We start from the raw sequence: 142,176 nt of genomic DNA, 5'->3' as shown, positions 1-142,176 counted from the left end.
GCCCACCCATCCTGACCAACCACCCTTCTTAAGTAACCATCTGTCTTATGTAACCATACCAAATGTAACCTATCATACTAAATGGTGTGTCTCGAATTTACGTACAGAATATTATGAAATGCTCTGAGACCAGGTTGGTGCTTGGATCTGTCTGTAGTGTGGTCTGGACAGTCAACTGTGATGACCAGAGTCTATGTTTACATGGTGGATGAGTTCCAGTGCTAGGATTGATGGGATTATGAGCGGGGTGGTGACGGCCGGTAGTGACTAGCAGCCGCTGTTCCGCCGTGCGTAGGCCGCTCCGCCGATATGGTACTCCATCTCCTGGAAGGTGAGGTTGGGCACGGTGATGGCAGAAGGCCCCTTTTCCTTGAAGCCTGCCTTCTGGTAGAAGGGCACCAGGAACTCCTCGCAGACCAGCAGGGCCCTCCGGAGGCCTGGCACACATCGCAGGTACTGCAGGTAGCGCCACAGCAGGATGGAACCTTTACCCTGCTGGCGAGCGTGGCGGTGCACAGACAGCACATGGATGTGCACTGCCGAGGTTTCTGGGACATGCTGGGTCATGGCCTCCTGGGAAAGGCAAAGGTAGGGTTAATGACCAGGTATGATCAGAGTAAAAAACATGTATTTTATTGATGGTTACCTTTCAGATTATGAAATAAATATTGATGTTTTTTGGGGGGCAAAACAATTCCAAATATGCAATGGAGGTAGCTCTGTAAATTGTGGTGTCTGTCTCACCTGCTCCAGTCTCTCTTTGCCCCAGCCTGAGCCGATGATGAACGCCACCAGCTGGCCCTCTTCAAACCAGCCCAGGGAGAGCTCCGGACACTGACTTAGGAAGTTCAGCACCTCGTCAAGAGTGAGTGGACACTCGCCAGACACAGAGACGAATGCTGGTGGGAGGAAAGACGAGACACACGGTCAGTCAGTCAGTCAGTCAGTGAGCAGATGAAGCATCTTGGAAGATTAGCAAACAAACCAGGGATTACAGGCTGCTTCCTCTCTTATCACAGTTTATTGATGTCATTCACAATCCATTTTTTGGGACAAAAATCTGTGATTAACACACATTTGGTGGTATTAAGGCATTGTTTAGTTTCCTGAGTTATTTATATTGTGGAGACTGACAGCTATTGTCATTATGTGTTAGAAATGATAAGATAAATGTGCATTTTGTTAAGACCCAAAAGCCTCTCTAGTCCAACAAATCCTTTACAATCCACATGTTCTGAGTAACCAGTAGAATCTGGAGATACTCTTACCTTCTCTCTCGATCTCGAACACGCTGATGGCGTCCTGTGGGGTCAGGTTTCTGAACTCGCTGGCGGGGAGCGTGTGGCGTCTCTGGGTTCGCGGAATGACCCCACCAACCGGGGTCTTCGTGTAGAAGGGCTTGAGGAACGGAGAGCGGCTGACCTGATGTGTCATGATGGTCAGTTACTGGGCTGATGAATAAAAACGATGAAATACTCTCTGTGCTGTCTTTACAAGTATAGCAGCTCTCTTTCCAGTCTTCTGTTGTAGATAATACTGTAGATATTTTCTTGGTTAGATGTTGGTTTCCTCTTGACCGGTTTTTTGTTCCAGAGTGGTTTGATGATGATAATAGTCTTTGAATCCAACACTAAAAACACATCTGAGGTTAACTTGCTCTGTGCTTTCTATCTGCCTGTCTGTCTCTGTCAACTGACTAGTCTTTCTCCTCACCAGTAGAATAGTACCTGTCCTTTTGTCTCAACACATCCACTGCAAGCTCTTACCCTCCCTGATCTCCTTCTCTTGCTATCTCTCTCTTTCATTATCCCTCTTTCATGCACTCTCTCTCTTATTGGCCCATCCCCTGATCTGTCAAAGTGGTCATTCCAAAGAGGGGATCACTGTCTGGGCACGTAAGGTGGACAATTCACCAAATCTGGTGACAAGCATGTTTATGCATAGCAGTGTCTGGGAGGAAACCATTGAACTCTGTGATATACATTATGTTAGTGATTGATTGATTCATTCTCTTCAGTCTTCATTTTGTTCAGGGTTTTCTTAGAAAACTCAATTGAAGGCCAGTTTTTAATATATTCTCCCTTTCATTGTATTGTTATTAAATCCATTCACAAAGAAATCCATCAAGTTCACAGTTCACACTTTCAAGCCCCATACTGTATGTAAGGGCTCCTTATATCACCATTATATGATATACTAAAACATGATTAGTGAAACGTCTGTGTAGGCTTAAAGAGTTCTGAAGCCTTCATTTAGCTTTAGAAGTTAAAGCTCAAAGTGTGACCAAGATCACCAAGGTTTTTTTTCTCTCACATCGATGATGTCATTTTGGCACGCTAACGTCAGCGCCCACGTCGCCTTTTCTGGACGGCTCTCATGTGCCGGCCTCGTGCTACGTTTGTATGTCGTGGATCTGGTCCAGGGTATGTGCACGTAGCAAAGCTAGCCGATATACTGTAGCTCACATTGTGTTGACACGTGGGGCCCTTGGGGATGTGTTTTGGAGACGGTGGTGGAAAGGGCTGTAGCGTGGCTTCTGGCTTACTGGCGTGATAGGCATGTGTGTGCAGTTCCAAGGGCATGTGGGCTTTCACTGTAACAAACCCAGAGAGAAAGAGAGAGGGAGATTTGGGTGGATTGCTGTAAGGCTGATTTCATGGCTTAGAGGTTTACCTGCTAATTAATGAGAATGAAAGCAGCCTGTTTGCTGGGCTGCCTGGAGGAGAGTAAACCTGTTTATATCTACTGGGCCTGGAGGAACGGGGTAGGATGAGTAGGTTACAGAACGACTACTCTTGATGTCACCAGACAAAATAACAGATTTGTAGTCAAATAAAGTAATATGATCATATATGATCATGTCATTTATGTAGCACTATGCTAGTTATTTCTGGTGATCATTTATGTAGCACTATGCTAGTTATTTCTGGTGATCATTTATGTAGCACTATGCTAGTTATTTCTGGTGATCATTTATGTAGCACTATGCTAGTTATTTCTGGTGATCATTTATGTAGCACTATGCTAGTTATTTCTGGTGATCATTTATGTAGCACTATGCTAGTTATTTCTGGTGATCATTTATGTAGCACTATGCTAGTTATTTCTGGTGATCATTTATGGAGCACTATGCTAGTTATTTATGGTGATCATTTATGTAGCACTATGCTAATTATTTATGGTGATCATTTATGTAGCACTATGCTAATTATTTATGGTGATCATTTACAGTTGAAGTCGGAAGTTTACATACACTTAGGTTGGAGTCATTAAAACTTGTTTTTCAAGCACTCACACTCACACATACATTTCTTGTTAACAAAATATAGTTTTGGCAAGTCGATTAGGACATCTATTTTGTGCATGACACAAGTACTTTTTCCAGAGGCGAAAGAAACGCACACCTATTTAGGCGAGGTGCTGGCTAGCGGAGTGGAACAAAAAAACTAAGGTGCTCAGATGTCCAACGTTTTGACAGACAAGCTGTCTTCATCAGAGTACAAGTCATTTTTCCAACAATTGTTTACAGATGGATTATTTCACTTATAATTCACTGTATCACAATTCCAGTTGGTCAGAAGTTTACAAACACTAAGTTGACTGTGCCTTTAAACAGCTTGGAAAATTCCAGAAAATTATGTCATGGCTTTAGAAGCTTCTGATAGGCTAATTGACTTTGTTTGAGTCAATTGGAGGTGTACCTGTGGATGTATTTCAAGGCCTACCTTCAAACGCAGTGCCTCTATGCTTGACATCATGGGAAAATCTAAAGAAATCAGCCAAGACCTCAGAAAAAACATTGTAGACCACCACAAGTCTGGTTCATCCTTGGGAGCAATTTCCAAATGCCTGAAGGTACCACGTTCATCTGTACAAACAATAGTATGCAAGTATAAACACCATGGGACCACGCAGCCGTCATACCGCTCAGGAAGGAGACGCGTTCTGTCTACTAGAGATGAATGTACTTTGGTGTGAAAAGTGCAAATCAATCACAGAACAACATCAAAGGAACTTGTGAAGATGCTGGAGGAAACAGGTACAAAAGTATTTATATCCACAGTAAAACGAGTCCTATATCGACATAACCTGAAAGAGGCTCCAAGACGCTTGCAAGCCGAAGAACACCTTCCCAACCGCAAAGCAAGGGGGTGGCAGCATCATGTTGTGGGGGTGCTTTGCTGCAGGAGGGACTGGTGCGCTTCACAAAATAGATGGCATCATGAGGTAGGAAAATTATGTGGATATATTGAAGCAACATCTCAAGACATCAGTCAGGAAGTTAAAGCTTGTTCACAATTGGGTCTTCCAAATGGACAATGACCCCAAGCATACTTCCAAAGTTGTGGCAAAATGGCCTAAGGACAACAAAGTCAAGGTTTTGGAGTGGCTGTCACAAAGCCCTGACCTCAATCCTATAGAAAATTTGTGAGCAGAACTGAAAAAGTGTGTGCGAGCAAGGAGGCCTACAAACTTGACACCGTTACACCAGCTCTGTCAGGAGGAATGGGCCAAAATTCACCCAACTTATTGTGGGAAGCTTGTGGAAGGCTACCCGAAACGTTTGACCCAAGTTAAACAACTTAAAGGCTACCAAATACTAATTGAGTGTATGTAAACTTCTGACCCACTGGGAATGTGATGAAAGAAATAAAAGCTGAAATACATCATTCTCTCTCATTCTTAAAATAAAGTGGCGATCCTAACTGACCTAAGACAGGGAATTTGTACTCGGATTAAATGTCAGGAATTGTGAAAAACTGAGTTTAAATGTATTTGACTAAGGTGCATGTAAACTTCCGACTTCAACTGTTTGTAGCACTATGCTAGTTATTTATGGTGATCATTTATGTGATATATATTTTGTGCTGTATCCAGCTAATCCACATGTAGAATATTATATTTTCTTTTTATGGAGTAATTGATAATTTTACTGTTACATTTCTACCAGGGCCATCTGTAAGGTGCATCATTGTCCGTTGGTTTCTAAATATTGAGGCTGCCAGATGAATTGTTAGATGGCAGCATTTCTTCACATAGTGACTGAAATGGACATTAATCCCCAAAACAATCTTCCTTGAGTAGTTTACAGCCAATAAGATTATGAGAAAGCTAAATAATGTCATGCCGCCCATTCCTTATCAGTTATTAGTATAGCCTTTCATTACTTGTCATAATGTTTACATTAAGATGAGATTGTAGACAACAAGACAACTTTGCCCACGTCAACATTACTTAAAAAAAAAAAAGATAACCAACCCCCCCGCCATAGCCTTATCCACACAGGCTTAGCAAAGCCATAATAGCTTTAACACCACTGAATGTGGAGTAACTCGTCTCTGTAGACCACTGTTCTACCAAAAAGCGTTGTCTGTAGGATTACTTTAGAAACGGATGGTGAAATCTCTATTTCCAGCCAACAGCTGCGTCTTTCCAAGACAATCACAATGAGAAAATCCCCACTTGTTGGGCTTACTGAATATTAGGCCTAAAGCGTATGCACGGATTCTGTTTTTTTATGATGGCGTGATTTTTTTGGGATCCACCTAAAGCTCTTGTCTTCCTAATCTCACTAGTTTGCTTGAAAAGGAAAAAGGAGAGGAGAGTAGGGTCTCACTGTTGTTGTCAGGAAGGTAATTATCTCAAGGAGCACTCAAACCTCTGAGCTGCAGCTTCTAGCCACTCTAAATGAGAGTTGAGGAGGAAATTATGCTGTGGTGACGTGCAATGGTGGTTTGGGAGGGCATATCAGGTTCTCACCTCCTATATGTTTTCCATGTAGCATCATGTCCTTGTTTGTTAGTGTTCAATGTTTTGAATTACACTCAGATTGAGTTGGTTGAGTTTATTTTATTTTTACAGGGACAGTGCACATTAATCAACGTTTCAGTAAAAGTGCCGGTTTTAGCCAGCCGGCTAATTTTCAACCGCAGTCCCTGGGCAGATATAAGACTCCATCTTACAAAGTTGTTGACGAATATCATTATATTCCTAAATACTTTGATAACCTAAAATCATGGATCACTGGATCAGGATGTGACAATACTTTCAAGAAGTAATGACAGAATAATAAGAACACTGTAATGTAGTGTCACAGAATGTTCTGTGTGTTTGTGTGTGTGTATGTGTGTGTGAATTTGTGTGTGTACACTACCGTTCAAAAGTTTGGGGTCACTTAGAAATGTTTTTGAAATAACATCAAATTGATCAGAAATACAGTGTAAACGTTGTAAATGACTATTGAGGCTGGAAACGGCAGATTTTTCATGGAATATCTACATAGGCGTACAGAAGTCCATTATCAGCAACCATCACTCCTGTGTTCCAATGGCACGTTGTGTTAGCTAATCCAAGTTTAGCATTTTAAAAGGCTAATTGATCATTGGAAAACCCTTTTGCAATTATGTTAGCACAGCTGAAAACGGTTGTGCTGATTTAAAGAAGCAATAAAACGTGCCTTCTTTAGACTAGTTGAGTATCTGGAGCATCAGCATTTGTGGGTTCAATTGCAGGCTCAAAATGGCCAGAAACAAAGACCTTCTGAAACTTGTCAGTATTTTCTTTTTCTGAGAAATGAAGGCTATTCCATGCGAGGAATTTCCAAGAAACTGAAGATCTGGTACAATGCTGTGTACTACTCCCTTCACAGAACAGCGCAAACTGGCTCTAACCAGAATAGAAAGAGGACTGGGAGGCCCCGGTGCACAACTGAGCAAGAGGACAAGTACATTAAAGTGTCTAGTTTGAGAAACAGACACCAGTCTCAACGTCAAAAGTGAAGAAGCGACTCCGGGATGCCGACCTTCTAGGCAGAGTTCCTCTGTCCAGTGTCTGTGTTCTTTTGCCCATCTTAATCTTTTCTTTTTATTGGCCAGTCTGAGATATGGCTTTTTCTTTGCAGCTCTGCCTAGGCCAGCATCACGGAGTCGCCTATTCACTGTTGACGTTGAGACTGATGTTTTGCGGGTACTATTGAAGTTGCCAGTTGAGGACTTGTGCAGCGTCTTTTTCTCAAACTAGACACTCTAATGTACTTGTCCTCTTGCTCAGTTGTGATCAATTAGCCTTTTAAAATGATCAACTTGGATAAGCTAACACAACGTGCCATTGGAACACAGGAGTGATGGTTGCTGATAATGGTCCTCTGCACGCCTATGTAGATATTCCATAAAAAATCAGCCGTTTCCAGCCTCAATAGTTATTTACAACATTAACAATGTCTGCACTGTATTTCTGATCAATTTGATGTTATTTTAAAGGACAACATTTTTTCTTTTCTTTCAAGAACAAGGACATTTCTAAGTGACCCCAAACTTTTGAACGGTGGTGTATGTGTGCACATGCATGCATGCATGTGTATCAGTGTGTCTGCAAATGGAATTGGTTCTTGAGCTGTACTGGCAGTCAGCTTAATGAGGTTAGTGGGTGAGGTTGGCACAGTGTGCCAGACTGTTTTAATCTGTACCGACCTGCTGCCTGCTCAGGCACATCCAGAGGATCACCCATCCTCTGACAGCGTAGTCTCATAACACTTTTACCCTTCTGTGCTGGGAGATTACGCTAGCTGGTTATGAGGCTAGTAGCTCTACTTGGCCTAACAAATGACACAGAGACTGGGCTACAGGTCAACACCAATGGGAAAAGGAAGGATGGATGGCTGAAATCCAGGGGTAAATATGGTCTGAGTCCTCCTAAATGAGTTCGGCTTAGGGTTGAGCCAGGGTGTGGACATGAAGCTAGGGTTAAGGAATCCGCATACATAATATAGGTTTGGTTTGCTCCTAGCAGAACTTGGCAAGGCGAAACGACCGTCTGTGCTCTCATACTCCCTAAAGACCATCGCTTGAAAAACAAGAAAAAAGCATTTGTCCATCCTGAGTCACCGTAGCAACAACATAGCCAGAAATACTTCCTCAAAATAGTCAGAATTAATCTAAAATAACTCAAGAAATCTGTCATTAATTTTGACGTTTTTGGTGAGGTGATCTTAGTCACGCAATTTTACATTTAACTAAGATGTTTGGTGCAGTATTTCTCAAGTGAAAAAATGCATGAAACCTGGTCGTCTCTCGTTGAATGAGAACAAACTCTTCATGTTCCCACTCCTACTAGGAGTAGTACTGTTGACCAATCACAGACTAAGGGGCATAGACATCGGCTACCGAACTTCGACTTGCCTCAATAATATTTTTGGCTAAAGACCAAAACTAACAAAAAATATATAATATATGCACAAACTGTTTTGACTGGGAAGCACAAACTGTTTTGACTGGGAAGCACAAACTGTTTTGACTGGGAAGCACAAACTGTTTTGACTGGGATACACAAACTGTTTTGACTGGGAAGCACAAACTGTTTTGACTGGGAAGCACAAACTGTTTTGACTGGGAAGCACAAACTGTTTTGACTGGGAAGCACAAACTGTTTTGACTGGGAAGCACAAACTGTTTTGACTGGGAAGAACAAACTGTTTTGACTGGGAAGCACAAACTGTTTTGACTGGGATACACAAACTGTTTTGACTGGGAAGCACAAACTGTTTTGACTGGGATACACAAACTGTTTTGACTGGGAAGCACAAACTGTTTTGACTGGGAAGCTCAAACTGTTTTGACTGGGATACACAAACTGTTTTGACTGGGATACACAAACTGTTTTGACTGGGAAGCATACGGTAAGCTTTAGGGTTAGGGTTGAAACGGAGTGTGGACATGAAGATAGAGTTAGGGTTGAGGTTAGGGTTAGTTGATTGTCTTGGGGAGGGACCTGGCCTTGCACTTGCTGACTGACTGACCTTGTAACTTGACGTAGTCCATAGCCAATCCCGGCAAGTGTCCAGTGAGAGACACTCTCCTCTTTGTGCTTAGAGACAGTTATCCAGTATCCAGTTTGATGCATAACAGAAACCACACAATGTCATACTTGGACTAATGAAGGGAGGGAGTATGAGGGCTTGAAAATACGTAATATACAGTGAGTGTAAAAAACATTAAGAACACCTGCTCTTTCCATGACATAGACTGACCAGGTGAATCCAGGCTATGATTCCTTATTGATGTCACAAAATCCACTTCAATCAGGGTAGATGAAGGGGAGGAGACAGGTTAAAGAAGGATTTTTAAGCCTTGAGACAATTGAGACGTGGATTGTGTATGTGTGCCATTCAGAGGGTGAATCGGCAAGACAAAAGATGTGTCTTTGAACGGGGTATGGTAGTAGGTGCCAGGCCCACCGGTTTGAGTCTGTCTAGAACTGTAATGCTGATGGGTTTTTCATGCTCAACAGTGTCCCGTGTGTATCAAGAATGGTCCACCACCCAAAGGACATCCAGCCAATTTGACACAACTGTGGGAAGCATTAGAGTCAACATGGGCCAACATCCCTGTGGAACACCTTTCAACGCCATGTAGAGTCCATGCCCCCGCAAACTGTTCTGAGGGCAAAGGGTGCAACTCAGTATTAGGAAGGTGTTCTTAATGTTTTGTACACTCAGTGTATACAGGATATTATGAGTAAGGACTCCGCTCCTCATACTGGCCTGAGCTACACTTAGAGGATGCAGAGGTGAATCATAGCTGAACATGGATCTTACTCTGAGATTGGAGAAATTGTGCCAACTGGACACAGACTTCAGTTCAATGTCTAGTTTTACATTTGGTTGAGTTTTTAACTAACGTGAATTCAACGTGAAATCAGCCAAAAAGAACACCTTTTCATTGGATTTTGGTTGAAAAGTTGGGTGGAAAAACCAGCCCAGAAATCTCCTTACGTTGATAACTTTTTTTCAAATCCAATCAATTTTCCACTTTGATTCAATGTCATCGCATTGAATTTTGGGTTGAAATGACGTGGAAACAACGTTGATTCAACCAGTTTTCGCCCAGTGGGTAGATACTCCAAAAAATCACATAATGTCGATAAAGATCTGTATCACCCCTTGCACACCTGATATGGGCAAAATAATACCTAACGTGACCAATCCATTGACTCAAGAACAATTGCAGCGTATTATTATTACAGGTGTTTCACTAGTTCCTGTTTGGAATGTATGTGCCTGAACTGTCTAATCAGTAATCAACACTCAGTCAGAGCATGTACGGGCTTGCTGTGGTAGCAGGTGTGCTTCAGAAGTATAGGTCATTCACATCAACACATAATGGACAGTGAGACAAGTAGTTATTAGTCCTTATCCATGGTGCACAATTATGCGTCTCAGCGGGTTCTTGCCTAACATACTGGTCTACTCAAACATGACGCCTGTTTTTGGAAGCCGGCTGCAGTTCTGATGTGCATCATCGGTTCTCAGTAAATGTGTCCGTATGTTATTTATTGACAGCCCGTCGTTTACAATGCATTTTGTTCCGGTTTTTAATGCAAGGACCATATTTACTCATCTGCCGTTGGTTATACTGCAGTTTCCCCACTAGAGGTCGCCTCGGGGGTTATAGAATTAAAGTGTTTAGAATGATCTGTACAGGGCTATTCTAGAAATGATACATGCTATATTCACAATATTTAGGAATAATAAAAGGAACTGTCAAGGTTGTTCATGATCCAATCTTCTATTATCAGTTGAAAGGCCACCAGTGTTGACCCAGGGCCGCCTCCACCTCAAGCCCAGACTTGCAACATTGGCGAACAGTGTCCCTTGTCCAAGTAACTATACGTTCCAGACCTATCATATTACCCCTCTGGTTATTTTTGGTATATTGTCATACAAGACCGCACCAAACATTTCACAGTATCCACGTCAGTCCTGGCCTGTCTCTTCTTCCAACAGACACATATTCTGGTGTAAACTATCAAATGAATTTGTACCGTGCAGTATTTCTATAACAACATTAGTATTATGAAGACCTATTTCTTAAACATGCTGTAAGGGTTGCTCCTCTTCTTCTTTCACATATGTATTACATGTTGACTATAAAAGCGTCATAGTCTAAAATGAAGGACCGGACATTAGACATCAAGTTAAGGACATACAGGGTCATTTTGTAGACGATAGTGACCTTGACCAGACAGGGAGGAGAGGAGGGCTATATAGGGACACTCCTGTTGTCATGGTAAAATGGCTCTCAGGAAACTGGACAGCAATAAAGAGATAGTCAAATGGAGATGAGAGGAAGCGTATAACAGAGAGACCACACTTTGTGAATTCTATTAGCATATTTCAGGTTTATAGGTTTATAGGTTTATTGTGTGGTTGATGTGTAGAAGACGAAGTATAATCGAAGTAAACACACACAGGCTTATGTCACCTACTTGCAACCATGAGTACCAGAAGGCCAGTTTTATGGAGACCATCAGCAGGAGGCACTGTGAAACCTGCATGACCCGGCAATGTCTCAATCAGTCCCTCTAGTACATTATTAGTCTAACGCAGGTGCATAACAAATAGCTTCAGTTACTCTAGGTCCAATATAACTTTGGAGCAGAAAAGCAAGATCTTATTGACAGTACGGTTCATTGATTATGATCTGACATGGGGTTCAACATTCTTGTTACAGTGTTCACCTTTTTGTCCATTCCAATTCTGTACACAGATTCAGTCATATCCAAGTAAACACGTTACAGATGGGATGGACCATCTGAGCTGTTAACTTGAGCTTGCGGTTGACCAATGGGAGGTTAGCATGGTCCTTTTGGAGTGCCAACACCTGCTGAGAGAGAGAGAGAGAGAGAGAGAGAGAGCGAGAGAGAGCGAGAGAGAGAGAGAGAGAGAGAGAGAGAGAGAGAGAGAGAGAGAGAGAGAGAGAGAGAGAGAGAGAGAGAGAGAGAGAGAGAGAGAATAGTTGGTGCTGTGACATAAGAAAGGGGGGGCATCTTAAGTGCAGACAGGTTGATTGTGTAGTGTAATATATGTCCTTGTGACTGAAATCTGTTTGTGCTCTCTGGAAGACAGTATCAAAATGTCAAAAATGAAAGTCTGTTGGAATAAGGCATTCATACTAGGCTTTACACATACTTTCACCAAGCACTACTACTTCAAAATGACTTTTCCAGTCTGTGGTGATGAGGGAGATCTTGGCTGATGTAAATGTGCTTGTTACATTTTTTTATTTCACCTTTATTTAACCAGGTAGGCCAGTTGAGAACAAGTTCTCATTTACAACTGCGACCTGGCCAAGATAAAGCAAAGCAGTGTACACAAACAACAACACAGAGTTACACATGGAATAAACAAACGTACAAGAAAGAAAAAAGTATATGTACAGTGTGTGCAAATGGCGTAAACATCACCAATACTTGCACACAATGTTCTTCACCCTGTCTATTTAGGTCAGAATGGTCTCCAGGTATCTCTCTCCCTCTCTTTCCCATTGCTACCACCTAGTGCAGCATTAAGGAGAGCATAGCCACAAGTTATCCCATCTCTCCCTCAGCTCTCTCATTAAGCAGCTGCCTAATGAGCTCTGGCCCCTAGGGACTCCCAGCGTCCCCCGGTCCCTGATACCCCTTCCTGAGATACCAGCCATGCTCCTACCCACAGTGTAGCTTCTTCTCTCTGAGGTCTCACGCCGTCGTCTGGTTTTAGATGAAAAAGAGCCTTCTGACTCTAATATTTGACAGTGCAGTAATTCGTCAAGAGTGATCAACGATAGCTTTTTATAACATTGCTGTCCAACAGGATAAGGTGTATATCTGTTTTTCTGTGAAAATGTACATTTGTCTGATTAATGCACTTTAACACTTGCAATATGCCTGCTTTCATCAGGTGTTAAGTATGATGACGGCTTACTGTGTGTGCTCTGCGTGTGTACATGTGCGAGATAACGGCCCATAATGGGTCTGCCACCATAGACCTATGCCTCCCAAAGCAGGGAAGGAGAAAACCCAGGAGAAGGATTGTGTTCCACTGTTGATCCAGCATGAATATTTAAAGTAGCGCTGATGGAGAGGAGAGGGTACCCTTCTCTCTCCTGGAGGAACTGAGGCTTCTGGGAGCTGCACACACAGCACGCACTTCCCTGCTGGGCCTCATGGCCAATCACAATAGGCAGGCAGACGTACTGCATGTTAGATCAACAGTCTGCCGGGGACAGGTGGAGTCCCAGCTACAGTAATTACATCGCTTTTAATGAATCCCACTGATCTATTCTGCAAGAGAGGCCACCGTTGGCCGTATCTTGATCATTGGTGTTACGGACTGGTGTGTGGCTTTTTACATCTTTTGTTTGCCTCTATCATTTCTGCAATGTATTAAAATCTGCGTGATTGTACATTTAGAATGTTGTTGTTATTGGTTGAGAAGTGTTCCACAATATGAGCTTTGTTATTCAGTATATATACAGTATAGTCCGGTTAAAAATGTTTTGTGAATGCCAGTTACATAAAACATTTTCAAAAGCAGAATAGTCCTTCCAGGAAGTAATTCTAATCTTTAAACAGGTCTGCTTTTACTGGCTGATTCATGTTAGGCACTTGTTCTTTTGATTGGTCAGTATTGACTACTGATTGTTAGTCTGATTAGTAAAAGAGAGAGATTATTGTGTTGAGTATGATGATGTCCTAAGAAGAAAGCAGGTGAGAGAGATTCTGCTCCCATCACATCTACCTCCAGCATACATACACACATCCATCCATCCAGACAGCTGATTAGGGGAGCTCCCAGTGCGGTCATCTGGCCCCAGGCCTTGGGAAGGGAGGAAGGTGTAGTGTTACCCTGTATTAACCAGTTAGCTGGCCCAGGGAGCCAGATGCCAGGCTTCATGAAACAAGGAGCAGCTAATCAAGTAAGACTCTCTTCAAGACCCAGACAATCCCTGCAATGTAAACCCACCTTCTTATTCATCAGGAGAGCTGTGAGGTGAGGGAAATAGAAAAGAGGACTGAGCATCTGCGCTTACACACACACAGCACACAACTCAAATTAACACATTAATTTATTGGTGACTACAATGACGTGGCAGAAAATACTTTCTTATAATGAACGAGAGATTTGCGAGAGCTAATTCCTGAGTGGCGCAGTGGTCTAAGGCACTGCATCTCAGTGCTAGAGGCGTCACTACAGACGTTGAATCCAGGCTGTATCACAACCGGCTGTGATTGGGAGTCCCATAGGGCGGCGCACAATTGGCCCAGCGTCATCCGGGTTTGGCCGGTGTAGGCCGTCATAGTAAATTAGAATTTGTTCTTAACTGACTTGCCTAGTTAAATAAAGGATAAAGAATAATAATTCAACATGCTGTGTTCAGGGGATGCAAGTTATTGAAGGACCCACCTCTCCACCACTCATTCCCTTCTTTCTTCGGTCTGGTCTGGAGTGGAGGCTGTTGTTTGGTATTCATTATTGATGATAATCCACATTCCCCATAGGGATAGAGCAGACTCACAGCAGGTGGAGGTGGGGCACTTAACCCTAATTGCTCCTGTAAGTCACTCTGGATAAGAGCATCTGCTAAATGACTAAAATGTAACATAAATGATGATGACTAAGGATCACCTGACCAGAGGTTCTCAAACAGACGTAAAGATGATGTTTCACCCCCAGCCTGTCACCTCACCTTGGGCTGCAAGATTCTCTGACATAATGCTGCTCTAATTGGACCCCTCTTTTGTTTTGACATCAATGGTCAGATATCCTGCTGATGCACTGAGATTGGGAGATGTTCAAACTGGACTATCTATAGGGCCAAGGATGAGACCAAATCTAGTCAGACCAAATCTAAAGGACACAATCCTTTCACCCCCTTTCTCAGAGGGGCCCAAGTTAATTACAGCCTCAACAGGAGAACTATCTGACAGATCTGGGACCTCTGACCTTTACCTTGCTGCCCATCAAAGCCAGAGTGCACACTGCATGACCCCAGCTTTGTGTTGGTGTATACACAGAGAGATCTAGAACATAGTTATATTAAAAATGGCATTAAGCCCATGCTGTGGTTTTATTTTATGTCCGGAGTCCTCAGGGGTGAGACATGCTCCCGCTACCGTTTCATAAAAATAATCAACTGCTTTCTGAACTTGTGAACCACCACTGCAGGACACCACAGAGGCACTTCCACGTTCCTGGGTGAATAATAGAACAGGAATGCCACTACTTTACCACAACAGATTGGGCCTATTTAGTTCCCTTCACAATAAAGAGATGCTGTTTGGGAATTAAGTGGTTTATTCATGGGGGTTATCATTCCAGCATTCCAAGTTCATTCCTTGTATTGTTCCTTTCACACACATGCATCCTTCTACCTTCTCCTTAAATGTACTTGAAAAGTTGAAACCTGCCTCTGTTCTCATTACACTCACGATTTGAGTGGAGAAAAAACAAGTTACTGTAGTACATACTACAGTTTTCTTTTTACTACCGTATTTATACTATAGTTAACTGTAAATACCACAGAATTCACTGTAGTGTTTTTGCACAAAACACTACAGTGAATACTACAGTAAAGTCGACAAAATACTTCGGTGAATACTATAGTATTTATACCATAATATAGACAAAGACAGAACAGAATGTTTAGAAACTATGTGGTATAGATACAGTAAAGAGGTCAATGGAACTCGACCAAAACAATGGAAATGCCATGTAAACGCGTAGCGGAAAGATGCCATGGAGGAAAAAGCCTGAATCTCCTCATTGCCCCCCAGCAAAATGTGCCTACATTTTAGTCTATTGTTTATACATGTATGTGTATTTCACACTATATTGTGGTATAAATTGGAGTATAATGTTTGTATGGACGTCAACCCCAATATATGTTCATCTTATTGTCATCAATCAACTGCATTACAGTTAAAAACAACTTTGACTACCAGCATCGATGTCTGTATGCTAGCTATGCTACCAGCTTATACTTATGGGAGTTAGCATTTAGCAGTCACTTCTTCTAAACCTGAACAGGGACAATTTCTAAATGTAATGCAGTGAAAACAGCCAAATATATCCAAATCGGACTTTAGTAACCACATCAAATTGTATTGGTCACATACATATACAGTTGAAGTCGGAAGTTTACATACACTTAGGTTGGAGTCATTAAATCTTGTTTTTCAACCACTCCACAAATGTCTTGTTGCCAAACTATAGTTTTGGCAAGTCGGTTAGGACATCTACTTTGTGCATGACACAAGTAATTTTTCCAGCAATTGTTTACAGACAGATTATTTCACTTATAATTCCAGTGGGTCAGAAGTTTTCTGTGCCTTTAAACAGGTTGGAAAATTACATAAAATGATGTCATGGCTTTAGAAGCTTCGGATAGGCTAATTGACATAATTTGAGTCAATTGGAGGTGTATCTGTGGATGTATTTCAAGGCCTACCTTCAAACTCAGTGCCTTTTTTCAAATTCAGTGCCTCTTTGCTTGACATCATGGGAAAATCAAAAAAAATCTGCCAAGACCTCAGAAAACAAATTGTAGACCTCCACAAGTCTGGTTCATCCTTGGGAGCAATTTCAAAAGCCTGAAGGTACCACGTTCATCTATACAAACAATAGTACGCAATAAACACCATGGGACCACACAGCCATTATACCACTCAGGAAGGAGACGCGTTCTGTCTCCTAGAGATGAACGTACTTTGGTGCGAAAAGTGCAAATCAATCCCAGAACAGCAAAGGACCTTGTGAAGATGCTGGAGGAAACGGGTACAAAAGTATCTATATCCACAGTAAAACGAGTCCAATATCGACATAACCTGAAAGGCTGCTCAGCAAGGAAGAAGCCACTGCTCCAAAACCGCCTTAAAAAAGCCAGACTACGGTTTGCAACTGCACACGGGGACAAAGATCGTACTTTTTGGAGAAATGTCCTCTGGTCTGATGAAACAAAAATAGAACTGTTTGGCCATAATGACCATTGTTATGTTCGGAGGAAAAAGGGGGAGGCTTGATAGCCGAAGAACACCATCCCAACCGTGAAGCACGGGGTGGCAGCATCATGTTGTGGGGGTGCTTTGCTGCAGGAGGGACTGGTGCACTTCACAAAATAGATGGCATCATGAGGGAGGAAAATCATGTGGATATATTGAAGCAACATCTCAAGACATCAGTCAGGAAGTTAAAGCTTGGTCGCAAATGGGTCTTCCAAATGGACAATGACCCCAAGCATACTTCCAAAGTTGTGGCAAAAGGACTTAAGGACAACAAAGTCAAGGTTTTGGAGTGGCCAGCCCTGACCTCAATCCCATAGAACATTTGTGGGCAGAACTGAAAAAGCGTGTGTGAGCAAGGAGGCCAACAAACCTGACTCAGTTACACCAGCTATATCTGGAGGAATGGGCCAAAATTCACCCAACTTATTGTGGGAAGCTTGTGGAAGGCTACCCGAAACGTTTGACCCAAGGTAAACAATTTAAAAGCAATGCTACCAAGTATTAATTGAGTGTATGTAAACTTCTGACCCACTGGGAATGTGATGAAAGAAATACAAGTTGAAATAAACCATTTTCTCTACTATTATTCTGACATTTCACATTCTTAAAATAAAGTGCTGATCCTAACTGACCTAAGACATGGAATTTTTACTCGGATTAAATGTCAGGAATTGTGAAAAACTGAGTTCAAATGTATTTGGCTAAGGTGTTGTCACGACTTCCGCCGAAGTCGGTTACTCTCCTTGTTCGGGCGGCGTTCGGCGTCACCGGTCTTCTAGCCATCGCCGATCCACCTTTCATTTTCCATTTGTTTTGTCTTGTGTTCCCACACACCTAGTTTACATTTCCTTCATTACGTGTCGTGTATTTAACCCTCTGTTCCCCCCATGTCTGTGTGTGAAATTGTTTGTTGTCAAGGTTAGCACACTTCTGGCTGGTTTGCGCTGGGGTTGTTTTATTCCCCGTGCTTTGTGGCAGCCGGTACTTTGTACTTGGTTTTTGTACTTTGTGCTGCCTCACTTGTTCGTTTGGCATTTGTTTTGTGACGCGGTTGCGTTCTGTGCAAATGGTTGCCTTAGTAAAGTGCTTTGTCCACTCATCTCTGCTCTCCTGCGCCTGACTTCCATGCACCAGCTACACTCACCCTTTGACAGGTGTATGTAAACTTCCGACTTCAACTGTATTTGTCAGATGTTATTGTGGGTGTAGCGAAATGCTTCTAGGTCTCTTACAATACATCAATCATGACGGATTTGATGAATATCCACTTTTTAAAATAAAATGTGTTTAATTTGCCCCAATCCAGCTTCCTTCTATCCCTCACAGTCTGCGTTCCATTGACCTCCTAACACCATCTATACTACAGTATTTTTTTATGTGGGAGACCACATACCTTCATAGAGGAAGTTAATGAAAGACCATTGGATATTAAACCATTATTCCCAGCCATGCTTTGTCTTTGAGAGAAAAAATTATATTTTCTTGAGTTCCTGTGAAGATTCCAGTCACAAACAGTAGGCAACAACATCATGGTAAAAACAAATCATATATTTTTCTATGTTTAGATTGTCTTTCTTTCTGGAGGATGTCATTGATCAGTCAGCCCAAGTCAGAATTGGGAATGGACCGTGGAAATGAAATGACAATGGGAGAAAATTAGATTAGTCTGTTTTAACCCCTAATGTGACAGATACGAGACAGTCATCCCACTTGATTGAAACGGATCTCTTTTGTGTGTCTGAATATCAACCATGACATTTGGTCTCCCAAAAGATTTTTAAGTAAAGCCGAGAATGTAAAAGTTGGAACTTGTCAGGTTTCTCCTATCATAATGTATACAACAGTGATAATTAAAGACATATCTATAACCATGCTCAAGAGTATAGAAATATATTTAGAATGTTGTTTTAAACTCAGCAGAGCTGTGCATTAAGACAGATGTTTACTTGACTAATGCAAGGCACTATGCAGTCAGATGCAGCTCCTCATCCCCTTCTCTGCTCTGGCTTCACACACATCTGAAGGAGATGGATCCCCAGCCATCTCTCCACCACACAAAGACTTCCACTTGGTTTGGATGAAGATGCAGGGAACAATGAGAAGCAATCATTCTCAGAGTGAATGGACTCTGGGGATTGGGGACCACTTGTTTAATAGTATGTATGTCAGGTCGGGACTCTTTGCACAGACGTAATCGAAACATACACAGAACAAGCCATAGAGCTTTCAGGCCGTACCCACTGTGTGTTGTGCTTTCTAATGTATATCACTGGAAAGACTAATTAAAACCTAACTGATTTGTTTTGTTCATGTATTGTATACGTGAGTGAACCCATCAGTATCAGTTCACCCTTTGTTTCAGCTCCTCCTTGGCTGTCCTGTGCCCCCCAGCAGTCAGCTCCTGTAATCAGCAGTACCAGGAGGACATAAAGCAGCCAGGGTCAGGGTGCATTGACTGCCCTGCTTGTTCACCCTGACAGATCTGCATGTTGGGCCGACAGTGTGCCACAGCCCCTTGTTTGAATAGAGCCCCATGGTTCAGCCTGCAGGGAGATAAGTCTATCAGGGCAGTTCAGGAGGGGTGGCTTCGACACCAGACAAGACGTTTGTCCAGGGGGGAATCTTAGATTTGAACTCACCACCCAGCTGTACCTTCCATTAGATTGTCTAGAAAGTAAACTGTCGTAAGGTCCACAAGCTGTGGTGTGGTTCAGTTTGAGTGATGTGCAGATTGGCCATGGACCTCAGGATGACCCAACCTACCTACACATCCAACTGGTTTATGTTTACTCAGAACTGCATAATAACACAATGGCCCCTGCATGCCCAGACCTGCTCCACTACCTCCACCTGACCTGACACTCTTCCTTAACACCTGCCTCTGGGCTGCTCATGTTCAGGGTGACGATTACATAAACATTACACTTACACAGACAGACCAAGTTGCACCATGGTTATTAGTCCAGTGGGTCTGGCCATTTTAGGAAGCTTCGACAAGCTCAGACTTGCCTGAGGGAAATATGTACTTTTTTCTGTTGTGAAAGACAAAGAGGTTATCTTCATTATAACATGGGGCAAGAGAAGGAGGGAAGTGTTCAGAACGGGTCACACACACACACACATCACCAAATTATTATTTTTATCCTGGAAGAACTTCTCCACCATGAGTGGAATTGAATGGGCACTGCTACAATACCTCATCACGCTCTATTGCTAATGGATCCTCCTCTGTAAATGGAATTTGGATTTGTTGGGGGAAAAACTCCTTAAGGGAACTGAAAGCAACGTTTCATCTTGCAGAGATGGAAGTGTGTTCTTCTGCCCTGCTGGGTGAAGTGCTTTGTTTTGTACCATCCATTTCAGAATGAAATGAGTGACCGGGGCTTAGGCATGCTGGTCCTCATAAGACGAAGGTTCAGTGGTGTATGGTGAGAGGGTGTAGGTAGGGGATAGAGATCGGACAGTTCATTCCTGGTAGAGTAGAAGAGTATTTGTCTGTCTACATACATTAACAATAGATAATACAGTATAGTTAAGCAATAAGGCACGAGGGTGTGTGGTATATGGCCAATATACCACGGCTAAGGGCTGTTCTTAGGCACGACGCATCGCAGAGTGCCTGGACACAGCCCTTAACCGTAGTATACTGGCCATATACCACAAATCCCTGAGGTGCCTTATTGCTATTATACGTGGTATACGGTCTGATATTTTTTATTTATTTATATTTTTTATTTCACCTTTATTTAACCAGGTAGGCAAGTTGAGAACAAGTTCTCATTTACAATTGCGACCTGGCCAAGATAAAGCAAAGCAGTTCGACACATACAACAACACAGAGTTACACATGGAGTAAAACAAACATACAGTCAATAATACAGTAGAAAAACAAGTCTTTATACAATGTGAGCAAATGAGGTGAGATAAGGGAGGTAAAGGCAAAAAAAGGCCATGGTGGCGAAGTACATAAAATATAGCACGTAAAACACTGGAATGGTAGATTTGCAGTGGAAGAATGTGCAAAGTAGAAATAGAAATAATGGGGTGCAAAGGAGCAAAATAAATAAATACAGTAGGGGAAGAGGTAGTTGTTTGGGCTAAATTATAGATGGGCTATGTACAGGTGCAGTAATCTGTGAGCTGCTCTGACAGCTGGTGCTTAAAGCTAGTGAGGGAGATAAGTGTTTCCAGTTTCAGAGATTTTTGTAGTTCGTTCCAGTCATTGGCAGCAGAGAACTGGAAGGAGAGGCGGCCAAAGGAGGAATTGGCTTTGGGGGTGACCAGAGAGATATACCTGCTGGAGCGCGTGCTACAGGTGGGTGCTGCTATGGTGACCAGCGAGCTGAGATAAGGGGGGACTTTACCTAGCAGGGTCTTGTAGATGACCTGGAGCCAGTGGGTTTGGCGACGAGTATGAAGCGAGGGCCAGCCAACGAGAGCGTACAGGTCGCAGTGGTGGGTAGTATATGGGGCTTTGGTGACAAAATGGATGGCACTGTGATAGACTGCATCCAATTTATTGAGTAGGGTATTGGAGGCTATTTTGTAAATGACATCGCCGAAGTCGAGGATCGGTAGGATGATCAGTTTTACGAGGGGATGTTTGGCAGCGTGAGTGAAGGATGCTTTGTTGCGAAATAGGAAGCCAATTCTAGATTTAACTTTGGATTGGAGATGTTTGATGTGAGTCTGGAAGGAGAGTTTACAGTCTAACCAGACACCTAGGTACTTGTAGTTGTCCACATATTCTAAGTCAGAACCGTCCAGAGTAGTGATGCTGGACGGGCGGGCAGGTGCAGGCAGCAATCGGTTGAAGAGCATGCATTTAGTTTTACTTGTATTTAAGAGCAGTTGGAGGCCACGGAAGGAGAGTTGTATGGCATTGAAGCTCGTCTGGAGGGTTGTTAACACAGTGTACAAAGAAGGGCCAGAAGTATACAGAATGGTGTCGTCTGCGTAGAGGTGGATCAGAGACTCACCAGCAACAAGAGCGACATCATTGATGTATACAGAGAAGAGAGTCGGCCCAAGAATTGAACCTTGTGGCACCCCCATAGAGACTGCCAGAGGCCCGGACAACAGGCCCTCCGATTTGACACACTGAACTCTATCAGAGAAGTAGTTGGTGAAGCAGGCGAGGCAATCATTTGAGAAACCAAGGCTATCGAGTCTGCCGATGAGGATGTGGTGATTGACAGAGTCGAAAGCCTTGGCCAGGTCAATGAATACGGCTGCACAGTATTGTTTCTTATCGATGGCGGTTAAGATATCGTTTAGGACCTTGAGCGTGGCTGAGGTGCACCCATGACCAGCTCTGAAACCAGATTGCATAGCGGAGAAGGTGCGGTGGGATTCGAAATGGTCGGTAATCTGTTTGTTGACTTGGCTATCGAAGACCTTAGAAAGGCAGGGTAGGATAGATATAGGTCTGTAGCAGTTTGGGTCAAGTGTCCCCCCCTTTGAAGAGGGGGATGACCGCAGCTGCTTTCCAATCTTTGGAAATCAAAGACGACACGAAAGAGAGGTTGAACAGGCTAGTAATAGGGGTTGCAACAATTTCGGCAGATAATTTTAGAAAGAAAGGGTTCAGATATACTAGCGCTGTCAGCCAATCAGCATTCAGGGCTCGAACCACCCAGTTTATAATGAGATTTATACAACGGCTGGGTCTAATCCTGAATGCTGATTGGTTAAAACCTATTCCAGCCAGTGTCTATTCCACAAGTTAACACCTATTTACTCTGTCCCATCTTTTTCCTATCCTTAGGAAGATCCTAGAAACTACATCACGAAATCATTTATTTTTAAGTCCACTGTATTTATTTAATTAATGCATTATTTACAGCCTTTTAATTAATAATTCAATAATTCATCACCCCATTCATCACATGTACGTTTAGATAAACTTACTGCCAAAGAAATGACCATCTATGCAGAAAAAGTTATTCAGTATTTTCATATTTTAACTGTATTACCTGAATCATACATAAAACATCCTTTACATAACATACCCTTACAACCATGGCTATACTAATGTTAGGTAATCCTGAGCCTTTTTAGAATATCTACTAATGGAAAGAATATAAAAAATCATCATAAAGTTTTACAGTTGAAGACTTTCAGAGCATAATGTAGCCGGCTAGACAGCCAGCAAACTGTCACGGCACAACTCTCTCTAGCATTATGTCTGATCTGATTGCCCACACAATACTGATTATGAAATTAGATTAGATTAGTATGTGAAGAGTTCGAAAACGCTATTTACACACATTTTTCACATTTGTTTTTTCATCAGAAATTATTTCTTATCCTTCATGTGTGTAAAATATCAAATTGACACTCGTCTAATGTCCATTGCTCGTGTTTCTTGGCCCAAGCAAGCCTCTTCTTCTTATTGGTGTCCTTTAGTAGTGGTTTATTTGCAGCAATTCGTGCATGAAGGCTGATTCACACAGTCTCCTCTGAACAGTTGGTGCTGAGATGTGTCTGTTACTTGAACTCTGTGAAGCATTTATTTGGGCTGCAATTTCTGAGGCTGGTAACTCTAATGAACTTATCCTCTGCAGCAGAGGTAACTCTGGGTCTTCCATTCCTGTGGTGGTCCTCATGAGAACCAGTTTCATCATAGAGCTTGATGGTTTTTGCGACTGCACTTGAAGAAACTTTCAAAGTTCTTGACATTTTCCAGATTGACTGATCTTCATGTCTTAAATTTTTGATGGACTGTCGTTTCTCTTTGCTTATTTGAGCTGTTCTTGCCATAATATGGACTTGGTCTTTTACCAAATAGAGCTATCTTCTGTTTACCACCCCTACCTTGTCACAACACAACTGATTGGCTCAAACGCATTAAAAAGGAAAGAAATTCCACAAATTAACTTTTACAAAGGCACACCTGTTAATTGAAATGCATTCCAAATGACTACCTCATGAAGCTGGTTGAGAGAATGCCAAGAGTGTGCAAATCTGTCATCAAGGCAAAGGGTGGCTATTTGAAGAATATAAAATATAACATATATTTAGATTTGTTTAACACTTTTTTGGTTACTACATGATTCCATATGTGTTATTTCATACTTTTGATGTCTTCACTATTATTCTAAAATGTAGAAAATAGTAAAAAATTAAGAAAAACCCTTGAATGAGTAGGTGTTATAAAACTTTTGACCGGTAGTGTATAGAATTTTGGAATGACACCCTTCATGTAGAACTAAGTGGTTGCTAATTAGGATAGATTTGTTTTGTTCTATAACAGACATTCAATACTACAATAAAAACAGCATGTTTGTTTCATAGATGCAAACAATCAAAAAGCAAATAGAAAATGCACATTAAAAAACACAGTAAATGTGACTCAGATGTTTCTCTGAATGAATCCATAATGCTAATGTAGCAAAACAGTAGTCTATAGGTCCTCTGGCCTCCTGCTGGAGTGCTTGTTCAGTATTGGGGCTGGTGCTGGGTGAGGGTGTCACATATAAGACTCTGCTGTCCCCCATGGCTGCATCTCAGTGAAGAAGCCTTCACAGAAGCTGAGACTATGGTCCAGGGTGATAGGCACTGCCTGCACCTCCTCTTTCAGCTCCTCCCAGGGGTGCCTCTGCTGCTCATCAGGGAACAGTGTCAGCTCCTCAAAGTGCTGTGGGTGTACCGCCAAAGGGAGCGGCTGCTGCAGCCTTGAGGTGCTGAGGTTGAGGTGCTGCTGGATCTCCTCCATGCTGTAGCAGCCCATGGTGGTCACCTCCATGTACCTGCAGGCCTGCTGGTGGTCCCGGTCAGCCCCTCCGCTGCACCACTTCTCCAGGTGCCAGCCCCGGCCTTGATCCTGCTGGGAGAGCTCCACCTTACAGCCCAGGGAGTTCAGAGCTAGGTTAATGTCTAGATCCTCAAAGTTATCGCTGCTCCCATTCAGAACATCGTCAAACACCATGGCCCAGTCTAGTTCACCCTTCAGTGCCTCTGGTTCCACGAGATCCGGTGTCAACAGTGGTGACTTATGGACTGTCTCCCACTTTGTGCCACCAAGTTTGCATCTGTTCCCAGCACCTGCCCCTCTGTGGGACACTGTGTAGTGGGCCTGGGGGAAATTCTGGTGGTACTCCTGGGTTTTTCGGTTACGGGATGATCTTTGGGTTTTGCTGTGTCTCTGGGTGTTGAAATGGATGTCTGGCATCCGCCTGCGCTTGAAGACTCCATTGACAAACATGTCTGCGTACTGAGGGTCAATCTGCCAGAATCCCCCTTTTCCTGGTTCGTTCTTCTGCCTGGGAACCTTCATGAAGCACTTGTTGAGTGACAGGTTATGACGGATAGAGTTCTGAGGAGAGAATAGAATGTAGTTCATGAAAAGATGAGCTAACTGACAGCAGCCTCGTTAAACATTCTGTCATTTGTTGCTGGATCGTCATAATGTTATAACTAATGATGTGTATGTATAAATCATTGGTTATAACATGTCAAATGTGCATCGTCAGGACAAGGTAATAACAATTTAAGTTCAGTGTACTCCTGAATCATATAGTCCCCATCACAGAGATTCCAAGAAAATCAAACAACATTTAACTTGTCTAACAAAAATACACATTTTGAATGGTGAGCGAGCGTTGCGTCTTTTCCTGTCCAATGATGTCTACCCATTTTTAGGTTGCACCTCTACTCACGTTGGTTGCGCACCTTCTACTTATTTCCCCCCCAAAATCAAACAACAATTAACCCACGATTACATATATGATAAACAAATATAATCATGATAGGCCTCGAACCTATTTTCCATACAGCATCAAAATAAATACTGTATCTCTGAGGGATGAGTTGCATGCAATCGCCCACACATCTCTCTCCCCCCGTGTTGTGTACCTCTCTCAGGTTTGATCAATAATGTAGAAGACAGACTGAGTCACTAACCTGCCAGCTGGTCTCAGCATGTCTGTAGTAGCAGAAGTTCTCTGTGATCCAGTTATAGATAGCAGACAGTGTGATCTTGTTCTTCTTGCCGGCCTGCATGGCCATGCAGATCAGTGTGGCGTAGGAGTAGGGAGGCTTCACCTCGTGGTTGGTCTTGAAGTCTACCTCCTCCAGGGACTTGGCTGGCACAGTGATCTGGTGGTGGTTGTTGGTCACTGTCGGGTGAAGGGAGTAGTAACTAGTCCTGTTGGCTGAGGCACTGGAGGTGATGGGGCTGCCTGCACTCTGAGGCATGCCGGAGGCTGCAGTGTCCCCAGCAGGTGGACTGGAGGGGGAGTCGGAGCCCTGAGGGTGCAGGTGGCTGGGCTGAGGCAGCTGGTACGGCTGGCAAGTGGAGCCCGGTAGGCTTTCTAGACTCACACTGACTATGGTGAAGTCCTGGAGCCATTGGAGGCTGGTGAGACTGTCATCAAGGTGCACTGCACCATTCACATTGTCTTGGTCTTCTGGGTGAAGCTTCATCCATTTCTCCTTGAATCTGGTGGCAATCTCTTGACTTGGTAGTACTGGCATTGTAAAGTGTCCCTGTTAATAAATTCCCACAAAAGATTGGTGTGATCTCACTCAGCTCTTTAAATTTACAATACGAAAAACTGCACTATAATCTCATAAAAATAAAAGAACAGTGGCCATTCATTCATAAAGAAGTATTAGCAAAAGCAGTACATTTACCTTGGTCTTGGTGTACTCCGCAGTACAGCTTGAACGATCAGCTCCACTGTTCTCATATGGTACCCAAACCTCTTACACGTTATTGCGATGTCTGTACAGATGGCTTGGAGAGGAACTGCTATCTAAACATGTAAAGCCACGACTTAATTTGCAAAAGTAGTCTTTATGTTTCCACATTCATTCAGATCCTGTCGATGTGTGATAATAATCCCATAACGGCGAGGGGCAGATCAGAACATACTGAGGGAAAGACAGAAAAGACCGCCTTGAGTTTTAATAGCCCTAAACAAATAGCAGGTCGCTGATTGGCTCCGTGGTTTTCAGGTTTCGCCTTTGTTTCTACCGCTCGCTGTATGTGTGCGTGCATATACAGGAAAATTTGGTGAAATCAGCGAAAACAAACAGAATGTAATTACACAGAATATTCTATGTAACATTTTTTACCTAATTAATCAGAAACAAAGTGGCTTCTGACTGTCATGAATACGTTGTGTATTCATGAATTGTAAGAAGGATGAGTTTTGATTTAAAAACTGAAGTGCAGTTTTGTTACTAAGGGTCTTCTGTAGGCTATTGGACAGTTAATGATACATAATATTTAAAATGTATCCTGAATAATTGTAGATAATGAATACATCCTTAGTCATTGTAAAACAGCCACCTTTGGAGTTAAATGTTTTACAACTGTGATGTGACTTTACCTACACATGGTCGATATTTGAATTGACTTTTGATTAATTCTTCGTTTTATAGACATTGAAGACATAAATGTTACAGTTAATGACAATGTGTGTAGTTGAAATTGCGAACATATTGGCTCTGGGATGAAATTGGGTAATTCTGGCTGTGACATGATGTATTAGCGACATCTACTGGTTATTGTCGATGTTAGGTTCTCGAATTTGCTGTACCCGTTTTTTAATCAGTAGGTATACCCAGCTGACAGGGAAACTATGATTCCGTTAAAATGAATATGATCATTGTAGAAAACTCCATCACAGTCACGCTTTCTCTGGTCTTGGGAGTCTGGGACACAGGCTCACAAACTCTGTCTTTCTAACTCAGGGTGTCAAACTCATTTTGCCTCGCGGACCGCATTCGCGCACTCGGTCTTCGACGACGCACTAAAATGTGTTATATTTCATCGCCATCAAAATTGGCCCAAAAATAGTTCTCTCCATCATTTTTTGAATTGGATATACTCCCTGGCTGTCTATCTTTCATTTCGATGATTATTAACGAGTTGGACAGTCAAGAAACTGTATGAAGGTACTGTAGGTCCATTAACGTTTCTACACGGTCTCTATATGGTTTTAGTCATACATACACTACATGACCAAAAGTATGTGAACACCTGCTCGTCAAACATCTCATTCCAAAATCAAGGACATTACTATGGAGTTGGTCACCCTTTGCTGATATAACAGCCTCCACTCTTCTGGGAAGGCTTTCCACTAGATGTTGGAACATTGCTGCCGGGACTTGATTCCATTCAGCCACAAGAGCATTAGTGAGGTCGGGCACTGATATTAGGAGATTAGGCCTGGCTTGCAGTAGGTGTTCCAATTCATCCCAAAGGTGTTCGATGGGTTTGAGGTCAGGGCTCTGTGTAGGCCAGTCAAGTTCTTCCACACCGATCTCAACAAACTATTTCTGTATCAACCTCGCTTTGTGGACAGGGGCATTGTCATTCTGAAACAGAAAAGGGCCTTCCTCAAACTGTTGCCACAAAGTTGGAAGCACAGAATTGTCTAGAATATCATTGTATGCTGTATCATTAATATTTACCTTCACTGGAACTAAGGGGCCTAGCCCAAACCATGAAAAACAGCCCCAGACCATTATTCCTCTTCCACCAAACTTTACAGTTGGCACTATGCATTGGGGCAGGTAGCATTCTCCTGGCATCCGCCAAACCCAGATTCATGCGTCAGACTACCAGATGATGAAGAGTGATTCGTCACTCCAGAGAACGCGTTTCCACTGCTCCAGAGTCCAATGGTGACGAGCTTTACACGAACAGTTCTTGTGCTGATGTTGCTTCCAGAGACCGTTTGGAACTTGGTAGTGAGTGTTGCAACCTTGGGCAGACGATTTTTACGAGCTACACTCTTCAGCACTTGGCATTCCCGTTCTGTGAGCTTGTGTGACCTACCACTTCACGGCTGAGCCATTGTTGCTCCTAGATGTTTCCATTTTACAATAACAGCACCTAGAGTTGACCGGAGCAGCTTTAGCAGGGCAGAAATTTGACTAACTGACTTGTTGGAAAGGTGGAATCTTATGACGGTGGCACGTTGAAAGTCACTGAGTTGATCAGTATGGCCATTCTATTGCCAATGTTTTGTATAGAGATTGCATGGCTGTGTGCTCGATTTTATACACCTGTCAGCAAGGAGTATGGCTGAAATAGCCAAATCCACTAATTTTAAGGGTTGTTCAGATACTTTTGTATATACAGTACCAGTCAAAAGTTTGGACACACCTACTCATTCAAGGGTTTTTCTTTATTTTTACTAGTGTCTACATTGTAGAATAATAGTGAAGACATCAAAACTAAGAAATAACACATATGGAATCATGTAGCAACCCAAAAAGTTTTAAACAAATCAAAATATATTTAATATTTGAGATTCTTCAAAGTAGCCACCTTTTGCCTTGATGACAGCTTTGCACACGCTTGGTATTCTCTCAACCAGCTTCACGAGGTAGTCACCTGGAATGCATTTCAATTAACAAGTGTGCCTTCTTAAAAGTTAATTTGTGGAATTTCTTTCCTTTTTAATGCGTTTGAGCTAATCAGTTGTGTTGTGACAAGGTAGGGTTGGTATATAGAATATAGCCCTATTTGGTAAAATACCAAGTCCATATTAAGGCAAGAACAGCTAAAATAAGCAAAGAGAAACAACAGTCCATCATTACTCTAAGACATGAAAGTCAGTCCATGCAGAAAATGTCAAGAACTTTCAAAGTTTCTTCAAGTGCAGTCGCAAAAACCATCAAGCGCTATGATGAAAATGGCTCTCATGAGGACCACCACAGAAATTCCAGAGTTACCACTGCTGCAGAGGATAAGTTCATTAGAGTTACCAGCCTTAGAAATTGCAGCCCAAATTAATGCTTTTTAAATTTAACTAGGCAAGTCAGTATATAACAAATTCTTATTTACAATGACAGCCTACAGGGGAACAGTGGGTTAACTGCCTTGTTCAGCGGCAGAGCGACAGATTTTTACCTTGTCAGCTCAGGGATTCAATCCAGCAACCTTTCAGTTACTGGCCCAACACTCTAACCACTAAGCTACCTGCTGCTTCACAGAGTTCAAGTAACAGACACATCTCAACATCAACTGTTCAGAGGAGACTGCGTGAATCAGGCTTTCATGGTTTAATACCTGCAAAGCGCAAAGAAGCCACAACTAAAGCACACCAATAAGAAGAAGAGACTTGCTTGGACCAAGAAACACGAGCCATGGACATTAGACTGGTTGAAATCTGTCCTTTGGTCTCATGAGTCCAAATTTGAGATTTTTGGTTCCAACCGTCATGTCTTTGGCAGATCGCACCATGAAGCATGGAAGAGGAGGTGTGATGGTGCTTTGCTGGTGACACTGTCTGTGCTTTATTTAGAATTCAAGGCACACTTAACCAGCATGGCTACCACAGCATTCTGCAGTGATACGCCACCACATCTGGTTTCACTTAGTGGGACTAACATTTGTTTTTCAACAGGACAATGACTCAACACACCTCCAGGCTGTGTAAGGACTATTTGACCAAGAAGGAGAGTGATGGAGTGCTGCATTAGATGACCTGGCCTCCACAATCACCCGACCTCAACCTAATTGAGATGGTTTGGGATGAGTTGGACCGCAGAATGACAGAAAAGCAGCCAACAAGTGCTCAGCATATGTGGGAACTCCTTCAAGACTGTTGGAAAAGCATTCCTGGTGAAGCTGGTTGAGAGAATGTCACAAGTGTGCAAAGCTGTCATCAAGGCAAAGGGTGGCTACTTTGAAGAATCTAAAATCTATTTAGAATTTAACACTTTTTTGGTTACTACATTATTCCATATGTGTAATTTCATAGTTTTGATGTCTCACTATTATTCTACTATGTAGAAAATAATAAAATAAATAAAAACCCTTGAATGAGTAGGTGTGTCCAAACTTTTGACTGGTACTGTATATATAATATATACACATTTCATTTCAACTTGTAGGACTATGCATAGGGTGAATTCGGGAAAGAGTGGGACATGATATAAACTGGGACAGATTAATCCTGATTCCTTTATTTCTTGGTCTGACAAAAGAACATATGGTCATGTCTCCTGTGAATATGAAATCAAGTCGTTTTTTTGTGTAATTACGAAACATCTGTAGGATTTCATAAATGTATCATGTGTTGGGCTAATATGTTGGATAGATGTCAAAAGAGGTTACAGAAGATGGAAATGCAAAGTGTCCCACTTTTTCCGAATTCACCCTAAATGGTCATCACAGATCAATGGAAGTCAAGCATGAGACATGCAGTTAAAAACAGAAGTGTTCAACATTACATTTATTTAATTGTTATTCACATATAGGCTACACATGTAGGATCTTAATTTGAGCCAGTTCGCTACAGCAGGAAAATAATCCTGCAGCAACAGGAAATTTGAATTATGTGGATTATAATGAATGGGACATTTTTGTAGGGGTTGATACATTTTTCATTAGTGCAAATCTAGTCTGATATTTTAAAGTAGAAATTACAAACGTTAGAAGCCTTTTTAAACCTTGAATACACTACAAGTTTGCATTTCCTGCAGTGCAGGAAAATTCTCAGTAACAGAAGATTGATCAAATGAAGATCCTACATCTGTACACAGGGACAGACAGAAATTGATAGAGTTATGAATCACTAAATGTGGTGTTATCCTGGATACCAGGTCAATAATAGTGAGAAACAGGAACAAGGCACAAGTGTATCATCAAAGTTAACATGACACATCGTTAGTCAAAGACACATGACATGAACAGTATTAATCCAAAGCAGATTGGATCGTTTTTACACCCCTTTACAACAAAACTCACAAGCGAAAGATAACCTAATGTTAAAGATGCAATGTCAAGATATTGCATAAGTAAAATGGTCGAGAAGCATTTAGTTTATTCCTCCTGGGGGAAAAAATGAGAACACACACACAATACAGACCAAATAACAACCAAGTCTACTCATAATGTAGTTCATTTTTAGATTAAATGTATCAATATATGGACTTAACATAATTGTAATTGCTGAACAGTTGGTTTTAATTACAATTAGGTTTCTTTAAAAATATTTAACGAACCATTGAGAATGCAAAGAAATGTCATACTTTTACAGCTCTGTATATCAGCCAATGGGAATAAAAACCTCCTAGACTACGCGCTCATACAGCTGCATATCCTGAAACAGTTTCATCACAAGAACACCAAAAATGCAACTAGCAGCAGCCATATCTGTTTAGTTGAAGGCACATAGACCTATATGTATGGTGCTACATCTATAGGGAAGTCAGATACTGCAAGTCATGGAACTTGAGCAAGACAATGACTATGCCAGGATGACAAGCCACAATATAACTACAGAAATATGCCACGTCTACAAATAACACAGTTTGTGCTATACAGTCAGCATAGCGTATTGGCTTGTTGCAGGCTCTATCTTTGTGTTCAGCTGTTAGGGTGTAAAGCTGGACTCTGTCACTAAAAATCGATCAGCTATATGTGAGATACTGTGCATGTAGCTGTATCTACTAATCTCCTTATTTGAATCCACAGATTTTCTTCTATAATACACAAATATACAATTTTGCAAATTAATCTACACAATTTTCTAGTACAGGTACAATATATAAGATATCACATAATTCAGTATAAAAACAAACAAATGCAGATATTTACCGTTGAAGACAACTTGAAATGAAATGCCTCAATTTGACTTGCTATGACAGGGGAATTCACCATTTCAAAGTAAAATGAATGAATCCTCAAAACCTTTAAAAATGACACCATTCAATTATGTCATGTTTAATCATGTCAAATGTCCACTGAAATGTTTCAAAGTTTGTTTTCAAAAACGTTTCATATCATACAAGCACCAAGAAATAACAGTTAAAAAAAGTTATTAGTTTAGACGAATACAACATGAATGGTATTAATGCTCTTTAAAACAATTAGTGTCAAGCAGTAATTTGAGTAGAGTAAACTGAAAGTGAGTGTGCTTCTAGTACCACCATATGATGGTAGTCATACTCAACCACTGGAATCATGCAATGTCCCCATCCAGAATGGATAAACAATTACACACTCCTAAATGTATGTATGCAAAGCAATCTAATTAAGGACTTGTTGTTTTTTTGTTAAGGTATAGTATGGTTTTAGTAAATCCTTGCAATGACCACCACAAACACATTTTGAATCAATGCCAGTTATGGCATGAATCAGTGACCAAAGTAGGAGAGAGGTCTTCTACAAGGCCCAAGGGGACTGGATCATGGGGGAGGGATGGGTTTGGGAGGAGACCATGGCTAAGTCCCAATTATTCATATTTTAGGCTAAATGTGCACTTTCACACTCCCCGTCATGGATTTAAAAGCATTGGATTGGTGTAATTATTGACTGGAGGGAGTTTCCACCATTGTTAAATCCATGCGAGAAAGTGAATTGGGACTCAGCCAGAGAGGGAGAAGCGTTGGGCCCAGAGGTTAGGGGTCAAGTTGCTCATCCTCCATGTGAAGGCTGCTGGGGGGACACAGGAGGGGCTGGCTGGAGCAGTTGGTACTCTGACTCTTCAGGCTCTCTGATGACCCTGTGGACACAAGGAGCATGATCCAATTAAACAAGAGGATCTCTTACTCCGGTGAAATCAAATCTAAACAATTGGATACTTATCAATACAATCTTGCTGTCAATTTACATGATAAACAGAGTTATAACCTGCAGCAGATTTTTAACCAACTGTCCTGAATCTGACAGATAGCGAGGAATCGGTTTCTCTGAAGCAACGAGACAGGTAAAGACAGGACAGAGAAGTCCTACATACCACATTTATTCCTCCACACCAATAGAGCAGGCATCAGGACCTAGAGCTGGCCATAGCAAGGCCAGGTAAAGGGACAGGGCAGGGAGTAAGGAAACAGAGAAGAACAAACAGCACACAGGTTAGATGCAAAGCTGGGGGACTGAACGCATGGGGGAATAAAGAGAAAAAGAGCCAAAAGGTGTTATACGTGCAATGAAAAATGTATGTTAACAATTGGTTTGAGCATTAAAGACATGCTCTGGTACTTCGCCAACTAGTAAGTATTTTTCAAGGTTCCCGTTTTTTGTGTTAATGTGTAGTTCATGCATAATCTATGAGCAGAACTAGCCAAGAAATCCCTAGTTTGACTGTTTTCTGGAAGCTGTGCAGCGCCATTTTCCCTACATTTACCCCCACATGGGCCAGCCCCCTAGCAATTAAAGTTTCAGCCAATGATCTTCAGCTTGCTAAGGGAGTGACAGCTAGCAACACGCATACAGTAGACCGAGAGAGAGAGACATGATGCACATATCTGTACATATATGTGACAGAGTACGCAATTTTCTGGGGCCACTTTTGGCTCGTGGGCGCTACTTTCAGAACTACTGGCTAAAAAGTATACAAAAGAACCAGAGAATATCTTTAATATCCAGACAAACATACACAATCATGCACACGCGCACAGATACGCACGGGCCTGGGCCTTGTGTTATTATTAGCTTACCTGGCAGAGACAGGTCCCCTGGCGGGTCACTCTCTGTTTTGGTCAGGCTGCTGTGTTCACTGCTGTAGTCCTGAAGGATCTCTCTCTCTCCTCCAGAGTGCAGCCTGTCCTCTGGACCACCCACGACAGGAGGGAGAGACAAGGTCACAACAAGACCTAAATGTCCTTACACTGGTTTGCAATGTACCCTGGTAGGTATTTCAAGTAATTATTTGGAGGGGTCACCTACCCGAACTTGATGTAGACTGGACCGCTAACTACGTGCATTCAGAGCATGACAGAACTCACCATCATCTGGGGAGATGGACTCCGGTACATCCTCGGCTGCAGTGGCCTCGGTGGGAGCTGGGCTGCTGGAGAGCAGTGTGTGAGGCTGGGCGTCCGACATCTCAGACAGCTTCTCCTCATCCTCCTCCTGGATGGGTGATGAGGGCGACCTCAGGGTGCTGTGGGGGTCAAACACTTACAATGAGGCGACATTGATAAACAAAAAAACAGTTTTACAACCAACGTGAAGCTTTATAATAAACAGACTGCACTCTGTACTGTTGTCCTAGTAAGTTTATTTTCTGCAGGTTGGCAAGGCTCAGCAATGTCAACTGGATGGATTGCCAAGGACACGCCGTCTAATCAGTTTGTAGCATGGTGCTGGATACAGGAGAAGACCTCTAGCAGCAGCTCACCACAACATACGGACACTCTTTATTCTGACCCTGGGCCAGCTGTTACACAAACTGATGAGCAATCAATCCAGAGTCAAACCCAATGTCAACAAGCAAATCCATCCGGGCAGTTAATCTGTCAGGGCTATTAACTCCATACTAAAACTAAATAATTCAAAATTGCATATGCTCCAAGTTAGAGACTGTTCAAATCAACTGGTAATGGTGTGAAAAATTACAGTAGCAGGCAGCTGGACTGTAGAGAGCAGCACTGGGAGACTTTAGCCCACTTCAGTATCTCCCCCTTCTTCCTAAAGTGTGCCCTGGTTCACCCTACCTCAAAAGATTTCAAAGCATTGGATTGGTTTAAATATTCGCTGGAGGGAGGTTCCACCAACTTCCCTTACACCTGTCCATTTTAAATCAATGAGGGGGAGTGTAGGGTACGAGTGCACAGTTCAAGGAGATGGTCCATCTCAGATGGAGGAGAAAGTGAACTGGGCTTGTTACTACCCTTGTGTCCCAGGATTACCTGTCAGGTGACTTGCTGACTTTGCCCTTCTGCAGGCCCCCGTCCCCGGAATGTTCTGGGGAGCCCAGCGGCCGGCCCTCCCCTACCAGGCTCCCAGAGAAGTTAATATCATCGTAGAGGGGGGCGGGGGGGATGGAGGGGGACACAGAGTGCAGGCCGTTCAGAGCCTCCAGCAGAGAGATGGGCTCAAAACCTGGAGGAACCGAGTCTGAGCTCTGGAGAGATGCACACAGAAAGACTGCTCATATCTTCACTAGTCATTCACAGCCATTTATTAAAGGCTTTGTAATTGCATCGTGATGGAGTTGAGTTTTGTTAAATAAAAGTAGAAAAAGAAACAATCCTTGACACAAATGATGCCATGTGTGTATTAACAACAAATGCCTGGGTCGTTTGCGCCGTACCGAGTGCTCATCATGGTCCATGGTCTGAGCCAGTACAGGGCTGAACGACACAGGGGACAGCGGCCCAGGCTTCTTCCTCACAGCTCTGATCTGCAGCAAGGCTCGGAAGGCTGGGGAGAGAGACAGACCAAACACTGATTACACTACACACTGTCAAATGTGACTGCATCTTCACTAAAATGTCAACTTTACAGCATTTTCCTTAAATCAGCTCAGTCCACACAGGGCATTCATCTCCACGTCCATTAGGTGTCTCTCTCGCTGAGCTCTGAAACATGGCAGCCTGGCAGGTCTATTTCCTATTAGCTAAGGCATGAAATCCCAGTTGGAAGCCTATTGGAAACAAACTAGCATCGCTCCTTACGCAGTCTGCAGATAGGACAGTTGTTGGCCTGGTAACGCAGGGTGTCAGCACAGGAGTTGCAGAGACACAGGTGTCTGCAGGGCAGAATGATGGTGTCTCGGAGGTCTGACAGACAAACAACACACTCATTGCTGTTGTCACTGTTCTCATCCTCCGATGGCTGCAGAGAACCAAAAAACATTTGTGAAGAGTGATGAACATGTAGAAAAAAATTGACTACGCAAACCAACGGTCTGAAAACCTACAGCAAAATGAGCCACATTCCTGAAAGATTCAGGTGTGGTTACACCTCTATAATGTAAAAATGTGTTGCTTTCCAACAGCCTTTGTAAATTCATGTTAAATAAATCTACTGTATGCATCTACAAAAGGTGTTCCTGGTGAGTTCTGGAATAACAACCTTGGTCTCTTGGTTGTTTTTGTTTTCAATTCCATAGATCTCCTGCAGCAGGTAGCTCACACGATCCACCTATAACAACACGTGGCCAAGGACAGAGAATGATGGGAGGAACACATTGTAGCCTTATGTCCCATAGGGGATAAAGAGGAGGAAGTAATCACACATGCTAACAAATGTATGTGTTGTAAATTAACATGTTTTTGTTATTCAGGCATTTTGTATTTTAAATAATCTACTAATATAATAGAGAAGACATGGATTAACTTGTATTAACTTACAATTTGCTTCTGCTTCAGAGGCTTGACGGAGAAACTGCCATCCACATGCTTGAAAGGAAGAAATGGTGTTTACTTCACATATTTGTGTGTGAAAACAGAACTTCATGACATCAGACGCGGGATGCAAATTTGAGTCAAATTCAAACACTGTCCTCTTCCACTCAATCGACACAATGAGTTACTTACTCGCTCAAAGGCTGCCAGCAGCACATGTGCATGTCCAAAGCAATCTGGAAAAGGACAAACACTAATTCATAAGGGATTACTGTACTCTGTGCATACAGAATGTCTAATCTAGCACCTGCTATTGTGGTACAGCGGAGAGACAGTTGCCAACTAAGTTTGTTATTAAGTCAGCCTTGAAGTGATATATGGAGCGAAGAACATTAACATCAGCGTCAACCGTTTGGACCACCTACCATCCCCTTCATCCACCACAGCTTGGATCACCATGGGGAAAACACCCCGGTCCAGCTCAAAGTTCAGCTGTAAAGATAAAATAAATGGTGACAACAGATGAGCTAATCAACAGTCAGCTGGTGACATCACTCCACAGGATTGAGTGCTCCTGCCCAGATATACTCACATCCTCCTCCTTCCAGTCGGTGAAATCGATTTTGAAAGAAGGCAGGGAGAAATGTTGGCTCACACCCCTCTTATAGTGTACAGTCTCAGAAACCAGGGCTGGGCCCTTTGGGTTGTACCTACACAGGACAGAAACAGTGAATACAATATCTTATCAATACAAAAACTATCAAAGTTAATTTAGTATCCCGGAAATATAAGATGTTCTTTTTCAGATCTCTTGTTGAAAGCTCTTTCTTCGACCACAAATAATGAAAAACAGCATTAGGCCTAAATAAAATCAATTTCCGAATTTTCCCTCTTAAATTTGTCAATGGAAAAGCTCAATAAAAAAGCATGCAAAAAAAAAGGCAGAAACACATCCATCCACTCACATAATGACCTCAGCATAAACTATTATATTAATTCCCTCTTCAGATGACATGCGTATCCATGGAGACAGGCGGTTGCTAAGGACCCATTGTATCTCTCCCAGTCTGCTTTTTGGAGACTGGCGTTCTATGCTGTATATTGGCCACTATCATAAGATGTTCTTATACAACGTGTCTTTAAAGTGAATAAAACAATTTCACTGCACATCTTCAGAAACAGATAAAAGGCATGGATTTCATTTCAAATGAGAAATGTCAAATGCTGGATTGCATTTAGTTAGATATTTGGGAGCAAGAGACAGTGGAAGAAAATATGTATTTCTAATTAGTGAATGACTTAGAAATAGCATATTGATGCTAAACATAGTCTATTATGTAAATTAAAAGGTTTCTGAATCAGACTCGTACATACATTGCCATCCCATTGGTGAATTCCTCAAAAGCTTGGCAATACAGGGTGATAGCCACACGAGCATCAGCGTCAAATGTGAACTCCACACCATACAGAACCTTTGGCTTCCCTCCTTCCTCTACTGGAGCATCAGTGTCATCTTTGTACCTAGTAGTCAAGCAGACGAACAAAACAATGTTAGGCTAGCTTTTTCAAGTGGCCAATTTCAAAATGACAACTTTGAAACTGAAGCTATGATTAAGTTAACAACAACAAAAAAATCCCTCATGCACCACACTTATGAAGGCATGTCAATATCAAATGAAACGTAGGCCTAAACAAGTACAGTGAATAGATGTTAAGCGAAGCTCAATCAGCCAGGATTCTTGACCTGAATCACTTGACAATGAAAACCACGTAGAAAAACAAATGAGGTTAAGGTTAGTCTGAAGACTACTTGCTGTAGAATATGATGGTGTTTTTCCTCACCTGACCAAGCGCAGGGAGTCCTTTCTGATATTGACCAGACTTCTCAGGGTCTTCACAGGCTCATGGTGTGCCGGGGTCACGTACGGAAACTAAGCAAAGGTGAGACACGACAACTAGTCTAAGAAAAGAACAGCCCAATGCAGATAAACTTCAAATGCTTTAGCGTAACCAATAGCATGGGGGATGTGAATCAAGGACTACTCCTGAACTTCCACTTCAACTAATATGCTGTACATGTTACTTATCTGTCAGCAGCTTGCAAGATGAAAAACTTAACAACATAACTAAGAACCTTTGCCATTGTATAGCGAACTTGTTTGTCCTTACTTGTACAGGCCTATTTCCAAGGAAGTTCAGATCCATGTTTTCTCCAAATAGGTAACCCTCTGGATGGGGAGTGTCAAATTTCTCCCCTCCCATGAAAAAATGGCTGGCAAAGTAATTCCCTTAAAAGAAAATAGAAGTATGTGACTAGATTAGAACCAGGATAAAATCAGGATGGAAGGCCTATCTTTAATCAGGACAAGATCAGGGCACCGATGTACAACTCATCCCTGCCTCATCAAATAAACATCTCACCACGACTGAATATCATACAATTAACCATTTATAGCGTTCACATGTAACGTTAGGCCTATAATGTTGGGAGCTGATGATGTCAGTTTAACTGACGTTAGCAGCGTTAGCTATAGTTCGAGTTTTAGCGTTTCAATCCAAATGAATAGCTATATTTACCCGATTTCGGTGGAAATCTGTACGCAGAATTCGCCTGGATATCAATATCCTCAACGCCAGCGATTCTCCGGCTAAGAATCGACCCCATCTTTCCTTGTTGTTGCTAGCTAGCTAATTAGCTAAATACTTGGCTAACTACTAAAGTTACTAGCACCTACGCTAGTGTATTTATCGTCCAAGGGACAGTTTTGTAACAAGTTTTAGACTTTCTTCGGTATTACACAGCCACGTATATATCCAACTGTGTACCTGTCAAGAATAACGATAGAACCAAGGATAACTGGGTGTCCGCTAAAGAAAATAAACACAAGTTTCTAGCCAAAAGCCTTCTGATGTGTGAAACGTCAAACTACATGGTGTTAGGAACTTGTAGTTCTTTCTGTCACCGACCTACTGATCGCCCCTCCCCATCGCTCTGATTTGCGCTCTCGTGCTGCGGATCAGAGGGGTGCTCAGGACACTGAACATAGTTCATAGAGTAAATATTTGAGTTTTCACTGCTGACTGTGCTGTCTCCATGGTCGATGAGAGGAAAGGCTAATGCAAGGGAGAATAACCTCAAGGACTGAGCACCAAACCAAGGGGAAAGGTTTAGAATAGCCCTCTTCTGCAAATATGGATGATCTAAAGCACCAAGTTATGATAAATCAGTTCGTCCTGACTGCTGGATGCGCGGCAGACCAAGCGAAACAGCTTCTACAAGCGGCACATTGGCAGTTCGAGGTATGGGAACCTTTTCTTCTTGATAATGGTCTGAGTTTGGTGCATGGAAGATAGATCAGTTACAGAAATCAGTCTGTGTCTGTTTCTCAGAGTCATTGATTAAAAACATCTAATTAATACAGTAATGCCAATCATTTGTAAAATAATCTGGTTATCTTTACAACATCCCAGTGGGCTAATGCTATTATGCAATGAAAATGTAGCTAACTATGGTATTCAGCAGCCTAATGGCACAATGTAACATTTTCACAGCAGATAGTATAATATCAATTTAGGTTGTATCTGTCTTCAATAGGCTATCATATGTGTAATGCACACTGGACTGTTGCTTATTGACACATACATTTTATTTTTCAATAGACTGCATTAAGTGCCTTTTTTCAAGAAACCAATATTCCATACAGTCACCATCATCAAATGGTAAGTATAGAAAACCTACACTATTATTGTTAACAATGAATGATTGATGTATTATTATTATTATTATTACATTATGATAATGATTATTGCAACATCTATGATTATATTTATATTCATGCACTTGTCGTCCGTGTCCGCCGTGTTGTACCGAAACACAAGCCTGACAAAAATAAACACACATTGGCCACGTTGTTCATAGTGCCTTGTCATGTACTGTAGCTAATTACTTACTGTGTTATTTCACATGAACGGTGATATGATAGGCTGCTATGTTTCTAATACTTATAGTCGGCTAATGAAGTCATGTGAGTTATGAATTATCTGTACTGCTACTATTCTTTTTCTTCAATTGAAGCCTTGAAAATGTGTCGAGTGGGAGAGGGTGGTTCCAGGAAAAGTGAACATTGTTTTAGTAAAAAAAAATAAAGTAAAAAATTAAATAATATGATTTCAGTGCTACAGCACTTATGATACATACTATACAAAACATACAGTTGAAGTCAGAAGTTTACATACACCTTAGCCAAATACATTTAAACTTAGTTTTTTCACAATTCCTGACATTTAATCCGAGTAAAAATTCCCTGTTTTAGGTCAGTTAGGATCACCACTTTATTTTAAGAATGTGAAATATCAGAATAATAGTAGAGAGAATAATATATTTCAGTTTTTATTTCTTTCATCACATTCCCAGTGGGTCAGTAGTTTACATACACTCAATTAGTATTTGGTACCGTTGCCTTTAAATTGTTTAACTTGGGTCAAACATTTCGGGTAGCCTTCCACAAGCTTCCTACAATAAGTTGGGTGAATTTTGGCCCATTCCTCCTGACAGAGCTGGTGTAACTGAGTCAGGTTTGTAGACCTCCTTGCTCGCACACGCTTTTTCAGTTCTGCCCACAAATTGTCTATAGGATTGAGGTATGGTTTTGTGATGGCCACTCCAATACCTTGACTTTGTTGCCTTTAAGCCATTTTGCCACAACTTTGGAAGTATGCTTGGGGTCATTGTCCATTTGGAAGACCCATTTGCGAGAAAGCTTTAACTTCCTGACTGATGTCTTGAGATGTTGCTTCAATATATCCACATAATTTTCCTCCGTCATGATGCCATCTATTTTGTGAAGTGCACTAGTCCCTCCTGCAGCAAAGCACCCCCACAACACGATGCTGCCACCCCCGTGCTTCACGGTTGGGATGGTGTTCTTCGGCTTGCAAGACTCCCCCTTTTTCCTCCAAACATAACAATGGCCATTATGGCCAAACAGTTCTATTTTTATTTCATCAGACCAGAGGACATTTCTCCAAAAAGTACGATCTTTGTCTCCATGTGCAGTTGCAAACCGTAGTCTGGCTTTTCTATGGCGTTTTGGAGCAGTGGCTTCTTCCTTGCTGAGCGGTCTTTCAGGTTATGTCGATATTGGACTCGTTTTACTGTGGATATAGATACTTTTGTACCTGTTTCCTCCAGCATCTTCACAAGGTCCTTTGCTGTTGTTCTGGGATTGATTTGCACTTTTCACACCAAAGTACGTTCATCTCTAGGAGACAGAACGCGTCTCCTTCCTGAGCGGTATGACGGCTGCGTGGTCCCATGGTGTTTATACTTGCGTACTATTGTTTGTACAGATGAACGTGGTACCTTCAGGCGTTTGGATATTGCTCCCAAGGATGAACCAGACTTGTGAAGGTCTACAATTTTCTTTCTGAGGTCTTGGCTGATTTCTTTTGATTTCCCCATGATGTCAAGCAAAGATGCACTGAGTTTGAAGGTAGGCCTTGAAATACATCCACAGATACACCTCCAATTGACTCAAATGTTGTCAATTAGCCTATCAGAAGCTTCTAAAGCCACGACATCATTTTCTGGAATTTTCCAAGCTGTTTAAAGGCACAGTCAACTTAGTGTATGTAAACTTCTGACCCACTGGAATTGTGATACAGTGAATTATAAGTTAAATAATCTGTCTGTAAACATTGTTGGAACAATTACTTGTGTCATGCACAAAGTAGATGTCCTAATCGACTTGCCAAAACTATAGTTTGTTAACAAGAAATTTGTGGAGTGGTTGAAAAACAAGTTTTAATGACTCAAACCTAAGTGTATGTAAACTTCCGACTTCAACTGTACATACATTGTCTTTTAATGACAGTGTTCAAATGTTGACACATGTATAACAGGACATTACCACAGTTTATTCTAGGCCATTTGTCATGTAGATTTTCCATTTGGCCTGTATATTTCCTCCTTCGAAACAACATCTGGCTTCATGAGCAATAAGATATCAGCTTATTTAGGTCTAGAACCTTACCTCTCATAACCTACCACTGGGTCTGCCATTTCCCAATGATCTCATTCTGCTTCTATTTTCATTTTTTCATTTTCAAACTGATGAAAATAAACAGGATGTGGGCAGACATTAGATTTGATAAGAAGCAGTGACATTGGCAATACATCTGGCGTGGTCTGTTTACATTAGGGGTTGGCTGTCAGGCGTGGCATAAGGTTAAGTTGAGCCCCTTTCATTGACAATTGGTTGACAGGTTAACTACGGTGCAGTATGTGCCCACTGTGTCCTTAAACAGACCAGCGCAGAAAGGCCAAGCGTAGGAGAGGCCCGATGCACATGTAACATGATGTGGAGACATTTCAAGCTGGGGAGTGAGGTTACGAAATGAACTCTGTTACACCCAAGGCTATTAAAGGTCATGTTTTTGAAAGTGCTGTAGGGTATTGTTTCTGTTGTCAGTAGTGGTTGTATTGTTATGAAGAGCACCGTGACCTTGGTTTAAAATGACACTTGTACAACTTGAACAAGTTGACATGACAAAGCAGCATCTGTATATTAATCTATCCCTGGCTGTATAACAACAACAAGGGACTGTGTTGGGTTAATTATTGACTCACTCTGTGGTCGCTCATTGACCTGTTTGTGTTGGAGGTTGGTGAGATTGATTTGTTGATACAGGACACAGTAATGTAAGCTGTGTATCACGTGACGCGTGATGTCTGAATTTCCTTTCTTTCGTCTCGTTGGACAGTTGACCACATACATGGAAACAGACATTGTGTAGGGTGACTGTGAGTTAGTGAAACAGCTCTGAAAAAGGTGCAGCCTCACGAAAGACAGATTACCCATGATGCCCTCAACACTTTTATCTTGTAGATCACACGATGGAGGTCAGTGTTGAAACTCAACGTGCTTATGGGATGTTACATCCACAGATGATTACGTCCCTCATGATTGAAATGCACATAGGGGGTTTAACTACAGCAGGCTAATAAGGCATAGGCTGGTGGCAATATTGTAGACGTGTGGCTTATCACAATGTCCCAGTCAATGTTTAGGATGCCAGGAGGTCTGTGGCAGTCATGAATCGAGTCAGTTAAAGAGTCTTCATAACATCGTCCAAAAGAAACAGCTTTTGTAAACTGTTCTACTACCCTTGTTATTACTATTTGGGATGCTATTAGACGTTTAGTGTCTACAGTTAGATGTGCTCTGATGCGGGATATCATTTTGAAAAGAAAATGTGTCTGTTTACAAGCCCTTTGAACAATGGTAGAGTAGACTGCCTGGTGTACAATAGCACATTTGTTTAAAATGGACAATGCTGGTTGGTAGGATGCAGGGCTTTAGTACAGGGTACAGTTTGCCATTGTTTATTCTGAGCCACAAATATGGCAAACTGACAATAAACAATAGGAAAAGGGATGAGAAAGACCACACTCTCTAAAACAAGCTCTCTTGTACTGTTTCCCTGGCTGCAGCTGCTATTACAGGATCCATCCCTATCAAACAGGACTGTTTCTATAGCAACTTTGCAGCTCCAGATGAGAAAATACACGGTCGGTCTCCTGTGTGTTTATGTGTACAGAGCCAGCTGATCTGACTGAGCAGCTGCCACACACTGAGGCCCACACCCTGTGTGTCCACATAGCCAACCCCTTCAACACCCTTCTCCCTATACACTGCTGACCTCTTTCAATGTAAAGCAGTGGAAACTCCCACACATACCAGGCTGTCTTGTTATTGTGGTCAGATAACGGAGAAGGCTTTTGTATTACATGTGTTTTTCAGCTGTACAGTTTTAACCGTTTTGTAAACAGATATAGTATAAAGAAATATAATTCTAAATCATATCTTAGTGTCACGACTTCTGCCGAAGTCGGTCCCTCTCCTTGTTCGGGCGGTGTTCGGCGGTCGACGTCACCGACCTTCTAGCCATCACTGATCCATTTTTCATTTTCCATTGGTTTTGTCTTGTCTTCCTTCACACCTGGTTCCAATCCCATCAATTACATGTTGTGTATTTAACCCTCTGTTTCCCCTCATGTCTTTGTCGGAGATTGTTTTATTGTAAGTTATGTGCAAGTCATGTGTCGGTGTGCGACGAGTTTTGTACCCACTTATATCATTTTTTTTGTATATTTTGGTTTTTGGAGTTTTATGAGCACTTATTAAACGACTCCGTTTATACCAAGTTCGTTTTCCTGCGCCTGACTTCCCTGCCACCGACACGCACCCATTACACTTAGATCATTGTTTTATTGCCGCCATGTGTGTCAGTTGACAGGAAGTCTGTTATGATCACTTACAATTTATTGCTGCAATGTTATTGACTGAAGCAAATGTAGGCTACCAGTGATCTGCAAAATGGCATTTCTGAAGCAGCCAGCCTTATGCTAGTATGGCTGCTGCTGACCCGTTTTTTGTACAAAGACATGCTTGTCCTGAACTGAGCAATGCACATACTAGCTTTATGGTTCACTGTGTTGATGAATCGTTACTGGAGAAATGAGGCCAAGTTGAGACATTGGACGAGGTGGATAGGGTATAGTAAAGGCAGTTTATTCAAAGGTAAAGATATCTGGCAAAGCATGCTACACGGCCCCGTTCGTCTAGCTCGTATGGAACCGTCGGAAGAGAGGGCCGAAACATATTGTGCAGTTCATTTATACAGTATATGACGTAGGTTGAATCTGGTAGTCTGTTCGTCGGATTGGTCGATCTGGGTCGTGGGTAGTCCTGTTCGGGCCTGGTGTCGACGTTCCATTGGCTCTTAACATGGTTCTTTGTCTTTGAGTCCCAACCTTGAAAAGGATGTATGTGCGTGTTGTTTTAGCAGGGGCCTGATCTGGGTGTGGGTGTCTGTGGTTGTTATCTGATGAGAGCAGAATGTGTCTGAGAGAAAAGCGGGGGGTGGGTGCATGTTGTGCAAAGTATAGCTTATGTTGAGAAGTTGTTATAACAAGTTTCCAGTATCTATTACAATTTCTTACAACTGCGCATCATAAATGATTACGTTGAATAAAGGCATGTCTCGTTCCTATTGAAGCAGCTCAACGCTAATGCCTGTGGGAAATCCAATGTTTGTTCATTCATTAACTCATTCATTCTTACTGCACCATAGAAACCTTAGAAATCCATATGTGTGGGATACTCCACTAATGTTCTTATCAAGTAATAAGAATTTCTTAATTAGCCTGTGGACATCTTTTTCTTCTTGTACATATTTCAGCTCTCATTAACAAAATGTAGTTAAATTGTCTGACAATCCTCCTACAGAAATATGTTTACCGCAGTCAAAACCTATTCTGAAGGCAAGCATGTGACTTGGGGGGGAGGGTATCGGTTTCCTCTAGTTCCACTACAAACCACATGACTGTTTGAGATATTGCATAATCTATTATGTGGTGGATATCCTGTCCACACAATGAGAAAACAGACAGTCTGGTAGCCTTCAGATGGTTGGGGTGAATCCTAACACTGGTTGCTTTGACCTTTTACGTCCTGGAAGGTACGATTCCTTTGGACCCTCTTAGGTTCTTACTCATGGAATGGTGTTTGTTTTGGCTGACTGGTCCTGTGTTTGGCAGCCACAGAGCAGTCTCCTAGGGCCTGCTCTCTGTAGTGTCAGCTGAGAGGGCAGACACAGGGCAGGATGTAGAATTTGGTGGAAAGACAAGGGGTCAGTCTGAGGAAGTTGGGCTAAAATATTTTTCCCTTTTCGCTTCCACAACTATTATGATGTAGGCACTTCTAAGGATCAGTTGAGGGAGGACATAAGTGTCAAGATGGTAAATCAAACCAAGCATGTCAATTAGAACTGGAGACAATGCGCCAGTAATTACAAAAGTCAGTAGTGAAATATGCAATCAGAAATGCTTACAGATCGATGTTCTCTTATTAATGGTTCTCTCCTTTCTCCACAGATGCACACTCCAGCCAACACACCAGCAACACCTCCCAACTTCCCAGACGCACTGGCCATGTTCTCCCGCCTCAAGGCCTCAGAGAGCTTCAATGCCAGCAGTCCCGTAGCCTCCATGGCGACCTCTCCTCCTCAGGTCAACTGGGCCATGGGCCCTTCTGCCCCAGGTCAGACGCAGCAGGGCCTGTGGACTTCTGGGCAGCTGCCCTCTCGGGTGCCTCCCCCTGGGTGGCCCCAAGCCGTCACTCAGCAGGCCTCCAGTGAACAGGCCAGCGTTACCATGGAGGCAGAGAGATGAGAGCACTGCAGGGGCCTCGCGATAACAAGAGGAACCAATATCGGGCAGTCCTCTTTGACAAAGTGAGAAATGAATTGGCTGCAAGGGAAAGCAGAAAACCAAGCGATGTTGTGGACATGCACTGAGAACAGAAAGGAGGAATTATGAGCATACAGCTGATGAACATTCATGTGACCCCACATTGTAAAATCTGCAGACAATTTTAGTTAGGCATATGTTTCATTTTTTTTCATTGATCTGAAACCAGAGACTAAGATGGACTTGTATAACTAGTGCCGAAGAAGGATCTTCTTGTTGTACACACTGATGTGTATGACAGTGTCATCATCTTTCCTTTGTCTTTCTGGAGTGGTGTCAATGGACTGGATGCCTTATATACTGGGGGTGCACTGCATAAATAACATCATTCTTCTATATTTTTTAACCAGTGTAAGTGTGCGAATATCATGTGTTCTAGTATTCTAATGTGCTTAGAAACCAACTTGGATCTGCTTTTTCAAACATTGGGTAATGACTTTGACTGTCCCACTCACACAATCAAGGAACACCAGCTATCCAACTATGTTTAATAAGCAACTTTACAAACTGCTCCTCTTTATATACAGTGTTTCTGTCTGCGTTGAATGCTAAATGATGTTATACTGCAATCATGGTTCAGTGTTTTTTGTATGATTCTGTTTTCAGCCTTTAGTGTTCAGAGGAAAAGTGAGATTAAGGTTTCTGTCAGAGTGAGACATCTTGCTTGATATTCCATCTCTAAGTAGCAGACAGATAGTTTTTGATACAGTGTTGTTGTTGCTTAAGATGGAAATCAGCATATTAGGGGAAAATAATAAAGAGGGAAAATATATTTAAAAAAAGATAGTTTTAAAAAAGATAAAGAAAAATTAAAAATAATAAGAAAGAAACAGCATATTTGGTGATGCTGTCTCAGGAACTCTCGGCTCAAAAATGTTTTGTCTAGGCACCTGATCATCTTTTTATTTTGTAAAATGGAATGAATATTGCAATTGAAAGGAACTGATAAATTCAGGGAAGGCCCCATCCAAACGTTTTCTATTCTACGATCTGTTAATCTGATAATCACACTAGTTTTGCTTTGCACATCAGTTAATCTGAACACACGCCTGTTCCTCAATGTTTTCCATGAGACAGCTACCACAACAATTTTGTGGATTACCAGACAATTAACTTAATTATTTTGTGTTTCTGAATAAATATCGTATGTATTACACTGCATTAGATCTTGGAGTCTGACTCTATGTATCAAATGGACATGGGGCTCTAATGGAACTATAACCCACAACATCCTGTGCTCTTTTAGTATTTTCCAGATGGCAGTTTATTTCTCAGCGGATGTTGAGTCCAGTGAGTTGGTATGACGCAATCTTCAGTCACACACATCACATCAGGGAGAGATACACTGTTTAAAAACCAGGGGAAATGTGAAATGGTCTAAACAGATGAATGTTTGGCCTTCTCTCTCCATCCTTGGATTGATGAAAAACCTCAGAGCAGACTGAGGAGGAGATGTTGAGTCAGAGACTGTTTATCCCACACTACAAGGACAGGGACAAGCAGAGACCAAACAGTGCTCTGTTATGGCCACTTCCTTGTCTATGTGGTACAGATTTGTTTGTGTATGACAAATCTTTTCACCCCACTGTTCTTTCCCCCCATCTGCTTAGGAAATCAGCTCTCCCCATTTGATAGACGTTGTCTTCATTCATGTCATCCCCTGTGTATGCTATTCAACTTCTCTCTATTTTGACTTGAGTGTTGAAGATCGTCATCAGTTCTGTGAGCGTGGTTAATGTTCCAACAGTCATAACACATAGCGACATGGATTCAAACATTAACCAGAGCCTAGTTGGACTGTGCACCTATCAACCTCAAACAATTATTGTTCTTCTGCTCACATGGTGAACCTCCCTGTATTCTGTAGCTGGACAGGCCTTACACATTGTATAATGTCATGCTGACATCAGACTGATCGATCTGATCTGTCTGTACTGAGTTGACAATGAAAGGTGAGTGGCCCCCGAGCAGTCCACCCATCCTCATAACTCCTCAAAACTCATGGGATTGGTGAGTTGTGTTGGTATTTGTTTACACTGCAAATTGCTGCACTGTAAAACTGTAACCAGGCTAGCACAAGATTTCCCTGCTGCGCAGAGCCTTAGAGTACTGTAAGCACAAGCTAGTTTGAGCCAAACTAAGACATGATGGTTTGGGTATACAAACTGGAGATTTACTTTTAGCCTGAAATAGCATAGAGGAAATGGTGAGAGCATGCGCCAGGGCTGTCAGCAATGTGACCTGCTTTTGCCCCAAAATGTGGAGAACACTCAGGCTTGCAAACATAAACAACGGCTGCTCTCACAATGCACAACCCCCTCCTGTTCTTTCTTTCTTTCTCTCCCTCTTTTTCTATTTCTACCCCCCCCCCCCCCTCTCTCTCTCTCTGTCCTCCCACATAACCAGCAGTAATGAGAGGTGGGTGGTGTGTCTCTTCTGACTATGACTAATCTTGTTTCACCTCCACTTCCCTGGCAGCAGCAGTGCATAAAATACTTTTGAGTCTTCTTTAGACCCATCCTGCTGGACCCAGTCCCCCTCCCTATCCCCATCACCTCGCTGGCTGTGTGTGTTTCTGTGTTTGCAGGGCGTGACATGAATACCAGGCAGCTGCCAGGTTGGCCAGGATGATAGTGGAGCTGCCAGGAACACAAGACGAGATGGAGGAGCAGAGCTACATGGCTGAAATTCCTACAATACACTGCCCCACTCTCTGCTACTCCGTACTGCTCATATTCCAACCCACCACATCCATGACCATTAGGCTGACATCATAGTTCTTTACATGGATTTCATGCAATGTTTATGAAGCTTATGCGTTGTAGGTGTGTTAAAGACATACCACAATAGAAGTGCTCCAGCTATTGTACTGATGGGAAATGGTTCAAATATACAGAAATTATACACTCCATCTCCCGAACATTGTGGGTTAGCCTATACAATAACAAGATAGCTATTGTTTATGTGAGAGTCATTGTTTGGATATGCTGTCGCAGTATGCAATCTCAGATAAGACATGTTTCTGGACAACTTGTGAGAAGCTGACGTGATTGCTGAGATAAAAACCTACTCGAGAGTAAGCCTGGAGTGAACCCTCAAAAGCAGAAAGTGGGTGAAAGGTGATGGGGACAAGTGGACACAGCAGCACATGATAGAAGAAAGGGAGAGGGAGGTAGAGATTACAGCAACGAGGAGGAAGAAAAGAGCTATGTTTATCACGCGTAAGCCCCTCTGCTACTATGGCATTAACATGTCGCATTCAGCCTACTGCCTAAAGGGAATGATCACACACACACACACACACACACACACACACACACACACACACACACACACACACACACACACACACACACACACACACACACACACACACACACACCATGAGCATCTATCGTATCTGCTGTGGGACTGCTGATTACATCTCACATTTGCTCGTGCAAATGGGAAGAATAGGACTGTTCAACTCTCAAAGGATGGGGAGGAGACACTTTTCTTTCCACCATGACTCCCACCCTCTCCCTCCCTCTGTCCCTTCCTCTCTCTCTCTCTGTCTCTTGCTCTCCCTCCCTCTCCCCTTCCCCCAGCTCATTGTTACATAAGAGCACTGCAGTGTGCCCCGTCTCTCATCACACAGACTGATCTGGGAACAGAAACGTAGTGTTCCAGTGAAACGAAACAGACAGGAACACAGGTAGAGAGAAATGTCCTTTCATAACGCTCTGGTGGGACAGACAACACTCCCTTTCATTCATTCCATTCATGCATCTGACTGAACCCTCACCCCCTTGTCTGCTGAAACAATCTCACTCTGAACACCAGTCATGCTTCAGTGTAGTAGTTGTAGTAATTGTAGCACCGGCATGCGGGTTTGGGAGAGTCCGACAGGGAGGGTACTTTACAGCTGGTTTTGCTGGTTCAACATGTTACAGCAGCCTCTTCCTATTAGTACTAAAACATGAATTAGTAGTCTACTGTAGTCTATGTAACAAGTTATTTCTGGACAGTGTGTCAATATGTATCCTACTGCAAAACCAAACATAGTAACAACCTTCTTAATATAGCAACATCAAATCTATCTGGCAATAAACACATGGAAACTGCGATCAAGTTCACCAATCACAGGGAGTGATAGAAAAGGAGAGATTGGGTTGGTTGGCCTCTAAACTTGGCTCAGACTATGGGATGTAAAAACTTGTCAGAGAACAAGGGAGTGTCTACTCTGCCAACAGCAGTACTTTGTTGTTATAACTTGTGTGCCTGGAACTTCACTATTGTTTAAGTTTGAATGCATGGGAAAACTTACAGTAGGCCTAATGACTAAAATGTAACAGGTGAAACAGAAACATACAGAATGCTCTAAAAACAAATATCTCATTAGAGGTAAAACAGCATAAAATTGTACATATTATCTGCACCTAAGATGCAGGGGAAATAGTTGCATTTGAGTGCAGTGGTAGACTAAATGTGTCTTCTGAGGAGGAGACTTCTGGCTATAGTTATGCATTGTGGACAGTGCTCTCTAGTGGACATTTTAGGCATGGAGTCATTGCTTTGCAACATTATACAAATTCAGGCTATATAAATAATCGCAAACCTCCACCGAGACACCTATTTCAACCGTTTTCTTTCACATTGTCTGTGTGTTGAAGTGCATGTTTTTGTTGTTTTGACCCCTAGCATGATGTATATAATTATTGTATCTTCAACAGAGGGCGGAATTAAGTTAAGGTTATTCTCTCTCAGGAAACAGTGGGAGTCTGGGAAATCCTAGGGCCAACGGCAACAATAGCATAATCCTCTCTTTACATAGTGGGTTACTGTTTTCTCTAATTTGTTACTTTTACATGCACAAGTCTCCAATGAATGTTTTACAAACAGAGATCCAAGCTTTAAAATAACATGGCACTGTTCTGGTACAGGGTTGTGGGCTCAGCTGCTCTCAAGTGTCTACTGAGTATTCTAACAGTAGCTGTCTGAGAAAGACTGTGCGAGGCCATCTGGGGGTAGTGAAACTGAGAGTGCTCTGAGCAAGAGAGAAGACTCAGTGGATAGTCTGCTTCAGAGCTGCACTGTATCAGGAGGTTTTCTTTGGCTCGCACCCACCCACTAATTCCTCTCATGCTGTGCAAGGAAATGGAGCTGGTGGTTCATAACTGTCTGTTCCGTAGGACTGAAAATATGCCTACATCTCCCAAAGAACAGGAAGGACATCTCTGACTCGCTTATTATTGAAGCAAAATGGAACATTATAAGAAAGATATGAGGCTACATATCACTTTTTCAGTTCTGTACAAACAATAATTATCATGTTACTTTCGATGACAGTGAAGGTCTCAGGGTAATCAATAATAAAGAAAGATCAAGATGGCTTTCAGAGTATTAGATGTTTTATTGACAAAGACATGCAGAGACATACATGCCAGGGCCCCTGGGAGAAAACTCTAGAACAGGTCTCAAGTACATTTTCTCAAAGCCTTACTTTCTTGTTCATCTCTGTTTATACCTGGTTTTGCATCATAATGTGCCTTGCAATAATTGCTTACAATAATCAAATTCAACATATCACAACAGCTTGAGTGTAGAGTTTCAATAAACCGGTAGGTAGACCATATTTGGCTAAGCTTCCAGATGACGAGCTGACGAGCTTCCAGATGACGAGCTTAATCATCAGTTAAATAAAAATATATAAAATAAATAAAACAGACTTGAACTTAAAATGAGGGACAAACATACATGAATCATTAATCACATTAAATAAATAACAGCCTTCAGAAATATCTGTCGACGCATCAAAATAACTAGGGCTTTACAATGATGGTGGAAACTTTGGAAAATGTGGGGATTAAGTGGGTTAAAATTGTCCTAGAACTCAGTAAAACATGCCATGGGACATGTCAAAATGCAGATTTCTGGTACTTTAGCCAGTTTTATATATATATATATATATATATATATATATATATATATAAATCAAATTTATTAAATGTTCTATGTGGTTTATATAAAAGGGCATGTCATTTAATATCACAGGCTTTAATAATTGAATATTGGTGTACAATTTCTACTTAATTGTGGGGCTCTCTGTGATTGTGAGTTCCATAGGGTGCACAAACCCAGCGTGTAGGCTGTCATTGTAAATAAGAATTAGTTCTTAACTGACTTGCCTAGTTAAATAATATCAAAGTGATGCAAAAAGGCACTCTATTCATGGAAAGAACCAGGCAGTCATTGGTATAACTCAAATACCATTTCTCTTGTGTGTATTTAGTTTCAGGCTGATTGTGTTTGTATCATTGCCACAGCGCAGGGGCCTATGTCAAGTTTCAGTGTGTTTGTATGGGAGAAAAGCCCAGGGATGAAATACATTCAAAAATCAGCAATGATAAAGATCATCAGAAATATGCATGGAACACGCATACAATGATCACCCTCAGAAGATCAAGTTCCACATGCTGATTTTCATATCAGAGAACAGCCTGTGTTGCGAGTGCCCACAGGGAGAAGGGGAGAAACAGAATTGGGCAAGGACCTAGATCTCCAAGTGGTTTTCAAATGCCAGCCAGCAGGAGGCATCCCTACATGCTCTGGCTAGTGGGTAGGCCTGTATCAAATGAGTATCAACATCTTGTACGATGTCTTCTCTGTTTGATACTCCAAACTCCCCAGAACATAAGGTTTGAAGAGGATAGGCCTACATGCTAACTTGGTGAATGTGAGACATGTAACGTGAATATTTTGCCATAGTGTTTAAGTGCGAACTATCACTAAATGATGCAATGTGATATTGGAGTGAGAGGAGTGGAAAAGGCAGAAAAAAACAGGGAAATTATGCATACATTCTTTATGAAACACAATTTTCCACCATGGTGTCAACATTGATCCTCAATTACTTTGTTGCTCACTAATTGGATGTCAAGGTAAAGTTATAGCAACTGTTTGTGATCTAATCAAACTCATCCAGACATAATAGCCTAATTGTTCTGTACTCTGATTCTAAATCTGTTCTAATCATGCATGAGGCCTAAATGCATGTTCTGTTAGATTAAACTGTAAAGTGCAAACTCATGACCTCATCTAGGTTGCCTTGGGCTAAATACAGATAACTTAGCCTAGCTCTTATAGAACTGTGCCATACATTCAGATGCCATGCATTTGTATATTCTTATTTTGTCCTACCCTTGACAGTCCTGTAATTTCCCCAGCCTAATCAGTGTTCACATCACACTCACTATCTGATTTTATTTTTTGGCAATTTAGGATGTTGCACAACGCATTCAGCCACCGGTGTCAGAACATATTTGTGTGTTTTTTCCAGCATTCTTGTCAATGTAGCTAGTTAAGGAGGAAAATGATGCCTTTACAGCCTGAATGGAGGATGCTTCATGTACAGTACCAGCCAGTCCACGAGGGACATGAGTGTATTACGGGGAATGCACAGCAAGCCTAGAAGATAGCCTCTGCACTACATTTACAGATTACTTAACAGTCAAGGGCAGGCAGAGGTCAGTAATCCAGAAAGGTGGGGCAAAGGTACAGGACGGCATGCAGAATGGTCAACACCAGGAAAACTAGGAAAGTGGAACAATCGAGAGACCGGAGCAGAGGGGAAAACCACTGGTAGGCTTGACGAAACTAAAACAAACTGGAAACAGAGAACACAGGGATAAATACACAGGGGATCATGGGGAAGATGGGTGACACCTGGAGGGGGGTGGAGACAATCACAAAGACAGGTGAAACACCTACAGAAGAGTCCCCTCAGCCAGCTGGTTCTGTTCACAAACAGACCCCACAGGAAGAGCAACACAATTCGACCCAAACAAATGATGAGAAAGCAAAAAGATAATTGCTTGACACACTGGAAAGAATCAACCCCAATTTTTTTGCAAATTGGAACGCTATCTGTCCCTAAACAGAGAGTACACAGTGGCAGAATATCTTATCACGGTGACTGACCAAAAATTAAGAAAAACCTTGACTATGTACGTTACAGACTCAGTGAGCATAGCCTTGCTACTGAGAGAGGCTGCCATAGTCAGACTTGGATCTTGAGAGAAGACAGACTGTGTGCCCACAAAAATAATGGTGGAAACTGAGCTGCACTTCCTAACCTCCTGCCAAATGTATGACCACATTAGATACATATTTCACACAGAACCACAAAGATTTTGAAAACAAATCAAACATTGATAAACTCCCATATCTGTTAGGCGAAATACAGCAGTGTGCAATCAAAGCAGCGAGATTTGTGGCCGTTGCCATGTGAAAAGGACAACCTTTGGAGCACAAACAACACTGTAAATACTATTTCACTTGCTTTGGCAATGTAAACATGTTTCCCATGCCAATAAAGCCCATCTGAATTTAACTGATTTCTTTCCGAGTTTTGAACGCTGCATCTTTCTAGAGCTCCGACTTTCCGACCTGAAGCTCACCGTCGTCGTGCTTTGACCTCGTTTTTTTCGCTGAGTTCCCAGTTGTCGTGAAAGCACCACAAGAGGCGGATGTTGAGTAGATTCATGATAAACAGACTAGCTAACGGTTGCCATCATTTGACTTCCCTACGAACAGGCTTGTGATATAGCTATCGTCATCACCCAATTCCAATTGTGTGGAAGAGACAACACATCAGGTAAATCCCGTGTAGAGATAACTAGGAAACAATATTTGAGAGGCTATCAGCTAGCTAACGTAACTAGCTAACGTTAATCTCCGTTTAGTTTTAAACTGATGTTACTCAATGTGAGCTAGCTAACGTTACATTACTGTTCTTTTGAAATGTTCCATTTTCACTGATGACAATAATATCTAACTAGATACCTAACTAGCTACAGTAGCAACTATACTAACTAGGCAGACCGTTGTATAACGTTAGCTAGCTGATGTAAACGTCCAGTCAAATCAAGGCTTCTCTCACGTCAACAAGTCCTAAATGCAGTAACGACGAGCTAGCAATTTATGTTTGATATAAACTGTGTCGATGTCTAGATAGCTAGCTACAAAACGTAAAGAGTGTTTGGTGGGTTGAGCGGATCATCTATGTAAATAACGTTACTATATCAAGAGGATTGAGGAAAAGGATGGATGAAGCTTTCTAGAAAGTTGCCTCACTAGAGAGAACAATGCTGGTTTTGTTGTATGTCACCCCCCCGATTCAGTTCCATATGACAAAATAGTGTAGTTTATCTTTTTTTTTTAAGGTAAATTATTGAAAATGATGATGGCTCATTCATATTCTACTTAAACATAAATTGGCAATGGCAGTTTTTTTGTAACATCACCATCATTGGTCCTCAATTACTTTGTTGGAATTCAGTGTTATGTTATAACAAATGAAGGCCTGTTTTAACTGTTTGTGATCAAATCAAACTCATCCAGACATAATGAAGTGCATGACTGAAGCGTCTCTGGATGTCCCTTAAACCTAAGTGTTCTGTACTCTGATTCTGAATTTCTGATGCTGTTCTAATGTACGACGCTTAAATGCTTACTTTACAAACAGCGCAAGTGCAAATTCCTGGCCTCATCTAGGTTGCCTTGGGTACAATACGGGTATTAACTTAGCCTAGCTCTTAAATAATTGTGGCGTACATTCAGATGCCATGCATTTGTACATTTTTATTTCTATCATACCCTGGACATTCCTGTAATTTCCCCAGCTTAATCAGTCTTCACATCACACTCACTAACTGGTTGGATAGCTCTCCTCTGCCGTATCACTGCCTTAGATTACCAAGTCATTTGACAGGCTTATTTTTATTGCACTGTCTGGCATTCTGACTGTTTGTTTTGGAGCAGGCGGGCCAGCCTCTTAATCATTTTATGTTCACATTAGAGACGCCCTGACATGCATAGTGATCTCTCACAGGCCTGGTCAGCTGACCTGGGAAAGTGAAGCCTAGTAGGCTGAAGTATGGATGGCAGGACTGGACAGCTGGTGGCATAGCAGTGTCCTGCTCCCAAGGCTAGGCTGTGTTTGTTTTCAGACACGTGTAGTAGTCAGGTGAGGTTTACGTTGTTGTAGAGTCTGTTAGGGAAAGTGTTGGGCTAATCTGTAGCCAAGTTAATTGCGCTGCATTGCTGAGATGACATGAGTCTGTAATACCAACATGTTTCAAGCAGACCACCATAGTCCCTGTGCCCAAGAACACTAAGGTAACCTGCCTAAATGACTACCGACCCGTAGCACTCACATCTGTAGCCATGAAATGCTTTGAAAGGCTGGTCATGGCTCACATCAACACCATTATCCAAGAAGCCCTAGACCCACTCCAATTTGCATACCGCCCCAACAGATCCACAGATGATGCAATCTCTATTGCACATCACACTGCCCTTTCACACCTGAACAAAAGGAACACCTATGTGAGAATGCTATTCATTAACTACAGCTCAGCGTTCAACACCATAGTGCCCTCAGCTCATCACTAAGCTAAGGACCCTGGGACTAAACACTTCCCTCTGCAACTGGATCCTGGACTTCCTGATGGGCCGCCCCCAGGTGGTAAGGGTAGGTAACAACACATCCGCCACGCTGATCCTCAACACGGGGGCCCCTCAGTGGTGCGTGCTCAGTCCCCTCCTGTACTCCCTGTTCACTCATGACTGCACGGCCAGGCACTACTCCAACACCATCATTTAAGTTTGCTGATGACACAACAGTGGTAGGCATGATCACCGACAACGATAAGACAGCCTATAGGGAGGAGGTCAGAGACCTGGCTGTGTGGTGCAAGGACAACAACCTCTTCCTCAACATGATCAAGACAAAGGAGATGATTGTGGACTACAGGAAAAGGAGGACCGAGCACGCACCCATTCTCATCGATGGGGCTGTAGTGGAGCAGATTGAGAGCTTCAAGTTCCTTGGGGTCCACATCACCAACAAACTAACACGGTCCAAGCACACCAAGACAGTCAGTCGTGAAGAGGGCAAAACCTATTCCCCCTCAGGAGAATGAAAAGATTTGTCATGGGTCCTCAGATCCTCAAAAGGTTTTACAGATGCACCATCGAGAGCATCCTGACGGGTTGCATCACTGCCTGGTATGGCAACTGCTTGACCTCCAACCGCAAGGCACTACAGAGGGTAGTGCGTACGGCCCAGTACATCACCAGGACCAAACTTCCTGCCATCCAGGACCTCTATACCAGGAGGTGTCAGAGGAAGGTGATAAAAATTGTCAAATACTCCAGCCACCCTAGTCCTAGACTGTTCTCTCTTCTACCGCATGGCAAGCGGTACCGGAGCGCCAAGTCTAGGTCCAAGAGGCTTCTAAATAGCTTCTACCCCCAAGCCATAAAACTCCTGAACAGCTAATCAAATGGCTACCCAGACTATTTGCATTGCCTCCACATTGACTCTGTACCGGTACTCCCTGTATATAGCCTCCACATTGACTCTGTACCGGTACCCCCTGTATATAGCCTCCACATTGACTCTGTACCGGTACCCCCTGTATATAGCCTCCACATTGACTCTGTACCGGTACCCCCTGTATATAGCCTTCACATTGACTCTGTACCGGTACCCCCTGTATATAGCCTCCACATTGACTCTGTACCGGTACCCCCTGTATATAGCCTCCACATTGACTCTGTACCGGTACCCCCTGTATATAGCCTCCACATTGACTCTGTACCGGTACCCCCTGTATATAGCCTCCACATTGACTCTGTACCGGTACCCCCTGTATATAGCCTCCACATTGACTCTGTACCGGTACCCCCTGTATATAGCCTCCACATTGACTCTGTACCGGTACCCCCTGTATATAGTCTTCACATTGACTCTGTACTGGTACCCCCTGTATATAGCCTTCACATTGACTCTGTACCGGTACCCCCTGTATATAGCCTTCACATTGACTCTGTACCGTAATACCCTGTATATAGCCTCCACATTGACTCTGTACTGGTACCCCCTGTATATAGCCTTCACATTGACTCTGTACTGGTACCCCCTGTATATAGCCTTCACATTGACTCTGTACCGGTACCCCCTGTATATAGCCTTCACATTGACTCTGTACCGGTACCCCCTGTATATAGCCTCCACATTGACTCTGTACCGGTAACCCCTGTATATAGCCTCCACATTGACTCTGTACCGGTACCCCCTGTATATAGCCTCCACATTGACTCTGTACCGGTACCCCCTGTATATAGCCTTCACATTGACTCTGTACCGGTACCCCCTGTATATAGCCTCCACATTGACTCTGTACCGGTACCCCCTGTATATAGCCTTCACATTGACTCTGTACCGGTACCCCCTGTATATAGCCTTCACATTGACTCTGTACCGGTACCCCCTGTATATAGCCTCCACATTGACTCTGTACCGGTACCCCCTGTATATAGCCTTCACATTGACTCTGTACCGGTACCCCCTGTATATAGCCTCCACATTGACTCTGTACCGGTACCCCCTGTATATAGCCTTCACATTGACTCTGTACCGGTACCCCCTGTATATAGCCTTCACATTGACTCTGTACCGGTACCCCCTGTATATAGCCTTCACATTGACTCTGTACCGGTACCCCCTGTATATAGCCTTCACATTGACTCTGTACCGTAATACCCTGTATATAGCCTCCACATTGACTCTGTACCGGTACCCCCTGTATATAGCCTGCACATTGACTCTGTACCGGTACCCCCTGTATATAGCCTTCACATTGACTCTGTACCGGTACCCCCTGTATATAGCCTGCACATTGACTCTGTACCGGTACCCCCTGTATATAGCCTTCACATTGACTCTGTACCGGTACCCCCTGTATATAGCCTGCACATTGACTCTGTACCGGTACCCCCTGTATATAGCCTTCACATTGACTCTGTACCGGTACCCCCTGTATATAGCCTTCACATTGACTCTGTACCGGTACCCCCTGTATATAGCCTCCACATTGACTCTGTACCGGTACCCCCTGTATATAGCCTCCACATTGACTCTGTACCGGTACCCCCTGTATATAGCCTCCACATTGACTCTGTACCGGTACCCCCTGTATATAGCCTTCACATTGACTCTGTACCGGTACCCCCTGTATATAGCCTTCACATTGACTCTGTACCGGTACCCCCTGTATATAGCCTCCACATTGACTCTGTACCGGTACCCCCTGTATATAGCCTCCACATTGACTCTGTACCGGTACCCCCTGTATATAGCCTCCACATTGACTCTGTACCGGTACCCCCTGTATATAGCCTCCACATTGACTCTGTACCGGTACCCCCTGTATATAGCCTTCACATTGACTCTGTACCGGTACCCCCTGTATATAGCCTCCACATTGACTCTGTACCGGTACCCCCTGTATATAGCCTCCACATTGACTCTGTACCGGTACCCCCTGTATATAGCCTCCACATTGACTCTGTACCGGTACCCCCTGTATATAGCCTCCACATTGACTCTGTACCGGTACCCCCTGTATATAGCCTTCACATTGACTCTGTACCGGTACCCCCTGTATATAGCCTTCACATTGACTCTGTACCGGTACCCCCTGTATATAGCCTCCACATTGACTCTGTACCGGTACCCCCTGTATATAGCCTCCACATTGACTCTGTACCGGTACCCCCTGTATATAGCCTTCACATTGACTCTGTACCGGTACCCCCTGTATATAGCCTCCACATTGACTCTGTACCGGTACCCCCTGTATATAGCCTCCACATTGACTCTGTACCGGTACCCCCTGTATATAGCCTCCACATGGACTCTGTACCGGTACCCCCTGTATATAGCCTCCACATTGACTCTGTACCGGTACCCCCTGTATATAGCCTCCACATGGACTCTGTACCGGTACCCCCTGTATATAGCCTCCACATTGACTCTGTGCCGGTACCCCCTGTATATAGCCTCCACATTGACTCTGTACCGGTACCCCCTGTATATAGCCTCCACATTGACTCTGTGCCGGTACCCCCTGTATATAGCCTCCACATTGACTCTGTACCGGTACCCCCTGTATATAGCCCCGCTATTGTTGTTTACTGCGGCTCTTTAATTGAATTATTTGTTATTCTATCTTTTTTGTTGTTGTTGTGTATTTTCTTTAAACTGCATTGTTGGTTAAGGGCTTGTAAATAAGCATTTCATGGTAAGGTACCTGTTGTATTCGGTGCATGTGACAAATACAATTTGATATCTAGTTCTTCACTGTTCCAATATTGTCAGCTTCTCCTGTGTCATTTGGCCAGTCAATCTTCTTTATGCTAAATTTCTCATTGACACAGGCTAAGTTGGTTACACAAGACAGCTTTGCTGCTCCATTTGTGTGGCAATGTGCTTGTTTTATTTAAAGGCTACTGAGATTGTCTTGGGTAAGCGCTTGTGTTGTCAGGTGAATGAATTGAAGTCATAGAAATGCCATGATGCAGTCGACTGTGATTAATGGGCATGCATGTGTTAGTATCTTGGAGACTAAATGTTATTGCACCAATGTTTGAGAGAAGCAAGTTGTCTATAATTAACCTAGCACTTGTTAACGGCTGCATACTGTTAGTGTTTTTCATTTGCCTGAGAAAGTAGCAATTGCAATTTCCAAATAGGACCACATGCAATAAACTTTTGTCATCTTTTTTTTCTTCTCCCTTTTTCTTATAGGCTGTTGGACCTGACAGAAGAGCAGGCTCTATAGGTGGAAACTCCCCACTGTCATCAGCAGGTAATCATGACTAATGTCCCTTCTCTTCACCCTGCTGCCATGGGTTCTGTTTTTCTGTAAATATTGGCGGCTTTAAGAGGTCATTTCTGTTTTAATGTCAGACTGCCAACTCATTGCTAAACTCCCTAATGTTTGCTGTTGTGAGTGTGTTAGGATAATTAACATTACTAATGTTTATCATCTAACACACATTTAGGTAAAGGGTGGATTGAAAGCAATTGCCATTGTTTTTGTCTTAAATACCTGCAAATGTAATATTCTAGAGGCCTCAGAGGCAGTAGCCTAGCCCTAGCCTAAACCCAGCGTTATCCAGTAATACTGTTGAATGTTGTCTGCATCCATCATATTTATCATACCAATTCACTTGATTGAAAAGATCTAGGGTCTACCAAGACGAGTCAATACTGAGACAAAATGTCAGATAAGTAAATTTATTTGAATGCATCAGTAGCTGAAGTGCGAGACAGCTGCTGTATCATGTTGCAGTGTGTGGGTATTGAACTGACTGTCAGTGAACTGATAGGCCTGTGTGCGTGTTCTTTTCACAGAGTGGCTGAGTGAGTCCAAGGCCAGTGGTGAGTGGAGCTTCTACCCCAGGCCCCCCCCATCCAAAGGTCCAGCCAGCATGTCCAGCGACCCCCCTCCTCCCTACCCCGGAGGTCCCAGCGCCCCTCGTATCGAGGAGAAGAATGGACAGCCAGCCATTCCGGGTACAATTATTCTATAACTGTCTCTTATTGTGTATGATGTGGAGGGAAAACATTTAGTTTGGGACAAGACTACAAAAAGAGACACATTTTAAGAGACTATTTTACAAATGGACAGAAGTCCAGGGTAGGAACCACGCACAGGCAAACCTGTGAACTTCAAAATACCATCTGGTTTCTTTGACTGGGCTGCTGATTTAGTATTTGCACTGTAGCTGACTAGCTGTAGGGAAACTGGTGTGAATTTGCATAATTGCCTCCCATATCAGCTCTTGTGTGGCTGGTTAGAGAAAGGCCTAGAGAAACATCACCAGGGAAACCTTGAAAGTAGGCCCTGTCTGTGAACAAATCTTTCTTTGTCTGGGCTCCCCCTCCACCCCAGGTTTCCTTACAACAAAATACTTTTTCGACCAGCCAAAGGAATGTGATCAACAAAGTGTATTTGTTACAAACTACGTAACAAATCCTTGAGAATTGTAAAGCTATGAAAAAGAACTAGTGCGGATATTCTGGCCTGAGTAACAGATGATGATGCATGTTCTCAATAATGGGCCAATGCCTTACTTGATTTAAGCCAAACATAAGTCATGTTTCTTCAATCAATCATTGCTGTGAAAGCAAATGTACAGCTCACTAATAAATCCTACTTGTTTGTCTGTTTTCTCTCCCAGGCTCGGTGGTCCCTGTAACGACGGGTCCTCCTCAGGGGCCCTCCCTGCCTCCAGACTATGGCCCTCCACCCTACGAGGCCACGCTACAGCCAGGCTTCTTGCCGCCACACGTCCCAGGAGATGGGGCCATGCCCATACCACATGGTAGGCATACACTGGTCTACAGAGGGAATGAAATAAGATGGGTGACTCTAAATGCATACCCATGTCGTTTGGCATAGCACCTATATACAGTACATACCTCCTTGTGTTTTTACCCTACAGGTGGCTTCTACCCTCCGCCAGGGCACTTTGGCCCGGGGCAGTTTGGCCCGGGGCACTATGGCCCGGGGCCCATTCAATTTGGGCCTGTGACAGGTCAGACGGCTCACACGGTGCTGGCACCCCCTGGGACAGCTACCACAGTGACCGTGCTACAGGGGGAGATATTCCAGACAGCACCCGTACAGACTGTGTGTCACCACTGCCAGCAGCCCATCATCACCCGCATCAACCACAGCGTGGGCCTCATGAACGCTGTCTTCTGCCTCTTCTGCTTCTTTGTTGGGTAAGAGGAAGAATTGGTGTACTACATTGTATATAGGTTATGTAAGGGATAACCAACAAGTGGCTATGCGTTCTATGGAAAATAATAAACAATGTTGGAAGGTGTGTTCCACGACATGTTAGTTACATTATTTTTCCAGAGAACGCATAAAGCCCAGAGTTGATTATCTCTGTCACACCATAGCTATAATTGAACACATTTGCTGCTAGAAATGTGTTCATTTGCAGGTAGAAATGTGTTCAACATCCACTGAAGTAGCTAACAAGTTTACTAGGTACAGTGCCTTCAGAAAGTATTCATACCCCTTGACTTATTCAATATTTTGTTGTTACAGCCTGAATTAAAAATGTATTAAATGTGTTATTTTTTATTCTCACCCATCTACACATAATACCCTATAATGACAAAGTGAAAACATGTTTTTAGAAATGTTAGCAAATTTGTTAACTAATCTGCGCTACGGGATCATTTTCCTAAACAACTGCTGAATTGCAGGGCGCAAAATATTACTAAAAATATTTATAATCATGCAATCACAAGTGAAATATACCAAAACACAGCTTAGCTTGTTGTTAATCCACCTATCGTGTCAGATTTTGAAAATATGCTTTACAGAGAACGAAATCCAAGCTTTTGTGAGTGTATCAATCAATGCTAGGCATAGCATTTGGGCCTAGCCCCAAATTAGCATGGTCACGAAAGTCAGAAAAGCAATAAAATGAATCGCTTACCTTTGATAATCTTCGGATGTTTGCACTCACGAGACTCCCAGTTACACAAATGTTCTTTTTGTTCGATAAATATTACTTTTATAACAAAAAAAACGCCATTTGGGTTGCGCGTTATGTTCAGAAAACCAAAGCCTCGTTCCGTTCGACGAAAATTCCAAAAAGTATCCGTAATGTTCGTAGAAACATGTCAAATGTTTTTTATAATCAATCCTCAGGTTGTTTTTAACAAACATAATCGATAATATTTCAACCGGACCGTAACCTATTCAATAAGAGAGAAAAAGAAGATGGGGAGCTACCCCTCTCGCGCACAGGAAGTAATCAGAGGACACCTGACGATTTTTGAAAAATCTCGCTCGTTTTTCAAAATAAAAGCCTGAAAATATGTCTAAAGCCTGGTCACAGCCTGAGGAAGCCATTGGAAAAGTAATCTGGTTGATACCCCTTTAAATGGAAGAAACACGGGCCAGGAAACACAGATAAAAAAAGAAAGAAAATCACGTCCGGGTTAGATTTTCTCAGGTTTTCACCTGCAGAATCAGTTTTGTTATACTCACAGACAATATTTTGACAGTTTTGGAAACTTTGGAGTGTTTTCTATCCTAATCTGTAAATTATATGCATATTCTACGATCTGGACCTGAGAAATAGTCCGTTTACCTTGGGAACGTTATTTAAAATAAAATAAAATCTGACCCCTATCGTCAAGAGGTTAAATGAAATACAGAAATATTTAATTTACATGAGTAATCACACCACTGAGTCAATACCTTGTAGAAGCAGCGATTTATAGTCTTTCTGGGTAAGTCTCGAAGAGCTTTCCACACCTGGATTGTGCAACATTTGCCCATTTTTATTATTTTCTAAATTCTTCAAACTCTGTCAAATTGGTTGTTGATCTTTGCGAGACCACCATTTTTGTCTCCCACTGTCTGGTGGAAAGCAGACTGAACCAGGATTTCCTCTAGGATTTTGCCTGTGCTTAGCTCCATTCTGTTTCATTTTTATCCTGAAACTCCCCAGTCCTTAATGACTACAAGAATACCCATAACATGATGGAGCCACCACTATGCTCGAAAATATGAAGAGTGGTACTCGGTAATTTTTTTTCTTGAACACAGTGTTAATTGTTTTGCCACATTTTTGCAGTATTACTTTAGTGCCTTGTTGCAAACAGTATGCATGTTTTGGAATATTTTTATTCTGTACAGGCTAACTCTTTTTCACTGTGTCAATCAGGTCAGTATTGTGGAGTAACTACAATGTTGTTGCTCCATCCTCACAGCCATTAAACTCTAACTGTTTTAATGTCACCCATTCGCTTCATGGTGAAATCCCTGAGCGGTTTCCTTCCTCTCCGGCAATTGAGTTAGGAAGGACGCCTATATCTTTATAGTGACTGGGTGTGTTGATACACCATCCAAAGTGTAATTAATAACTTCACCATGCTCAAAGGAATATTTAATGTCTGTTTTTTTTTTACCCGTCTACTAATAGGTGCCCTTCTTTGAGAGGCATTGGAAAACCTCCCTGGTCTTTGTGGTTGAACCTGTGTTTGAAATTCACTGCTCGACTGAGGGACCATACAATTATCTGTATGTGTGGGCAGTGGCGATTTTAGCATGCAATCTTTTTGGGGGGGGGTGCAAGCCAGCAAAGCCACAACACTAAACAATAAATTAATTGCACTATAACGGTGACAAATGGTGTCCACAAACCGTTAGGGCCTACATAAAGCTGTCCTAACAGCAGAATCCCAACAGCAGTCCCAACACCTTACCTGTGCTACAGCTGGCTATCAGTGGAGCCTTGTCTGGCAGCAAAACAGTTCATTCAGCCCCATTTACTGCCTTTTAAAAAACATAGCTGATATGGCTGACTTGCTTAAACAAATGTGGTTTCTACTGACAATTGAGATGTACAAACTGTGGCATAAGGGGACGATAAGCGGATAAGAGGCAATCCGTAATTTCGATTAAGACATTAATCAGTGCGCTAGGACAGACGTAGTCAATATAACTATTTGTTCAGCACCTTTGAAATGTACTGCGGCAGAATTCAGAACATGGGCCGTTCTTACAGTGATCTCTCTGTACACCAAGTCAGAACTGTAGGATAAATAAAGGGCACATAAGCAGACAATGAAAGGTCTTACAATATTCAATGATTACATTTCTCTAAAAAAGGTTATAGTCCACATGTGCACCACAAAGTCAGGGCAGTAGGTGAAATAGGGTGAGGCACATGGGCTACTACACAAGCTTACTACACAACATACACTTAGTATTACTTTCTTAGCTACTGTATACATATCTCCCTGGCATATTACATAATTTATGCAGCAGCATACAACACATTTGTGGACTCACCTTGTTATGCTGTGCTCACTTGAACAGGAAGGTGGCGCAGCGGTCCTTTGTGGGCAAATTTTGTCTGGCATTCTCTGGATTTATGTTGCTTCAAGACAACTGGGAATTTGGGGGAAAAACTAGGTCGAATCATGATTACGTCAGTGATCTTCAGGTCGTAGCTCTAGAAAGAGGCCCGAGTTCCTGACTTACAATTCCGAGTTGGATGACTGTTTAAAACTTAGTTCCACAGCCGGAGCTCGTTTTTCCCCCCAGAGTTCCTAGTTGTCTTGAACTCACTGAAGTCAGATTTCCCAGTTCCAAGTTAAGTTGTTTTGAGCGTGGCAGAAATCATGTTGGATTGGGCCTCCCGGGTGGCGCAGTGGTCTAAGGCAGAGACTCTGGGTTCGAGCCCAGGCTCTGTCGCAGCCGGCCGCGACCGGGAGGTCCATGGGGGGGGCGACGCACAATTGGCCAGCGTCGTCCGGGTTAGGGAGGGTTTGGCCGGTAGGGATATCCTTGTCTCATCGCGCACTAGTGACTCCTGTGGTGGGCCGGGCGCAGTGCACGCTGACCAGGTCGCTAGGTGTATGGTGTTTCCTCCGACACATTGGTGCGGCTGGCTTCCGGGTCGGATGCGAGTGTTAAATTGCATTGCCCAATTTACAGTAAAAAAAATATGAGTGCACAACAACAAAAGGCATTTATCACAGCAACAATGTATTTCCTTTCAAATGGTACCAATTATATGCATATCCTTGCTACAGGCAATTAGATTTGGGTATGTCATTTTAGGTGAAAATTGGAGAGAGAAAAAAGGGGTACGATCTGTTCATTAAATCTCAATTGAATCCAATTTAAGTTCAGGCTGTAACACAACAAAATCTGGAAAAGTCACAGGGTGTGAATACTTTCTGAAGACATTGTAGCGAGAGTAGTTGCCTCGGTAACCAAACAGACTTGCTAGTATAGCTAACCAAACCATCAGTCCTGCTTGCTGTTATGAAAATCGAATGCAACAATGCCAATGTTTTCAATTAAACCTTTTGCTTTCAAAAGCAGCTCACGCATAGAACATATAAGAATGAAGTAGCCATTGAATTCTACCATGCGTCATAAGGAAATAATGCACGCTCTAGAATGACCTTCAAGCCAATCAGAAACAAGTATTCAACAATGCCATGGTATAAACACAGAATAGTATACTACGGCAGGAAATATTTGATTTCAGGCCAAACACCACAGAATGAAATGAAGGAGAGCAGTGGGTTGTTAGCTATAATAAGACTATTGATTTTGGTCTGTATTCTCTGGTGGTTTGTTTCGTCATTTATTTTCTCTCTCCTCTACCACAGGTGTGATCTGGGCTGCTGCTTGATTCCCTGTCTGATTGATGATCTCAAGGATGTGATACACACCTGCCCTTACTGCAAGGGCTACATCTACACATACAAGCGTATCTGCTAACCACCAACAGACAGACACGTGTGTATATATATACACACACAGTGGGGCAAAAAAGTATTTAGTCAGCCACCAATTGTGCAAGTTCTCCCACTTAAAAAGATGAGAGAGGCCTGTAATTTTCATCACAGGTACACTTCAACTATGACAGACAAAATGAGAAAAAAAATCCAGAAAATCACATTGTAGGATTTTTAATGAATTTATTTGCAAATTATGGTGGAAAATAAGTATTTGGTCAATAACAAAAGTTTCTCAATACTTTGTTATATACCCTTTGTTGGCAATGACAGAGGTCAAACGTTTTCTGTAAGTCTTCACAAGGTTTTCACACACTGTTGCTGGTATTTTGGCCCATTCCTCCATGCAGATCTCCTCTAGAGCAGTGATGTTTTGGGGCTGTTGCTGGGCAACACGGACTTTCAACTCCCTCCAAAGATTTTCTATGGGGTTGAGATCTGGAGACTGGCTAGGCCACTCCAGGACCTTGAAATGCTTCTTACGAAGCCACTCCTTCGTTGCCCGGGCGGTGTGTTTGGGATCCTTGTCATGCTGAAAGACCCAGCCACGTTTCATCTTCAATGCCCTTGCTGATGGAAGGAGGTTTTCACTCAATCTCACGATACATGGCCCCATTCATTCTTTCCTTTACACGGATCAGTCGTCCTGGTCCCTTTGCAGATAAACAGCCCCAAAGCATGATGTTTCCACCCCCATGCTTCACAGTAGGTATGGTGTTCTTTGGATGCAACTCAGCATTCTTTGTCCTCCAAACACGACGAGTTGAGTTTTTACCAAAAAGTTCTATTTTGATTTCATCTGACCATATGACATTCTCCCAATCTTCTTCTGGATCATCCAAATGCTCTCTAGCAAACTTCAGACGGGCCTGGACATGTACTGGCTTAAGCAGGGGGACACGTCTGGCACTGCAGGATTTGAGTCCCTGGCGGCGTAGTGTGTTACTGATGGTAGGCTTTGTTACTTTGGTCCCAGCTCTCTGCAGGTCATTCACTAGGTCCCCCCGTGTGGTTCTGGGATTTTTGCTCACCGTTCTTGTGATCATTTTGACCCCACAGGGTGAGATCTTGCGTGGAGCCCCAGATCGAGGGAGATTATCAGTGGTCTTGTATGTCTTCCATTTCCTAATAATTGCTCCGACAGTTGATTTCTTCAAACCAAGCTGCTTACCTATTGCAGATTCAGTCTTCCCAGCCTGGTGCAGGTCTACAATTTTGTTTCTGGTGTCCTTTGACAGCTCTTTGGTCTTGGCCATAGTGGAGTTTGGAGTGTGACTGTTTGAGGTTGTGGACAGGTGTCTTTTATACTGATAACAAGTTCAAACAGGTGCCATTAATACAGGTAACGAGTGGACAGAGGAGCCTCTTAAAGAAGAAGTTACAGGTCTGTGAGAGCCAGAAATCTTGCTTGTTTGTAGGTGACCAAATACTTATTTTCCACCATAATTTGCAAATAAATTCATTAAAAATCCTACAATGTGATTTTCTGGATTTTTTTTTCTCATTTTGTCTGTCATAGTTGAAGTGTACCTATGATGAAAATTACAGGCCTCATCTTTTTAAGTGGGAGAACTTGCACAATTGGTGGCTGACTAAATACTTTTTTGCCCCACTATCTTATGCACACATTAACTCACAGCTCCTCATGGTTGTAGTTGCAGCCTATGTTCTTTCTCCAACATTTGCTCAGTGTGTCGTGCTTAATTTAGCCCTCCTAACTTTACCCTCACTTTCTAAAGCACTTGTTCACACTCACTATACTTACTGTATATCAAAGGAGGCTGGTGGGAGCAGCTGTAAGAGGACAGGCTCATTGTAATGGCTGGAATGGAATCCATGGAACGGAGTCCAACACGTTGTCCATGTGTTCGACTTGTTTGGTACTATTCCATTGATTCCATTCCAGCCATTACAATGAGCTTGTCCTCCTATAACTCCTCCCACCAGCCACCTCTGATATATATATTGTCTAGACTCACTTACACTTATGTACAGGCATTTAGATAAGTGCTAGATAGACACGTCACACAGGACTGAACCTGATCTAAAAACAGAAACCTATAACAATTGAGAAAAGATGAGTTGCAGACACGGTACATCTTGCATACTTTATAAAAAGGTCTTTGGTTACGGGAAGGCTTTGAATTTGACATTTATGGAGCAAACTTGAGGGGTAGAGAAAGGTCACACTTTGGGAAAGCTGTAAATATTTGTCACTTTAATCAAAATCGTCAGCAATCAGCAATTGCAGGGTCAGTATGTTGTTTTTGTAATTATTTAATGTATTTTAACATGTTAATATTGAGGACAATGAAGGTTACGTCCATGTCTGAAACCTACTTTATGTTTATGTTCTATCACCTTGTTTGTCCTACAACCTCAATGTATACCCATTTCAAATGTTACAAGGAAATAACCATGTATCAGATTTGTCAGGACAAACTCGAGTCGGTAAGACTGAGTTTAATTTATTTAGTTTTTCTCACTTAAGTGAGAGAAGTACATGTTACTGTCTTTTTTAATTCTCTCTGTGCTTTAGATAGTCACCTGATGTCCAGTGATTTTTGCTAGAGCTGTTACACAATAATGCCAGTCATGTCCATATTAATGTATTCAATTTTGATAATGAAGAAAATGTGTGCTTGTATAATGTTATTGCGACTGCACAAGTTCCCATGTGAAATTTCATACATTCATAAAACCATAATTGCCATGACTTTAATGTACCGTTTTTATTTATTTAAGCGGTTTGGACTGTCATTCAGTTAGATACTTTATAGCCTTGCTTGCCAGGCTTCATTATCATTAAGACCCAACTGGTAAGGAGACTAGCTAGTTTTTGTAAGACTTTTGTCAACAACTTGGACTATATGTCGTATTAAGGATAATTTACATGTGGCTTGGTGTCAAATGAAATGTCTGAGTGAACCTGATCTTTACTCATAATCCTGTACTTTCCACAAACACATCACCTGTCACTGATGCACTGCTACACTGAGCTTCAACATCCATGCAGTCACCGAGCACATGTCAGAGGCTGAGATTTTCTAGTTGATCTATCAGTCCACACTGAAAAAACAGGTTTCCTTGTATTTTTCCGTATAGGAAGGGAACAGAGCGAAGCCGACCTGGCTGGCAGAGTCCAATCCGCTCTGCTGGAGGGGCACATTAGAATGATGAAGCGCTCTGCATGATATCACTGTAATTTTGTGCACTCGTCCTCTCTCAGGCCATATGTCCAGTCTGTCACGAGGCCAATGTGTGTCAACCTGTGCTGCTGGCCCACACACTACTCTGTCCTGCCCAATCCAAAACAGATTATCCTTTCACTGGTCATGTCTGTCAGCTGATGTTCAGAGGGAATACTTAAAGTAGAGTGCATCCAGGGTTTTTCCCTTGTCAGTGTTTTACTACCTTTTTTGATGTGTTACATAACTTCTTTAATGATAAACAGAATGTCCTTCACATTCAACCTCATCTCAAATAAAAAAAATCATATTTAGCATTTCTGTGCATAAACCTGCTACATTATCTGTTCAAGCAAAGTTAAGGTCTCAAAGCCACAATCTGCTCTTTCTCTTTAGTGTTCCTTGTCTAGGTTTGATCACTATTGCTCTGATGCATGTTAGTCTGAGATGCCATAGAGATACAGGTGTACAAAAGCAAGTTCGTCACCAAGTCTTGGCTGAAATAATGTAATCTCGAATGCAGATTCAAGTGATGTTATCACCTGCTTCATATTAACGTATTCGATCTAGTCCAAGTACACCAATGTATGGTATGCAAGATCTTTTGTCTGCTTCATTTGAGTCTCATCTCCTCTCAATACTACCAATAACCAGCATGCTTATATACAGTAAACACAGACGGCAGGTGGAGTAAGTCTGCATGTACATGCATTCTTTTGGATACGTTTCACAGGCTGGTCTCTTAACTTTGTACGCTCTTGAATCGTCTACATGCAGTGAGAAGTGGCTTGAAGCTGTGTAAGAACATGTAGTAAAAGCACAGTTTAGGGATTGTATTTAACTTTAAGCACAATGATGGTCTTTGTTGTTGGTAGATAGTTTGGTCTGTTGCCCCCTCAAAAAAATAAAGAATTGTATAATGTACATCTAAATGATGAGTTGGGTCATTACTGTTGCATACAGTGCAGTTATTTTAACAAAACAAACCAGTATTTGTGATTTGATGTTATTAGTAATTCATCAGATAGTCATACTCTTTCGATCCAAAAACAAAGTAATTGTTATAGTATGTAAAACAAATCTAGGAGAAATAAAATGACTCCAATGGATTCTGGCCATTTGGCAACTACTCAAACACAAATGATGTATCTTCAGCTATAAATTGGAAGTGCAATTGACTTCTGAATGTAATCGGAAACACAGAGAAGTTAACTAATCACAATGCTAAATAAAGCAAGGACATACGCTTGTGTATAAAGCATATTTAGTAGAAGTGTATATTACATCAACTCTTGCTACTTTTCCCCCAACACGCTCAGCGCCAATGGTGTGGTCAACTAGTAGCCATGTGGTCCAGTCTATTTGTGCTATTAGCAAACGCCTGTTTATTCACTGTTATGTCAAAGCTGTCTGGCATGACAACAGAAGATTTAGCTACAGCACATACACTATAAAACCAGGTTAGCTGACTCAACTAGTGTTCTCAGGTAGAGATCCAATTGAACACCTGTTTAGTCTCTCCAGCGATGTCCACACTCATAATTGCAGCACTTGTAGAACGTTGTCATCGGTTCATCTGCAGATCTTGTCTGAATCTGCATGAAGAATGCTCGGGGGTGTTCACACTTGGGACATTTTTCTAAAGAACACAAATATGAGGGTTAGAGTAAATACATACCTGGCTATAAGTAACAGTGAATATTGGCCATTTTGACCACTTGTCCTCTATAGGTCTGGTGGTGGACACAGGAGGCTGGGCAAATCTAATCCAGCTATGCCATCTGCCAGCCTTTGGGCTACAATCCAGCCAGTGTTCTATAATTTTAGGCGTGGATGACCAGTGACCACATAATGATTGAAATGTTAGCTAAATGATGCAGGTGATTTGGTAATTTACCTGGCGTGGAATCCACATTTTCCCAGGCTGCAGCTCCACCAAGCACATCATCAACCTCTTTCAGTTTGGGATACTTCCTGTTGTTTACCTATGGGAAAGATGGACATGTTAATGTATCAATACGTTTTAAAATGACACATTGTAAGAGAGAACACATGACAGACATCCGTTACTTGGCAATAAGTCTAGGAATTAAGTAAAAGTTAGTTTTACCTTCCTAGTAATGTTATGCACGTACGGACATGTGTTGCAGGCGAATCGATAGCACTTCTGTCCTTCCTCTACAATCAACACATTCCCACATGTTGGACAAAACAGAAGCATATTCTTTTGACTAAATTGGCCAGAATCTCACAATGTAGCTAAGTTTATACATCTATTTCAATCATTTAGCTAAATGATACACATCCTGACAACGTTGTTGACCTCCACAATCGTGCGAAACGTTGTTACATCTAAAAAGGTTCGGTAAGAAACAACATTTGCTCTTTATGGTTCTTTCTTAAAATAAATATAATTTATACTTAGAGTTAACTATATTGTATTATATTAGAAAAAGAGCCCTAGAAATGGAACAATGATGATAGAAATAGCAGTATCCCAAATCGGTACTACTCAGAACCTCCACTCGGGCTAGTTTGAACTCGGTATGTTGTAGGTGACGTACATGCTGGTCGCGAAATGTTTTAGCATGGATTGCAGAGATTCAGACTTAACCAAATATACTTTATTTGTATGCTACAGTTTATGTATGTTTTAGTAATCGCGTAATATATATTTTACTGTACACGTTGATCAATAGAGTATGAGGTGTGAAAATCTGTTAGTTTATCTAGCTAGCTAATCTTACATGAAATAGCTAGCTAGCTAACATAAACTGATCAGCAACTTTAGCTACAAACTCCTATTCACAGTGTAAATGATGGGGGAGGAGACCCAGTCCCTTCACCTGGATGAGGGACTGTCTGTAAAGGAAGAGGAGTTAGGACAGGCAGAGGGAATGATGAACCAAGTGGAGGATGAACAACCAGAGGAGGTTGAAGAGGAAGATGAGGAGGATGAAGAAACATTGCCACACTCTGAATTCCTGGACATCTTTGAAGAAGGACTGGCTCGCCTTGTACAGGACCCTCTACTCTGTGACCGTCCCATTCAGGTTGGTGACCTAATCCATACTGGTGAAATGTATCTATTTGATGATGTAAAGTCCTCCAGCCTAACCAATGTCTCACTACTGTCTGTCGCTTTCCTGCAGGTGACTCTGGAGGAGGTGAATTCCCAGGTTGCCCTGGAGTATGGCCAAGCCATGACTGTCCGTGTTTGCAAAGCGGATGGCGAAGTAATGCGTGAGTTTCTGACTAATGTTTCTTACTAGAATACCATATTTTTGTTCTATTTGAGCAGGTCAAATGAATGATACTAATGTGTGTGTGTGTGTAAGTGAAATTCCAATGTGTGTTGATCAGCCATAGTGGTGGTGCAGAATGCTATGGTGCTGGATTTGAAGAAAGCCATCCAGAGGTTCATGGAGCTGAAACAGCAACGGGAGGGTGGGGTGAAGCATGTCAGCTGGTAACACACACACACACACACACACACACACACACACACACACACACACACACACACACACACACTAACCTTGTGGGGACACACAATTCAGTCCCATTCAAAATCCTATTTTCCCTAAACCTAACCGTAACACTTACCCTATTCTTAAAATTAACCCGAAAACCTTAACCCTAACCCTAAACCTAGCTCCTAACCCTTACCCTAAAACAAACCCTAGCTCCTAACACTAATTCTACCCTCAACCCTTAACTCCCTAGAAATAGCATTTTGCCTTCTTGTCCCCACAACTATAGTTATATATATATACACACACACACACACACACAGTTTTGCTTTTCGTGTGCAGGAGATACGTATGGAGAACCTTTCATCTCATATTTCAAGGAGAGAAGCTTGATGATGACAAAATCAAACTAAAGGAGTAAGTTTCAATCAAACACCATTGTGATTATGGAGTATATTGCGTAATGCTTTTGTTAACTGAAAACAACATTTCTTGTATTGTTTTATTGTCAGTTATGGGATCAGAAACAGAGATGAGGTGACGTTCATGAAGAGACTGAGGAAGAAGTGAAACGGAGGTACAGTAGTCTTCTGAACTATGATCTCACCCGAAAGATGTTCACAGGCAAAGTGGTACCATTATAATGATGACTGTAACTAATACAATTTTATGGCCGTGTGAACGAGAGAAGCTATTGGAAAATACCACTGTCTTATGTGCCTGTGGCATTTTCCATTATAATAAGATAATACTAATTTTGAAAGGACTCAACATTTGTATTTCTTGCACTCCCAATTAGAGTATAACACTGGCAACCCTTTTAAATATATATTTTATGTTTGTAATATTATTGATAATACATTGAGTTGAACAATGAATAACGCTGCTCTATGTGCTTCTAACTTCAGATCTCACTACCGTGTGGAGTCCTGCCTACTCTGTGAGTTGCCTGCACAGTCCCCGTTGCTTCAGACCTCTATGTTTCAACCTGGAGATGTACAGCAACTATATTCATACACTGACATGATTCAGTTGATGTCTAAAAGGTTTTTCAATTGACATCTCAAACTTTTTTACATGTTGTAGATATGATTGTGTGGAATGTTTTGTACGGGCTCAATTTTTTATTGTTTGGACATATTCTCTTGTCATTTTGTACAGTAAAATTGTGCCACTTCAAATATGAATAAAGGCTACAATGCAACCAAACACCCCTGAAATATCACCTAATTACAGTGAAAATGTATTAGAATTTTATCTGCCGTTAAATCATTTAACCAGACCTGGGTGTGCCGGCTGGTCTAACAGTGAGAGTACAACCACAATATGTAAATATCTCCTGTAGGTAGTCCTTGTTGAAAACAAGCAAAATATTTCCCTATTTCCTGGAGTACATAGAGGAGCATCACATTTCCCACAGCACAATCTGGGAGCAACCAGTGAAACCAGGTAAAAATCTATATTGTCTCATTACAGTAATCATTAAATTTGCAGCAGCTACGATGGATAAGAGAAAATGTGAAATATATTTCTTATCTTTGAAATCTTGTTTTTTAGTAATGTTGGGTCACATCCATCTATCTGACTTGTACAAACAGAACGTGATCTCCTTACATTAGTTTGTCTCGGTATGAAGTATTTGTAGATGTGCAAGGTTGATGCTTACATTGATACATAAAGTTAGTGCTGTGTCTTCTTTTGGCTTATCATCCAAGGGTTGTATAACAGGAATAGATCGAATTGATCTGAATGTATCTAACTTCATGACCCAATCATCTGAAGAAATGGAATTGTTGGCCTAACACTATATAGTTCAAGGCTCTGGGCGACTGGCATGCATTTCAGACCGGACTACTTGATTGGTGGCATTGACTGGTGGTGGTTGAAATGTTCCACCTTTGTGATGTCTGATGCTGGTGGTTCTTTTCAGCTCCCAGGATGTCTGGCTCTTCTGAGCACAGGGAGCTGGATAGGATCTCCGTGGAGATGAACCAACTGTCATTCAGGAGGCAGCAACTGATCGACCGCAGGAACATGCTGACCATCCTGCAGGAGTTCAGGAACCGCTCCAACCGCAATAGCACAGGTAAAGAGGAAATTCACTGTCGAGAAACGCTATTATTGAGTAAATGCACATGCACATGGATGTGATGTGGCCTCTAGCTATGACCCAGCAGGGCTGATGTGTTCCATCACTGACTCCCTCTGAGACATGTATTACCTCTCTTTGTCCAGCAGATGGCTCCAAGGAGCAGACTGAGATTCAATGCCTTGATAAGGAACTGCAGGAGCTGTCTGAGAAGAAGAGAGAGCTGCAGAAAAGGCAAGATAACATTCTCCATTCCAAGGACCAAAGAAAAGGTGTGGCTACTCTACCTCCGTTCTGGTGATACTGTTCTCACACAGCACTCTCTTAATACTCACATTCTGATCATGATTGTCTCCCTTTAATGTCCTTTACAGAGTGCATCATCAGTCAGGGGGGCGTGTCTGTTCTCCCTGACCTCTCTGTTGTCTTTGTTGAAGCTCCACCCTCTATACCAGGTGAGTCACTTGGACTGAGACTCAAAGGAGGTGTGAACTTGTTCATTTGTGGGTTATTTCAAGCAGTACCCCCATTTTGCTACAATTATTTTCCTGGCCTGTTTAGATCAGAGGCTAGTCCTATAGATGAGTGATGTCATATGGTCACAACTACACTCCCTCCATAGCTCCGGAGGTGATCCTGGACATCCAGAAACTTCCTCCCTGCTCATCTCAGACCCAGTGCCCACAGTGTCGACAGTTCATCACCACAGAGATTGTCACTTCAGTAGGCAATGTGGCCTGTCTGGTCTGTGTCACAATGTCTATACTTGGGTGAGTTGACCTGCACTGTCTTACTGCTGTGTTACTACCAATTGTCTGCCATCTTTGAATGGACAGGAGGTCGACAATGAGGTGTTTTCAACTCTATGCTTCATCTAGAGTTGGAGGGAGTAGGATATTTCGGTTAACAAAGAATAGGAACACCTCTTAGGTCTCTTAAGTAGAGGTGCCAACAGGTGCTTTTTGGAGACTGCATTCCAGATATTTGTTTCCTGCAGTACTATGCAAATTTCAGTTTGTAACAAAAGCCAGTGCCTTTGGGCTAGTGTCATATCTGATAATCACATCACCTGATGGAATGCAAAGTTTGACTATCTTTTCTGGTCTATTCTCATTCAGCTGTGTGGCTGGCTGCTGCCTTATCCCTTTCTGCATTGATAACTTCAAAGATGTCACGCATAGATGTCCTAAGTGTCGATGTTCAATAATCACCATAAAAAAGCTCTGAGGTAAGGGCCCACATGTACACAGAGACTAATAAACAGGTCTCAGACTGGGCTTGGACATCTCCTCTTGTGATGATGAGGCATCTACCATGAATCTGAGGTGACCCATTTTGGGTTCAGTAGACACCCAGTCCCATCATGCGGGTACAGGACAGCAGTGGATGAGGAGGAAATGGACAATGAATGTTGACTGGAGCCAAGCCATAGTGAAACATGTTCTGCTGAGTGAGAAGTGATCCTAAATTCCCAACAACTGTACTGTGGTCAGTGTCACTCCCACCACTCCGATGATGATGATGATGATGTAAAAAGCCTGTGTGAATTGTAAAACAGAGGAAAATGGTGTTTCAAGGTCTGTGAACTCTAAAGCTGCATGTGACTTATCCAAGCCTAGTGGTGGCTGTGTTAGGAACTCCTTGGTAAACAAAGTCACATGATATGGTTGTTTTATTTACTAACCACAACTGAATGATTTTCACACACAATGTACATGACCATTTTTATTGACACAAAAAGGCTATATATACACATTATGGGTATACAGTAGTACGCATACTGTATACACCAAACAGTCTTAATACAAAAGAGCTTAGATGTGCTACGTTTGTATAAAATGTACGAAAAGAGCTCATGTGCTACGTTTGTAAAAAATAAAATAAATGACAAAATATATACACAATGTGCAAAATGTATGGCATACTATGTATCAATACACTATTGCAAGGGAAGGGGCTATACTAGTATAGTACAAATAAAATGACTTCTGATTCCAGCTCATTCTCCCTTTCTTTAGTTTGGACACATGATCAATGGGGCACTGATGCTCAGACAAAAACAAAGTTGTGCACAAAGACCTATCAGGAGCAGGCAATGTTTTTTTGATTAGCTACCCATTTTTATCCACTCACAGTTTAAACTGCTTTGTTTTTCTAACAGAAATGTGTGACATTGAGGCTCTTAAAGGCCCAGTGCATTCAAAAACATTTAGATTGTCCTGTGTTATATACATTGAGTGTACAAAACATTAGGAACAGCTTTCTAACATTGAGTTGCACCCCCCCTTTCCCCCCAAAACAGCCTCAATTTGTCGGCGCTTGGACTACAAGGTGTTGAAGCGTTCCACAGGGATGCTGGCCCATGTTTACTCCAATGCTTGCTTCTCACAGTTGTGTCAAGTTGGCTGGATGTTCTTTGGATGGTGGACCATTCTTGATACACACGGGAAACTGTTGAGCATGAAAAACCCAGCAGCTTTCCAATTATTGACACACTCAAACCGGTGTGCCTGGCACCTACTACCATACCTTGTTCAAAGGCACTTAAATCTTTTGTCTTGCCCATTCACCCTCTAAATGGCACACATACACAATCCATGTCTCAATTGTCTCAAGGATTTAAAAAAAATCCTTTAACCTGTCTCCTCCCCTTCATCTACACTGATTGAAGTGGATTTAACAGGAGACATAAATAAGAGATCATAGTTTTCACCTGGATTCACCTGGAAAGAGGTGTTTTGTACACTCAGTGTGTTTCAGCACTATGAGGTTGGAATAATACTGTGAAATTGTGAAAGTTATGATAATGCCATTTTAGTCTTTAGAGCCGTTTAAAAAGGCCGCCTGAAATTTCAGCCTGTTTACGTGGGATGGAGTTTTGGTTTGCCAGGCGGTAAATTAGTTAATAGACCAATAAGAAAGAGTTCCAAACCTTTTCAGTTTTCTCCTCCCCACTCAGACCACTCCCAGACAATCATAGTAAAATTATTGCTGAGAAATGGCTCTTTGCTAAGGAGCTGTTTTAGTTTCTTTTTGATCATTTTAAGTGAAAACAATCACAGTAAGGTACTTAATTGTTACTCAGAAATGATTTGATATTGAGATAGAAAATGGCTGCATTTGACCTTTAAGTAATTTTCTTTGGTAGGGGACAGACGGGTAGGCTATAATTGATCAAAACTGTTAAAATGACATATTTCTTTAGCACTGTCTGCAATGTATTTCCAAGGAATGCTTACGCTGTCGTTGGTGCGTCAAACTTTATCATGCTGAATAGTGTTTTAAAGCTTCTTCCATGTTGGGGGGGCTACGCAACTGCCTTTAGAAACACAGAAACCTTTCAGCAATTTAGTAGAGCCCCCCCAAAACGGTTTCAACACTTCAAATGCTTTCACATTTTATCTTTGGCCAGTATATGTCACTGTAATGACATTTTTAACTACGTGTGTACGATTGCAATAATTATGTAGGATTTTGACCTGAAAAAATACTTCAACTGGGAGTGAGGAGTGAAAACCAAGGCTATTACAACAGTGTGGAGATCATTTTAATACCCATCTGTTGGTAGTAATGGTACATATGGATCACACACTGCTGTGTTTTGAAATGTGTTTTGAAAGGTTGCCTCTTGATGTGAGTGACTGGAATCCCGACCCTACATAATCTGCTGGACTAAGGCTTCATGAATAGAGACACATTAGGCCTACTACAACAAAATGATACAATAATGATGCTTACATTTGAACCTGCAGGACTATAGCCACAAATATTGCTAAGCTGATCACAAAAGCACAAGACAGCCTTGAACCACCTCTGCTGATTCACTGTGACTCCCTGGCTTGTCAAACTGAATGATGTCAACTTGTCTGTTCTCGATATGTCAGCCAACTAAGGTCAGACGGTATATTGAAGAGAGCCATTGAAATGCTGAGGGGAATTTACTGGCTATATTTCTGCCAGTTCCGAGAGTCAAAACAAGCAAAAGCGATATGCAACACAGATGTGCAGTGCACACACAGACACCAGCTCTACACACCAGCTCTAGCGCATGTGCACTGCATGTCACACATAAACAAGCAAGATTCAGCTGATCTGTACATTGGGATAAATCCACTCCAGACTTGACAATAGGGTTGAGAGAGAGAACATTTTCAAAGGCTCTTTTGTCGATAATATAAAGGGCATAGGCATGGGCCTGGCAAGCTACAGGAGTGCTGTGGGGTGCTGTGCCACCTATTGTGACCCCATGGACACTAAGGGAAAGCACGTTGCAGTTTGGTAAACAAACTCACATTGGCCCTACTCTCCCCCACATAAGAATAGAGTAAGAACAACAGCTGCTAAAAATGTGAGGCCTCTCAACTTCTAATTCGGATGAATTCAAGAGTTCTCAGGCCGACAGCTATCGTATTGTCAACCAATGATACTAAATGTGGGTTTCATGCACTCACTTTTTTTTAAATCTTACATGATATAAGGCTGCTTACTGTTAACACTTTACTTTAAGTAGTCTCCTGCTTCATTTGAGTGACAACACAATCAGTCATCACTCTGTGTACTCTTTGCAAAGTCTTTAGTTGAATTAAGTGAAAGCAACACCTTGAAAATAGCAAGATATTTGGCAAATGGTCTTATAAGGCATAATGCAATATGTGCAGTCTTTTAGCATCTGTGTCCAATTCCCTCCTGTGATGGGAATCGCATGGGGGCACTGATTAAAGCAAAGGCAGTAATTTCAAAGCCATAATGCTAAGCTAATACCACATTCCAATAGGTCATATACATACATACACACACAGGACTGTAATACAGCTGCCTTAGTGATGTATGCAGCAGAGCAGACAGACTAGTGCTACTGTAGACATAGGCTTATAATATATACAATCTCTCTGCGCTGTCTGCCAAATTTATCACGAACGTCAGTCAGTAGCCATGCCACTGGCGCAGTCAGAACCAGGCGTGAAATTCTCTAACACCTGGGTCAACATCTGTTTCCACTAGCGAGTTCTCATCCTGAGCCTATCTACTGTAACGCCATTTCAGGAGAGGCCACCCTTCCTCAGACCAGGTCCTCTTCTGAAAGAGACCACAGGGGGAGATCAACCTGTTCATACCATTGATCTATACCACAGCCCAGCGGGTGCTTAGCCTTCCTTAGAATGAGTGGCTGTTATGAGGGACGATACCTCAGAGGGAAACAGCTATACTGTATATCCAGTGAGGAAGGAGGGTCCGTGCCTCTAGCACTCTGAGCTGCTCAGAGCAGTGAGATCCACCACCAGTACTGCTTTAGCCCTGCACAGAACTGCCCACAGGGACACAAGGCCAGCAGCACTGCACTCTCCTCCCCCACCTCCACTGGAGAAGGAGTGTGCTCTCCGTCTCACTTATTTGTGTGTCTCTCCCTGACAGCCCTCTGTCTGAATAGGCCTCTTTGGGGGGGTCACATTGACACCCCTTAGTCCCAATGTGGCTGCAGGTCATGGGAATCCAGGAAGTCAGAGGAGAAGACCCCAAGCGGGGGAAGGCCCAGTGGGTTGAGCCCCCCCGTCGGCCCGGGCATGGTCAGGTCCAGCCACTCCATGTTGTCCAGGTTGGTGTGGTCCAGGTGGTAGCTGGAGGGGGGTGCACTGACATTGTTGAACTCGGTGGTGTCCGTGTCCATGGGGGAGTGGGGGGAGTGCTCCAGCAGCTGACTGTGCAGCTCTTCCATCAACCTCAGTGTCCGGGGCTCAGTCTCCCCCTTCAGCGTGCCTTCCAGGAAGGCCTCCAGCTGGTTGTCTATGGCCAGGGCTGTCAGGCTGGGTGGGCCCGGGGGGTTAAGGGTGGGGGCGGGTGGGCGGGCCACCAGGATCTGGGGCGGGGGGCGGGATAGCACCGTGTTGAAGGGCAGGGTGGTTACGCTGGCGGTCACAGGAAGTAGCTTGTCTGGAAAGGAAGGGTCCTGTCTGATGAATGGGGAGATCTCTGTAGAAGAAAAGAACATGGGAGATGATGGATTCATGGCCAGGGAGGGACTCAGCTGTCTCAATGGAGAGGAGGAGCCCAACGATAGTCAAGTATTTTTCTCACCTCCACTCTCGATCAACACGTCAAACAGGTCGTCCATGTGCTGGCTGATTGCAGTGGGCACCTGCATAGACAATAAAGACCAGTCAATACCTGCCTCAACACCTAACAGACCTAGCAGGTCAGTCCAGTGTGTTGTAGTAGGGTGTTATAAAAGCTCTATTACCTGTGCAGCAGTCTGCATTCTGCGCGTCTGTTTAACAGCCTCTTCGTAGCGTGGCGGGTCCTTATTCCTGGGGACGTGGTTTGAGAAGTTGGGCTGGCAGGCAGAGGGGGACTGATGGACAGAAAAAACTATGTGATCTAATCCCTATAAGCTCTAAACAACCTATGCGGTTCATATATTCAACACAACTAAATTAATACATGTGGATATAATGCAGTATTTAAACAATACCTTGTTTGTTGGACCATTGGGGACTGCTTGGTTGGACGAGGCCCTGGCAGGGGACCTGCTCCCTGGGGAAGTGTTTAGGAAACACTGGGGGATCTCTGTCTGACCTGGGCCTGCTCTGAACTGGAACCCAGAGCCTGAGGTGGTGGTGGTGCACAGTGGGACTGTCGTCTGTAGAGGAATGATGAACAGTGGTTAACCCCGTGGTACACACTCTCTCTGGGGCAGATAAATACTGGTCAGCTGTAGTAGTACACACTCTCCCTTAGAAGGCACACAGTGGTTAGACAGGGTACACACTCTCTCTGGGAGGAATAAAAAGTGTTTATGTATTATTATGTGGTAGTACACAATCTCTAGGGACACAATAAAAGGCATGGGCTGTGGGGTATCAGTGCAGTGCAACACAAAGCAGTGTGTTTCTGGGTGTGAGAGCCTTCTTCAATGAGTGTTGTACTGCAGTTGCTGTTGCTAATTCTGGCTGGCTGTTGATTCGGCCCAGTGCAGCTCTGCAGACCTGGATTCAAATAGTATTTGACATCTTTCAATTAAGTAGTGTTTGCTTGAGCTTGCATTTGAGTGACAGATGGATGGAGTGTGCACTTTTGGGACTATTCAATTGGTTTAATTTTTGTCAGGCAGGCCCAGTCAAGCACAGCTTAAGTATTTGAAGGAAAACAAATGCTATTTGAACCCAGGTCTGGTCCTATAGAGACTAGAGCAGACAGCGTAGTCTAGTGTGCTGTCTGCCTGGCCGTCAGTCAGCACCTGCTCCAGTAACCGGAGCTTAGACAGGCTCCGGCCCTCCTTTTGATGTGACTAGGAGAGGAATTCATCACCCTGGCCAGGCCTGCTATTACCTTGGCAACACACTAGATAAATCACCCAGAGAAGAGAATATTAAAGAAGTTGGAGAGGGAGACTCTTTGCTTTCAAAACACGGCTAATGCCCTAATAAATGTGATTAGGCCGGCCCATCACAATAGAATGTAACCAGCGATTAATAAAGTGTCTCTGGAAATGGTGTTAAACACAAAAACAGGATGTGCAATTTATTCAGCGGAATAATTCATCCACAGACAGCTATTTATTTAGTTATGGTTTGGTGCAGCACACAGCCCTTGGAGAGTACTATAACACAATACACAGAGACACTAGAATACAGGTGGGTAAAATGGTGTCTGCAGACAGTAGCTTGGGGAATATCCCACTCTAAATATGGGATTGGAGTAAATTAAACCATATATTCTCACCTGTGCCATGGGTTGGGTCTGGGTGGTGTGTTGGTGGTGGTGGGGTGCTGAGGCCTCTGTTTTCTGGATGAGGCCTGGAGCTGTAGTGCTAACTGTGGTCTGTAGGACCGGCTCTCTGACCTGCAGCTTAATGCTGTTGTTCGGTAGCTGGATGGTGGCAGTGCTGGTGGGCAGGGAGACAGGCAGCAGGATCTGTGTCCCAGGCTGGCCAGACAGCGAAGTCTGAGGCTGGGGCTGTCTGAGGACCTGAGGCACCTGCTGGTGGCTGATGAAGAACTGAGGCAGGGGGGACGTCTGTACCTGGCCTGAGCTGGGCTCCTCCTGTTTCACCACTGCTAGTGGGCTATGTGCAGAGGCAGAGCAGTTTGAGGCGGCCCTGCCCTCTTCTTTGACCTGGGCCAGGGCCATGGGGGCTGGAGGGCTGGGCAGACCCCTCTTCTCCACCTCTAGCTGCATCTTCAGCTCCTCCACCAGCCTCTGCTCCTGCTCCAGCTTCCTCATCAGCTCCTCGATCTGACGCTCCTTCTCGTGCAGTCGCTGGTCCTTCTCTGAGGTTCTGGTCTCCATTGGGCTGTCCTCCAGGCGGCCTTGGTGGGGAGACGACCCAGAATGAGTGTGCCGAGCTGGGGAAAGAGCTCCTGGCATCCCAGCCTCCTCCATGCCCAGGCTGGAGACCTCCGAGGGCGCGGGGGACACAGGGGGTGTGGAGCTCATGCTCTCAGGCGGTGGGGCCCCTGTGTGGCCTGTCAGCTCCATGGCAGTGGCAGCCTGGCTGCTGGGGATCTCCTGATAAGGCTTTAGTCTCTCTATCAGGTCAGTCTTGGTGCCAGACACCGGAAGACCTCGCAGTTTCAGCTCCATCTTCAGCTCAGCTACCTACCGGCCAGGGATAATGAACAGTCATGAGTCATCATAACAAAAGACAAGCCCTCTCACTAAATCTCCATACAACATGTCACTGCCTAGGGGCTGCGCTCTGCCCTTTAATATATCTATCATATAGTGAAAATCTATGTACGGAGCAGGAGTGAGCTTCACCTTCATTTCGTCCAGGTTGGTAGGTAGGACACCAGGCTTGCGGTTTGTCAGAGTTTGGTTAGACCGTGCTGGGGCAGCGCTGGGTAGAGAGACCATGATGGGACTGGACAGACTGCTGCCACTCAGAGATACGTTGGAGCAGCTGTTCTGATCCTCCATCAACCTGTAGGAACACAGACAACAGGAGGAGGGTTTAGTGTTCGAATGGGAGAAAGAGTTTCCTGTATGTCCCATCATTCACAACCAACGGTCTCCGTCCGGGACAATGCACACAGGAATACTAAATATCTAAGCCAAACAGAAGCTGTGCAGGAAACAGATGTGGCAGATTACATCACTATTATCCAGGTGTGGACTTATTCTGTTAGGGAGGATTGTTTGCTTGAATCCCATTGTTCAAAGGAAACAATGTTTGCCCTCCAGGTGTAGTGATGATGTACTAACCGCCCTCAACACAAAGCTGTCAGTCAATAAAACTGCAACTAGAATGTGAGGGCTAGCCACATTACTTGGCCTATAGTATGCAAGCTGCGGTAACACATAACATCCCAATGTCCATTTTACAGCGGGCCATACTTGAGTGGGGCAGGCAGGATGGTCTGGTAGTTATAGTGCTGCTGCTGCTGGCTCAGTATCTGCAGCTGGAGGAACTGCTGCTGCTGATGCAGTAGCCTGGCGTAGGCTGAGTCCATGGGGGCCTCGTTGGCCTCCTGTTTCTGGTCCGGGGGGATGTACTGGTGGTACTTCAGCTTCTTCACCCGCGGCTTGGGATCCTTATTCTTTTTACTGCGGCTCTTGTCATTGGGTGTCTTTGGCTGGCTTTGCTGCAGGGAAAAGAGGAACGGTTACAACCTACTGGATACTATCCGGGAGCAGCAGTGAAACGTTTTCACTGAAAACTTCAAAGGTTCATCTCACTGAGTGGATTGTGGACATGTTTAGTGATCTAAAAGCCCGTTCTGACTGTTATGGATAAGGTCTAAACATCTTGCCAGTATTGTGAGGCTTGTACATGAAATTGTTCCTATTTCATGCTGTAGTATCAAATGAATAGGCGGGACATTGTGATAACGCCCGGTGAGAAAGACAGGATGGGGAAATGGAATGTGGAAAGGGATGTGGGGTGACCCTTATTGTTCAGTAAGTAAATTACAGGATACACATTAAATGGCTTGGCATTTGAGAGGTAGATGCAAGCCATAAAAATATCATAACACCAATTGAAGTTGGTTTATGCAAACACACAGCCTCGAATGTGTTCCTCCCTGTTCTTCAACACGGGAGGGGCTAGAGCTCAGAAAATATGAATTTGCTTTGAGTGTAAAGGATTGTGACAAATGCTCAAGTTATTGCTTTACTCCCTTGCTTCCATCCTTTATGCCCTGAAGGCTAAGAGAAAGCCTGTCACTTAACCTTAATTGAAGACTGAGAGCGGCTGGCAGTTTAAGTCCATGGATTTGTGAAAAACTCCCAGGCCTCGTTGTGCTTTGAACCGCATTTGAATTGGCCGAACCATCACTTTCGACTGGTCTCTGCCTGCACTGATGGGCTCTTTCACTGTGACCGAACACAGCCCCAGTGTTTGTCCTCCCCTGACTTCTTATCTCTGATTACAGTTCCAAAGGAAGCAGCATGAAAACCACAACAGATCAGAGAGAGAGAGTCAAATATCAGAGGTGACTTTCATGTTTACGGGGTATATTTAGTGTTTGTAGGAAAAGCTTGCTCAGCTAACTGGGATCAAAAAGGAACCAAAACATCATCATTGCTGAAATAAATAGCTTTCTGTACCAAGAGACAGAAAAGTTTGGTTATAGCTTGTAACGTGCTCAGCTAAACGCTATAAATAAATGTATGTTTAATATTTGCATTGAATGTACATCTTTGCACATTGCCATGATTTACCATACCTTTGCCACAAGGTTCAAGTACTCTCCATCATGTGATATGACATCACTTTCTTTCAAGTTTGTGGCTCACCTTTACTAACATGGGCCCCGGCTTTGGAGGGGCAACAATGGTGATTGGCTGAGGCGTGGTCACCAGGCGATTGTTCTGATGCTCATTGGTGGAGACATGAGAGAAGTTGAAGAAGTCTGTTGTGGACTGGGAGGTAGGTGGGCAGTGCTGAGATAAAGAGACAGATAGAAACCACATGGCCCGTTCAGTAAGGAGGGGAACAGAGGCCTGTAAATCCCCCTCCCACACTAAGCCACAAGGGCAGAGCAACTGGAAAAAGACTAACAAAGATGGATGCCGTCTAACAGAAAAAAAGGCAAATAATATTTTCTAGCAATCAGAATTTGATATACAACAGGCAGGTGCACTGAGAGACTATTATTTAGGCCCAAAATATAGAAACAAAATATTTACACTGTTAGTCATACCATAACAACACAATTTAAGATGGGTATTTATAGGTAGTGAGGTATGGCGATGGGACCTACCTGCATGGTGATGGAGCTGGTCGGTGGGGAGGGGGCAGAGGAGCTCTGGGACTCCTGGCTGGCCGGCTGCTCTGGGGACAGGGCGTCGCCGCTGTCCTCGTCAAAGTTGTACACATCCAGTGTTTTCGTCTTGGGGAAGTCATTCTCCACCTCACCGTCTGCGGGATCTGCAACGTAACACATGCAAAAACACAGCTTATTAATTACAAGTAGACCAATGGAGAGAGGTTTGTACGAAGTTGTTTCTCATGGTAGTCACTGGAAATGTTTCAGTGCTGTGTTAGTCGTAATAGGCACTTTCAGAAATCTACACTATACAAATATGCAGGGAGTGGGAGTTGAATGAGTTACTTCGCCCTTAGCCTGGAAATAATAATGTATAAAGTCAAGAGTGATCTCTACCGGTGACGTCGTCCTTGACGAGGCTGGGTTCTACAGGCAGAATGTTCTTGACCACCAGCTCCATGGGGCCGGGTCGCTGGGCCAGCTTCTCATTGAGGTCATCAGCCAGCCTGGCTCTCTTCAGCATCATCTGAGTAGCCTGCAGTGAGGGCACCGCATGGGTCTCTGTGGGACAGACAGCAACTCATCAGTAACTGCTAGTCTACCTAGAACTCACAACAGTACTGTTCTACTACTGTGTGTCTCACAGTGGAGACTGTTTAAGGTAGTATGTCCTCATACGTCAAAGACAATCAATCGGACAACTGATTGTAACATCTCAAGTTGTGAATATTTAATATCCTATGGATTGTATCCAATAGGGAGGGAAACAATTTCACAGGATCCTCCTCTTCCGTCATCATCTCTCTTCTGAGAGCTAACTTGGCCAGCTAAATGTGCATGTACTTTCTGTTGCTAGCTGAGTATGCTCCGTATCATCTGTCTTCTCTACAGCCTATCATAAAGCATACAGTACATGGCAGTGAGGTTACCTTGCAGGATGTGCATGCGGACCAGCTCTGAACGTTCAGGTCTACTGCGGATTTTGTGCTTCAAGAAGTTCTCAGTCTGTAAGAAAACAACATAAAACTACATTTAATCGAGATGATATGGAATGGCATATGTATGTGATAATGTGTGTTTATCTCAATGAAGTACAATGAACACTAGTGCGAGTGAGATGAGTTTGTGAGGTCTTACCCTGGACCTCTGCAGGCTGCGGATCTGTTCGTGGAAGGCAGCAGGGCATTTCAGTGCTATGGGAGGGAAGATCAACATCATGTACAGTGAGCTCCAAAAGTATTGGGACAGTGACAATGTTTTGTTGTTTTGGCTCTGTATGAAATGATACAATGACTATGAGGTTAAAGTGCAGACTGTTAGCTTTAATTTTTAGGGTATTTTCATCCATATCGGGTGAACCGTTTAGAAATTTCAGCAGTTTTTGTACATAGTCCCCCCCTTTTAGTACACCAAAAGTATTGGGACAAATTCACTTATGTGTATTAAAGTAGTCAAAAGTGTATTATTTGGTCCCATATTCCTAGCATGCAATGAATACATCAAGCTTGTGACTCTACAAACTTGTTGGATGCATTTTCTGTATGTTTTGGTTGTGTTTCAGATGATTTTGTGCCCAATTATTGGTAAATAATGGGGCGGCAGGTAGCCTAGTGGTTAGAGTGTTGGGCCAGTAACCAAAAGGTTGCTAGATCGAATCCCCGAGCTGACAAGGTAAAAATCTGTCGTTCTGCCCCTGAACAAGGCAGTTAACCCACTGTTCCTAGGCCGTCATTGTAAATAAGAATTTGTTCTTAACTGACTTGCCTAGTTAAATAAAGGTATAAAAAAGAAAAGAATAGAATATGTTTCTAAACACTGCTATATTAATGTGGACGCTACCATTAGTACGGATAATCATGTATGAATAATGAAGAGTGAGAAAGTTACAGACGCATAAATATCATACCCCCAAGATATGCTAACCTCTCACCATTATACCTGTAACATTTTTATTCATTATTATTTATGATTCATTCAGGATTATCCGTAATCATGGTAGCATCCATATTAATGTAGAAGCATTTAGAAACATATTATATTCTTATTTACAATAAAAGTGACGTCAAAATGACACAATACATTATTTACCATTCATTTCTATTGGGCACAAAATAATCTGAAACACAACCAAAACAAACAGCAAATGCATCCAAAAAGTTTGCAGTCACAAGCTTGCTGCAATCATTGTGTGCTAGTAATATGGGAGAAAATACTACACTTTTGACTACTTTAATACACATAAGTGAATTTGTCCCAATACTTTTGGTCCCTTAGAATGGTGGGACTATGTACAAAAAGTGCTGTAATTTCTAAATGGTTCACCCGACAAAGATGAAAAAAACGTCATATGAAAGCTGACAGTCTGCACTTTAACCTCATAGTCATTGTATAATTTCAAATCCACAGTGTTGGAGTACAGAGCCAAAACAACAATAAAATGTGTCACTGTCCCATTACTTTTGGAGCTACCCATAACTTCTAATGGGTAAAAAGTAAACTCGTCCTCTTGAAAGTTCATATTTGAGACGTGATGTAGTTGTACTTGATGACAAGCTGATAACAACAAGGGAGAGACAATAATGTGTGTTATTTCTTTGGAAGAGAGGATGACTTTGCTACTACACAATATCTGACGGGAGTAGGACAGGATGTCTCTGAATGTTCCACTCATCCAACTAGTGAGACAGTCAGGCTGGGACTTTGATCTCATCAGACACACTTATCCTGCTGTTGGCACGGCACGGCTACACCCATTAGTCACCTCTAGCTAACACAAGCACTGTTTGCTCTCTACACACACACACACTGAGGTCTGAACACACACTGACCAGTGGTTCTTCTTAGTCAGAGGGAGTGCGTCAAACTCAGAGAAGCAGAGCTAAGCATTCCTGAGCGTCACCCAAGCCCTGGCCTGCATACCTATTGTAAGTCCTCTGTGTGGGAGAACCAGAGCGATTCACCCAGTGTCGCTGGCTGGGAGGTTCCTGTGTTGCCTGTGCTAGGGCCGCATTGGGGGTTACTGACCTCCTGCGCAGGCCCTGTCGCTGACTCATACAGCTCTGATTGTGGAGCCTAATAAGAGGAGCTTAGAGTCCACATGGAGGAGGCCTCTTAGGGCTGGACAAGACAAGACAGAGCACACTCTCAGCACTGAGAGGTCTCTGGTCTGGGGCTCCTGCGGCTCTAGCCACAAATCACTTAGCTGCACCACTGTTCTCCCTCTCTCTGTGTCTGTCTGCTGTCTGATTTCTTATCAGTCTGTCTGCTCTAGTCTGCAACCCACTGGCTCCCAGAGAGACTGATCCAGTAAGGGCAGCAAGAGGAAGGATTCTGCTCCTCTTTGCTGACTTTGAGAGCCAGGTGTGGAAGTTTTCAGTATGCCTTTTGGTTTCTGGTATGCCACTGGCCACCGATGTATGCCTCACTGTGGGTTAAGACCTTGGGCCATTCCGAGTATTTATTTATTCTACAAACATCAGTGGTGGCAGAATTCCACTCCTGTATGGTTGTCATAATAGTAGCAAATCAGACAGCACGTAGTTCAATCTATGGTATTCATTTAGTTAATAATTGTATGACATTTTCTGAGAGCTTTCTGGAACCAAAACCCACTTTAATGACTGTGGTGTGGGTGCAGTTATACTTTTCCTACATGCCAGACCAATAACCTTAACTCTGGTAGAGGTGAGTTACAGTATATTAAATCCTTGGTGCTTTAAGTATGGCGGTGCCCAATACTGTGGTTATACTCACGTGGCATGATGCCCTGCTCCACTAGCTGCTCACGGGTGCGTCTCTGCTGCAGGCGGCGCTGGAGGACTGTGGGAGAGAAGCAGAGGTAGGTTAGAGGTCAACCTATGCCCAACTAGCCTGGTCCCAGATCTGTTTGTGCCGTCACGCCAATGACCGTAGGAGTTAGCAAGACAGCATAAACATATCTGGGACCAGGTGCAGACGACCCTCCATTTACATCCTAGAGCTGGGACGATGAACTGAAAATGATCGATACCAGTCACTGGTGCACATTCATGTTATAAAATTCTGGCAATTTATCGCAATATGGATTTTGTACGCCCAGTTCTACTACACACCCAACCCACAGATAAAGGTGTTTGGTTGCGGAGGGAGGTTGGTTGGGGAGGATAGGTGGGCATATAATGTGAAGGTCTAGCAACCCAAGCGTTGCATATTCGACTCACATAATGGACAACTTTTACATTTTAGCAACTTTGTAACAACTTACTACTTTTTAACTACTTAGCTCGCATGTTAGCTAACCCTAACCTTAACCCCTAACCCTAACTCCTAACCTTAATCCCTAGCCTAGCTAACGTTAGCCACCTAGCTAACTTTAGCCACAACAAATTGGAATTCCTTATAAAGAACATTGTGTACTGGACACGATTCGAAGAAGAAGAAGAAAACTGTGTAATGGACCCGGAAAAATTGACGAGTCACCAATTTGTGTTGACATGCCACGTCACAGCCCAGCCAGAACAAAACAGGAAGTCCTGTTCCTCCACCTAATACATCCTATAGAGACAGCCTACATACTTTCTCCATGGTTAACCTACCAGACAACTAGTAATAACACTCTTCTTGGCACTGTGAGTTTACTTTCGAGCGATTACATGGGCTTTACAAGCTCTCTTCAAATAAAGTGAAGACAAGGACATACTGAGGACGGACTGGGATGCAAATGCAGAGGTAACTTTACATAGATGTTCAACTTGAAATACAAACATAGATAGACACAGGCAAGGGATGAGTCTTTCTCAAGTACCACTGTAGAAATAACAAACTAATTACAGTGCAATGTTCATATGTCCGAGTTGAAGATGATGTCATCCCAGAACTGAGTGAACTCGGTCTCTTTTGTAAGTGCCGCTCCATAAAAAGTGAGATGTGTAGTCTTGTTTTGGAGCTGTAAGAACTCATCCATGAAGTCCTTGGAACATAAAAAAACAAGAAGGACTCCTATGCAGGAGGCTTCAAATCCTTGGACGGCACCCAATGTTATTTTTCCATCATAATAAACTGCAGTGCGGGCCCAGTTTAAACATGTATAAACAGGCGAGCGTGGACGTGTTATTTCAGTGGAATAACAGTGATCCTGACGGTTGATGGTGACGAACGACGCGGCGCTGTGAAGAACGTTGGGGCCCTTATCGTCACCAAGGCACTGTGTTCATAGTGAGGTCGGACTGCTGCTGGAGTAGACTGCTCATTGGCTATGGCCAGATGGTCAATGCACAGTCAAACACACACATACACATACACATTAAACACTACATACTACACACACCCAGGCCTGCTCTGCTCTAGTCCCCTGGGACAGTCACTGCGTCTGACCAGGCCAACGTGACTCACTCCAGCTAAAATAAACTGGGCAGCTGTGAGAAGAAGGCCTGGGAACCATGGAGTCTGGAGGTGGCATGGGGGTGGGGGCTGAGACGGGAACCCAAAGCATTGTACAGAGTGGGGGGGACCCACTCCCACTGGTGGACAGAGGAGCACAGAGAGTCCCAGGGAGCCGAGGCAGGGGAGACACTGAGTCCATTCTCAGAGCCCCCCATAACTTTAACAAGCCCCTCTGCGCCTCCAGGGCTCAGAACACTGTGTTCCTGCTCCCTATCCATGGTTCCCATTACACGTTCACACCAGGGTCAGGTTAGCGTTTTTCTCATGAATCTTGTTCTGGAGGAAGTTCTGCAGTGGTCACTAGCTGGAACAGCCACAAAGACATAAAATCAGATTTTGACCCTAACTTTAACCACACTGCTAACCCTAATGCCTAACCCTAACTTTAAGTTAACACCAAAAAGCTCATGTTTGTTTTTTATTCATTTTTACAAAATTGTGACTTTGCAGCTCGCCTATCTAAGGGGGAAATCGCTCAGTGCTGCCTCCAGGACAAGACTCATGACAATACACGTCAACCTGCACACCAGTGGGGCACCGAAACAGAAAGATCATTCTGGAAGATAGGAGAGAATTACCATTGGTTGGTTTCAATATTCATGTTACCCACTTTGACTGGACTGGAAAAGAATGCTAAAGGATAATTGACGATTTATGAGAACAATACTGCCATTTCAAGTTGTTATTCATGACATCAACGTGGCAGTACAACCCATGTCTGAGGTGCTCCTTACATTTGTTTGGCTGATGTCAATAGTGCTGTTCTCAGTGAACCCTGGCTAACTTCTGTGTGATGCAAGTCGGCTGTACTCCCCTGCTCTCCAGCACAACATAAACAGAGGTACTTCACAACCTCAGAGTGTACATAGGCTTTACTAAAATCTCTGTCTCCTGATTCTATCCCTAATCCCCTGCCCATGTTCGTCTCAACAAAACTCATCTCTGGACAAAGTCTACCGTTAGATCTCTTGGCCTGACTTTTTCCTAGAAACACTCTGCGTAAATATAAAAGAGAATCTGTTTTGTTATGGCTACACTGTTATAGAAACAGTCGGACACTGACATAAGCTATGTTGACATTACTGCGGGAAATATACAGTATTCTCCTTGCAACTCAGCTGTGCTCCATGCCCTTGCAAATGCTCATTCACTCTGAGTCAGTTTGTTATTTGATGTATTCTCGAAGATCGATGACGAATAAAACATTGGCAACAAATTCAAACCAGATCCATCCAACTCATCCAAGCATGATTCTACACCTATGACCCGAGGGGACACCATACCTTTTAAATATGACTTACATTGAAGCCAGGTAATAGAGTCATATCACCTTTTCTTTACACACCAAGTTGTTCTTTGAAACACCTAATACTATCAGGAGCTGCCCTGTAACGGTATGCAGAGCACGAACAGAATGTGAAGTTACAGCATTTCCAGGTTTAGCATTTCAATGGGGGCTATTCCTCCCAGGTAACATACTGTACAGGAGAATGCCATTGTTCAGGAAAAGGTACTAACTAAGTGGTGACATCATGCTTAGCTGATAGCCTGAGGGTAACACTGAGCTCTGCAGTTATTTGTCATCATAAGAAGTGAACACAGAGTCCTGGGTTTAAGGATCCTAATAATTTGATACGCTATATAAACCCACCTCCCTAGTCCCCTCCCTCATTCTGGCCTCATCTCCTCCCTCATTTTGACTTTGTTTCTAATAGAAAACAACAACTCTTTAAACTATTGTGGTGCTGTTAATCCAGTCTCAAACGGATGCTGGACGTCATTTAATAGCTATTTGTTCTGTAATGCCCTATCATTTCCTGGTGGGGCTCTCTGTCTCTGTCCTAGCCCAGAGTCAAGGTGTTATCATCAATTAATCAGTACACATTACTCTGACATCCCTGCCGTTGGTCAAGTTGGTCAAGGCCTATAAGTAGCTGTATATTTCATTCAAGGTAATCACGTCGACTGAAAAGCAGACATAAAGCCCATACACATTTCACTGTAACTCCATTATTTTACTGAGAACTTTAACAACTATTTGCCTTCTAGGGAGAATATACTGTAGTTAAAAAGTCCTAAAGCACACAACATTTTTGGAGACAACCGTAGAGGAAACCAAAATGGAAACTGATTTATGTTGATACTGGGCTTCATGCCAACAACGTAGTGATGCTACCTAGCAGAGAGAGGAAGAAAGAGTGAAAAGGTAAGCGAGTGAAAGAATGAGGAGGGAGAAAAGCAAAGACAGAGAGAGACAGGGGCACCTGATTTAAATTTACCCCTGCAGACGGCGGGGGTCTCCACGTCGAGGCACGCCATAGAGGAGGAGAGAGCTGGGTCGCTTAGCGGCCGGGTCTGGAGTCCCATGGAGTGATCAGGGCAGTGAGGAACGAGGACCAGCATGAGGGTTTGGTAATGAGGGAAAACACCCAGCTAGGAGTGTATGGTAAGAGAACTGTTTCTCACAGTCTGGTACGTACAGTCCCTCCCTCTCTCTCCAGTCTCTCCAATCTCTCTCTGCCTGTCTTTGTGTTGGTCTCAGCGGGAGCGAGTGTGCGCTCACTCATGCTCTGGCTGGGCTCAGCCAGTAAGAGTCAGGAGGAGGGAACACAGACAGACGAGCCACTGTTAACCCCTGCTGGGTCACTCTGCTCTGCTCTCAGTGCTCTGCTCTTTCAACACTAGCCTCATTAGAACTAAATACAATGAGTCAAGCAACTTTAATTACCAAAACAACACAGAGAACAATACAACCTTTTGACAAAACCAACTGCTGTCCTAAAAGTCTATAAAAGTAAGTCACTTTCAACCAAATCATGAAGTATGCTAACTACATGTATGTATTGAAATGTCATTTTAACTTCTAAAGTCTCACTGAACTGAAGGACTTCTTGTGTCATTCTTGGCCCAAAAACATTGAGTATTTGTGACTTTTGAGTGAGAGGATGAAAAGCTCCATGAGAAAACGAGCCGGGAGTTGTTGTTTTTTTCATACCATGTTGTGTCACTGGATAAGAATGACAAAAACAAACATGCTGAGGCCCCTGGGACATTGATGTTTATCTTTGTCACTTTTCCCAGTTGTAAAGTGTATTTCTGACATTTAGCACATTCTTGTTATTGCCATCATTTTCATTTCATTATTTCGACTACATCACTACGCTCAAAGCACAAACATGACATTAATACAATCTTATCTATTGTTTTCATTTGTGTAGACCCGACCGTAGCTGTTGCTGACTAATATTGACATAAGGGAAAAGTATCAATATTTTCTTTCGGATTTCAAACAAAATAGATTAAATGTAAACATTAGAAATAGGAGGGGGTTGCATTCAACCCCGTCTCCTTCACAATGTTGTCTAGGAGAACATATATCAATCCGGTCTCTGTGTCCGAGAACAAATAACAGCAAAGAGAAATATCACCCACCCAGAGGAGACTTCTAAAGGGACATCAGGGATGAGAGAACACCGAAGAGTGATAACAGATGAATAGGTGGTCATTTCCGGTCATTTCCAGCCGGTTAGCATTCACATACAGGAAGTATGAGTCATACGCTTGAAGTCCAGACACGTGTGTCCCTCCCTACTCCCTAACACTGCAGGTTAAAGGGCAGAGGGCAGCCAACATGAACTGGCATGCTGCTTCTATTTCCAATCCATTTCGCCCTGGTATATTTCACCCATGTCAATGTTCAAGGACGACTTGGGAACACTCATGAACGTGTTAACCTTACAATACTATAAAATGACACAGCTGCAAACTTAATGTCTAGATAAACAGCTGTAGTCATATTATGACACTAACAAAGATACAGACCCGAAAGGAAATGACTGGCCGGTATCATGTGTTCAAATGGATTAGGAATGCTGCTTAAAGCTCCTTTATAGAGCCGGTCCTGATCTTGATTCTAGCCCCTGTTGTGCAGGTGAATCCACCACAGGGGTCTTCCTCTTAGGAAGAAAGACAGGATGCAGTCTGTGCTCTAGACGCCCCAGATGCTCCCTGTGACGTGCCTGACTGTGTCAGCTCCTGCTGGGGCCCAGGGAGGGAGAAAGAGCCCTGGTGGGGAGGGATTCATGGAGCTCAGACCTGGCCTGCGATGGGATCAATGTGTCTGCAGCCCAGAGCAAGAAGAAAGTGGCAAACAATACAGAGAGTGGCACAAGATGGAGTACCAAGCAGAGACACTGGCCAATGAGAGCTCCCCACTAAAGGGGTGTGTTGATGTTGCAATGTCAAGGGCCTCCACAAGCGCATACTGTATGGAGTAAACACTTCAATCATGGATAGTATGACGTCCAATGTGCATCGCTATCAATACAAAAATGTTGGGTCCCGTGTATCACATGGGCTGCATTGGAAATGATCAATCAGACATTAACCAGAAGAGAAAACAAACAGCGAACTTCCTCTATTATCCTGGTGATAAAAGACATCATAGTCTGAGTCGAGTCCCAGTCGGAATTCTGAGGGACGGGCTTGTGAGGGGAGGGTAGTAAGGGTCAGTACACGAGAGATTAAACTTGGCCAGAGGCATGCATTTTGAAACTGAACAAAATCAAAAATCTCCACTGCATCATCAACAAGGCGTAGAGTGCAACACATTTGAGTTTTTCCAGTGTCTGTCTCTTGGGCAGTAAGGTTGGGGTGACCAGTGGTCTCCACTCCATACCCTCCATCCCTGACTGTGCCCTCTCTAGGGACTGGGAAAATGTCAGGGTACCACTCAGGGTGGGTGAGTGCCAGCCTGCCCACCAGACACACCAGTGCTACCCCTCACTCTGGTTCACATGCCAGGGGAATATTTCCAGACTGGGGTTCTGGCTGTGGTTGTGAGAACCAGAGGGTTAGGAGAGTGAGATAACAGAGGAGATCTCAAGATACTGAAGGTCCACAATTTCAAGGAAAATGCACTGGGAAATATTAGCAAGGAATTCATCATTAGTGAAAAGTTATACTAGAGGCTCAACCCGTTCATTGATTTTTGTTGAAGTCTGTTCATCCGGATCTACATCTAATTTATCATATTTAACTCATTAATAACGCCCACCTAAAAAGCTGCTTTTCTGAGAGCAACCAACAAACAAACCACTTAGTGGCCCAAGGAGAGGACTGACTTTGGGACTTGATGTCAGGAACCGTTCAAGCTGTGATTATGTGTTGGCTTCCAGATGCAATTCCAGTCTAATTCCCCACTTCTCTCCACAAACAAATCTCTCTGGACTGGAGAGGAGTTTGTTTTCTCACTGTCAGGGCAGGCTCGCTCTCTGATGGATGACGTAGAAACCAGAGTCTCTGGGTCAGATTTCCTTGATTTGTCAGAGCCTCGGATCTGCTTCAATGCATTTTGAGGAGGCAATGAGAGAGGATGCAAGGAATCAAGTACAATTGATTCACCCTCTGTGTTTTCACCACTCATCCTCCTGATACTAGGTATGCAATTACAAAATGAAAATTAGGTATGCAAAGTGGAAATGACTAACTTTAGAAGCCTTTTTAAACCTCGAATACACTATTTAATTGGCAGCCAAGTTTGCATTTCCTGCTGAGCAGGAAATTTCCTGCAACAAACAGGGTGATCAAAGTAAGATCCTACATCAGTATATGACACTATATAGGCTAGGCCATAGGGTGCCATTTCAGATGCATGCCCTAGGTCAGGGCTGCCCAACCCTCTTCCTGGAGATCTACCGTCATGTGGGTTTTCAGTCCAACCCTAATTTAACACACCTGATTCTACTAATTAGCTGCTCAACAAGACCTTAACTGGCTGAATCGGATTTGCTAAATTAGGATTGGACTGAAAACCTAGAGGACAGTAGATCTCCAGGAAGAGGGTTGGGCAGCCCTGCCCTAGGTGATTGACCTAGGTGACTGAATGGTCTACTACTCACCTTTCTTACGCTCTTTGAGAGGCGGCAGGCTGGGACTGGGCTGCATAGTCAGATCCTCCAGCTCGTGGGTCACTGCCTCGCTCCGGAGACTGGGCACCAGCAGCGCCAGCTGCAGGTTGAAGTCCCCCTCCACTCCCAGACTCCCCTGGGGCTCCATGCTGCAGCCTCAGGACTCAGGAGGAGGAGCTAGGCCGGGTCTCCTGGAAACCAGCAGGGCAGATAGAGCTGCTGTTGTCAGTTGTTGCTGGGGAGATGGGAACATTGTGTCATTTTACAGCAGGAGTTATTAATCATGTGACAAACTTGGCTGCCAATTGAATAATTTCATTTACTTATAACAGTTTTACTTATAACAGTTGATTGCATGGAGATCACTATGGAACTGAAGCAGGAGGGAGCTTGACAATGAAGTTAAAGATTCATGTGCCACGTTAACATTTAATCTGATGCTGGTCATTAAGAATCACGCTAAAAGCCAAATTACTTATTTTAACAGATGAATGTACCAGATGTAAAAGGTCTTAGAATATTGTACGGTTCTAATGAGTAATATATTTCCCAAGTTTTGTATAGCATTGGATTCCACTTTCCTCTTGGTCTTACTACCATCACTTCATCAACCCATATTCTGGATGTACTATTTACTATAGAAAAGGTCATGTCCACAAGACACATCTCAGCTTTACTGTCAGGCCAAGAACTGATCACCCCCATCTGATGCAGCCTAAGATTCCAATCTGTCCAAACCAAGATTGGGTTTGATTGAAGTTAGAGAAAGCCTGTGATCTCTGGTAAACCGCAGCCTTTCTCATTCCTCTGAGAACAGAGAGTAAATCTGCTGGTCATCAACAGACAGCTTTCTATCAATAGTGCAGACATTTGTACCTGCCAGAGAAACTCCCTCAGGGATGATTTTCTTAAATGTATCCTTTATTTAACCAGGCAAGTCATTTAAGAACAAATTCTTATTTACAATGACAGCCTACCAGGGAACAGTGGGTTAACTGCCTTGTTCAGGATCAGAATGACAGATTTTTACCTTGTCAGCTCGGGAATTCAATCTAGCAACCTTTCGGTTACTGGCCCAATGCTCTAACCACTAGGCTACCTGCCGCCCCAATGCTGTCAGAATATTGATGAGACAAACCTTGCCTGCAGTGCAGCTAAATCCTGACTTCTCCTCTTTTCTAGCGTTACCTTACCAAAATGTTACATCACCTTGTACCACCCACCTTATATCCCTCTGACTACTTTCAAACGGTACATCACCTTGACCTTAGCTATTCATCCTCTCCTCCTGCAACCGACAACCTTCATCTACCCTGATAACTTCACTTTGTCTGCTAGAACAGCTGCTATACCTCAGCTTCTGTCCCTGGCTCATTTTGACTATCACATCATAAGCATTTCTACAGAACCTTCTTACATCCCAGCTCCAGCCAAGGGACAGATGTAAAACCATATGTTCTATACATGTCTTTCTGTGGCTCTTATCCCAGAGTAAGAGTGTGATAAGGAGTGTGTAGACAGCATTGTAGAGTTTAGGCTGGGCACAAGGCTCCACAGCTGGGGCGTGTAGAGCCGGACGCTCAGATATACATATGCTATGTAGAACAAACATTCCTCTCGTATGTGTTGAATAAGGAATAACGTCAGCTCTATGCACGGAATTTCTATCCGTAACGTTGAAGAACGTTTTACAACTGAACGTGGCCCTGTTCTACGTCTGCCAGTGACAGATGCTGAATGTGCAACGTGAGGCAGACTGTGGTGCAGATCCAGGCTGCTTAGAAATGGAACCACCATTGGTCTGTTTCAGGAGAACAACCTACAGAGGGGATTCAGGTGTACACAACGTTACCCTTCAAGTGCCAGAGAGTAATATAAAATGGCCTTACCCTATAGCTGCTACAGTGTCTGGCTTCTGAAACCTGTCGTCCGAAAGCAGAAACACAAGACATCTGAGCTGCAGGGCACCTTCGATCTCTAAAACAAACTCCAGCTGTGTTAAAACTGAGACGGACCTTTGTTTGTTCTTCTTCATGCATTCCGGTTTCAGTGCTGAAGATAGTCTTGGTAGACTCCCACTGGGAGCTGGCAGACCGGGAGAGGTATGAGACGTGGCTACGGACAATGACAGCATTCTGGGCCCAGTCCTCCCATCTCAGCGTGCACTCGGCACAGCTCCTCATGAGTAAGCAAAGCAACTGTTTAGCACATCTCAGCATTAGCCTAGGTCATTATGGTTCGTCTCTTGAATTCACACCACGAGTACAGAATACCTTTTTGAATGTCAGAACATGTGGTTTTAAGGGTAGAGAGTGCAAGCGATGAAAGAATGTGAATATTTATGTCAGCTTGACATGTAAACTGATGCTTGGAGATACATATTGAAGTAAGTGTGCTGTTTTTATTTTGATGAGGGGGGAAATATATACAAAATTCCAAATCATTCTAATCATTTAAGTGATATACTGTATGGAATGTCAAAACCAGTTATTTCTAGCACCTCGTACCAGACAGATGTGCCACTTCCCCTATCACCCATTTGAATGTCCTATTTCAGATAGTGGTGCCATAAAACACATCAGAAACACTTTCCTCATATAATAGTCAATTCCATCGCAGCGTACGCAAAGCCTACAGTTTGCTGATTGATTTATGCAACACAATGGGTTAAATCACAGAGATAACAAAATGCTGAAATGATGTGCCATGGAGCCAAACATATCATCCTTCCATGCCCTCCGTCCCAACGCAGAATCTACTCTCTCTCTCTCTATAACGTGCTCCAGCCTCCCAGAGGATGGAGTGGCACCAGTCCCATTTCTCCTGTCTGTCTCCAGGCTGTTATGCTGGGTAAAAAGAGAACCAGCTGTGTTGCAGGATGACTCTGGATAAAGACACAGTCCAAAATGGAAATATTGTTATTTATCTACAACACACATATAAATCTCCATAGTCCTTTGATATGAGTAGCAGTGCCAGAAAACCTCAAAATAAAAGAAGGACAAAGATAGTTTTACACAATGAGGTCTGTGCTCTCTACCACACGAGGCACATTATCAAGATGGGGAAAACAAATGAGAAAGCTGCTACTTAACTCAGTTGATATACGGTACAACTAGGAGAGGGTTTGTTTGCAGCTAGGAGAGGGTTTATTTGCAGCTAGGAGAGGGTTTATTTGCAGCTAGGAGAGGGTTTATTGCAGCTAGGAGAAGGTTTGTTTGCAGCTAGGAGAGGGTTTGTTGCAGCTAGGAGAGGGTTTGTTTGCAGCTAGGAGAAGGTTTATTTGCAGCTAGGAGAGGGTTTATTTGCAGCTAGGAGAAGGTTTATTTGCAGCTAGGAGAGGGTTTGTTTGCAGCTAGGAGAGGGTTTATTTGCAGCTAGGAGAGGGTTTATTTGCAGCTAGGAGAGGGTTTGTTTGCAGCTAGGAGAGGGTTTGTTGCAGCTAGGAGAGGGTTTATTTGCAGCTAGGAGAGGGTTTATTTGCAGCTAGGAGAAGGTTTGTTGCAGCTAGGAGAGGGTTTGTTGCAGCTAGGAGAGGGTTTATTTGCAGCTAGGAGAGGGTTTATTTGCAGCTAGGAGAGGGTTTGTTGCAGCTAGGAGAGGGTTTGTTGCAGCTAGGAGAGGGTTTATTTGCAGCTAGGAGAGGGTTTGTTGCAGCTAGGAGAGGGTTTATTTGCAGCTAGGAGAGGGTTTGTTTGCAGCTAGGAGAGGGTTTATTTGCAGCTAGGAGAAGGTTTGTTTGCAGCTAGGAGAGGGTTTGTTGCAGCTAGGAGAGGGTTTGTTGCAGCTAGGAGAGGGTTTGTTGCAGCTAGGAGAGGGTTTATTTGCAGCTAGGAGAGGGTTTGTTTGCAGCTAGGAGAAGGTTTGTTTGCAGCTAGGAGAGGGTTTGTTTGCAGCTAGGAGAAGGTTTATTTGCAGCTAGGAGAAGGTTTATTTGCAGCTAGGAGAGGGTTTATTTGCAGCTAGGAGAAGGTTTGTTTGCAGCTAGGAGAGGGTTTATTTGCAGCTAGGAGAGGGTTTGTTTGCAGCTAGGAGAGGGTTTATTTGCAGCTAGGAGAAGGTTTGTTTGCAGCTAGGAGAGGGTTTGTTTGCAGCTAGGAGAAGGTTTGTTTGCAGCTAGGAGAGGGTTTATTTGCAGCTAGGAGAGGGTTTATTTGCAGCTAGGAAAAGGTTTTTTGCAGCTAGGAGAGGGTTTGTTGCAGCTAGGAGAGGGTTTATTTGCAGCTAGGAGAGGGTTTATTTGCAGCTAGGAGAGGGTTTGTTTGCAGCTAGAAGAGGGTTTGTTTGCAGCTAGGAGAGGGTTTATTTGCAGCTAGGAGAGGGTTTATTTGCAGCTAGGAGAGGGTTTATTTGCAGCTAGGAAAAGGTTTTTTGCAGCTAGGAGAGGGTTTGTTGCAGCTAGGAGAGGGTTTGTTGCAGCTAGAAGAGGGTTTATTTGCAGCTAGGAGAGGGTTTATTTGCAGCTAGGAGAGGGTTTATTTGCAGCTAGGAGAAGGTTTGTTTGCAGCTAGGAGAGGGTTTGTTGCAGCTAGAAGAAGGTTTGTTTGCAGCTAGGAGAAGGTTTGTTTGCAGCTAGGAGAGGGTTTATTTGCAGCTAGGAGAGGGTTTATTTGCAGCTAGGAGAGGGTTTATTTGCAGCTAGGAGAAGGTTTGTTTGCAGCTAGGAGAAGGTTTGTTGCAGCTAGGAGAGGGTTTGTTGCAGCTAGAAGAAGGTTTGTTTGCAGCTAGGAGAAGGTTTGTTTGCAGCTAGGAGAGGGTTTGTTGCAGCTAGGAAAAGTTTTTTTGCAGCTAGGAGAGGGTTTGTTGCAGCTAGGAGAGGGTTTGTTTGCAGCTAGGAGAGGGTTTGTTTGCAGCTAGGAGAGGGTTTGTTGCAGCTAGGAGAGGGTTTGTTGCAGCTAGGAGAAGGTTTGTTTGCAGCTTGGATAAGGTTTATTTGCAGCTAGGAGAGGGTTTATTTGCAGCTAGGAGAAGGTTTATTTGCAGCTAGGAGAGTGTTTGTTTGCAGCTAGAAGAGAGTTTATTTGCAGCTAGGAGAGGGTTTATTTGCAGCTAGGAGAGGGTTTGTTTGCAGCTAGAAGAGGGTTTATTTGCAGCTAGGAGAGGGTTTATTTGCAGCTAGGAGAGGGTTTATTTGCAGCTAGGAGAAGGTTTGTTTGCAGCTAGGAGAGGGTTTGTTTGCAGCTAGGAGAAGGTTTGTTTGCAGCTAGGAGAAGGTTTGTTTGCAGCTAGGAGAGGGTTTATTTGCAGCTAGGAGAGGGTTTATTTGCAGCTAGGAGAGGGTTTATTTGCAGCTAGGAGAGGGTTTATTTGCAGCTAGGAAAAGGTTTTTTGCAGCTAGGAGAGGGTTTGTTTGCAGCTAGGAGAGGGTTTATTTGCAGCTAGGAGAGGGTTTATTTGCAGCTAGGAAAAGGTTTTTTGCAGCTAGGAGAGGGTTTGTTGCAGCTAGGAGAGGGTTTATTTGCAGCTAGGAAAAGTTTATTTGCAGCTAGGAGAGGGTTTGTTTGCAGCTAGGAGAGGGTTTATTTGCAGCTAGGAGAGGGTTTATTTGCAGCTAGGAGAGGGTTTATTTGCAGCTAGGAGAGGGTTTATTTGCAGCTAGGAAAAGGTTTTTTGCAGCTAGGAGAGGGTTTGTTTGCAGCTAGGAGAGGGTTTATTTGCAGCTAGGAGAGTGTTTGTTTGCAGCTAGGAAAAGGTTTGTTGCAGCTAGGAGAGGGTTTGTTGCAGCTAGGAGAGGGTTTATTTGCAGCTAGGAAAAGTTTTTTTGCAGCTAGGAGAGGGTTTGTTTGCAGCTAGGAGAGGGTTTATTTGCAGCTAGGAGAGGGTTTATTTGCAGCTAGGAAAAGGTTTGTTGCAGCTAGGAGAGGGTTTGTTGCAGCTAGGAGAGGGTTTATTTGCAGCTAGGAGAAGGTTTGTTTGCAGCTAGAAGAGGGTTTGTTTGCAGCTAGAAGAGGGTTTATTTGCAGCTAGGAGAGGGTTTATTTGCAGCTAGGAGAGGGTTTGTTGCAGCTAGAAGAGGGTTTATTTGCAGCTAGGAGAGGGTTTGTTGCAGCTAGAAGAGGGTTTATTTGCAGCTAGGAGAGGGTTTATTTGCAGCTAGGAGAGGGTTTATTTGCAGCTAGGAGAGGGTTTGTTGCAGCTAGGAGAAGGTTTGTTGCAGCTAGGAGAGGGTTTGTTTGCAGCTAGAAGAGGGTTTATTTGCAGCTAGGAGAGGGTTTATTTGCAGCTAGGAGAGGGTTTGTTTGCAGCTAGAAGAGGGTTTATTTGCAGCTAGGAGAGGGTTTATTTGCAGCTAGGAGAAGGTTTGTTGCAGCTAGGAAAAGTTTTTTTGCAGCTAGGAGAGGGTTTGTTGCAGCTAGGAGAGGGTTTGTTGCAGCTAGGAGAGGGTTTGTTTGCAGCTAGAAGAGGGTTTATTTGCAGCTAGGAGAGGGTTTATTTGCAGCTAGGAGAAGGTTTGTTTGCAGCTAGAAGAGGGTTTATTTGCAGCTAGGAGAAGGTTTATTTGCAGCTAGGAAAAGGTTTATTTGCAGCTAGGAGAGGGTTTGTTGCAGCTAGGAGAAGGTTTGTTGCAGCTAGGAGAGGGTTTGTTTGCAGCTAGAAGAGAGTTTATTTGCAGCTAGGAGAGGGTTTATTTGCAGCTAGGAGAGGGTTTGTTTGCAGCTAGAAGAGAGTTTATTTGCAGCTAGGAGAAGGTTTATTTGCAGCTAGGAGAAGGTTTGTTTGCAGCTAGGAGAGGGTTTGTTTGCAGCTAGGAGAGGGTTTGTTTGCAGCTAGGAGAGGGTTTGTTGCAGCTAGGAGAGGGTTTGTTTGCAGCTAGGAGAGGGTTTATTTGCAGCTAGGAGAAGGTTTGTTGCAGCTAGGAGAAGGTTTGTTTGCAGCTAGGAGAAGGTTTTTTTGCAGCTAGGAAAAGTTTTTTTGCAGCTAGGAGAGGGTTTGTTGCAGCTAGGAAAAGGTTTGTTGCAGCTAGGAGAGGGTTTGTTTGCAGCTAGGAGAGGGTTTGTTTGCAGCTAGGAGAAGGTTTGTTGCAGCTAGGAGAGGGTTTATTTGCAGCTAGGAGAGGGTTTGTTGCAGCTAGGAGAGGGTTTATTTGCAGCTAGGAGAAGGTTTGTTGCAGCTAGGAGAGGGTTTGTTGCAGCTAGGAGAGGGTTTGTTTGCAGCTAGGAGAAGGTTTGTTGCAGCTAGGAGAGGGTTTATTTGCAGCTAGGAGAGGGTTTGTTGCAGCTAGAAGAAGGTTTGTTGCAGCTAGGAGAAGGTTTGTTGCAGCTAGGAGAGGGTTTATTTGCAGCTAGGAGAGGGTTTGTTTGCAGCTAGGAGAGGGTTTATTTGCAGCTAGAAGAGGGTTTATTTGCAGCTAGGAGAAGGTTTGTTGCAGCTAGGAGAGGGTTTGTTTGCAGCTAGGAGAGGGTTTGTTGCAGCTAGGAAAAGTTTTTTTGCAGCTAGGAGAGGGTTTGTTGCAGCTAGGAAAATGTTTGTTGCAGCTAGGAGAGGGTTTGTTTGCAGCTAGGAGAGGGTTTGTTGCAGCTAGGAGAGGGTTTGTTTGCAGCTAGAAGAAGGTTTGTTTGCAGCTTGGATAAGGTTTGTTTGCAGCTAGAAGAGGGTTTATTTGCAGCTAGGAGAAGGTTTGTTGCAGCTAGGAGAGGGTTTGTTTGCAGCTAGGAGAGGGTTTGTTGCAGCTAGGAGAGGGTTTATTTGCAGCTAGGAGAGGGTTTGTTGCAGCTAGAAGAGGGTTTATTTGCAGCTAGGAGAAGGTTTGTTTGCAGCTAGGAGAAGGTTTATTTGCAGCTAGGAGAGGGTTTATTTGCAGCTAGGAGAAGGTTTATTTGCAGCTAGGAGAGGGTTTGTTTGCAGCTAGGAGAGGGTTTGTTTGCAGCTAGGAGAGGGTTTGTTGCAGCTAGGAGAGGGTTTATTTGCAGCTAGGAGAGGGTTTGTTGCAGCTAGGAGAGGGTTTATTTGCAGCTAGGAGAGGGTTTGTTTGCAGCTAGGAGGGGGTTTGTTTGCAGCTAGGAGAGGGTTTGTTTGCAGCTAGGAGAGGGTTTGTTTGCAGCTAGGAGGGGGTTTGTTTGCAGCTAGGAGAAGGTTTGTTTGCAGCTAGGAGAGGGTTTATTTGCAGCTAGGAGAGGGTTTGTTTGCAGCTAGGAGAGGGTTTATTTGCAGCTAGGAGAGGGTTTGTTTGCAGCTAGGAGAGGGTTTGTTTGCAGCTAGGAGAGGGTTTGTTTGCAGCTAGGAGAAGGTTTATTTGCAGCTAGGAGAGGGTTTGTTGCAGCTAGGAGAGGGTTTATTTGCAGCTAGGAGAGGGTTTGTTGCAGCTAGGAGAGGGTTTATTTGCAGCTAGGAGAGGGTTTGTTGCAGCTAGGAGAGGGTTTATTTGCAGCTAGGAGAGGGTTTGTTGCAGCTAGAAGAGGGTTTATTTGCAGCTAGGAGAGGGTTTATTTGCAGCTAGGAGAGGGTTTATTTGCAGCTAGGAGAGGGTTTATTTGCAGCTAGGAGAGGGTTTGTTTGCAGCTAGGAGAAGGTTTATTTGCAGCTAGGAGAAGGTTTGTTTGCAGCTAGGAGAAGGTTTATTTGCAGCTAGGAGAGGGTTTATTTGCAGCTAGGAGAAGGTTTATTTGCAGCTAGGAGAAGGTTTGTTTGCAGCTAGGAGAAGGTTTATTTGAAGCTAGGAGAGGGTTTGTTGCAGCTAGGAGAGGGTTTATTTGCAGCTAGGAGAGGGTTTGTTGCAGCTAGGAGAGGGTTTATTTGCAGCTAGGAGAGGGTTTGTTTGCAGCTAGGAGAAGGTTTATTTGCAGCTAGGAGAGGGTTTATTTGCAGCTAGGAGAGGGTTTGTTTGCAGCTAGAAGAGGGTTTATTTGCAGCTAGGAGAGGGTTTGTTGCAGCTAGGAGAGGGTTTATTTGCAGCTAGGAGAGGGTTTATTTGCAGCTAGGAGAGGGTTTGTTGCAGCTAGGAGAGGGTTTATTTGCAGCTAGGAGAGGGTTTGTTGCAGCTAGGAGAGGGTTTATTTGCAGCTAGGAGAGGGTTTGTTGCAGCTAGAAGAGGGTTTATTTGCAGCTAGGAGAAGGTTTGTTTGCAGCTAGGAGAAGGTTTATTTGCAGCTAGGAGAGGGTTTATTTGCAGCTAGGAGAGGGTTTATTTGCAGCTAGGAGAAGGTTTGTTTGCAGCTAGGAGAAGGTTTATTTGCAGCTAGGAGAGAGTTTATTTGCAGCTAGGAGAAGGTTTATTTGCAGCTAGGAGAGGGTTTGTTTGCAGCTAGGAGAGGGTTTGTTTGCAGCTAGGAGAGGGTTTATTTGCAGCTAGGAGAAGGTTTATTTGCAGCTAGGAAAAGGTTTGTTTGCAGCTAGGAGAGGATTTGTTTGCAGCTAGGAGAAGGTTTATTTGCAGCTAGGAGAAGGTTTATTTGCAGCTAGGAGAAGGTTTATTTGCAGCTAGGAGAGGGTTTGTTTGCAGCTAGGAGAGGGTTTATTTGCAGCTAGGAGAGGGTTTATTTGCAGCTAGGAGAGGGTTTGTTTGCAGCTAGGAGAAGGTTTATTTGCAGCTAGGAGAGGGTTTGTTTGCAGCTAGGAGAAGGTTTATTTGCAGCTAGGAGAAGGTTTGTTTGCAGCTAGGAGAAGGTTTGTTTGCAGCTAGGAGAGGGTTTATTTGCAGCTAGGAGAGGGTTTATTTGCAGCTAGGAGAGGGTTTATTTGCAGCTAGGAGAAGGTTTGTTTGCAGCTAGGAGAGGGTTTATTTGCAGCTAGGAGAAGGTTTATTTGCAGCTAGGAGAGGGTTTATTTGCAGCTAGGAGAGGGTTTATTTGCAGCTAGGAGAAGGTTTGTTTGCAGCTAGGAGAGGGTTTATTTGCAGCTAGGAGAGGGTTTATTTGCAGCTAGGAGAAGGTTTGTTTGCAGCTAGGAGAGGGTTTATTTGCAGCTAGGAGAGGGTTTATTTGCAGCTAGGAGAGGGTTTATTTGCAGCTAGGAGAGGGTTTATTTGCAGCTAGGAGAAGGTTTGTTTGCAGCTAGGAGAGGGTTTGTTTGCAGCTAGGAGAGGGTTTATTTGCAGCTAGGAGAGGGTTTGTTGCAGCTAGGAGAGGGTTTGCTGCAGCTAGGAGAGGGTTTGTTTGCAGCTAGGAGAGGGTTTGTTGCAGCTAGGAGAGGGTTTATTTGCAGCTAGGAGGGGGTTTGTAATGTGATCCCTGGACTCTTTGCCAAGACTAATGTCAGCTTTCAGTGTGCTGTTGATCTTCGATCCATACTCAAATCCCAATCCTTCTTAGTTTACCCTGTCAGCTGAAGTACACACATTAGTGTTGTTTACAGCCAGGGCTGTGCAGGAGATGAAGGACTGCCTCTCTCTTCACTTGAGATGCTCCGGCAGGCCAAATAAACCAGTCTTATCGGCGATGCGTGTAAATAAACATAAAGCGTCTCCAAACTCAGGCTGAGTTCCATTATTAACACTATACAGTCTATTATATCCTCCATGCAAAGAGTTTATCACTCTGCAATGCATTGGCCTTCCTGGCTGCCAAGTGTGAACCAGTCCAAAAACGTCAGGTGCACCTTTGGCTAGGATGGAAGTGTACTGCCTAGATGAATCATCTTGGTACATGGTCTGTGGTACTCTGCAGGTCTGTTAAATATAGTTTAGCTCTCAAGCCAGTCTTGTTCCTTAGATAGCCTGTTATTGGACAAAGACAGACCAGGAACCATGCCATGCCATAACTATGGGGCGTTCTGGCTCCTTGAACAACCAGATGTAGATCATATCAATTGGAATAGCTTGGGTTTTTTGTTTGGGTAAACTTGCAAACCTTGCGAGAGTTGTTTACTGGATTTCTTTCAATGAAAAATGTCTACCAAAATGTACACATCACTCATCATGAAATAAAATGAACATGAGAAGAGGAGAGAAGAATGTAGCTCTACAACTGACCTGCCACATCCTTTCCAGACAATTGCCAGAACAAACATGACATTTCCAGTGGATGCCATACTGATGGGTCTAACCTTTCAGTTAGGAAGCTACTTCAACACAACACAACACTCCATCACTGAGATGGCTGTGCAGACATGTACCTTTCCTGCATACCAATAACGGCTCATTAAACTTACAGTATGTGCCGGGCCATAAGCCCCATTACGTTTTTTCCTGTACTGCATACTAGGTTTTTCTCCTGGCTGATGCCATATGTTGTCATGACGAGAAAACATACATTTACACTATGACTTCTATTGATCTCATTGGACTGTTGACCCTATGTCCTAAATTATCTTTCACAATGAACATTTCCACTTCTTTTCCCCCAAAGAGAATGCCTTTGAACATCAAAGCCTTTTTAGTATCAAATCCCGAGTGTTGAGTCCAAAAAAGTGTGTAACTACAGAGTTACATCTAGTGAAGCGTTCTCAGGTTACAGTACAAAGAACCAAATCAAGATCAAACCAGATTCAGCAATTAACATGGTCACTTTAGCTTACAACACATAAGAACCACAGTATAAATAGCCAGCAATAACATGGTTGATAAACCCTTAAAAGACACTCAAACTGATTTAAGGCACCACTAGCAGGCTATGGTTTCTCATTAGAGAGACCAAACACTGAAGCAATCCTCTGTCTTCCCCCGAAGGTACATGACGTGTGCTCTAACCAAGTTCAGATGCACTGTGGCACATAGAATCTGCTGCTCATGCCTCTGCATCGCACTGGTGTTTGCTATGAAACAAAGACTTGCTTTAAGTGAGTGAGAGAAAGAGTGAGAGAGAGAGCGAGAGAAAGAGAGAGAGAGCAAGAGAGAGAGAAAGAGAGAGAGAGAGTGAGAGAGAGAGAAAGAGAGAGAAAGCAAGAGAGAGAAAGAGAGCGAGAGAAAGAGAGAGAGAGCAAGAGAGAGAGAGTGAGAGAGAGAAAGAAAGAGAGAGAAAGAAAGAAAGAGAGAGAAAGAAAGAGAGAGAGAGAAAGAGAGAGAGAGAGCAAGAGAGAGAAAGAGAGAGAGAGAGAGAGCAAGAGAGAGAGAGAGCGAGAGAGAGAGCAAGAGAGAGAGAGAGAGAGAGAGAGCAAGAGAGAGAGAGAGAGAGAGAGAGAGAGAGAGAGAGAGAGAGCGTGTGTGCAGAGCATGGCTAAGACACCCACATGTCAATGTGATCTGGCTACAGGTACCCACATGTGAAGAGAGTTAGTAGGTCTTGCCACAGCTCTGAGCCCAACTCTGGGCAAATAAAATAAATGGACTTGGTTTTGGCTACATAAACCACCTGGCATGTTGATACAACCAAGATAAATGCCTAGTTGGATCAAGGCCTGACAGCCTAGCTAGAACACATGAGCATAGAGCGTCAGGGTTGAGTGTTTGGGCTGATTGATTGCAGGTTATAAAACATTGAGATTACAAGCCCTTAGCCTAGTGTTATTCATTATTGAGCGAGGTCTGCGTAGTTGGCACAGTTTGACCCTGTCTGTCAGTCCAGGAAGGAGGTGTATCGCCTTCCACCTGGTTTAAGATGTTATCTAAGAGGCCAAGCCACGGACCTGACACTGTAGGAATACTATCTCAAAGGAAATAGACTTGCTAGCCTAGCCATTGGTGATTACAGTGCCTCGACATTACAGTGTAAATCCAGACACTTGTATTTATTATAATGATAAATAAAGATTGTACTACCACGGGGAGCATGCTGATACAATGGCTGGCTCTTGGTTTTCCTTGGTTTTCACAGAGAAATCTCCTCTACACCCACTACCTTCCCATTCCTGGTGCTCTGCTCCTCATCCCCTGCTAGGCTCTCTGCAGCGCAGTGCACATGGTGGGAAAGCCAGAGGGAAATCCCTGTAGGCCTCTGACTTCTCTTTGAAGGCCATGCGGCACACAGGCAGCTGCCAAGAAGAGTCTACGGAAAGGCAATCCTCTGGCTGTGTGGGTCACATCATCTTCAACACACACACATGGATGCATGCACGCACACTTACATACACACACTGACATACACATACACACACATGCACACACAATCAGATCACACACACACGACCACGCACGCACAGAGGGATGGGCAAAAGTGACACACTGATCACTGTAAAGTACCTCAGCTGGATTGCTGCTGCCACATTTATATTTACTGCAAATGATGATAATGAGATACTGAACCCAATGCCTGGACATAAAATCAGTCAATACAATACTACTACTGGTGAGAAAGACGGCAACAAACACTCCTGACTATTAAATACACACCACTGTCTATTTAATCTGCCAAATATTTGAGTGTAAGAATTGAAGTGAGCCACAGTTCTTTATTCGATATTTCTCTTCTATTATTTTCTTCATAGAACAACCCACAGAGCACCAGTAGATGGCGCTGCAGTGCATTAGCTGGAGTGAGTCACTTCGAACTCCTCACTGATGTTGTTGGAAGCCAATTACATGTCATTTTCAAGAATGTTCTGTTCCTAACCCTGGCAGTGCCTTTATTTTATTTTTATTCAAAATGACTGATCCCTAAAGGAAAGGAAACGTCAGCCATGTGTCACCATTGTTATTTCGGTAATATAGCATCTTTTTTGCTAACCCAACCTCTATGTTGATGTTTGGGTTTAACTTGATCTTGAAAATGCATGAAGGAAAGTATATTATCAATTAAAATAAACACATATTGGATTATAAGAAGCCCTTTAAAGTAAATTGAAAGTAAATGTTCAATCCCCCATTGATGATTTACAGCACAGTGGTAGAGGAGGAAAATATTTATACTGGGTGAGACAACCTTGAGGTGTTATCTGGGCTTGTAACAGACAGTACGAGAGGGAGCAAGGAGAGGACACTGTCTGGCAGTGCTGGTGTACAACTCAATAGGTCACGGCGCCGCCTTCCAAACTGGAACACAAAGAAAATATATTTTTTGCATTGAATGCCCTTCCCAATCACTTTTTGTGGTAGAGGTACAGTGGCTGTGAAATGAGACTACCATCACTTCAACAATGAGAAAATATTCTCTAAAAAGGAAATGATAGATTAACATGTAAACCAGATTGAGACTTGTTTGTCAGCTTGAAAGTTTGCATCTCATTAGAGTAGGTTGCTGTGGTGACGCTAATTGGTGAGCAGAGTGCAGTGTTGGTTGGGGCTAAACAATAACAGGACAGGTATTTATAGATCAGTGGCTCTTCACTGGAGTGGCAGCCTTAAGATATGGAAAACAGGCACACTGAAGCAATAGGGTCCAGTTGCGACTTCATCTCCCAGAGCAGTCATCCCTCAGGGTCTCTATGCTGCCCCCTACTGATATGCAGTAGCAGTGTGTGGGTAAAATCACTGGGGAAGCCATATTTGCGCATTGGGACCGTGATATATAGGCCTAAAGGCAGAGACAATAAGAAGACACAGTGGCAGAATAAATTCAACCACACCTTTGTTTATCACAAAACTGAATAGCAAACTCTGTCCAGTGAAGTCCACAAAGCATAATGCATGTAACAGACAGTTACATGACCTACAGCAGGGTCAAGCAAGTTAATGTTTCCGACATTTTCGGACAACTAAACAACTATTGATTTAGAACCATGGAGAGTTCCCGCAAGTCACAAAGAAAACAGGAGCTGCCTCCACTATTCCAGCACCATTTCAACTTCAACATTTCAACATCATTGAGCATCCTGACCGGTTGCATCACCACCTGGTATGACAACTGCTTATCATCTGACTGTAAGGCGCTACAGAGGGTAGTGCGAACGGCCCAATACATCACTGGGGCCAAGCTTCCTGAGTCTTGGACCAAAAGGCTTCTACCCCCAAGCCATAATACTGCTGAACAATTAATAAAATCGCCACAGGACAATTTACATTGACCCCCCCCTCCCTTTTGTACACTGCTGCTACTCGCTGTTTGTTATCTATGCATAGTCACTTCGCCGCCACCTACATGTACAGATTACCTCAACTAGCCTGTACCCCCGCACACTGACTCTGTACCGGTGCCCCGTGTATATAGCCTCGTTATTGTTCTTATTGTGTTACTTTTTATTATTTTTATTTTAGTCTACTTGGTAAATATTATCTTAACTCTTCTTGAACTGCACTGTTGGTTAAGGGCTTGTAAGTAAGCATTTCACTATAATGTCTACACCTGTTGTAATAGGCGCATGTGAAAAATAAAGTTTGATTTGATCATCAAATCACCTCTGCTTAGTCTAATACAGTGACAACTAAAAGACACCAAAACCTATTTAGTCCAATCAACGTAAGCTAAATATGATGTGGCTATCCATGGTTCTGATTTCTGTGTGCGTGTGTGTGAATGCGTGTTCATGCAAGTAGCAAAACATGTTGACTCGCCCTACTTGTAGAGAAACACCAATGCCATCCTCCTCTCTTTCATGTTGACGAAACTATCACTCTGTCATACAGTACACACTTTTCTTTTTTGTTGTCCAAGGCTACCTGGCTAAAATGCTTGCTTGCTAGCCTAACTTCCATACATGGGCAACGTTAGCTAGTTAATATTAGCCTTCTACATCTAGCTACCGTACATATTGAACTTCCATCCTCTCAGCCCAGGGGCACAACAATGTATGAATTAATAGTTGGATCAGAATTGCCATTATAATCATATGCCATTAAGGAGAATTAAGTAAAACCACAAGTCCAAATCTCTATCTCAATCCATAGCTAATTTAGGAAAGGGACAATTTTAGCTAGCTGGCTAGCCACCAGAGGACAACAACACAACGAGATACAAAAATTCAAGTTTTTCTGTCAATGACGTATGCTCTCAATGGGATTTAATAGGAGTGATGCCAAAATCCAAGCTGGCTACCCTTGACACTTTTTTTTTGGTGCGCCAGGATCATTCACAGTTGAGCTCGCTCAGTTTAGCTCAACGCTGATTGGCACATTTTTATAATTTTTTTAATCAAAGGAGGCCAAATGCTCGCTGGCTTCCCATGCCTTCAATGCTACGGCGGCAATGTCTTACTCGTTTGGACCAGACAGCATCAGATAGATGGCCTACACATAGATAGACAGAGGGGCGCTGCTTCGCTCGCTTGGATGCTTTCTCCTGTGAGATACACTCAGCCTCTCGCGAATTGAAGGAAAATTATGAAACACAGAGAGACCAAAGATAAATTATATTTTTATGAAAAAAAAATATTGGTCATTTTTGGGGGGAAGCCAAGGCTTCCATGAATCCATGAATACACGCCACTGCTGATATGTCATCTCTCAGTGAAGTGCATGTCAGGAAAAGTGGGGGTTTCGAAAAGAGTGGGCATTTAGAAATGATAAGAAGAAGTGGAGGTTTCAAAAGGTACCATATAAGGAGAAGTGGGGGTTTCAAAAGGAACCATATAAGGAGTAGTGGGGGTTTCAAAAGGAACCATATAAGGAGAGGTAGGCGTTTCTAAAGGAACCATATAAGGAGAGGTGGGGGTTTCTAAAGGAACCATATAAGGAGAGGTGGGGGTTTCTAAAGGAACCATATAAGGAGAAACCCGGCCAATTGTGAGCCGCCCTACAGTACTCCCAATCACTGCCAGTTGTGATACAGCCTGGATTCGAACCAGGGTGTCTGTAGTGACGCCTCTAGCACTGAAATGCACTGCCTTAGACCGCTGTGCCACTCGGGAGCCCAGCACTAGAAGCGCTGGAATTCCATAACTACTAGAACCGCCATGACTTGATATTTCTATTATTATTATTATTTAAAATATTCAATAGTAAATCATTCATTGTAAAATGTATGAATTTTGTTACAAGTTAAGGTAACTATGTGCCAATTTAATGGAGCCAGATGCATAAAAATACATGCCATTTAGCAGCCGCTTTTATCCAAAGCGACTTACAGTCCTGTGTGTATACTTTTTACGTATGGGTGGCTCCAGGAATCAAACCCACAACTCTGGCGATGAAAGCGCCATGCTCTACCAACTAAGTCACCCAGATTACATTTATTCTTTAACTAAATTGCCCTTTCAATCCAGATAATTTGGTTTCATGAAAGTGCAATAATCCTGAACTATGAGCGTTAGTTAATTTATGATCCTGTAATCAGCATACCCTGGGTGTGTGTCTGTCCCACTGAGTAACTTGATGCCTAGTTATGACATTACGTACGGGCACATGACAATATTACTCTTCCCATAGATGCCTGAGGCAGATGATTTTCCTTCAGTAAATTACGACCAAGAGGCAGATGAGGGTGTAAACATGTCCGGACAATGGGCTGCCTGTATGACTCAAGAGCTGACCTCTTCCTGACACAATTAACAACTCTACTATCTCAGCAGGGGGTTGATTCTGTGTAACCCACAAGGCCTACTGGCAGTGGATTGGTTTCACAATAGTGTAGAAATCAATACTTGTCCCCTATAGATTCTTCAAAATACACATGATGCCAACACTAAATCTTTGTCCCTTTGAACTGACACAGCATATCTATTTCATAGGTTCCTTGTGTACCACAAGGTTAAACCCCTAGTGAGCATGAGGCCACCTCTGTTGAGGCCGAGGCGACAGCTCAAAGCCTGCCTCGCCCGAGTTCACTTGCGGTCCTCTGAATTGGGATGTACTGTGTCACCACCTAGGGCAGAAGATGAGCCACATAGTGCACATGACTAAGCATTGAGTGTCATCGTAGTAAGAATTCCACCCTATCCTGGGGGTTAAAAGTGTCCTCGTGGATCCATGGTCTATTGTGTTTGTCCTCGTGGTTGGTGTAGATGTAGTTTTTTTTTATTTTTTATATTTTATTTTTGCATTTTCCAATTAACAACATTCAAGACAAACGTGAAAAGATATTAGACAACAATAGGACAAAGTGACAATAACAGATGAGCATAACAAAGAAAGAAAAAATAAAACAAATTATAATTATATATACAGACATACAATAAATAAAAATTTATAATGAGACATTGGATCATATGGTCACCTGCCGTAGGCACACGTTATGTGTGAAACATTATATAAGGATAATATAGAGATTCATTCAATGTGATGTGGGGGGAGATTCTCCATATAGTCAATAAAAGGTTGCCAAATTCTGTAAAATGTATTTAACTTATTCCTCAAGCGGTAAGTAATTTTCTCCAGTGGGATACAACTATTAACTTCTGATAGCCACATTGCAACTGGCAGGGGGGAATCCATTTTCCATTTCAAGGCGATACATTTCTTGGCAATCGCTAGCAATATTTCTGTTAGCTTTATAGTATGGCTTTGCCTAAGATTGGTGTTAGTAAAGTTGCCCAGTAGACAGACCTCCGGGTCTAGAGGGAATGCAACCCCATGAATTGAGGATATGGTATCGCATACCCCCTGCCAGAAACCGTGTAGTTTTGAACACTGCCAAGTGGAATGGAGGAATGTTCCTTCATCTGAGCCACATCTAAAACATAGGGAGGAGATATCAGGGTTGAACTTGTGCAGTCTAGATGGGGTGATATAGAGCTGATGGAGGAAATTAAACTGGATCAGTCTGTATCTGGAGTTCAATGTGGATGTAACACCATCCCTGCATAGGTCACTCCATAGACCCTCATCAAGATCAATACCCAGATCTTTTTCCCATCTAAGTCGGGGTTTATCTAGCCCAGGCAGTGTTAGTCCTGACATAAGAGCATCGTAAACACGGGAAATGGTCTTGAACAGTGGTTGGTCTGCGTGGCAGAGTTGTTCAATAGGTGACATCTTAGGTAGGTTCCATTGTCCCTTGAGAGACACCCTAATAAAGTTTCGTAGTTGTAGGTAGCTAAAGAAGTCCCTGTTAGGCAAGTGGTATTTCTGTTTCAGCTGATCAAAAGACATAAGAACTCCCTCCTCGTAACAATGTTCCAGAAGAGTGATCCCCTTATCAGACCATGGTCTAAAGTTACTATTCTGGAAAAACATAGGAATCAATCTATTGTTCCATAAAGGGGTTTTAGGGGAAAGGAATCCCCCTCGTCCGAACAGCTCATGCAGTTTGCACCATGCCAGGACAGAATGTATGATTAAAGGGTTGTCTGTGATGGTTTTTATAGATTTTCTGTCCCATTTGTAAAACAATTCTGCCCCAGTGTCATCATTTACCTCAAGCTTTTCAATGTTCAACCATGAGGGAGAGGGACCCTTGTCAAACCTCTGAGCCAGAAACCTAGACTGTGCTGCCCAGTAGTACATTCTAAAATTGGGGAGGTTTAAGCCCCCTTGACTGTAATCCAGGGTCAGTTTATCCAGGCCAACCCTAGGGGTTTTGCCGTGCCAGATAAACCGTCTGGTCATCTTGTCGAGAGAGGAAAAGAATGCTGCGGGAACAGGGATAGGGAGAGATTGAAACAGATATAGAAATCTGGGCAGGACATTCATTTTAATTACATTGATTCTACCCAGTAAAGTGAGAGGTAAGTCCATCCATTTACAAAGGTCACCCTCCACCTTTTGCAACAAATTGGCCAGATTGAGTTTATAGAGGTTGTTCAGGTTACCATCCACCATTATGCCCAAATATGTGAAGCCCATAGGCGACCATCTAAAAGGAAACTTGTGCTTGATGGTATGATGGTCAAAGACAGACAACGGTAAGATTTCGCTTTTATCTACATTGACCTTATATCCAGAGAAAGAACTATAACACTGTAGTAGGATCTGCAAGTGAGAGAGGGAGTGTTCTGGGTTTGTTAGAAATAAGATAAGGTCGTCCGCAAAGAGTGATAATTTATGGGTATGGGGGCCCACCTCAAAGCCATGTATGTCAGGGCACGTTCTAATAGCCTCAGCCAACGGTTCGATGGCGAGGGCAAAGAGGTGGGGGCTAATTGGGCAACCTTGTCTGTTCCCCCTATGGAGAGGGAAAGAGGAGGAAGTAATCCCGTTGGTAGCAATCCTAGCTTTAGGAGATTTGTAGAGTGATTTTATCAAATTTACAAACCCGGTACCTAAACCAAACTTTTCCAAGAAAGAGGTATGGCCATTCAACCCTATCAAAGGCCTTTTCAGCGTCGAGGGAGACTGCGACACTAGGTATTTTGTTTTTGTTAGCAAGGTGAATTATATCAAAGAACCTTCTGAGATTATTGGAGGACAATCTATTAATTATGAAGCCAGTCTGATCTGGGTTGACCAACAGGGGAAGACATGACTCCAGTCTCTTAGATAGCATCTTGGTGACCAGTTTACAATCTGTGTTAAGGAGAGAGATTGGTCTATATGAGGCGCACTTTAGTGGATTTTTCCCTTTCTTGTGGATTACAGTAATCACTGCTTGAGAGAAAGACTCTGGAAAGCAGTTGTCTTCCCTGGCTTTTTTAAGTACCTCCATAAGGTAGGGGACCAACAGCTCCCTAAATTCTTTATAGAACTCTGGAGGGAAGCCATCCTCCCCAGGAGATTTATTAGAAGGTAAGGATTTAATGGCCTCCAACAATTCAGGAACTGAGAAGTGTTCACTCAGGCGCTCGCTGTCTTCCCCTGACAGGCATGGGAGGTTGAGAGAGGAGAGAAAAGAGTCAATCTCTGATAGATCATCGCTTGATTGGGAAGTGTAGAGGTCTTCATAGTATTTCTTAAAAGTATTATTAATTTCAGTAGGGTCGAAAGATATCTCATTAGTAAGAGTTTCTATAGCATTAATTGTCCTCTTACTTTCCTCTGCTTTCAGTTGCCATGCCAATACTTTGTGTGCTTTCTCTCCAAGCTCGTAATAACGCTGTTTTGATTTAGTGATGGCCCTCTCAGCTTGATATGTGTTCAGAATATTATATTTCAGTTTTTTATTTACCAAAAGCCTGTATAGATCTTTAGTTGGGCCTCTTTGGTAGGTTTTCTCTAGCTCTGAGATTTCAGATTCAAGGGCACTCAGTTCTGCACCGTGTTTTCTCTTCAGCCCTTTAGTATAGGAAATGATCTGTCCCCTCAGATAGGCCTTCAATGTGTCCCAAAGAATGAAACTGTCAGGAGCGGAGGGTTTGTTTGTCAAAGTGAAAATATTGATCTGCTCTTTGATGAATGCACAAAATTCAGGTTGCTTTAGGAGTGTAGAATTTAGTCTCCATCTATATGCTCCATTTACCTTGGTAGGAATGGAGATTGATAATACCAGGGGAGAATGGTCACTAAGCAATCTGGGGAGATACTTCGACATCTAACACTCTATGAAACAGTTGTGTCGACAGTAAAAAGTTATCTATGCGTGTGTGTGTCTTGTGTGGGTGTGAATAAAAAGAGTAGTCCCTATCCTGTGGGTGCAACTGTCTCCAGATGTCTAGTAAATTGAGATCTTTCATGAATGACATGGTGAGCTTGCTGGCTTTGGTAAGAAGTGAGGGTTTATCAGAGGACCTATCAAGAACTGTATCTAAACAAAAATTAAAATCTCCTCCAACCAGTAACCATCCTGGTGGTGCTTGAGCGACCTGAAGGAAGACATTCTGAATAAACATATGGTCATCGAAGTTAGGAGCATAGATATTCAATAGGGTCCAAGACTCTGAAAACATATGCCCCTGCACCAAAACAAACCTGCCAGAGGGATCAGAGATGGTGTTGCTGACGCAGAAGGGGATGTGTCTACTTATCAAAATTGCAGTTCCTCTTGCTTTGGAGTTAAAAGAGGACGCAAAAACTTGTCCTACCCATTCCCTCTTCAATTTCTTGTGTTCACTGGCTGTAAGATGTGTTTCTTGTAAAAACACAATGTCAGCCTTTAATTTCTTAAGGTATGTATAGACTCTCTTCCTTTTAATCGGGCTGTTAAGACCTTTTACGTTGAATGTGACATATTTTAGTGGATTAAGCATAGTAGGGTTTCAAATATGTAACTGAATGGAAATCTATCATATGTAGATAGTTAGGAAATGTTTCAACTTTGGTTTGAACACAGAAGTGACCTATGTGTCTCTTTAGGAAGGAAACAATAAACATAGAAAAAAGGGGAAAAAAATAAAGAATCCCACCCACCCCGATTGTTAGACTAAAACCACAATCCCAACAATCAAACATGAATACACTTGTAGAGATACGTTGCTGCTCGCTTTCCATCTTGCTCTTACTAGCTAAACCTTGGCGTAAACTAAAACCTGCGAGCTCTCTAAATTGAAAACAAACGTTGTGAATAGATATTTATGGCTGAATATTTACTGCCCACGGTAAGGGCTGCTTGAGTCTCTTTTCGAAAGATTAACATAAATGAGGGGGAAAGCAGTGGGCCTAAACCCACTTATTTGCTTCGCCCAGTGATATGTACTAAACCAAAATATACTCTCCTGTAAGTGTAATAGAACTCACCCCGGAAAGATACGGTTAGTTGAAAATGTACAAATCAATTATAGCGACCGGAGGATATCAGCGGTTCAGTCCGGATAAGAGAAAACAAACAAACTGCATCTTATCCCCCAAAGAGACCGTCCTGGCTCAGACGTTGCTCAGTTCTTTGAGAAAAGTGTACACTTCTCCCGGCGTGTTGAAGAGATGGCTTCGGCCTTTGTACTGAACTTTCATCCGCGCAGGGTGGATGAGGTAGCCGATGATGTTCTTCTCCTTCAGTGCTTTGGCGGCAGGTCTGAACTGCTTGCGACGTCTTGCGAGATCCGCGCTCATATCCGGGAAAAGGCTGACCCTCTTGCCATCAATGGTTATGTCCCCTTTGGCTCTTGCGAGTTGCAGTACCTTCTCTCTGTCTTGGAAACGGAGGAACCTGATCAGGACGGCCCGTGGGGGCTCATCTGGCCGGGGTTTCGGCGCTGATGTTCTGTGGGCGCGTTCGATTTCCAGTGACTTGGTGAAGTTGATTGTGCCTAGGACATCCGGGATCCATTGAGTGAAGAAACGGACCGGGTCACGGCCCTCGCTGTCCTCTTTCAATCCCACCACACGGATATTACTACGTCTGCTCTGGTTCTCCATCTGATCTACCTTGTTTTTGAGGTAGGCATTGTCCTTTTGCAGTTGTATCAAGACCTGGTCATGTCGAGCGATGGTGTCTTCAACTGTGCTAATGCGCAACTCTGCCTCAGTCGTTCTCAAAAGGAGATCATTCATGGAGGATTTCAGGTCGTCAATGGAAGAATGGAGTTCAGCCGTTCTCTTATCGATTTTCATAGAAAGACCTTTGTTACCATCCTGAATTTCCCGGAGGAGAGTAGCCAGCATGTCGGCAGGCTCGCAAGAGGCCGAGAGCAACAGTCTGGAACTGTCGTTTGAGTTATGAGGGCTAATGCTAATCTTGCTAGCGTTATCGTTATCTTGGGAATCAACGACGTTTTGGTCGTCCTTCTTGCCTCTCTTTCGGCGGTCCATGGCTCTTTGGGAAGGTAAGTACTTGACAATTTATCAGCCGATGTTAGAATATTGTTTCAACGTTGTTATTTAGGTAATAATAGAATAACTTTGAAGAGCTCGGTTTGTCAACGTCTGCTCAGCTCCGCGGCATCACGTGCTCCGGTGTAGATGTAGTTTGATGCTAAGTAGCTGAGCCATGTCAAATCTTATCACAGTGCATGGACTCATTTGAGACTTGTTGGGACACATCTGTAGAAAAAAACTAACAGACATGGGAGGCAAAGCCTGTGATCTGATTGTTATCTGGATCATTCATGAGAAGACACAGACAGTGGTGAGATTTTTAAAAATCATTATGTCCTATCAGGAAATAGTGAGACTTAAAAGCAGTTCAGCACAACAGGAGTTAGAACAGAAGAAGTTGAAATGAAAAATCCTCAGTGGTGACGGAAAGAGGATTGTGAGGAATGGGAAAAAACTCAAATGTATGTGGAATAGAGAAAAAAATGGTATGTTACCACATTACACATTTATAACTTGAACCTCAATAAACACTCACTGACTCACCACCAGTAAGTCAGAGGAGGTCAACTGTATGGATAAAAATAGCAGACAGGACTCGCCAAAATAAGCTGGGAAAAAGACAGGGAAAAAAGCCTCCTTTTCCATGTGTGTCTCAGGCCATATGGGTCTCACCGCACTCAGAACTGCACAAAAGAAAACAGTGTGAGACTGACTACTGCAGCACTGCAGAAAGAGGAGGGGGACTTCCTCATCCTTAACTCTTCTTCCTCCCCGCACCCCAAAATTCCCCCATTTCAAACACCGTAACTTTCCCATAAGTCTAATAAATTCTCCAGTGGCCATGACTGAGGACTTCACACATGGCGTCTGACCCTCCCACTTCCCTTCCTGGACGGGCCCCTATAGGGCCCAGGCAGCGGAGCGGGCCGCTGCACTCAGCATTGGATCAGTGGAGGAGGGGGCGGCTGGACCGGCCGACCGCAGACAGAAATAGCCTTCCGCTTGGCCGTTGGCATGTTGGGACTCATGGCGTGGGCCTGGGAGGAGGGAGGGAGTATCTGTTTTGGTCTACAATCACAGTTGGGGAGTGCTGCTCTGCTTTCCAGATGGCAAGTTTCCATTCAAACAATGTTACTGGGAGAGTTTGAGGTCTTCATTTAGTCCAACTAAAATAACCTATGAGGCAGATACTACTGCAATGGCACAGATATACTACACAACACAATGACGTGTGGTCCAATATTACCAAATGGGGATGTAGCCTATACCTCTTGATATTTTACTATTTCAAATTCTAGTATATACATTGCCTTCAGAAAGGATTCATATTTCATACTTATTCCACATTTTGTTGTGTTACAGCCTGAATTCAAATGGGATTAAATTGATTTTTTTCACTCATCCTCCACACAATACCCCATAATGACAAAGTGAAAACATGTTTTTAGAAATGTTTGCAAATTTATTGAAAATGAAATACAGAACTATCTAATTTATATAAGTATTCACATTCCTGAGTCAATACATGTTAGAACCCCCGTTGGCAATGATTACAGCTGTGATTTTCTCTGGGTAAGAACTGGATTGTACAATATTTGCCCATTATTCTTTTTCAACTCTTCAAGCTCTGTCAAGTTGGTTGTTGATCATTGCTACAGCCATTTTAAAGTCTTACCATAGATTTAAATGCCGATTTCAGTCAAAACTGTAACAAGGCCACTCAGGAATATTCAATGTCGTTTTTGTAAGCAACTCCGGTGCATATTTGGCCTTGAGTTTTAGGTTATTGTCCTACTGAAAGGTCAACTTGTCTCCCAGTGTCTGTTGATAGCAGACTGAACCAGATTTAGCATGTGCTTAGCTTTATTCTGTTTCTTTTTATAAAAACAAGCATTGCCGATGACAAGCATATCCATAACATGATGCAGCCACAACCATGCTTGAAAATATGAAGAGTGGTACTCAGTGATGTGTTGTGTTGTATTGTATTTGCCACAAACATAATGCTTTGCATTCAAGTTTATTTCCTTGCCCCATTTTTTGCAGTATTACTTTTGTGTGTTATTGCAAATAGGATGCATGTTTTGGAATATTTTTATTCTGTACAGGCTTCCTTCTTTTAACTCTGTCAATTAGCTTAGTATTGTGGAGTAACTACAATGTTGTTGATCCATCCTCAGTTTTCTCCTATCACAGCCATTAGACTCTGTAACTATTTTAAAGTCACCACTGGCCTGATGGTGAAATCCCTGAATGGTTTCCTTCTTCTGGGTGTAGTGACTGATACATCATCCAAAGTGTAATAATAACTTCACCATGCTCAAAGGGATATTCAATGTCTATTTCTTTTTGTTTTTGTTTTACCCATCTACCAATAGCTGACCTTCTTTGCCAGGCATTGGAAAACTTCCTTGGTCTTTGTGGTTGAATCTGTGTTTGAAATTCGTTGCGCGACAGGGACCTTACAGATAATTGTATGTGTGGGGTACAGAGATGATGTAGTCATTCAAAAATCAAAACTATTATTGCACACAGAGTGAGTCCATGCAACATTTGTACTCCTGAACTTATTTAGGCTTGCCATAACAAAGGGGTTGATTATTTATTGACTCAAGACATTTCAGATTTTTATCTTTAATGAATTAGTAAACATTTATAAAAACATAATTCTAATTTGACATTATGGGGTATTGTGTGTAGGCCAATGACACAAAATATAAATGTAATACACTTTAAATTCAGGCTGTAACTATATATACACTACATGACCAAAAGTATGTGGACACCTGCTCGTCGAACATCTCATTCCAAAATCATTAATATGGAGTTGGTCTCCCCTTTGCTGCTATAACAGCCTCCACTCTTCTGGGAAGGCTTTCCACTAGATATTGGAACATTGCTGCGGGGACTACTATTCAGCCACAAGAGCAATAGTGAGGTCGGGCACTGATGTTGGGTGATTAGGCCTGGCTCGGAGTCCGTCGTTCCAATTCAACCCAAAGGTGTTCGATGGGGTTGAGGTCAGGGCTCTGTGCAGGCCAGTCAATTTCTTCCACGCCGATCTCAAGAAACCATTTCTTTATGGATCTCACTTTGTGCACGGGGCATTGTCATGCTGAAACAGGAAAAGGCATTCCCCAAATAGTTTGCACAAAGTTGGAAGCACAGAATCATCTAGAATGTCATTGTATTCTGTAGCGTTAAGATTTCCCTTTACTGGAACTAAGTGGCCTACCCCAAACAATGAAGAACAGCCCCAGACCATTATTCCTCCTCCACCAAACTTCACAGTTGGCACTATGCATTGGGGCAGGTAGCGTTCTCCTGGTATCCACCAAACCCAGATTCATCTGTCGGACTGCCAGACGGTGAAGAGTGATTCATCACTCCAGAGAACGCATTTCCACTGCTCCAGAGTCCAATGCCAGCAAGCTTTACACAAGTCCAGCCGACGCTTGGCATTGCACATGGTGATCTTAGGCTTGTGTGTGGCTGCTCGTCCATGGAATCCCATTTCATGAAGTTCCCGACAAACAGTACTTGTGCTGACGTTGCTTCCAGAGGCAGTTTGGAGTTCGGTAGATGATTTTTATGCACTACGCGCTTCAGCACTTGGCGGCCCCATTCTGTGAGCTTGTGTGGCCTACCACTGAGCCGTTGTTGCTCCTAGACGTTTCCACTTCACAAAAACAGCACTTACAGTTGACCGGGGCAGCTCAAGAATGGCTGAAATTTGCCCAACTGACTTGTTGGAAAGGCAGCATCCTATGACTGTGCCACGTTGAAAGTCACTGAGGTCTTCAGTAAGGCCATTCTACTGCCAATGCTTGTCTATGGAGATTGCATGGCTGTGTGCTCGATTTTATATACCTGTCAGGAATGGGTGTGGCTGAAATAGCCGAATCCACTAACTTGTAAGGGTGTCCAAGTACTTTTGTATATATAGGGTATAAATATACACATGTATATATATATTTAAAACGTTTAAAAGTAGCAATGGAGACAAGATGCTAGAGTAAAAACATTTTCATAGAGTGAGGACAAAAGGAAAATCTGTCTCTTGAAAGAAAGTTGTTTCTTAGAAGCCCAAAGAGGCCATGGAGAGCAGAGACCCATCCCCAGGGGCCTTACTGTGTTTGTGAGTGGACAAAGTGCTGCTGAACCTAAGTGTCCTTTGTGTATCACAATCACCAGCCTGCAATGCCTTCGATTCACTGCTCATCACTAGCACTCACTGCCCTTAGATTGGCATGCTGTTCATGTTACTGAAATTGATGCTGTGCCATGGAAATGTAATGCCGGGAATCAGTTCTAACTGCATAGGGAATCGGGATGATGTCAACCGGGAATATTTCACTGGAGGGTAGTATCTCATGAGGTGGGAACATGTTGTTCAAACAAATTCACTGGAACCGACAATCCACTCAAGCCAAATAAAAATGAGGAACAAATGTTTGTCATGACTTTCTGAATCATGTTCACACAGAAAACATGTCGCTCTTGTAGTATTCATATTACATTCAAGTCTGTCCGCATGGGCCCAGCAAGGTGCTGTATACACTTACGATTTCCCAGAAAAGATTAGGAATAACATTTATTCATTGGAATAAATGGTGACAATAACGGCGTCAGAACAGTGTAACAGGCCTCCTGCCTGAATACGGACAGACAGCACAGTAGGGCTGAGAAAACACAACCCAGAACACCAGGGAACCACCATGTCTGGCCTGCCCTCTCCCTGCGCTGTGCTGCCTCACTATGAATACCCAGAGATGGGCAGTATATCTGTTACATGTATTTGAAATACACAATTAAATATTTTGTCATTTGAATTACACTGGGCCGAACAACACCAACGTATTTTGTAATTGTTTTCAAAATACGAAAAACTTTTCTTTATCATTTTTTTTTATAGCGTTTTGTGCATTTTGTGCCCCCCCTTTCACCCTGCATTGGTATCAGAAGTCTGATGGCACTATGGAGTGATAAGAACACCTGCTAAATGAACTAAATATACACTGAGTGTACAAAACATTAAGAACACCTGCTCTTTCCATGACATAGACTGACCAGGTGAATCCAGGTGAAAACTATGATCCCTTATTGACGTCCACTTCAATAAAATTCACTTCAATCAGTGTAGATGAAGGGGAGGAGACAGGTTAAAGAATTATTTTTAAGCCTTGAGACAATTGAGACATGGATTGTGTATATGTGCCATTCAAAGCGTGAATGGGCAAGACAAAATATTTAAGTGCTTTTGAACAGGGTATTGTAGTAGCTGTCAGGTGTGAGTGTGAGTGTGTCAAGAACTGCAATGCTGCTGGATTTTTCATGCTCAAGAGTTTCCCGTGTGTATCAAGAATGGTCCACCACCCAAAGGACATTCAGACAACTTGACACAACTGTTGGAAGCATTGGAGTCAATATGGGCCAGCAACCCTGTGGAATGCTTTCCTCGCCTTGCCCTGACAAATTGAGACTGTTCTGCAGACAAAGGGGGCACAACTCAATATTAGGAATGTTTTAGGTCCTAAGCTCTAAGTTCCTCAGTGTAACACATCACTAAGGATCTATCATGGTCCAAACACACCAACACAGTTGTGAAGAGGGCATGACAGGTGGCTGAAAATATTTGGCATGGGACATCAGATCCTCAAAAAGTTCTACAGCTGCACAATCGAGAGCATCTTGACTGACTGCATCACCGCTTGGTATGGCAACTGCTTGGCATCCGACCGCAGGTCACTACAGAGGGTAGTGCGTATCGCCCAGTGCATCACTGGGGTCGAGCTCCCTTCCATACAGGAACTCTATACAGTGGTCCTTCCTTTAAAAGTGGCGGCGTACTGTAGCACAGCTTGCAGGGTGCCGCAGAATTCTATGGCACGTTATTTAAGTGTCAGCCATTGTTGCCAGAATGACACAATTTACCACAATATGCCACCATCTACCACAAATGGTAGCGGCATAAGTTCAAAACTTTTAAAGGAAGAACCACTGTACCAGGCGGTGTCAGAAGAAGGCCCAAAGAATTGTCAAAGTCTCCAGTCACCCAAGTCACAGACTGTTCTCTCTGCTCCCGCACGGCAAGCGGTACCAATGCACCAGGTCTAGGTCCAAAAGGCTTCTTAACAGCTTCTACACCCAAGAAATAAGACTCCTGAACAGCTAATCAAAGGGCTATCCAGACCCCTCTTTTACTCTGTTGCTATTCTCTATTATTATCTATGCATAGTCATTTTAACTCTACCTACAATTACATATTACCTCAATTACCTTGACTAACCTGTGCCCCTGCACATTGACTCTGTACCGGTACCCCCTGTATATAGCCTCACTATTGTTATTTTACTGCTGCTGTTTAATTATTCGTTACTTTTATTTAACATTTTTACTTAACACTTTTTTTCTTAAAACTTCTTAAAGCATTGTTGGTTAAGGGCTTGTAAGTAAGCATTTCACTGTAAGATCTACACCTGTTGTATCCGGTGTATGTGACAAATACAATTTGATTAGATTTGTATCTTATCTTTTACTCTGCATTGTTGGAAATGGACCCTCGATGCAAACTGAACTTCTCACCAGCCCTGCAAAAACACTGCAACATGAACTACTGAATGAGTGTGAGAACATTGATGCTGTCCAGGCTAGCTGCTTCAATAAATAGACTTTAAATATACAACTTTGCCCTATTGTAGACCCTTGTAAAACTGTATTGTAAACACACTTCTTTCATTAGTTGCAATGGGCCCATTTCATATTGCCAGATACACTAACATTGACAGAAAACGGTAGCAAAGAAAAAAAGGAGTGTGCCATTTTCCAGGTGGTCTACCCTTCAAGAGTTTGTAACTGATTTTACAATTTACTTTGTATAGCATTGCATCTGCAACAGTGCAACAGAGATTAAATAAATAATGAAAGGAAGTTTATGACAGTGGACAGTCATGTAACATACATGTACTCCATCTCTCTCAAATTCAACATGAAATGCAGAACACACAGCACCCCTCTCTCTCTCTGCATTCATTGGCTGTCATCTCCCCAGAGCTGATTGACTTCCTGCCTCCACTTTGGAAAACAGTTAAGTTACCCTGATTACAACCGTTTCCTTCCTCCATCCCTCACAGTGCTGCTGGCTCAGATGGATACATGATTTACTCAGGCCCTACACCCACAGTCACATCCATGTGCATCATACAGTGGTGAAAGGGTGCTGGGAGAGCAATCTGGCTCAATCTAGAAACTGTTTTCCCTTGAGAGACGCTTATGGTTACATGGGTTTGTTTGGTGAGTGGGATTTCAAAACGAATAAAGTGTGAAAAGACTTCAAATATATGTTGTGTTTGTTGACAGTGTTAAGCGGCATATAAACTCCCAGAGTTTTAACAGAACATTTGGGAGCTTATTGATGTTGTAAACTCTCATGCTGACCTCTGTGATACTGAACAAGATCAACAGATCTTTAAAAACATAATACTCCAAAAGCTTACACACGTTCATGACCTTGAGCGGCACATATTTTCAGCATTTGGAGTTAATCCTTAAAGCGTCAATCAGCGGTAGAAACAATAAGGAACTAGAAACAGAGCTGCCATGTCTATCAACATCATCTTGATTTGATTTGACAATAACAAAGCGCGGTTCCCCACCTCTAGTTCAGTAAAAAGTTAAGGGATGGGGCTGGGGAAATGTAACCTCTCAAATTCATAGACATAGCTATGGACTCAAGGACTGACAATCCATGATATCGAAATGATCGTTTTAACCATGTTTGTTAACCTTTTCTTTGTTTACAAATGTTGGAGTAAAACAAGCTTATATTTTGGGTTCTGATGTAGTATGACAGTTGAACTAAGCTCATGAAGCATTAACAAGTTATATTATTCTAGAATCAATGCGTACATATACATACATATATATACATATGTATAAGTCAAAAATCGATGTAGCGACTGCTGATTGCGCCTTTTAACATTTAAAAAGACTTCATCACATAAGAACACTACATCTAATCTAATCTAGCTCAAATCACCCCACCACGAGCTGTACTTAATTGGTGACAAATGCACGTGTGGGACCTATTGTCAAGTAACGTTAGATACACTATTTCAAAATGTCAGGTGTGTTAGGTTACCTAATAAATTATCAGAAAAGTTGCATGGTATTGTGTTGTTAAATACTGGTCACGAACATTCGTTTTTCAACATAAACTCAACATACAAAACCTGCCATTATCGTGAAAATAGACTGTCAAGATCTGCCATTATGTTTTTGCCAAATCTAACCCCGCGACATTGTATCCACTGCTCATCACTTATTATTGCACCGTTACAATGCATCACCAAAGCAACCAGTGGCACTGGTGCATTTTGAAACAGCCATGAAAAACAGTGACAGTAGAATTATTGAAACATTGACATGCAAATTTTACCGATTTTCCTTTGAGTTGGTTGGTATTTCTCTCGATGGAACGGAATAGTCGCTTGTTTGAGATGATTAATAAATAAATATCTATTTGTTTTTCTTCGGTGAAAGTGAAATTGTTGGTCTTGGAAAAAGATGGCTGCTCCTCGGCTGGAGTCGATGATGTAATCTGAATTTAACCCTTTGATGTGTTCAATAGAAGTGTTATCATGCTCCATCTCATTCTGAATTCAATAAACCCTTCAGAATTGTTTTAAAATCACTGCATCATTTGTAAATGTTTGATATACAGCCAGGTCCATAATTATTGGCACCCATGATAAAGATGAGCAAAAAATACTGTATAAAATAAATAATACAAATACTGAGCGATATTATATGCTCAAAAAAATTGGGAAATAAAAAAAAGTACTAATACAATTGTACAGAAAAAGTGATTTTGTTAAGCAAGTATTAAAAATAATCAAAAAATATCTACATTTTTGGCACCCCTGGCTTCATTAAGTAGAAAATAATCCCATACCTCCTTTAAAATATGATGGTGGATATTTGATGTTATGGGGTTCTTTTGCTTCCACTGGTCCATGCTGGGGCTATGTTAAGGTCATCGGCATCATGAACTTTACCCAGTACCAGGATGTTTTTAGCCAAAGACCTGGTTGCCTCTGGCAGGAGGCTGAAACTTGGCCGCAAGTGGATCTTCCAGCAACACAGTAACCCCAAGCATATCACATTCCACAAAGAAATGGTTAATTGGTCACAAAATCAACATTTTGCAATGCCCATCTCAGTCTCCAGACTTGGACCCCATTGGAAACCTGTGGTTTAAATTGAAGAGGGCAGTCCATAAGAGCAGAGGAAGGATATCAAGGATCTGGAAAGATTCTGTACGGAGGAATAGTCTTAAAGATCCCTCTCAATGTGTTCTCCAATGTTATAAAACATTTTAGAAAAAAGGCTCATTGCCGTTATCCTCACAAGGTAAAGTATTAAAAGATATTGAAAACAGGGGGTGCCAATAATTTTGACCCCTATCTTTGAGATTTAAAAAAAAGTATTTGTTAAATGTATTAAAGAGCCGTGATACTATCATGAGCAGTGTCTGGGTTTCTTATTTTTTCTCATCTTATTCAACTGTTACTATGCACCTGCAAAAAAGATAGCTCAGATGTGCGAGTGCCTTTTGAGCAATTGTATTAGTATGATTAATATAATTTCCCATTTTTTTAGCATACAATATATCTCACTATTTGTCAGTGGTGAAAGTACTTAAGTAAAAATACTTGAAAGTACTACTTAAGTAGTTTTTTGGGGTATCTGTACTTTACTATACTATTTATATTTTAGACAACTTTGACTTTTACTTCACTACATTCTTAAAGAAAATTATACACTTTTACTCCATACATTTTCCCTGACACCCAAAACTACTCATTACATTTTGAAATGCTTAGCAGGACAATACAATGGTCTAATTCACACACTTATCAAAAGAACATCCCTGGTTATCCCTACCGCCTCTGATCTGGTGGACTCACTAAACACCATGCTTCGTGGTGTTCTGAGTGTTGGAGGGTGCCCCTGGCTATCTGTAAATAAATAAAAACAAGAACTGTATGCCGTCTGGTTTCCTTAATATAAGGAATTTGAAATTATTTATACTTTTACTTTTGATACTTAAGTAAATTTTATTAATTACATTTACGTTTGATACTGAAGTATATTTAAAACCAAATACTTTTAGACTTTTACTCAAGAAGTATTTTACTAGGTGACTCACTTTTACATGAGACTTGAGACAAAGCAAACTGGCTCTAACCAGAATAGAAAGAGGAGTGGGTGGTTCCGGTGCACAACTGAGAAAGAGGACAAGTACATTAGAGTGTCTTGTCCTCAACTGGCAGCTTCATTAAATAGTACCCGCAAAACACCAACCTCAACGTCAACAGTGAAGAGGCGACTCCGGGATGCTGGCCTTCTAGTCAGAGTTCCTCTGTCCGGTGTCTGTGTTCTTGTGCCCATCTTAATCTTTTCTTTTAATTGGCCAGTCTGAGATATGGCTTTTTCTTTGCAACTTCTGCCTAGAAGTACAGCATCCCGGAGTTGCCTCTTCACTATTGACATTGAGACTGGTGTTTTGTGGGTACTATTTAATGAAGGTGCCAGTTGATGACTTGTGAGGTGTCTGTTTCTCAAACTAGAGACTCTAATGTATTTGTTGTCTTGCTGAGTTGTGCTCCCACTCTTTCTATTCTGGTTAGAGCCAGTTTGAGCTGTTCTGTGAAGGGAGTAGTACACAGCGTTGTACAATATATTCAGATTCTTGGCAATTTCTCGCATGGAATAGCCTTCATTTCTCAGAGCAAGAATAGACTGATGAGTTTCAGAAGAAAGGTTTTTGTTTCTGGCCATTTTGAGCCTGTAATCGAACCCACAAATGCTGATGCTCCAGATACTCAACTAGTCTAAAGAAGGCCAGTTTTATTGCTTCTTTAATCAGAACAACCGTTTTCAGCTGTGCAAACATAATTGCAAAAGAGTTTTCTAATGATCAATTAGCCTTTTAAAATGATAAACTTTGATTAGCTAACACAACGTGCCATTGGAACACAGGAGTGATGGTTGCTGATAATGGGCCTCGGTATACCTATGTAGATATCCCATTAAAAATCAGCCGTTTCCAGCTACAATAATCATTTACCACATTAACAATGTCTACACTGTATTTCGGATCAATTTGATGTTATTTTAATGGGGGAAAAAATGTGCTTTCTTTAAAAAATAAGGACATTTCTAAGTGACCCCAAACTTTTGACCTGAACGGTAGTGCATGTGAATTGATATCAGAACACAGAATGTGAACAGACAATGAATGTTTATTTGACAGGTTTATCAGTTTTTAATTGAGAGGCAAGTCTTGTTTCCAATTTGGCACAGCATTTATCTTATGTGCAGTGTAGTTCTTATAAAACACTAATCCAATAGCTCCCATTAATTAATAGTATGAAAACAACTATTTTTGATCAAATAACTAGAATAAATCAGTATTTGATCCACTATTTATTGATGACAATATTGTTGCATCACTTATTTCAGACCATTGATGCCCTACTCAGAAGTTTAGAGGCCATCAAATACTAAAATGTTCTTTATACTATACTGCCATCTAGTGTGAGTTACCAGGTTGCTAATGAAAATTACTCCTGGAATATTTGTTTTACCTTTATTTAACTAGGGTAGTCAGTTAAGAACAAATTATTTTTTTCAATGGCGGCCTTAGAACAGTGGGTTAACGGCATTGTTCAGGGGCAGATAACAGATTTTTATCTTGTCAGCTTGGGGATTCAATCTTGCAAACTTTCGGTTACAAATCCAACACTCCAACCACTAGGCTACCTGCCACCCCATGAACATAGCATAGTGCCCAGAGCATGATGGGGAAAGAACTGTATGTATGACACACCGTGTCATGAATTTGGTACCTTAGGACTGTGCCAGTTCACTGTGCTAAAGCCCAGGCATAAGGTGGAGCTAATATAAAGGTTCAGGTCTCAGGCACAGTCACTCATCACTCGAGTGTTGTTCAACGAACCATCACCTCTACATAGAACATGACTGAATATACACTACCGTTCAAAAGTTTGGAGTCACTTAGAAATGTCCCTGTTTTTTAAAGAAAAGCAATTTTTTTTGTCCATTAAAATGACATCAAATTGATCAGAAAAACAGTGCAGACATTGTTCATGTTGTAAATTACTATTGTAGCTGGAAACGGCAGATTTTTTAATGGAATATCTACATAGGCGTACAGAGGCCCATTATCAGCAACCATCATTCCTGTGTTCCAATGGCACGTTGTGTTAGCTAATCCAAGTTTATCATTTTAAAAAGGCTAATTGATCATTAGAAAACCTTTTTTCAATTATGTTAGCACAGCTGAAAACTGTTGTTCTGATTAAAGAAGCAATAAAACTGGCCTTCTTTAGACTAGTTGAGTATCTGGAGCATCAGCATTTGTGGGTTTTTATTACAGGCTCAAAATGAAACAAAGATTCATTGAAACAAAGACCTTTATTCTGAAACTCGTCAGTCCATTCTTGTTCTGAGAAATGAAGGCTATTCCATGTGAGAAATTGCCAAGAAACTGAAGAACTTGTATAATGCTGTGTACTACTCCCTTCACAGAACAGCTCAAACTGGCTCTAACCAGAATAGAAAGAGGAGTGGGAGGCCCCGGTGCACAACTGAGCAAGAGGACAAGTACATTAGAGTGTCTAGTATGAGAAACAGACACCTCACAAATCCTCAACTGGCAGCTTCATTGAATAGTACCCGCAAAACACCAGTCTCAACTTCAACAGTGAAGAGGCGACTCCGGGATGCTGGCCTTCTAGGCGGAGTTGCAAAGAAAAATACATATCTCAGACTGGCCAATAAAAATATAAGATTAAGATGGGTAAAAGAACACAGACACTTAATAGAGGAACTCTGCCTAGAAGGCCAGCATCCCGGAGTCGCCACTAGACTCCGGGATGCCACTAGACTGACGAGTTTCAGAAGAAAGTTATTTGTTTCTGGCCATTTTGAGCCTGTAATCGAACCCACGAATGCTCATGCTCCAAATACTCAACTAGTCTAAAGAAGGCCAGTTTAATTGTTTCTTTAATCAGAACAACAGTTTTCAGTTGTGCTAACATAATTGCAAAAGGGTTTCTAATGATCAATTAGCCTTTTAAAAGGATATACTTGGATTAGCTAACACAACGTGCCATTGGAACACAGGAGTGATGGTTGCTGATAATGGTTCTCTGTACGCCTATGTAGATATTCCATAAAAAATCTGCCGTTTCCAGCTACAATAGTCATTTACAACATGACCAATGTCTATACTGTATTTCTGATCAATTTGATGTCAAAAACAAGGACATTTCCAAGTGACCCCAAACTTTTGAACGGTAGTGTATATTTCTAGAGCAATCAAAAATGAGATTCCACTTGCTATAAACCATTTAATTCCAATGAGAAATGTAAAAGAGATAGTGCTTGTAGATTGCGTATAGTGTGGAGTGCATGTGCGGTTCATATTCATCTTGGAGAGATAGCGGTTGATTCTTTTCTCCTCACACACGAGAACACACATGATCGCATGCTGTGGTATGAGTCATGAGAGGAGTTGCTCTCCCATGTCTTTGTTCCCTTTGCCGCTGCTATTCCTATGCTACTGCTGGAACCTGACTGACACGTGTCCTGCAAAGCAAAGCCCACACTTTTGTCATTGTGGTGTGAGTCTTAATCATCGGCCCTAAGAATAGCAGGAGCTAATGGGGGGGTGGGGGGGGGGGGGTGTGGGGGGGGTGGGGGGGGGGGGGGGGGGGGGGGGTGGGGGGGGGGGGGGGGGGGGGGGGGGGGTGTGGAGGAGGCTGCACCTCACTGAGGGACCAAATGCCAACCCTATCACTAGTAGGAGGAATGGTTATGTGTGAAGTGACTCATCTCTGTGGTCTGTCTTTTCCAGCCCTGCAGCCTTTCATTCCCTCGCTGATACAGATGGCGAGAGAAAAACTGGGAGGCGAAGGAGGAACCATAGAGTGGGACTGTGTGTGACACTACAGGAGCCTAGAATGTGTAGGGACTGTCATCAGAGCCCTGGTGGGTGGACAAGTGGAGCCTTCTGTTATAAAGAATACACTTGGTGTTTTAACAGTAGCTTACATAGGATGGAGACATCATTTAGTTGATGTAAACCCAGACAGTAATGTGTCACTATGTATTTGCTTTGTGCTCACTGGTGGTGCATGAGATGTAATGCAGGACATTTTTCTAGAAGTGATTTACGGAATCAGAAGAAAACAACACAGTCATTTTGGGATTTATTCTCACTAAGTCACAAGGGGACAGTATAGTATTCCTAAAGAGACGACTATGGATTTATTTGACGTCTACATTTTATCTGGGACACTGCAAAGTTTTGATGTCGTGGCATTAAATCACCTGAACAGAATGATTACTTAAAAATGCCTTTTCAATTCACGTCGTTTGTTCTCTCTGTCTTAAAAATTCTGCCATTTATAAGGAGAGAGGACTGAGTGGTTATGATTATGGTCTGTGCTATTATTATTTGGTATGATTCAGACACAATCATCTTTTTCGGTCAACAGTAGCCTACATAATACATCCCCAGCTCTGACTCAGTGTCACTCCTACAATCAAGATGAAGTTTCACAAAGCTGGGATGTCACCTTCCTTGAGTACACACAGCGTCGCAAGCTGCAACTGTGCTCCTGACACCATCCCTGCCCCCAGAATCTGTTACCATAACAGACAGTCACACCCCAGTGCCCAGCAAAGTGACTCAAAGGCAACTAAGTCTTCAGCACACAAGCCACAGGGCTCACGGATGATGTTCACTGTTGTGTGGAAATGTGTCGTGACTCGTAGCAGAAATGCCCATGACTACGTTACTTGCATTCATAAGTCGAAAAGGCATTCCAAACTCATGTTTAATTCATGAGTCGAAAAGGCATCCCAAACTCATGTTTAATTCATGAGTCGAAAAAGGCATCCCAAACACGTGTTTATTAGCATGGCAAAGAGGACTAATGCTTTCAGGAAGGACATCAACTACTGTCCAGTAAGAATCTCTGGTAACGTAGCTCCTGTAAAATAGCTATTGGCAGATGCGAAACACTGATCCATGTCAGTCTCGAGACTGTCTCCTATCAACATATGGTAACAGTATTCAGTCGAGGTAGAAAAGAGGAAGCAGACATATTCTGAGGCTCGTCAAATACTGGGGGTGCAAGCCAAGTCTAAACATCTGAAATGCATTTCAATTAAGTTGAATAATAATCAATACATTAGGAAAAGGTCTCAACAAATGAAGGAAACTACCGGAGAAAACGAAAAAGCCCTAGTTAACGTGATTGCATTAAAGACCACTGTGATTGTGATGAACAATGCAATTTCAGATAAATTAACAGAAAATAGCAATCTAGTTACTAGTAAGTGACTCAACAAGTGTATTCAAATCAAATGTCGAACCCATTATGGAGGAATTGTAGAGGTGCAGGAGTAGAGGCTGAATACTAAGGCTTTCTTCAGTGAAAATGTAATGAAATAATGGTCAAACGAACCTCAAAAGCTCCTTGGTATTCTAAGGTGTTTACCTAGTAGGTTGAAAGATTCCACAGAGTGCAGATCACTTTAGAATAGAATATATAGAATAAAACAAGATGTTCTCTCCGTTCAGTTTTTTTGTTGGTGTATGTGTTTAACAACATCTCCAAGTCTTCTCGTGATCTCAGTTAAAGCCTGGACCAGTACAGCGGAGAATATTCTACAATGTACTGCAATTACAATGTAATTACTTATGTTAAAGTTAGGTGTTACGAATGGAGGGTTTGCGGCGGGGTTCTTTGGCTACTGTTCAATGGATGCTGCTGTGGCAGACTCAGTAGTACCTGTGGCTGGACATTCAGTGGACTAATTATCATCACTTCAGTATCAGACTAATTTGTTAATGGCAGTTAATTGGGTGGCTATTAAATTATCTGGGCTAATTGCAGTACAGGGGTTATTTTAATGATTCCAAGGCAATTATACATGCCATTTACAATTTGGCCTAAACTTAAAAAGCTATACTTTGTCGGCATACACTGAGTGGACAAAACATTAAGGACACCTGCTTTTTCCATGACAGACTGACCAGTTGAATCCAGCTGAAAGCTATGATCCCTTATTGATGTCACTTGTTAAATCCACTTCAATCAGTGTAGATGAAGGGGAGGAGACAGGTTAAAGAAGGATTGTTAAGCCTTGAGACAATTGAGACATGGATTGTGTATGTGTGCCATTCAGAGGGTGAATGGGCAAGACAAAATATTGAAGTGCCTTTGAACAAGGTATGGTACTGAAGTAGGTGCCAGGAGTGTGAGTGTGTCAAGAACTGCTGGGTTTTTCACACTCAACAGTTTCCTGTGTGTATCAAGAATGGTCCACCACCCAAAGGACATCCAGCCAACTTGACACAACTGTGGTAAGCATTGGAGTCAACATCCCTGTGGAAAGTTTTCGACACCTTGTAGAGTGCATGCCCTGATGAATTGAGGTTGTTCTGAGGGCAAAATGAGGGGAGGGGGGAGGTGTCCTCAATGTTTTGTACACTCAGTGTATAGTCCAGTAAGTTCAAATGTTGCATTCAAACTTTGCAATCAAATATCTACACAGAAAACAACATCCCAACAAAAGACTACTTTTAGCCATAATTCTGATGTTGTTGCAGCTATAACAAGGTTGTCAGATTCAATTCAGCCCAACCAAACGACTTGAGCAATAAAACCTGGAAAACATTGTGCACAGGAAAAACAACAGCAGAGATATATGACTTGGGGAAAGTACATTTGCAGGGAGAAAGTAAATAGGAGCAAAATAAATAGACATCCTTGCTGTGGTGAAAAACTGCCATGACAGACGCTAAGGTAAAAAAAGAGCTACATTTGTTGGAAACGTAAATAGGGAGGTATGTCAGCCTTGAGAAAGATGGGGGATGTTTGAGCAGCCTGTCAGACGGTGACAGAAGCTGTGCTTTGAAATGCAGTGGTAGTGTCACCAGCTCATTAAATGAATCTAACATATCCAACAAGATGAAATGTATGCATGTTTTATGGAAGCAAAATTTGAAAAGGAGAGTAAACTTTTGTTTGATGATCCCTGATAAAAAAAACTAAAGTCGCAACTTGACTTGAAACAGGGGAGGCACTTAGAAGAAGCACATAGACTCAAAGCCAAAACCAAACAGTTTGGTTTCCAACTGCAGGGAGGAATCACAGATAGGGACATTGTCAAATTGACGATGCAGGAGGTCATCCAGCTCATACTGACTATACACAGATATCTGTTTTCAGTATGCACCTATTCATGCATGCAAGCTATTCCGAGGCAGTTGTGCAAGAAAAAAAGGTCAACTCTAGCCCTGGTTTCATTTGGAAGAATAAGCCAGCCTACTACCTTCTGTGTCTCAGTCGGCTGCCAGGCTGCCAAATTCTGACAGAGTACAGGCTTGAGGGATACGATTTGCTCCATTAAAATGTGTGGGCCGTAAATAGATGGCCTGATCGAAGAGTTTGTGTTTCGTGTTACAGTGCACTGGAGACCCAAGCCCCTGCAATACAGCAGCCACAGCCTTCACTGATGTCCTCATTAGCAGGCTGGGTCTAAACTCATCCCAGATAACATGAGATGGGATTCCTGTAGGACGCTTATCAGGGTCACATTATCATGCAGTACTTTATGTGTTTGTCACTAGTTATGTAGACTGCTATAGAGGGTATCACTGAGGACCTGAAATTAACTTTGTGGGGTGATCCAATAAAGCGTATTGCATGTTGCAGATATTGTGCCAGTGTAGTGGACATGAGTCGGTCATGGTCATGTGATGAGGTAGCCCCACCCTCGATCTTCAAAACCAGTGTCTGCCCTCAGCCTAAGAGGGAATTTCCTCTTGGTCTAATACGTTGGTTGATCCTGTGGTAGAGTCGGGTTCATATCCCCCATGTTATACCGGTTAGACCTTTTTCCAACCATATGTTAAACATATTTAATCTGTACTTAATGCAATATGAATCTTCTGTGTTGGCATGGTGTTTTGGGAGAGTTATAAAGCAGTGGCATTTCTTCTTCATCAGAACATGTTGACAATACCTCTTCACTGTCTCCACATGTGAGCTGCTTGGAAAACCGAAACCATGGCTTACAGTGACTCCTCCAATTCTATCAGTTCTGGTATTTGGTTCTTGTCTGATATGCTGTATGTGCTTAGTGAGAAACATGAGCACAGTACATTCCACATACACATTCATTTTCCTACTGGGTGGAAAATGTGGTTCTAACAGGGTTTGAATACAGAAATGAATATTGTCTCAAAACTAGCTTAGACAGAGATGAAGTATTTATCTTTGGTCGTAGTGTATACAGGGATCTGGGTGTGGGCCTCAGCACCAAAGGTCTTGGTCTGGACCTTGGTCTTGCCAACCAATGTCTTTGTCTGTGTCTCAACTAATGGTCTGACAAGGCCACAGTCTTGGTGGTTTCTCAATAAATGACTGAAAAATGATCTCTTGTCAGAGTTCTGTGGCTCAGAAGGAGTGACAGAGCACACTACATTTGAAGGAATTTCTATTCCGTGTCTCATTCAGGTTGACGTTCTCTTTCCCCTTCAGGTATTCACAAAGCAATGTGCCAGTGCATTTCTAGAGCGTAGCATTGCTTTCTGGGGTCACAAAATCGAAAACAAAAACCAGCAGCAATAAGCCTGGCAGAGCTCACCAGTACACCACACCTGGGAGCAGTAGAGAATGGGCATTCACATGTCGTTGTCACAGTGAGTCACATTTGACTGGGAAGCCTTTCAAGGTTCTCAACAGCACAGCTCTGTGTAGTATCTCCACTTTGTCAGGTCCACAGAGTTCTTCCCCTCAGCACTGCTAATGCTCTCAGCGCTAATGGTGCTCTTTCTTTCTCTCTCTCTCTCTCTCTCTCTCTCTCTCTCTCTCTCTCTCTCTCTCTCTCTCTCTCTCTCTCTCTCTCTCTCTCTTTCTCTTTCTCTTTCTCTCTCTCTCCTCAACGTGGTCTATCAGACATAATGTTATGCAAATGCTCTGCCAACAAAGAGATTGTCTTTTTTTTTCAAGAGGTAAATTGTGATTGACGGCTAAAATAAGCACCTGCAGCTGTCTTTCTAGTAAAAGGAAAAAGCCTATCGACAGGGAAACAAACGCTGGGTAAATCAGCAAATGGCAAAAGGGGCTTCTTACAGGGAAGATGTCTTGGGGATGTAAGGGATTGGAGCTTAAATATTTATTT

General features: G+C 42.8%; 9 protein-coding genes across 12 annotated transcripts; 4 read left to right on the top strand and 5 right to left on the bottom strand.

Moving 5' to 3' along the window:
- Positions 1-267: 267 nt before the first annotated feature.
- On the bottom strand, positions 268-1,437 carry LOC120034461 (serotonin N-acetyltransferase-like). The gene is made up of 3 exons (XM_038981030.1): positions 1,269-1,437; positions 745-899; positions 268-573 (listed from the first exon to the last, which is right to left on the bottom strand). The coding sequence occupies exons 1-3, from the start codon at positions 1,432-1,434 to the stop codon at positions 268-270; spliced, it is 627 nt and encodes a 208-aa protein (XP_038836958.1). The 5' UTR covers positions 1,435-1,437.
- A 22,852-nt stretch (positions 1,438-24,289) lies between these two features.
- LOC120034422 (forkhead box protein J1-B-like) lies at positions 24,290-26,295 on the bottom strand. The gene is made up of 2 exons (XM_038980973.1): positions 25,723-26,295; positions 24,290-25,135 (listed from the first exon to the last, which is right to left on the bottom strand). Exons 1-2 carry the CDS (start codon positions 26,293-26,295, stop codon positions 24,290-24,292), a joined length of 1,419 nt encoding a protein of 472 aa, XP_038836901.1.
- Positions 26,296-30,988: 4,693 nt separating this feature from the next.
- Positions 30,989-39,786, bottom strand: LOC120034098 (probable E3 ubiquitin-protein ligase MGRN1). 3 transcript variants are annotated; one of them, XM_038980533.1, is made up of 16 exons: positions 39,439-39,786; positions 39,031-39,149; positions 38,704-38,792; positions 38,236-38,382; positions 37,454-37,571; positions 37,287-37,353; positions 37,054-37,097; positions 36,868-36,915; positions 36,590-36,658; positions 36,190-36,349; positions 35,826-35,935; positions 35,422-35,636; positions 34,516-34,673; positions 34,228-34,338; positions 33,525-33,570; positions 33,173-33,290 (listed from the first exon to the last, which is right to left on the bottom strand). In XM_038980533.1, the coding sequence occupies exons 1-15, from the start codon at positions 39,524-39,526 to the stop codon at positions 33,530-33,532; spliced, it is 1,584 nt and encodes a 527-aa protein (XP_038836461.1). In that variant the 5' UTR covers positions 39,527-39,786; the 3' UTR covers positions 33,173-33,290; positions 33,525-33,529. The 3 variants fall into 3 exon arrangements, with proteins under 3 accessions (XP_038836460.1, XP_038836462.1, XP_038836461.1); XM_038980532.1 differs by lacking the exon at positions 33,525-33,570 and having other exon boundaries at positions 30,989-33,290; XM_038980534.1 differs by lacking the exons at positions 33,525-33,570; positions 36,590-36,658 and having other exon boundaries at positions 30,989-33,290.
- A 122-nt stretch (positions 39,787-39,908) lies between these two features.
- Positions 39,909-48,337, top strand: LOC120034191 (UBA-like domain-containing protein 1). The gene is made up of 3 exons (XM_038980659.1): positions 39,909-40,161; positions 40,522-40,581; positions 46,799-48,337. The coding sequence occupies exons 1-3, from the start codon at positions 40,054-40,056 to the stop codon at positions 47,093-47,095; spliced, it is 465 nt and encodes a 154-aa protein (XP_038836587.1). The 5' UTR covers positions 39,909-40,053; the 3' UTR covers positions 47,096-48,337.
- Positions 48,338-55,552: 7,215 nt separating this feature from the next.
- LOC120034187 (cell death-inducing p53-target protein 1-like) lies at positions 55,553-68,429 on the top strand. Its single transcript, XM_038980654.1, has 6 exons — positions 55,553-55,808; positions 61,809-61,869; positions 62,418-62,579; positions 63,248-63,391; positions 63,512-63,794; positions 68,229-68,429. The coding sequence occupies exons 3-6, from the start codon at positions 62,495-62,497 to the stop codon at positions 68,338-68,340; spliced, it is 624 nt and encodes a 207-aa protein (XP_038836582.1). The 5' UTR covers positions 55,553-55,808; positions 61,809-61,869; positions 62,418-62,494; the 3' UTR covers positions 68,341-68,429.
- A 3,807-nt stretch (positions 68,430-72,236) lies between these two features.
- LOC120034192 (DNA-directed RNA polymerase III subunit RPC10) lies at positions 72,237-73,916 on the bottom strand. The gene is made up of 3 exons (XM_038980660.1): positions 73,656-73,916; positions 73,443-73,530; positions 72,237-73,184 (listed from the first exon to the last, which is right to left on the bottom strand). The coding sequence occupies exons 1-3, from the start codon at positions 73,764-73,766 to the stop codon at positions 73,057-73,059; spliced, it is 327 nt and encodes a 108-aa protein (XP_038836588.1). The 5' UTR covers positions 73,767-73,916; the 3' UTR covers positions 72,237-73,056.
- Positions 73,917-74,083: 167 nt separating this feature from the next.
- On the top strand, positions 74,084-76,454 carry LOC120034190 (U11/U12 small nuclear ribonucleoprotein 25 kDa protein-like). Of its 2 annotated transcripts, XM_038980656.1 has the most exons (6): positions 74,085-74,598; positions 74,698-74,788; positions 74,909-75,014; positions 75,361-75,435; positions 75,531-75,595; positions 75,927-76,449. In XM_038980656.1, the coding sequence occupies exons 1-5, from the start codon at positions 74,362-74,364 to the stop codon at positions 75,586-75,588; spliced, it is 567 nt and encodes a 188-aa protein (XP_038836584.1). In that variant the 5' UTR covers positions 74,085-74,361; the 3' UTR covers positions 75,589-75,595; positions 75,927-76,449. The 2 variants fall into 2 exon arrangements, with proteins under 2 accessions (XP_038836585.1, XP_038836584.1); XM_038980657.1 differs by lacking the exon at positions 75,361-75,435 and having other exon boundaries at positions 74,084-74,598; positions 75,927-76,454.
- Positions 76,455-76,530: 76 nt separating this feature from the next.
- LOC120034189 lies at positions 76,531-78,634 on the top strand. Its single transcript, XM_038980655.1, has 5 exons — positions 76,531-77,104; positions 77,257-77,379; positions 77,482-77,562; positions 77,730-77,877; positions 78,226-78,634. The coding sequence occupies exons 1-5, from the start codon at positions 76,957-76,959 to the stop codon at positions 78,332-78,334; spliced, it is 609 nt and encodes a 202-aa protein (XP_038836583.1). The 5' UTR covers positions 76,531-76,956; the 3' UTR covers positions 78,335-78,634.
- A 1,191-nt stretch (positions 78,635-79,825) lies between these two features.
- Positions 79,826-96,261, bottom strand: LOC120034392 (myocardin-related transcription factor B-like). The gene is made up of 14 exons (XM_038980924.1): positions 96,015-96,261; positions 92,068-92,133; positions 89,452-89,507; positions 89,244-89,319; positions 88,711-88,875; positions 88,309-88,475; positions 87,842-87,988; positions 86,438-86,685; positions 85,862-86,024; positions 84,824-85,699; positions 83,574-83,741; positions 83,343-83,453; positions 83,180-83,240; positions 79,826-83,074 (listed from the first exon to the last, which is right to left on the bottom strand). Exons 1-14 carry the CDS (start codon positions 96,136-96,138, stop codon positions 82,566-82,568), a joined length of 2,937 nt encoding a protein of 978 aa, XP_038836852.1. The 5' UTR covers positions 96,139-96,261; the 3' UTR covers positions 79,826-82,565.
- Positions 96,262-142,176: the final 45,915 nt, after the last annotated feature.

Source organism: Salvelinus namaycush, chromosome 41, assembly GCF_016432855.1.
Source record: "Salvelinus namaycush isolate Seneca chromosome 41, SaNama_1.0, whole genome shotgun sequence".
Lineage (NCBI taxonomy): Eukaryota > Metazoa > Chordata > Actinopteri > Salmoniformes > Salmonidae > Salvelinus > Salvelinus namaycush.
The sequence above is the reverse complement of the archived record's forward strand: the minus strand, read 5'-3'. Positions and strand labels throughout refer to the sequence as shown.

Excerpts from the sequence above, each read along its gene's own strand:
- LOC120034461 (XM_038981030.1), bottom strand. The coding sequence starts at position 1,434 with ATGACACATCAGGTCAGCCGCTCTCCGTTCCTCAAGCCCTTCTACACG. Across the intron at positions 900-1,268 it reads GTTCGAGATCGAGAGAGAAG|CATTCGTCTCTGTGTCTGGC; the intron begins GTAAGAGTATCT and ends TCCTCCCACCAG. Across the intron at positions 574-744 it reads GCAAAGAGAGACTGGAGCAG|GAGGCCATGACCCAGCATGT; the intron begins GTGAGACAGACA and ends TGCCTTTCCCAG.
- LOC120034422 (XM_038980973.1), bottom strand. The coding sequence starts at position 26,295 with ATGCCAGTACTACCAAGTCAAGAGATTGCCACCAGATTCAAGGAGAAA. Across the intron at positions 25,136-25,722 it reads ATGCTGAGACCAGCTGGCAG|AACTCTATCCGTCATAACCT; the intron begins GTTAGTGACTCA and ends TTCTCTCCTCAG.
- LOC120034098 (XM_038980532.1), bottom strand. The coding sequence starts at position 39,526 with ATGGGGTCGATTCTTAGCCGGAGAATCGCTGGCGTTGAGGATATTGAT. Across the intron at positions 39,150-39,438 it reads CAGATTTCCACCGAAATCGG|GGAATTACTTTGCCAGCCAT; the intron begins GTAAATATAGCT and ends TTTTCTTTTAAG. Across the intron at positions 33,291-34,227 it reads AGGGGACCTGTCTCTGCCAG|GGTCATCAGAGAGCCTGAAG; the intron begins GTAAGCTAATAA and ends TTGTGTCCACAG.
- LOC120034191 (XM_038980659.1), top strand. The coding sequence starts at position 40,054 with ATGGATGATCTAAAGCACCAAGTTATGATAAATCAGTTCGTCCTGACT. Across the intron at positions 40,162-40,521 it reads CGGCACATTGGCAGTTCGAG|ACTGCATTAAGTGCCTTTTT; the intron begins GTATGGGAACCT and ends ATTTTTCAATAG. Across the intron at positions 40,582-46,798 it reads ACAGTCACCATCATCAAATG|ATGCACACTCCAGCCAACAC; the intron begins GTAAGTATAGAA and ends CTTTCTCCACAG.
- LOC120034187 (XM_038980654.1), top strand. The coding sequence starts at position 62,495 with ATGTCCAGCGACCCCCCTCCTCCCTACCCCGGAGGTCCCAGCGCCCCT. Across the intron at positions 62,580-63,247 it reads TGGACAGCCAGCCATTCCGG|GCTCGGTGGTCCCTGTAACG; the intron begins GTACAATTATTC and ends TTTCTCTCCCAG. Across the intron at positions 63,795-68,228 it reads CTCTTCTGCTTCTTTGTTGG|GTGTGATCTGGGCTGCTGCT; the intron begins GTAAGAGGAAGA and ends CCTCTACCACAG.
- LOC120034192 (XM_038980660.1), bottom strand. The coding sequence starts at position 73,766 with ATGCTTCTGTTTTGTCCAACATGTGGGAATGTGTTGATTGTAGAGGAA. Across the intron at positions 73,531-73,655 it reads TGCATAACATTACTAGGAAG|GTAAACAACAGGAAGTATCC; the intron begins GTAAAACTAACT and ends TCTTTCCCATAG. Across the intron at positions 73,185-73,442 it reads AAATGTGGATTCCACGCCAG|AAAAATGTCCCAAGTGTGAA; the intron begins GTAAATTACCAA and ends TGTGTTCTTTAG.
- LOC120034190 (XM_038980656.1), top strand. The coding sequence starts at position 74,362 with ATGATGGGGGAGGAGACCCAGTCCCTTCACCTGGATGAGGGACTGTCT. Across the intron at positions 74,599-74,697 it reads TCTGTGACCGTCCCATTCAG|GTGACTCTGGAGGAGGTGAA; the intron begins GTTGGTGACCTA and ends GCTTTCCTGCAG. Across the intron at positions 75,436-75,530 it reads GACAAAATCAAACTAAAGGA|TTATGGGATCAGAAACAGAG; the intron begins GTAAGTTTCAAT and ends TTTTATTGTCAG.
- LOC120034189 (XM_038980655.1), top strand. The coding sequence starts at position 76,957 with ATGTCTGGCTCTTCTGAGCACAGGGAGCTGGATAGGATCTCCGTGGAG. Across the intron at positions 77,563-77,729 it reads AGCTCCACCCTCTATACCAG|CTCCGGAGGTGATCCTGGAC; the intron begins GTGAGTCACTTG and ends CTCCCTCCATAG. Across the intron at positions 77,878-78,225 it reads GTCACAATGTCTATACTTGG|CTGTGTGGCTGGCTGCTGCC; the intron begins GTGAGTTGACCT and ends ATTCTCATTCAG.
- LOC120034392 (XM_038980924.1), bottom strand. The coding sequence starts at position 96,138 with ATGCTGGTCCTCGTTCCTCACTGCCCTGATCACTCCATGGGACTCCAG. Across the intron at positions 88,876-89,243 it reads CCGCATGCACATCCTGCAAG|AGACCCATGCGGTGCCCTCA; the intron begins GTAACCTCACTG and ends TCTGTCCCACAG. Across the intron at positions 83,241-83,342 it reads GAATGCAGACTGCTGCACAG|GTGCCCACTGCAATCAGCCA; the intron begins GTAATAGAGCTT and ends TTGTCTATGCAG.